Source organism: Salmo salar, chromosome ssa12, assembly GCF_905237065.1.
Source record: "Salmo salar chromosome ssa12, Ssal_v3.1, whole genome shotgun sequence".
Taxonomy (NCBI): Eukaryota; Metazoa; Chordata; class Actinopteri; order Salmoniformes; family Salmonidae; genus Salmo; species Salmo salar.
The window spans coordinates 39811666-39955844 of record NC_059453.1 but is presented as its reverse complement, the minus strand read 5'-3'; the positions used below and the strand labels follow the sequence as shown (position 1 = coordinate 39955844).

At 41.4% G+C, this 144179-nt stretch overlaps 2 protein-coding genes and 1 long non-coding RNA gene across 5 annotated transcripts in view; 2 read left to right on the top strand and 1 right to left on the bottom strand.

Annotated features, from left to right (window-relative positions):
- The window catches only part of cpne1 (copine I), a 38702-nt gene extending 3464 nt beyond the window's left edge, over positions 1-35238 (top strand). The window contains exons 2-16 of one of the 2 annotated variants that reach the window (XM_014131610.2): positions 8788-8919; positions 12238-12417; positions 12567-12641; positions 12760-12831; positions 12957-13040; positions 17591-17680; positions 18057-18155; positions 18539-18625; positions 19495-19554; positions 20048-20181; positions 20679-20733; positions 20848-20899; positions 24469-24602; positions 31719-31955; positions 32206-35238. In XM_014131610.2, the coding sequence (XP_013987085.1) occupies positions 8788-8919; positions 12238-12417; positions 12567-12641; positions 12760-12831; positions 12957-13040; positions 17591-17680; positions 18057-18155; positions 18539-18625; positions 19495-19554; positions 20048-20181; positions 20679-20733; positions 20848-20899; positions 24469-24602; positions 31719-31955; positions 32206-32319 (1605 nt within the window). In that variant the 3' untranslated portion in view covers positions 32320-35238. Of the gene's footprint in view, positions 1-8787; positions 8920-12237; positions 12418-12566; positions 12642-12759; positions 12832-12956; positions 13041-17590; positions 17681-17890; positions 17987-18056; positions 18156-18538; positions 18626-19494; positions 19555-20047; positions 20182-20678; positions 20734-20847; positions 20900-24468; positions 24603-31718; positions 31956-32205 lie in introns of both variants that reach the window. The other variant, XM_014131611.2, reaches the window with a different exon arrangement.
- A 40017-nt stretch (positions 35239-75255) lies between these two features.
- On the bottom strand, positions 75256-124006 carry LOC106565027 (CMP-N-acetylneuraminate-beta-galactosamide-alpha-2,3-sialyltransferase 2). 2 transcript variants are annotated; one of them, XM_014131603.2, is made up of 7 exons: positions 123693-124006; positions 91648-92535; positions 79087-79280; positions 78074-78253; positions 77716-77761; positions 77512-77631; positions 75256-76718 (listed from the first exon to the last, which is right to left on the bottom strand). In XM_014131603.2, the coding sequence occupies exons 2-7, from the start codon at positions 91981-91983 to the stop codon at positions 76548-76550; spliced, it is 1047 nt and encodes a 348-aa protein (XP_013987078.1). In that variant the 5' UTR covers positions 91984-92535; positions 123693-124006; the 3' UTR covers positions 75256-76547. The 2 variants fall into 2 exon arrangements, with proteins under 2 accessions (XP_013987078.1, XP_013987075.1); XM_014131600.2 differs by lacking the exon at positions 123693-124006 and adding an exon at positions 122027-122171.
- A 58-nt stretch (positions 124007-124064) lies between these two features.
- LOC106565029 (uncharacterized) lies at positions 124065-126071 on the top strand. Its single transcript, XR_001319586.2, has 3 exons — positions 124065-124353; positions 125595-125648; positions 125762-126071. It is a non-coding gene; the product is annotated as an uncharacterized lncRNA (long non-coding RNA).
- Positions 126072-144179: the final 18108 nt, after the last annotated feature.

Here is a 144179-nt window from a genome sequence, read left to right as displayed (position 1 = left end):
CGCATTGAGTTTGTTTGGTAGAGGCGTTGTTGGGCAGATCATGGTTGGGTCATCCGTAATGGACTGTAGCCCCAGCCACATGCGGCGGGCATCGGAGCCTGTGCAATATGAATTGACTTTATTCCTATATTGTGCCTTTTGCTCGTTTAATGACTCTGCGGAGGTCATAGCGGGCCTACTTGTACTTATTCCTGTCTTCGATATCTCTGTGTGTGATAGCCCTTGGTGAGAATGATACATATTACCATCGTAATTAGAACAGTAAAAAGTGATTTGACATAACCGTGGTATATGGTCTGATATACCACGGCTTTCAGCCAAGTCAGCATTCGTGACTCGAACCAGGTGTATATAATTGTAAATAAATCCCTTGAAAGTTGGACAGAGGATCTCAATCTCTGAGCAAGGAACACTTGGGTGAACAAAAAAAGAATGTTAACCTGTTAGGGCTAGGGGGCAGTATTGACACGGCTGGATAAAAAACATACCCGATTTAAATCTGGTTACCACTCCTACCCAGTAACTAGAATATGCATATACTTATTACACATGGATAGAAAACACCCTAAAGTTTCTAAAACTGTTTGAATGGTGTCTGTGAGTATAACAGAACTCAAATGGCAGGTCAAAACCTGAGAGATTCCTTTACAGGAAGTGGCCTGTCTGACCATTTCTTGAACTTCTTTTCCATCTATCTTTTACTAAGGATCTCTGCTCTAACGTGACACTTCCCACGTCTTCCATAGGCTCTCAGAGCCCGGGAAAAAACAGAATGTCGTCATTCCAGCCCCAGGCTGAAACACATTATCGCCTTTCTCAAGTGGCCGATCAAGGGACTCTGGGCTTATGCGCGTGACCCGACCGCCCCCGCCTTTGTGATTTTTTTCCTCTGTTTGCCGAAAAGGAGATTCCCTGTCGGAATATTATCGCTTTTCACGAGAAAAATGGCGTAAAAATTGATTTTAAACAGCGGTTGACATGCTTCGAAGTACGGTAATGGAATATTTAGAATTTTATTGTCACGAATTGCGCCATGCGCGCGACACTTCTTTACCATTTCGGATAGTGTCTGGAACGCATACGAACAAAACGCCGCTATTCGGATATAACGATGGATTATTTTGGACCAAACCAACATTTGTTATTGAAGTAGCAGTCCTGGGTGTGCATTCTGACGAAGACAACAAAAGGTAATCAAACTTTTATAATAGTAAATATGATTATGGTGAGTGCTAAACTTGCCGGGTGTCTAAATAGCGAGCCCGTGATGCCTGGGCTATGTACTTAGAATATTGCAAAATGTGCTTTCACCAAAAGCTATTTTAAAATCGGACATATCGAGTGCATAGAGGAGGTCTGTATCTATAATTCTTAAAATAATTGTTATGCTTTTTGTGAACGTTTATCGTGAGTAATTTAGTAAAATGTTAGCGAATTCCCCGGAAGTTTGCGGGGGTATGCTAGTTCTGAACGTCACATGCTAATGTAAAAAGCTGGTTTTTGATATAAATATGAACTTGATTGAACAAAACATGCATGTATTGTATAACATAATGTCCTAGGGTTGTCATCTGATGAAGATCATCAAAGGTGAGTGCTGCATTTAGCTGTCTTCTGGGTTTTGGTGACATTATATGCTGGCTTGAAAAATGGGTGTCTGATTATTTCTGGCTTGGTACTCTGCTGACATAATCTAATGTTTTGCTTTCGTTGTAAAGCCTTTTTGAAATCGGACAGTGTGGTTAGATTAACGAGAGTCTTGTCTTTAAATAGCTGTAAAATAGTCATATGTTTGAGAAATTGAAGTAATAGGATTTTTAAGGTTTTGAAAATCGCACCACAGGCTGCAAGTGGCTGTTACGTAGGTGGGACGAATTCGTCCCGCCTAGCCCAGAGAGGTTAAGCTATTTTCTGTGCTATTATGTGCCAGATGTTAACCTCTCTAGGGTATGTGGGACGAAATCGTCCCACCTACTCAACAGCCAGTGGAATCCCGTGGCGCGTTATTCAAATACCTTAGAAATGCTATTACTTCAATTTCTCAAACATATGACTATTTTACACAATTTTAAAGACAAGGCTCTCGTTAATCTAACCACACTGTCCGATTTCAAAAAGGCTTTACAACGAAAGCAAAACATTAGATTATGTCAGCACAGTACCCAGCCAGAAATAATCAGACACCCATTTTTCAAGCTAGCATATAATGTCACATAAACCCAAACCACAGCTAAATGCAGCACTAACCTTTGATCTTCATCAGATGACACTCCTAGGACATTATGTTATACAATACATGCATGTTTTGTTCAATCAAGTTCATATTTATATCAAAAACCAGCTTTTTGCATTAGCATGTGACGTTCAGAACTAGCATACCCACCGCAAACATCCGGTGAATTTACTAAATTACTCACGATAAACGTTCACAAAAAACATAACAATTATTTTAAGAATTATAGATACAGAACTCCTTTATGCAATCGAGGTGTCCAATTTTTAAAATGGCTTTTCGGCAAAAGCACATTTTGCAATATTCTGAGTAGATAGCCCAGCCATCACAGGCTAGCTATTTTGAACCCCACCAAGTTTGGCCCTCACCAAACTCCGATTTACTATTAGAAAAATTTGATTACCTTTGCTGTTCTTCGTCAGAATGCACTCCCAGGACTTCTACTTCAATAACAAATGTTGGTTTGGTTCAAAATAATCCATAGTTATGTTCAAATATCCTCTTTTGTTCGTGCGTTCAAGACACTATCCGAAGGGTGACGCGCCCGACGCGTTTCGTGACAAAAAAATTCTAAATATTCCATTAGCGTACTTCGGAGCATGTCAACCGCTGTTTAAAATCAATTTTTATGCGATTTTTCTCGTAAAAAAGCGATAATATTCCGACTGGGAAACCCTGTTTTCGTTCAAAGACGAAAAAATAAAAACATTGTGTCGCCTTGTGCACGCGCCCCAGTCTCATTGTTCTCTGATCGACCACTATCCAAATGCGCTACTGTTTTTCAGCCAGGGGCTCCAAAGGCATCATTCAGCGTTTTGCCGCCTTCTGAGAGCCTATGGGAGCCGTAGGAAGTGTCACGTTACAGCAGAGATCCTCAGTTTTCAATAAAGAGAGTGTAGAAGCCCAAGAAATGGTCAGAGAGGGCACTTCCTGTAAGGAATCTTCTCAGGTTTTTGCCTGCCATATGAGTTCTGTTATACTCACAGACACCATTCAAACAGTTTTAGAAACTTTAGGGTGTTTTCTATCCAAAGCCAATAATTATATGCCTATAATTATATGCCAAAGCCAATAATTATATGCAGTAGTAATAACCCGATTAAATCGAGTACGTTTTTTTATCCGGCCGTGCAAATACTGCCCCCTACCCTAGAGAGGTTAAGACTACAAACTGTTATAAATGGCCCATTTACGAGATTGACTTGTCATTTCAATAAACATAGACTACAGACTAAAATCTGGGTTTATGATTGTAATTGAACTTTGACATGGTTTGCTTAGATGAAGGCAGGTAGCCGATTGCCCCTGAAATGCCTATTATTAAACATGAATAGCGTGAAGATTGAGGTAAGAAATAGTCTGCTAGAATAGGCTACTGAGGATTGGGTCATAATCAGTAAATTAAATATGAATAATAATTACAGAACCAGTCAAAAGTTTGGACACCTACTCATTCTTATTGGTGTCTTTTAGTAGTGGTTTCTTTGCAGCAATTTGACCATGAAGGCCTGATTTCACGCAGTCTCCTCTGAACAGTTGATGTTGAGGCGTGTCTGTTACATGAACTCTGAAGCATTTATTTGGGCTGCAATCTCAGGTGCCGTTAATTCTACTGAACTTATCCTCTGCAGAAAAGGGAACTCTGGGTCTTCCTTTCCTGTGGCGGTCCTCATGAGAGCCAGTTTCATCATAGTGCTTGATGGGTGTTTGCGACAGCCCTGGAATAAACTTTAAAAGTTCTTGAAATTTTCTCTATTGACTGACCTTCTTGTCTTAAAGTAATGATTGACTTTTGTTTCTCTTTGCTTATTTGAGCTGTTCTTCCCATAATATGGACTTGGTATTTTACCAAATAGGGCTATCTTCTGTATACCACCTCTACCTTGTCTCAACACAACTGATTGGCTCAAACGCATTAACCTCTCCACCTGCGGGACACACTCGCCAACAGCCAGTAAAATAGCAGGGCGCCAAATTCAAAACAACAAAAATCTCATAATTCAAATTTCTCAAACATACTATTATATCCCATTTTAAAGATACACTTCTCGTTAATCCAACCACACTGTCCGATTTCAAAAAGGCTTTACGACGAAAGCATAACATTAGATTATGTTAGGACAGCGCCTAGACAAGAAAAACCACACAGCTATTTTCCAAGCAAGGAGAGGCATCACAAAAACCAGAAATACAGCTAAAATGAATCACTAACCTTTGATCTTCATCAGATGGCACTCATAGGACTTCATGTTACACAATACATGTATGTTTTGCTTGATAAAGTTCATATTTATATCCAAAAACCCCATTTTTACATTGCCGTGTAATGTTCAGAAATGTTTTGCCTCCCAAAACTTCCGGTGAATGAGCACATCAATTTACAGAAATATTCATCATAAACGTTGATAAAATATACAACTGTTATTCAAAGAATTTATAGATACACTTCTCCTTAATGCAACCGCTGTGTCAGATTTCAAAAAAGCTTTATGGCAAAAGCAAACTTTGCAATAATCTGAGTACAGCGCTCAGACATCAAAACAAGCCATACAGATACCCGCCATTTGAGTTAACAGAAGTCACAAATAACTTTATAAATATTCACTTACCTTTGATCTTCATCGGAATGCACTCCCAGGAATCCCAGTTCCAGAATAAATTTTTGTTTTGATCGATAAGGTTCATCTTTATGTCCAAATACCTCCATTTTGTTCGTGTTGAGTGGAGTAATCCAAATGCACTCTGCTCGCGCAGTAAGTTCAAAGTCAAAAAAGTTATATTACAGTTGGTAGAAACATGTCAAACGATGTATAAAAACATCCTAAAGATTGATTCTATCATAAATCTTCCATAATATTCCAACCGGACGATTCCTTTGTCTTCAGAAATGAAAAGGAACACACCTAACTCTCACGGGAGCGCACGAGATTGAGCTCATGTCATTTTCTCAGTCATCTGACTCCATATTCTCTTATTCTCTCCCCATTCACAGTAGAAGCATGAAACAACGTTCTAAAGACTGTTGACATCTAGTGGAAGCCTTAGGAAGTGCAAAATGACCCCACAGACACTGTGTATTAGATATGCAATCACTTGAAAAACTACAAACCTCAGATTTCCACACTTCCTGGTTGGATTTTTTTCTCAGGTTTTTGCCAGCCATATGAGTTCTGTTATACTCACAGACATCATTCAAACAGTTTTAGAAACTTCAGTGTTTTCTATCCAAATCTACTAATACAATGCATATCCAACCTTCTGGGCCTGAGTAGCAGGCAGTTTACTACGGGCACACTTTTCATCCGGACGTCAAAATACTGCCCCCTACCCAAGAGGTTAAGAAGTAAAGAAAATTCCACAAATTAACTTAACAGGCACACCTATTAACCTCTATGGGCAAGCGTCCCACCTACGTAACAGCCACTGGCAGCCACTGGCAGCCTGTGGCGCGATTTTCAAAACCTTAAAAATCCTATTACTTCAATTTCTCAAACATATGACTATTTTACAGCTATTTAAAGACAAGACTCTCGTTAATCTAACCACACTGTCCGATTTCAAAAAGGCTTTACAACGAAAGCAAAACATTAGATTATGTCAGCAGAGTACCAAGCCAGAAATAATCAGACACCCATTTTTCAAGCCAGCATATAATGTCACCAAAACCCAGAAGACAGCTAAATGCAGCACTCACCTTTGATGATCTTCATCAGATGACAACCCTAGGACATTATGTTATACAATACATGCATGTTTTGTTCAATCAAGTTCATATTTATATCAAAAACCAGCTTTTTACATTAGCATGTGACGTTCAGAACTAGCATACCCCCGCAAACTTCCGGGGAATTCGCTAACATTTTACTAAATTACTCACGATAAACGTTCACAAAAAGCATAACAATTATTTTAAGAATTATAGATACAGACCTCCTCTATGCACTCGATATGTCCGATTTTAAAATAGCTTTTTGGTGAAAGCACATTTTGCAATATTCTAAGTACATAGCCCAGGCATCACGGGCTCGCTATTTAGACACCCGGCAAGTTTAGCACTCACCATAATCATATTTACTATTATAAAAGTTTGATTACCTTTTGTTGTCTTCGTCAGAATGCACACCCAGGACTGCTACTTCAATAACAAATGTTGGTTTGGTCCAAAATAATCCATCGTTATATCCGAATAGCGGCGTTTTGTTTGTGCGTTCCAGACACTATCCGAAATGGTAAAGAAGTGTCGCGCGCATGGCGCAATTCGTGACAATAAAATTCTAAATATTCCATTACCGTACTTTCGAAGCATGTCAACCGCTGTTTAAAATCAATTTTTACGCCATTTTTCTCGTAGAAAAGCGATAATATTCCGACAGGGAATCTCCTTTTCGGCAAACAGAGGAAAAAATCACAAAGGCGGGGGCGGTCGGGTCACGCGCATAAGCCCAGAGGCCCTTGATCGGCCACTTGAGAAAGGCGATAATGTGTTTCAGCCTGGGGCTGGAATGACGACATTCTGTTTTTTCCCGGGCTCTGAGAGCCTATGGAAGACGTGGGAAGTGTCACGTTAGAGCAGAGATCCTTAGTAAAAGATAGATGGAAAAGAAGTTCAAGAAATGGTCAGACAGGCCACTTCCTGTAAAGGAATCTCTCAGGTTTTGACCTGCCATTTGAGTTCTGTTATACTCACAGACACCATTCAAACAGTTTTAGAAACTTTAGGGTGTTTTCTATCCATGTGTAATAAGTATATGCATATTCTAGTTACTGGGTAGGAGTGGTAACCAGATTTAAATCGGGTATGTTTTTTATCCAGCCGTGTCAATACTGCCCCCTAGCCCTAACAGGTTAATTGAAATGCATTCCAGGTGACTACCTCATGAAGCTGGTTGAGAGAATGCCAAGAGTGGGCAAAGTTGTCATCAAGGCAAATGGTGGCTATTTAAAGAATCTCAAATATAAAATGTGTATTGATTTGTTTAACACTTTTTTTTTGGTTACATGATTCAATGTGTTTTGATGTTTTCACTATTCTACAATGTAAAAATAAAGAAAAACCTTTGAATGAGTGTAGGTGTCAACTTTTGACTGGTACTGTGTGTGAATAAATATATGTGTATATTAGTTGAAGTTTACATACACCTTAGCCAAATGCATTTAAACTCAGTTTTTCACAATTCATGACATTTCATCCTAGTAAAAATTCCCTGTCTTTGGTCAGTTAGGATCACCAGTTTATTTTAAGAATGAAATGCCAGAATAATAGTAGAAAGAATGATTTCTTTCTTTCATCACATTCCCAGTGGGTCAGAAGTACATCCACAGGTACACCTCCAATTGACTCAAATTATGTCAATTAGCCTATCAGAAGCTTCTAAACCCATGAGATCATTTTCTGGAGTTTTCCAAGTTTAAAGGCACAGTCAACTTAGTGTAAACTAGTGTAAACTTCTGACCCACTGGAATTGTGATACTATTAAATAATCTGTCTGTAAAAAATTGTTGGAAAAATTACTCTTGTCATGCACAAAGTAGATGTCCTAACCAACTTGCCAAAAATATTGTTTGTTAGTGGTTGGAAAAACGAGTTTTAATGACTCCAACCTAAATGTATGCAAACTTCTGACTTCAACTATATATATATATACACACACACACACTGGGCCCTTTTTAATTACGTCACTTTTTTTGAGCTGACCTAGGCATTGAACGGGGCACCTTGCTCATGCCCGGAAGGCAGTCCGGTTCCAAAGCAAGTGCAATCAACTTTCTCCTGGTGCACAACACGCCTACTGGGTGCCTTGGCCAGATTAATCGAATCCCCTCAATGAGAGAAGATTTGAAATACACAAGATGGCGGTGTACACTTTGTTGGATTACTTCCTGTAACAAAACAATTATTTCATTTAATAACGTCACATTTTCTGAATTCAAACAAAACCCTCTGCAACTAGACATGGACGTTTAGAAGACATTTGGTTTGTCTTCCAAATCGGAAATTGAGGAAGTATCGCCATTCTCTGCTACACCAAACAGTATCTAACGTGACTGCTAATGGAGCATCGCATCCCAGCCCATTACAATCTGCTAGCTAAGAACCTGTTCCCCTTTTCTTTTTTTTTCTCTATGCCGACCTGGTTGAGACTCACTCATTCTCAAAATTGCCATTTTTACTGAGCAGTGTACGTTAAAGCAAAGCCTGGGATATGGGAAGCGGTTATATTATTTATTCCTGAAGAATATAATTTATAAATGCCTCATGGGCTGTCTTTCTTTATCATAACCAAACATATAAGGGTTCGTTACTCGATTTGTTTATAAACAACAAGAATGTAAACTGCTTCAAATATATTTTTTAAATGTAATGGACTGTCGGTCCCTGCATCTGGAGCGTTGTCTATGAATTTGAGAGGATTTTAATTTCCCTGGCACATTCCCTTAGCGGTATACCAAAGCAAGTGGCAGGGACCCTGTTGTTGTTTTTAACTGCAGACTTTAGCTTTTAATATAGTCATAGTTGATCTGAAATCTTGTTTTTTCTTACTGTCTTTTTTCAGATGGCTACTCAATGTGTGTCAAAAGTAGAACTCTCCATCTCGTGCAGCAATCTCCTCGACAAAGACGTTGGATCCAAGTCAGACCCACTCTGCGTGCTGCTGCAGAGCATTGGGGATGACAAGTGGACCGAGGTAGGGAGAAAGTCTAACTAATTTAAACATTTTAATAATTGGCAACGTTCAGTGAGGTCCAAAGGTATTTTGACTAGAGGTCGACCGATTATGATTTTTCAACGCCGATATCGATTATTGGAGGACCAAAAAAAGCCGATTCCAATTAATCGGCCGAATTTTTTTAAATTTATTTATTTGTAATAATGACATTTACAACAATACTGAATGAACACTTATTTTAACTTAATATAAAACAGAAATACTATCAATTTAGCCTCAAATAAATAATGAAACATGTTCAATTTGGTTTTAATAATGCAAAAACAGTGTTGGAGAAGAAAGTAAAAGGGCAATATGTGCCAAGTAAAAGGGCAATATGTGGCATGTAAAAAAAGCTAACGTTTAAGTTCCTTGCTCACAACATGAGAACATATGAAAGCTGGTGGTTCCTTTTAACATGAGTCTTCAATATTCCCAGGTAAGAAGTTGTAGTTATTATAGGACTATTTCTCTCTATACGATTTGTATTTCATATACCTTTGACTATTGGATGTTCTTATAGGCACTTTAGTATTGCCAGTGTAACAGTATAGCTTCCGTCCCTCTCCTCGCTCCTACCTGGGCTCGAACCAGGAACACATCGACAACAGCCACCCTCAAAGCAGCGTTACCCATGCAGAGCAAGGGGAACAACCACTCCCAAGTCTCAGAGCGAGTGACGTTTGAAACGCTATTAGCGCGGACCCGGCTAACTAGCTATTTCACATCGGTTACACCAGCCTAATCTCTGGGGTTGATAGGCTTGAAGTCATAAACAGCACAATGCTTGAAGAATTGCGAAGAGCTGCTGGCAAACGCACGAAGGTGCTGTTTGAATGAATGCTTACGAGCCTGCTGCTGCCTACCCATCGCTCAGTCAGACTGCTCTATCAAATTATAGACTTAATTATAACATAATAACACACAAATACGAGCCTTTGGTCATTAATATGGTCGAATCCGGAAACTATCGTTTCGAAAATGAAACGTATATTATTTCAGTGAAATACGGAACCGTTGCGTATTTTATCTAACGGGTGGCATCCCTAAGTCTAAATATTCCTGTTACATTGCACAACCTTCAATGTTATGTCATAATTATTTACAATTTCTGGCAAATTAATTACGGCCTTTGTTAGGAATAAATGGACTTCACACAGTTCGCAATGAGCCAGGCGGCCCAAACTGCTGTATATACCCTGGCTGCTTGCACGGAACGCAAGAGAAGTGACACAACTCCCCTAGTAATAAGAAATTCATGTTTGCAGGCAATATTAACTAAATATGCAGGTTTAAAAAATATATACTTGTGTATTGATTTTAAAGAAAGGCATTGATGTTTTATGGTTAGGTACATTGGTGCAATGACAATGCTTTTTTCGCCAATACGCTTGTTAAATCATCACCCGTTTGTCGAAGTAGGCTGTGATTCAATGAGAAATTAACAGGCACCGCATCGATTATATGCAACGCAGGACACATTAGATAAACTAGTAATAACTACACATGGTTGATGATAACTAGTGATTATGTTAAGATTGATAGTTTTTTTTATAAGATAAGTTTAATGCTAGCTAGCAACTTACCTTGGCTTCTTGTTGCCCTCGTGTAACAGGTAGTCAGCCTGCCACGCAGGCTCCTCGTGGAGTGCAATGTAAGGCAGGTGGTTAGAGCGTTGGACTAGTAACCGGAAGGTTGCAAAAACGAATCCCCGAGGTGACATTGTAAAAATCTGTTGTTCTGCCCCTGAAAAAGGCAGTTAACCCCCGTTCCTAGGCCGTCATTGAAAATAAGAATGTGTTATTAATCTGACTTGCCTAGTTAAATAAAGGTGTAAAAAAACACAAATAATCGGCAAATCGGTGGCCAAAAATACAGATTACCGATTGTTATGAAAACTTGAAATCGGCCCGAATTAATCGGCAATTCCGATTAATCGGTCGACCTCTAGTATTTTGCACGTGACATCAAATTTGGTTTGATTGGTAATTTAACCTATTTCTAGTGCATTTGATATTACCTATATGGTGCAAAATTGCTGGGAACGTGGCTGGCAAGTGAGCTGCGTCACATATGCCTAAAATAACATTGTGTGACTGTGTTTGGGTTTGGGACCAGTTCTTGCGGTAGCAGGTGGGAGTCGGACAGAAAGCCAGCGGGTGCGGTATGAAAAGCTGCGGGTGCAGGTAGAAGCGGGATGAAGAAATCGGTCCGGCGCAGACCTCTACTGTGCATCATGACAGTGACACCTGTAAAGTTAGAGCTGTTTATTACCATGTCAGTGTGAAAAGTGGGGAATTAGCTATGGAAACTGACAGATCAATAACCTTACATTGCCATACTGAGTAATAAAAACTCACATTGCACAGAAAGAACGTCACAATCACTCTTCAATTGTTCGGCCGATGGTTTCATTCAGGGTTAGTGTAATTGAGGCAAAAAGAATAGCTAATGTTTGCCATTTGTTGGCCAGCTCTCTCTAACTGTACATCAACTGGCGAAAGCTACCCAAGTTAATTTACTTCTGTTAAAATGGGACCTAACAAAGGCTACAAAACATGTCCATACAAATAACAGCTGTTAGTAATATTTAGCCACTTCATATCGCTATCTATCTGACAGATAGCTAGAGGCTTGAGCTGACCCGGCTGTGGTAGCTACTGTAGCCAATTTATTTACCTCAGTCGAGAAGGGATGAAACATTAGCTAACGTTACACGTCGGTAATAGCTCAGCACTGTGAATAAACAGGCGTTTTTTTTTTCTGTTAAGTTAAACAGAAGTTACCTTGCCAGCCACAATCAACTGAAGAGTAGCCAGTTTCTGCTCTTTTTTGCATGACCCGTCCCCAGTGAAAGTTGCGCCCCTGCAATCAATGCATCAACAGGAAAAAGCTACCCAAGTTCATTTACTTCTGTTGAAATGGTGGGTGAATACTCTCAAATTAAAGCTGACAGTCTACACTAATCTCATAATGGCTCCCCAGTGGCGCAGCGGGCCACTACAGACCCTGGTTCGATCCCGGGCTGTATCACAACCAGCCGTGAACGGGAGTCTCATAGGGCGGCACATATTTGGCCAAGCGTCGTCCGAGTTAGTAGAGGGTTTGGCCGGGGTAGGCCGTTATTGTAAAATAAGAATTTGTTCTTAACTGACTCGCCTAGTTAAATAAAATCGTTTCAAATCTAAAGTGCTGGAGTACAGAGACAAAAATAGTCACTTTCCAAATACTTTTGGACCTCGCCGTATATACTCAAATGGCCTATTGTTTGTTGATGTTTTCTGTTTCTCTATACAGTTGGACCGCACAGAGAAGGTAGAAAACTGCCAGGACCCCGAGTTCTCCAAGAAGCTGCTCCTGGACTACCACTTTGAGAAGGTGCAGAAGTTGAAGCTGGGTGTCTATGACATAGACAACAGGTCTGTCGATCTGAAGGATGATGACTTCCTGGGGGGGGTTGAGTGCACACTGGGACAGGTGAGGATCTAAGAATGTGTGGACCAATTTGTCCGCATCCTTATTATACATTGTGTACATATTTTTTTTCCTTAAGTGTAAACTTAACCCAATGTTATAGAATTTCTATACGAATGATGGTGTGCCTCCAACAACCAACCATTTTTCAGATTGTGTCCAGCAAGACATTTACCAGACCTCTACAACTGAAGAAGGGGAAGCCTGCAGGCAAAGGCACCATTACAGTAAGTATTTAACTGGCTGTGTAAATGGTGTGATAACAAAGATAAGGCTAATGCAAACATTGTCTTGAGATGATGAAATTAGAGAATGAATTTGCCTTAAATTGTGTGTTTTTTATAGATTACTGCTGAGGAGATAAAGGATAACAGGGCCATAGTGCTGGAGGTGGAGGCTAAAGGCCTGGATAAGAAGGTACAATAGAGGCACTTCTCAGTGCAGTCTTTTCAAATGGAAAGTGGCCTACTTTTAATAAACAGTTCTGAATTCTCTCCCGCCCATTACTTATTCCCCAGTGCTCATGGTTGTCTCTATTGCAGGACTTGTTTGGGAAATCTGATCCATTCCTAGAATTCTTTAAGCAAGGAGATGATGGCAAGTGGCAGCTGGTTCACAGAACAGAGGTACTTATCACCATATTTGTTTGGGATAGCTGCAACCCAATATGTCGAACAGAGACTGGGTATGTCAAAAAGAAAGTAGGCTTATTGAAAGCGCACATGTAATTGGTTTCTGTCAGTTCTTGCCAGCGAGTGCAGAGATTCGGGCAGACACGGCTGTAGAGAGGAAGGCTCATCGAAGTTGGTGAAACTCAGAATGAACGTCGTAAAATCACTCATACATTGGTAAAACATTGCATGTATCTTAACATCTTAATGTGTTGTGAACATTTGACATCTATCGCGTTTAATTGCTACCGAGGGCAAGGTAAAATATTAAACTTGTCGATGTCCAGTTTCTAAACACCAATAGCAAGCTTGCTCAAGGGCTGACTTAAGAGTTTGCCTGCCCGCCAGCTACAAGTTTGATGATGAGCTGGTGACAACCAATTTACAAAGTGAGCGGGCAGAAATGGCTTACAGCAGGATTTTTCAATTCCGCTCCTGGAGGGCCGAAACACTTTTTTCTTTTTTCTACCTGATCGTTAATTGCACTCAACTGGTGTCCCAGGTCTGAATCAGTCCCTTATTAGAAGGAGTGGATGAAAACCCAGTAAGTATTTTGGCCCTCCCGGACTGTCATTGAACACCCCTGGCCTACCTTCATACCAGTCTGATACCAGAACATTATATCAGCAATGTCAAATTGGGATACACTGGTTGCAGATCTTCATGTTGTCACAATTGCTTTTTTGTTGTTTTTTTGCGCTGTGTATGGGAACTCAACTGCTTTAGTAGTCATGCATTTCCTCAAGGAAAATGACTACGAGACTTAATACTCATCGGGTGTTCATGACACAGAATACTGGTAATAAATTGTCATGTTTTGCTTTCATAAAAAGCCTAAAATTTGCCCGGATGGCAACCAATTTTTCAACCCTTGTATTGATCAGCCTGTTGCGCGTGTGTGTGTGTGTGTGTGTGTTCCCAAACAAGGACCAGTTGCGCTCTGAGGCGGCTGATGTTGGTGGGATTTGAAGGATGATGGAGGCAACAGGGGAAAGAGTTTCAGATCCACAAAGTTCATTCCACCAGGTGGCTGATGAGATATGTTGGCACGACTGCCATATTGCATCTCCATCCCAAAGCCCTTGCTTGGAAGTGTACTTCGCCAGACTGCCAAGAACCTTGCCCTCATCCAGGCCAAGGTGGCGAGACACGGTAGTGATAACACCATGGGCCTCGTTAATCTCTGCACCAGACAGGATGCTCTAGTCAGCATACTTGGGGTCCAACATGTACGCTGCCGCGTGTATGGGCTTCAGGCAGAAGTGTTCCCGCTTTTTGATGTATTTCATAACTGCAGTTTCCTCTGCTTGGAGCAACAGTGAAGTGGGCAGGGCAGTACGGATTTCTTCTCTTACATCTGCAAGCAGAGTCTGAACATCAGACAGGATGGCATTGTCTCCCTCAAGCCTTGCAATGGCTACTGCTGTAGGTTTCGGGCTGCTTACCACTCTCCCAAAATACATAATCCAGGAGGATCCTCCTGATGGGGCTGTCCATATCGGCAGACTGTGATATGGCCATTTCTTGGAGAGACTCCTTCACCTCCAGGAGACTGTCAAACATGATGACAACACCACCCCAACGGGTGTTGCTAGGCAGCTTCAATGTGGTGCTCTTATTCTTCTCACTTTGCTTGGTGAGGTAGTTTGCTGCTATAACTTGATGACCCTTCACATACCTAACCATTTCCTTGGCTCTCTTGTAGAGTGTAACCACTGTTTTCAGTGCCATGATGTCCTTGAGGAGCAGATTCAATGCATGAGCAGCACAGCCGATGGGTGTGATGTGAGGGCAGGACTCCTCCACTTTAGACCAAGCAGCTTCATGTTTACATTATTCTGTCACCAGTGCAAATACCTTCTGTGGTCATTGACTGCCTTCAGGTCATCTGCAATGTAGAGACTAGTGTGTCTGTCCCGTGTCTGTGCTCTTGTAGAATACTGGTTGAGGGGTGGAGTTGATGTAGTGCATTATTCCTTGCCCACGAACATTCAACCAGCCATCAGAGATGATTGCAATACAGTCTGCTTTCTCTATGATTTGCTTGACCTTCACTTGAACTCTGTTGAACTCTGCATCCAGCAAATTAGTAGATAAAGCATGTCTGGTTGGAGGGGTGTATGCTGGGCGAAGAACATTCAGAAATCTCTTCCAATACTCATTGCCTGTGAGCATCAAAGGTGAACCAGTTGCATACACAGCTTGAGCAAGACATTCATCAGCCTTTCACTGACTACGTTCCTCCATTGAGTAAAAAAAAACGTAGAATTATTTTGTCAGAGGTTGCTTGTGAGCACCGAGGGAACTTTATGCACTTGGCCAGATGATTCTGCATCTTTGTTGCATTCTTCACATATGATTTGGCACATTATTTTCAAATGTACACAGCTTTTCATTCTACTTTAGCTGCAGTGAAATGTCTCCACATCAGATAGTGCCCGTGGCATTTTTCTGTAAAGATTAGAAAACAATGAGGTAAAAAAATAAAAAAAATAATACAATTCCATGTACAGCCCCAACAGGTTAATTTAGAAATGATTTAAACACTTTTCTGTAGGCTACTCTTTACTAGTTAACAAAATTCATGTATGTCATGTAAAATATATACACCCCTCCCAGTATTGTAATCAAAACATACCAGAAAGCATGTAGTCCTTGGCTCAGACAGTGTAGTGTGGGCTTAAAGCATCTCATTAGTGTGCAAGATCTTGAGAATCAGCTGCACATGTGATGGAAGATTGCACTGTGCATGCAGAGGGTTGCAATTCCATTGAATTGTGGGTAGTTTAACCAAAATATGCCACAAGACCTAGAATTGCCTTATGTGTATCACACCAAAAAGGTTCACTGTTAACCTCTTACATCTAGACGTTCCGCTAGCGGAACACCTGCTCCAATATCCAATGATAGGCGTGGCGCGAATTACAAATTCCTCAAAAATACAAAAACTTAAATTTTCCAAACATATGACTATTTCACATCATTTTAAAGACAAGACTCTCCTTTATCTAACCACACTGTCCGATTTCAAAAAGGCTTTACAGCGAAAGCAAAACATTAGATTATGTCAGCAGAGTACCAAGCCAGAAATAATCAGACACCCATTTTTCAAGCTAGCATATAATGTCACAAAAACCCAGAAGACAGCTAAATGCAGCACTAACCTTTGATGATCTTCATCAGATGACACACCTAGGACATTATGTTATACAATACATGCATGTTTTGTTCAATCAAGTTCATATTTATATAAAAAAAACAGCTTTTTACATTAGCATGTGACGTTCAGAACTAGCATACCCCCCGCAAACTTCCGGGGAATTTGCTAACAATTTACTAAATTACTCACGATAAACGTTCACAAAAAGCATAACAATTATTTTAAGAATTATAGATACAGAACTCCTCTATGCACTCGATATGTCCGATTTTAAAATAGCTTTTTGGTGAAAGCACATTTTGCAATATTCTAAGTACATAGCCCAGCCATCACGGGCTAGCTATTTAGACGCAAGTTTAGCACTCACCAATATCAGATTTACTATTATAAAAGTTATTACCTTTTGTTGTCTTCGTCAGAATGCACTCCCAGGACTGCTACTTCAATAACAAATGTTGGTTTGGTCCCAAATAATCCATTGTTATATCCGAATAGCGGCGTTTTGTTCGTGCGTCCCAGACACTATCCGAAATGGTAAATCAGGGTCGCGCGCATGGCGCAATTCGTGACAAAAAAATTCTAAATATTCCATTACCGTACTTCGAAGCATGTCAACCGCTGTTTAAAATCAATTTTTATGCAATTTATCTTGTAAAAAAGCGATAATATTCCGACCGGGAATCTCCTTTTCGGCAAACAGAGGAAAAATCACAAAGGCGGGGGCGGCCAGGGCACGCGCCTAAGCCCACAGTCCATTGATCGGCCACTTGAGAAAGGCGATAATGTGTTTCAGCCTGGGGCTGGGATGACGACATTCAGGTTTTTCCCGGGCTCTGAGCGCCCATGGAAGACGTAGGAAGTGTCACGTTAGAGCAGAGATCCTTTGTAAAAGAGAGATGGCAAAGAAGTTCAAGAAATGGTCAGACAGGCCACTTCCTGTAAAGGAATCTCTCAGGTTTTGACCTGCCATTTGAGTTCTGTTATACTCACAGACACCATTCAAACAGTTTTAGAAACTTTGGAGTGTTTTCTATCCAAAGCCAATAATTATATGCATATTCTAGTTACTGGGTAGGAGTAGTAACCAGATTAAATCGGGTACGTTTTTTATCCAGCCGTGAAAATACTGCCCCCTAGCCATAACAGGTTAAGCTACCTTTTTTTGACTAATTTAAGCAACATTTCCGGAAAGTTCCCGATGCTTTGCAACCCAAGTCTCTCTTATCCAATGTAAAAAATGTTATGAAAATACAATTAAACATTTTGTTACATAAGACCAATTTGAGCCGGTCGGTCACATTTGAACTTTTTTTATTTAACATTCTTTTTGTATTTATTTTGTTAGGTTGTCAAGAATAATCTGAGTCCGTCATGGAAGAAATTCACTGTGGCTCTGCAAACATTCTGCAACTGTGACATGAGCAAACCAATCAAGGTATTAATAGCTAAAAGACCATGGCATTTGGCAGACCTGCACTAGCATGTAGAGAACTTTCAGAGCTTATGGTGTCCTATAGAACCTGTTGAATTAGATATTATGACTACAAAAAAGTTGTTTTGTCTTGATATAACCTACAGCCCTATTGTTATGGTATCTCTGACCTACTGTAGCCCCAGGGCTTACCTGTGTGTCTGTTACTGGCAGGTCACTTGTTACGATAAGGACGAAGACACCAGTTCAGATATGATAGGCGAGTTTACTTGCACTACCCGCCAGCTTTTGGATGCTAAAGACCGTGCGGTGAGCCAAAGAGAACCTCTCTGTCCTTTTGTCTCTCTTAAACTCCCTCTCTCCTGTACCCCATCCCCAGGTCCACTGCTCTGATTATGATAGTGATGGCTCGCATGACCTTATCGGTGTTTTCCAAACTAATGTGTCTGAGCTGCAGAAAGCTGCCCATGGTTCGCCGGTGAGACCATGTATTTTTCTTCTAGCACTTTTACTTTTTGCTTACCTTACTATTAAGCTTCTGTCTCTCTATTGGTCCCACTTGACATGAAATTGTAAAGATACCATGTTGCATGAATTTAAAGTTGTTTTGTGTAATTAATTGTATCCCACTACACAGTAACTTCACTAATTATTCATTATATATATATTTTTTGCCAGTTTCTGAGTACAATTGAATCATTGTTCTGTGCCTTTACAGTATAGATACCATATGCATTATATATTAATTACATGTGTAAGAGCTGAGCAGCTTAATGTAAAGTGTTTCTGCCTCATGTATCTAGTCATGGTGATGGTAGTTTTGTATTTGAGGAAGTTGTATATATTGCCCATTGTGATCAGGTGGAGTTTGACTGTGTCCATCCAGAGAAGAAGAAGAAGAAGAAGAGTTACAAAAACTCTGGAGTAATCAGTGTCAAGGGCTGCCAGGTAGGTTATAATTATACTGAACAAAAATATAAAACCAACATGCAACAATTTCAACGATTTTACTGAGGTACAGTTCATAAATGGAAGTCAGTCAATTTAAATAAATGAATTAGACCCTAATCTATGGATGTCACATGGGTGGGCCTGGCTCCCAGGTGGGTGGGTCTATGCCCTCCCAGGCCCACCCATGTGAAAACCAACAGATTAGGGCCTAATTTATTTATTTAAATTGACTGATTTCCACCCACTGGGGTGCCAGCCTCAGCCAATCAGACCATCCCGCAGGTGAGGCCAGATGTGGAGGTCCTGGGCTGGTGTGGTTGTACGTGGTCTGCGGTTGTGAGGCCGGTTGGACATACTGCCAAATTCTCTAAAACAACAGGTGGCTTATGATAGAGAAATTAATTCAATTTTCTGACAACGGCTCTGGTGGACATTCCTGTAATCAGCATGCCAACTGCGCGCTCCCTCAACTTGAGACATCTACGGCATTGTCTTGTGACAAAACTGCACATTTTAGTGTCCTTTTATTATCCCCAGCACAAGGTGCACCTGTGTAATGACCATGCTGTTTAATCAGCGTCTTGATATGTCACACCTGTCAGGTGGATGTATTATCTTGGCAAAGGAGAATCTCACTAAAGGGATATAAACATTTGTGCACAAAATATGAGAGAAATATCCTTTTTTTGCATATGGAACATTTCTGGGATCTTTTATTTCAGCTCACGAAACATGGGACCAACACTTTAAATGTTGCATTTATATTTTTGTTCAGTATAATTGCACAGTAGCTTATCATTATCCCTTGGATTTTAACCTATTTTTAAAAGTGAATACTTCTAAAGCAAATTGTAATTTCCCCCTAGATTCAGGCACAGTACACATTCCTGGACTATGTCATGGGAGGTTGCCAAATAAATTTTACGGTAAGTGTAACTGAAGAGCCTGCAATCAGAAGTAAGGGGTTGAAATTAGCTCATGTCCAAAACTCAAGCAATATGTTTGATGGATTGAAAATGTGTGATGTGGTTGTCTCACCTTGCTATCTTAAGAGGAATTCACTAACTAAATCGCTCTGAATAAGAGTGTCTTCTAAATTACTTAAATGTCAAATGTGAACGGCTGAGGGATGGGGCTGGAGAAATGTAACCACTCTCAAAATACACGAGTACAGATTTTGTTTACAATTACAGCAATTACAAACAATTGAGTAAAACAAGCTTATATTTGCATTTCTGATGTGGTACGGCAAATAGACTAAGCTCATGAGGCATTTACAAGTTCTTTAAGACTCAATGGCTAGATCTATAAAATTCCAAAATGTGATGTACCATTCCCGGATTGCTTCTCTAAATGAGTCTTTATTTTAGCTTTTTGTACCAATTGGACCATCACTCATGGTTCCTATATTTTTCTAAGGTGGGCATTGACTTCACTGGATCAAACGGCGACCCTCGCTCTCCACAGTCCCTGCATTACCTGAGTCCTGATGGTCTGAACCAGTACCTGTCGGCCACATGGTCAGTGGGCCTTGTGGTGCAGGACTATGACACGTAAGAAGAACTTTCTGCTCAGTAGAACACCGAAGAGGGAGTAGATTAATAGATGGCTAAATTCAGATTCCCTACCCTTCTCCTCAAAGTGTACACTTGTTCACCCCCCCACGCATTTAAAATAAATTATCTGGTGTAACAAATATGGTGGGTACGCTCTCCAGCCCATGCTGACACCAGTTCAATGCTGTTAAGTTTATGAAAGGAAGAGGGAAGTGCACATTTTGGGGGAGAGGCGACGGGAATCTGAGTACAGCAACTGAGATAAATAAGAGCACATGTCTTGACTTCCTGGTTGGGCAGATTTAGGTCATGGAAATGTTTAGCCCTAAGGATCATTACCAAATTATTATTTCTATAGAGGTGGGGACCTAAATGGACTAACATGGCAGGTTTGGCCTGTTACTCTCTTGTATTGAGGCGTGGACAACATCCCTCCATTGTTTTCATGGTCATTGTGATAATCTACTCAAATCAAGTTTTATGCGCTTCCTCAGTGACAAACTCTTCCCTGCCTTTGGATTTGGAGCTCAAGTTCCCCCAGACTTCAAGGTTAGATAGAAAATAAATAAAAGAATCATGGGTAAATATTTCAGGAAAACACGTTTTATAGGTTTAGGTTTATACTAACTTATAGTTAGTAAATTGTTGTTATTAACCCTGCAGGTATCCCATGAATTTGCACTGAACTTCAACCCAAGTAATCCTTACTGTCAAGGTAAATATTTCCCTTCTGTGAAGTGTGTATGTTAATATAATCCATGTCCATCAGCATGACTATCACCTCATGTTTATTAATCTCACCTGTTTAGATAAAATGAAACCATACTCTGCCTGTTGTTGGCCTAGATGCATAATGACTTATTCATTCATTTATTTGCCATTTTAAACATAAACCTACAACGGCCATACTCAATACGGACCTTACTCAATACGGACCGAACAACACCAAATGTATTTATCTCTCAGTCAACTGAATGCGCAGCTTAGTTCTTAAAACCGTGGTTATGTGTGTAACCTCCACTATCAAATTGTATTTGTCACATGCGCTGAATACAACAGGTGTAGACCTTACTGTGAAATGCTTGCTTACATGCCCTTAACCAACAATGCAGTTTTAAGAAAAATACCTAAAAAAAGAAAACAAATGGTTAAAGAGCAGCAGTAAAATAACAATAGCGAGGCTATGTACAGGGGGTACCGGTACAGAGTCAATGTGCGGGGGCACCAGTTAGTCGAGGTAATATGTACATGTAGGTAGAGTTGTTATTAAAGCGACTATGCATAGATGATAAACAAAGTAGCAGCGGGGGGCACAATGCAAATAGTCTGGGTAGCCATTTGATTAGATGTTCAGGAGTCTCATGGCTTGGGGGTAGAAGCTGTTTAGAAGCCTCTTGGACCTAGACTTGGCGCTCCGGTGCCGCTTGCCATGCGTTAGCAGAGAGAACAGTCTATGACTAGGGTGGCTGGAGTCTTTGACAATTCTTAGGGCCTTCCTCTGACACTGCCTGGTATAGAGGTCCTGGATGGTAGGAAGCTTGGCCCCAGTGATGTACTGGGCCGTACGCACTACCCTCTGTAGTGCCTTGCGGTCGGAGGCCGAGCAGTTGCCATACCAGGCAGTGATGCAACCCGTCAGGATGCTCTCGATGGTGCAGCTGTAGAACCTTTTGAGGATCTGAGGACCCATGTCAAATCTTTTCAGTCTCCTGAGGGGGAATAGGTTTTGTTGTGCCCTCTTCACGACTGTCTTGGTGTGCTTGGACCATGTTAGTTTGTTGGTGATGTGGACACAAGGAACTCTCAACCTGCTCCATTATAGCCCCGTCGATGAGAATGGGGGCGTGCTCGGTCCTCCTTTTCCTGTAGTCCACAATCATCTCCTTTTGTCTTGATAACGTTGAGGGAGAGGTTGTTTACCTGGCACCACACGGCTAGGTCTCTGACCTCCCTATAGGCTGTCTCGTCGTTGTCGGTGATCAGGCCTACCACTGTTGTGTCATCTGCAAATATAATGATGGTGTTGGAGTCTTGCCTGGCCATGCAGTCATGAGTGAACAGGGAGTACAGCAGGGGACTGAGCACGCACCCCTGAAGGGCCCCCGTGTTGAGGATCAGTGTGGCAGATGTGTTGTTACCTACCCTTGCCACCTGGGGGCGGCCCGTCAGGAAGTCCAGGATCCAGGTGCAGAGGGAGGTGTTTAGTCCCAGGGTCCTTGGCTTATTGATGAGCTTTCAGGGCACTATGGTATTGAACTCTGAGCTGTAGTCAATGAATACCATTCTCACATAGGTGTTCCTTTTGACCAGGTGTGACAGGCCAGTGTGGAGTGCAATAGAGATTGCATCATCTGTAGATCTGTTTGGGCGCTATGCAAATTGGAGTGGGTCTAGGGTTTTTGGGATAATGGTGTTAAATGTGAGCCATGTCCAGCCTTTCAAAGCACTTCATGGCTACAGACGTGAGTGCTACGGGTCGGTAGTCATTTAGGCAGGTTCTTGGGCACAGGGACTATGGTGGTCTGCTTGAAAAATTTTGGTATTACAGACTCAGTCAGGGACAGGTTGAAATGTAAGTGAAGACACTTGCCAGTTGGTCAGCGCATGCTCGGAGTACACGTCCTGGTAATGCATCTGGCCCTGCGGCCTTGTGAATGTTGACCTGTTTAAAGGTCTTACTCACATCGGCTGCAGAGAGCGTGATCACAGTTTTCCGGAACAGCTGATGCTCTCATGCATGTTTCAGTGTTACTTTCCTTGAAGCGAGCATAGAAGTAATTTAGCTCCTGCGAATGACAGGGATGAGGGCCTGTTTGGGTGTTTGCAGTAAATCCCCCGTCAAACAAAAATTATTCGTCCAGTTCAAGGCAAGTAATCGCTGTTCTGATGTCCAGAATCTCTTTTCGGGCATAAGAGACGGTAGCAGCAGTATTATGTACAAATTAGTCTTCTGTTTCCATCTACGACACTCATAAGCTTTGCAGGACTCGTTATAAGGGAGTGTGACGCATCCAGAGAATGACTGTGGAATATGAATTGATTCTCCACAGAAGATAATACACAAAGATTGTTTTATGATCATCCCTGATGTTTGCCTAAACTTTCCAATACCTTTTCTAATGCATTTCAATCACTTCAAAGCATATTGACTGCCACTGTTAAAGCAATAGTTGTCAGTAGACCACAAGTGACAGCATCCACAATAATTAGTTGATTACTTTTGCCACTGCCCTAATGAGTTAGCATTATTAGCATTGTCCAAAAATGAATGTAATCCATGGTTGGCAAAGCTGCATTGCAAGCCGAAACTTCCTTAAACTGTTTGGTAGCGTTGATACTCGAAGAACCTTTTCATGTTATTTTCCCCACGGGAATGTAGTTATTTCTGCAGTAATATTCCAATGATCTGATAGTTCAATCAAGCCACCTGTGAGTTTGTTCACAGCTGGTAGTCAATCCATGTCTGAGATTACAATGCAATACAACTTTATTGTCAATGTTAAAGCAAACAACAGAAACAGATGTGGCTGTGAGACTACAGAAGAAAATGGGTTGTTTTGAGTAACAAAATTCCAGCCATTATTTCATCAGTATGCACGTAAACAAATCCCTGCAAACTCCACTAACTACTGAATTTAGTTTGAAGTGTTTTTTTAGGAAATTTCTCCTAATGCAGCTTTGCTAACATCGGTACCATGGATTACATACATTTTTGTGGACGATGCTAATCATGCTAACTCCTGGCTGTGGCAAAACAGATTATTGTGTTCTGGCCTACACACACCTCAAGGTAAGAGACATTTGACCCAAACATACATTTTGGATGAACTATCCCTTTAAGTCCTTGTCCGTTGAAGGCCATTGGTTCAGTGTACCTTTGTCATACAGATAACTATGCAACCACATTTGTTCTTCAGCAATGTCACAACTTTGCACTTTTTTTTGCAGTAAAGTTTAATAATCATGGTGTACTAAAATAGCAGTAGCCTACTGTACAAATTCCTGCACTGTAAGGCACATTTTCAAAATAGTTTTTGTTTTTAATTAATTAAAATCTAATTAGTCTCATTTTATGTATTTACCAGTATTCCTCAAAACATTTTATGCAAAAACATGTAACCCAAGTCATAAAATGTACGATAAATTACAATATCCATCCGGACCGTTGCCGCCTAGGAAATGTGTGTGATTGAACCTTCCCAAATAGTATTTGAGTATCACTGACCTACAGTATATACACCAGTTCTAGCTCAAACTGTGGCCCTACGTGTTGATATGTTGCAGGGGTCCAGGGGATTGTGGAGGCCTACCGCATGGCCCTACCTCAGGTGAAGCTCTACGGTCCCACCAACTTCTCCCCCATAATCAACCACGTGGCAGGCATCGCGTCAGGGGCGGCACAGCAGAACAACGCATCGGTGAGTCTAGACCACATGCAACACCTCTTCCCCCTCATCTCATTAAAGGTTATCTTCACTTTTTCGGCTTACCTTTAAAATAGACTATAACAATATAATACATGAGACTTGTATAGCGCTTTTCAAGGACCCAAAGTCGCTTTGCAATTGTAGAAATTAAACAACAAAGAGACTAAACAAAAACGTGAATAAAGAGGGGTGGGCTCCAGGAAGGGAATGTGAGGCTGCCTGAGACTCCGGCCCATTCATCATCCACAAAGGATACTACAGCTGGCTCAGGTCCATTGGGCCCCACCACCCTTCGATCCTTGAGGGGTTTGCGAAACCACTCAAGGTGAAAGAATGGCCGGACCTCCTCCGCCATTGCACCAGCTGTTGTCATTGGCAGTTCTATTGTAAGAAACATCTTGGTTCCCAGGGTAAAAACCCTGTGCTATCCAGGAGCACGAGTACAGGACATTACAAGGCTGCTTCTGACCGTTCTACCACAGATGCCAGGAGCTGACGCAGTCCATGTGGGGTCAAAGGACATCAGGAGGACTAGCTCGGAACTTCTGAAAATTGATTTACAAGAACTGATTCTAGCACTGAAAGATTACTAAAAGCATCCAATTGTTTCAGGTCCGCTACCATTGTTGGCCCACGAGTGTGAAAGATTCAGCAGGCTACTGGCATTACACACTTGGCTGAAAGATTACTGTAGCTCTGTTGAAATCACTCTTTTATAGATAACTTTGACACCTGGAAACAGAAGATGCTCTACAGCAGTGGTTCCCAAACTTTTTATAGTACCGTACCCCTTCAAACATTCAACCTCCAGCTGCGTACCCCCTCTAGCACCAGGGTCAGCGCACTCTCAAATGTTGTTTTTTGCCATCATTGTAAGCCTGCCACACACACAATACATTTATTAAACATAAGAAGGAGTTTTTGTCACAACCCAGCTCGTGGGAAGTGACAGAGCACTTATAGGACCAGGGCACAAATAATAATAATATAATAATCAATCATTTTGCTCTTTTATTTAACCATGTTACGTATAAAACCTTATTTGTTAATCGAAAATTGTGAAGAACTCACCACAGGTTATTGAGAATGGTGTGCTTGAAAAGATGCACATACCTGCAATGTTGTATTGGAGAGAGTCTGTCTTAAATCATTTTCCACACAGTCTGTGCCTGTATTTAGTTTTCATGGTAGTGAGGGCTGAGAATCCACACTCGCATAGGTACGTGGTTGCAAAGGGCATCAGTGTCTTGCCAAGGCAGGATCCTCTGAGTGCAGCCCAATCAAGAAATCTGGCAGTGGCTTCTGATTAAATTACATTTTCATAGAACTGCTTGTTGCAATTTCGATGAGGCTCTCTTGTTCAGATATCGGTCAGTGGACTGGAGGCAGGGCATGAAAGGGATAACGAATCCAGTTGTTTATGTCATCCGTTTCGGGAAAGTACCTGTGTAATTGCGCACCCAACTCAAGTGCTTCGCTATTTCACATTTGACATTGTCCGTAAGCTTGAGTTCATTTGCACACAAAAAAATCATACAAAGACCTGTGTGTTGTCCTTGTTAATGCAGACAAAAAGAGCTCCAACTTCTTAATCATAGCCTCAATTTTGTTGTGGAGAGTCCCTGTAATCTTAGATTCAGATCATTCAGGTGAGGAAAAAACATCACCCAGATAGGCCAGTCGTGTGAGAAACTTGTCATCATGCAAGCGGTCAGACAAGTGAAAGTTATGGTCAGTAAAGAGAACTAAGCTCGTCTCTCAATAAAAAAATAAGTGTCAATACTTTTCCCCTTGATAACCAGCGCACTTCTGTATGTTGTAAAAGCGTTACATGGTCGCTGACCATATCATTGCATAATGCAGGAAATACACGAGAGTTCAGGGGCCTTGCTTTAACGAAGTTAGCCATTTTCACTGTAGTGTTCAAAACATCTTTCAAGCCGTCAGGCATTCCCTTGGCAGCAAGAGCCTCTCGGCATGTGTGCATGCTCGTTACTACTCAACTATGTCTCTCTGTCATGGCTTTTGTGCCATCAGTACAGATACCAACACATCTTGACCACCAAAGTCCATTTGATGTCACAAAGCTGTCCAGTACTTAAAAAATATCTTGTCCTGGTTTCCAGAAGAGGATGTCTTCCTTAATTGACCCCCACCCCCCATAAACATAACGGACATATACAGGAGCTGTGCCAGGCCCGCCACGTCTGTTGACTCATCCAGCTGTAACACATAGAATTCACTGGCTTGTATACGAAGCAGTAATTGTTTCAAAATGTCTCCTGCCATGTCACTGATGCGTCGTGAAACAGTGTTTGATGAAAAACTATGGACATTTCTTTTGGCCTTTTCCCCCAGCATTGTCCCAGCCATATCCACGGCAGCAGGAAGAATTAAGTCCTCCACAATAGCATGGGGCTTGCCTGTCCTAGCCACTCGGTAGCTCACCATATAAGACACTTCTAGCCCCTTATTAACGGTATCTGTTGCTTTTATACATGTCTTACTACTTGAAAGTCGTCTTTATTCTCGCTCAAACTCCCGTGGCTTATTTTTAAAATTGGCATGTTTTGTTTCTAAATGTCTGCACAAGAGTGACATTTTCATTGAGTTGTGAGATTGTACTTTTGCACATATAAGACACTGTGGCTGAGGAAAGGCACTACTCCCAATATAAGTGAACCTCCAAATCAATGTAGTTCTCATCATATTTGTGCCTCTTCGATGGTCTAACGTCGCGGTCTGTTGCTTTCCCGGGTAAGGGGGCAGTAGCGCTTCGGCTGCATCAGATTCACAACTTTGTGTCCATGCTACCTGGGCTAACAACAAATGTAGAATTACTGATGCTAGCATTGGATGTGCTCGTGGAAGCAGAACAACTTGTCGTCGACAGGTGCAGGTGTAGTACTACCAGTAGAGCTGGTATGAGTCTCTATAGGCGCAGGCCTTTTTTTTAACCATTTATCCATTTTCAAGCAAACGGAATAAGCAGCAGCTACGTTTGGCTACATACGGATCGTTAGTGGAATTCCCGCGAGAGAGTAACAGTTAATGTGATTGGATGTTAATTATTTGACTAGGCTACCTGTATTTGACATTGTTGTTATTTCGCTGAACACTAGATGGTTGAATTTTATTTTTGGCAGTGAAATTAGCCTACTCAGGCGAGGGGGGGAAAACTTCACCCAAATGAATTGCCCCGTTGGAAAATAGAAATGGACTTTTGAGAATACCTCTACTACAGGAATGACTGAGGCCATCCAAATCATCTTGGCTCCTTTCAATGACTTAAAAATGACCCAAGACCAGCTCAGTTAACCTCTTTACATCTAGATGTTCCGCTAGCGGAACACCGCTCCAATATCCAATGATGGGGCGTGGCGCGAATTACAAATTCCTCAAAAATCCCCAAACTTCCATTTTTCAAACATATTACTATTTTACACCATTTTAAAGACAAGACTCTCCTTTATCTAACCACATTGTCCGATTTCAAAAAGGCTTTACAACGAAAGCAAAACATTAGATTATGTCAGGAGAGTACCCAGCCAGAAATAATCAGACACCCACTTTTCAAGCTAGCATATAATGACACAAAAACCAAAACCACAGCTAAATGCAGCACTAACCTTTGATGATCTTCATCAGATGACACTCCTAGGACATTGTTATACAATACATGCATGTTTTGTTCAATCAAGTTCATATTTATATCAAAAACCAGCTTTTTACATTAGCATGTTTTGTTAACTAGCATACCCACCGAACACTTCCGGTGAATTTACTAAATTACTCACGATAAACGTTCACAAAAAACATAATTATTTTAAGAATTATAGATACAGAACTCCTTTATGCAATCGCGGTGTCCGATTTTTAAAATAGCTTTTCGGTGAAAGCACATTTTGCAATATTCTGAGTAGATAGCTCGCCATCACGGGCTAGCTATTTTGACACCCACCAAACTCAGATTTACTATAAGAAAAATTGGATTACCTTTGCTGTTCTTCGTCAGAATGCACTCCCAGGACTTCTACTTCCACACCAATGTTGTTTTTGTTCCAAATAATCCATAGTTATATCCAAATAGCGGCGTTTTGTTCTTGCGTTCAAGACACTATCCGAAGGGTGACGCGCCGGCGCGTATCGTGACAAGAAATTTCAAAATATTCCATTACCGTACTTCGAAGCATGTCAAACGCTGTTTAAAATCAATTTTTATGTGATTTTTCTCGTAAAATAGCGATAATATTCCGACCGGGAGACGTCGTTTTCGTTCAAAGACTGAAAATGTAAAATGGACTCTTCACGTGCACGCGCGGCCCGTTACATTGTTCTCAGATCGACCACTATCCAAATGCGCTACTGTTTTTCAGCCATGGACTGCAGAGTCATCATTCCCCGTTCTGGCGCCTTCTGAGAGCCTATGGGAGCCTTAGAAAATGTCACGTTACAGCAGAGATCCTCTATTTTCCATAGCGGCTATAGAAGGCCAAGAAATGGTCAGAAAGGGCACTTCCTGTATGCAATCTTCTCAGGTTTTGGCCTGCCATATGAGTTCTGTTATACTCAGACACCATTCAAACAGGTGTTTTCTATCCAAATCAAACAATTATATGCATATTCTAGTTTCTGGGCAGGAGTAATAACCAGATTAAATCGGGTACGTTTTTTTTATCCGGCTGTGAAAATACTGCCCCCTATCCTAAACAGGTTAATCCCTACCATTGTGTCGCTGAGTTGTCATGCTGCAGCAAATGTACATTATCTCAGGGGCGTTGGCAGACACAATGTAAGTAACTTAATTTATGTCCCCCTAAATGCCTCTGATTCTACAGCTATTGTATGCTGTAATCATGTGCATATGAACCCGAGTTATACTGTTAGCACTGAGGCGGTGTGCCCTAGTAGGAAGTCCACTATGTGCTGCTCACATGCACTATCAGCTCAAATATAAATAACATGAGCATGTCTACTTCTGATAGGCTTCCCAGTAAAGCAATAAAAACCAAACATATCACATTTGCATACAGTACCAGTCAAAGGTTTGGACACCAATTCATTCAAGGGTTTTTCTTTATTTGTTTTTACTATTTTCTACATCATAGAATAATAGTGAAGACATCAAAACTATGAAATAACTCATGTAGTAACCAAAAAAGTGTTAAACAAATCAAAATATATTTGAGATTCATCAAATTGCCACCCTTTGCCTTGATGAGAGCTTTGCACTTTCTTGGCATTCTCTCAACCAGAGGTAGTCACTTGGAATGCATTTCAATTAACAGGTGTGCCTTAACTTAATTTGTGGAATTTCTTTCCTTATTAATGTGTTTGATCCAATCACTTGTGTTGTGACAAGGTAAGGTTGGTATACAGAAAATAGCCCTATTTGGTAAAAGACCAAATCCATATTATGGCAAGAACAGCTCACATTTTAATTTATTTTTTATTTAACCTTTATTTAACTAGGAAATTTAGAAAAATTCTTATTTACAAATACAGGGCCAAACCCGGATGACGCTGGGCCAATTGTGCACCGCCCTATGGGACTCCCAATCACGGCCAGTTGTGATACAGCCTGGATTCGAACCAGGGTGTCTGTAGTGATGTCTCTAGCACTGAGATGCAGTGACTTAGACTGATGCGCCACTCGGGGGAGACATAAGAGAAAAGACAGTCAATCTGGAAAATTTCCAGAACTTTGAATGTTACTTCAAGTGCAGTCGCAAAAACCATCATGCACTATGATGAAACTGGCTCTCATGAGGACCTCCACAGGAAAGGAAGACCCAGAGTTACCTCTGCTGCAGAGGATGTTCATTAGAGTTAACTGCACCTCAGGTTGCAGCCCAAATAAATGCTTCAGAGTTCAAGTAACAGACACATCTCAACATCAATTGTTCAGAGGAGACTGCCTGAATCAGGCCTTCGTGGTCAAATTGCTGCAAAGAAACCACCAATTTGAAGAAGAGACTTGCTTGGGCAAAGAAACACGAGCAATGGACATTAGACCGGTGGAAATCTGTCCTTGAGTCGAGTCCAAATGTGAGATTTTTAGTTCCAACCAACGTGTCTTTGTGAGACGCAGAGTAGGTGAACAGATGATCTCCTCATGTGGTTCCCACCCTGAAGCGTGGGGGTGCCTTGCTGGTGACACTGATTTTATTTAGAATTCAAGGCACACTTAACCAGCATGGCTACCACAGCATTCTGCACCGATACGCCATGCCATCTGGTTTATGCTTCGTCCCACTATCATCTGTTTTTCAACAGGGCAATGACCCAAAATACACCTCCAGGCTGTGTAAGGGCTATTTGACCAAGGAGAGTGATGGAGTGCTGCATCAGATGACCTGGCCTTCGCAATCACCCGACCTTAACCAATTGAGATGGTTTGGGATGAGTTGGACCTCCGAGTGAAGGAAAAGTAACCAAGTGCTCAGCATATGTGGTAACTCCTTCAAGACCGTTGGAAAAGCATTCCTCATGAAGCTGGCTGAGAGAATGCCCAGAGTGTGCAAAGCTGTCAAAGGCAAAAGGTGGCTACTTTGAAGAATCTCAAATATAAAATTGATTTTCATTTGTTTAACACTTTGGTTACTACATGATTCCAAATGTGTTATTTCATAGTTTTGATGTCTCCACTATTATTCTATGATGTAGAAAATAGTTAAAAAAAAAAAAAAAAAACCTTGGACACCAATTCATTCAAACTTTTGACTGGTACTGTATGCAAATGTGATATTTCAGAATATATTTTTTTTACATTTGAAAAAATGTCTAAAGCTGTTTTTGCTTGGTCATTATGGGGTATTGTGTGTAGATTGTTGAGAGAAAAAACACAATTGAATCAATTTTAGAATAAAGCTGTAACGTAACAAAATGTGGAAAAAGTCAAGGCCTGAGTACTTTCCGAAGGCACAGTGTACAAACATGATACAAATTAGACATTTACAATACAAGCCTAATCAACAGTTATGAAAAAGTGTCTTGGTCAGAATGAACACAGTGGAAAGCAGAAGGCTTTGCCATGTCTAGTGCATTTGTGTTCATTTCAAACTAAATAAAATTTAACAAACTGTTCTGTCCTCTTAACTCACTCAGCAATACTTTGTCCTGCTAATCATCACCGATGGCGAGATCACGGACCTGGACCAGACCCGTGACGCCATCGTCAAGGCCTCACGGCTGCCCATGTCCATCATCATCATCGGGGTGGGGGAAGCAGACTTCAAGGCCATGGAGCTGCTAGATGGAGACGACGGCGTACTCAAGTCCCTGAGTGGCGAGCCCGTGACCAGGGATATTGTGCAGTTTGTGCCTCTCAGACAGTTTGCCAATGTATGTTTATTTTAATCTGCGGTTGTGTCATTGTGAAGTGTGTTGTCAGTACCACACCATTTTTGCGAGGAATTGAGAAGATTCACAAGTGTACATCAGTTTAGTCTAATAGTATCAGTGGCACCATTCCATAACACTTTGGCGAGATATTGACAGATTTTACACACTTTTCTATCTTGAATTTATTTGTATGTTTTCTTGCACTGCTATTGGAGCTCTATCCTTCTCACTGTCCTTCCGCCCTCTGCAGGCCCCTAAGGAAGCCCTCGCCCAGAGTGTCTTGGCTGAAGTGCCCAATCAACTTGTGTCCTACTTCAAGATGCTGAAACTGGATCCAGTCAACATTCCTGCCCTCAAAGCTTAGTGGAGCAAGCAGAACTGCAGCACTTTGCATTCCTAGCCACATGAGGGAGACGGGTTATGCCCACTGTTTGATGTGAAAATCCTGAAATTATTTCATACTGTCAATGCTCATTTTGCCTTTTAATGCCACTTATGACAATTCTGACCATATATAATTTTTTCCTACATTCATAGATATTTCTCATTCTTTGCTGCTTCAGATATTCTTCTTTCATTCCTCTGGAAGTAACAAGGAGTTCAAGAAGGGTGATGTTAAAAAATTGTGGAAAAGGAGAGCTTTAAATAAATCTAAAATAATAATGCAGTTCATGAAATGCAGCTTCAAAACATTTGATGAAATAAAGTAGGCTACTCGCGTAACATAAAAAGTCTGAACTCCTCGATCAGACCAAGAGCGTCATTGGTACACCAAAACGCATTGTTGCAGTGTGTTCTGTGTGGCGCATACATGGATTTACCCAACGTATGCATTAAATTGTATTTGTATACTTGACGGAAATAGTAACAAAAGTTGAATGTTGAACTTGTTGCACACATCCAGAAACACAATTGTATTACGTAATGAAAAAAGTTTGACCTCAGAATTTATTATGCAGCATTGACGCAATGATGCTGTAGGTCTGATCAAGGCGTTACTGGTGGTACATCTTCAAAATAATAATAATGGCCACAAATGCTTAGAGCTTGCACTGCACGTTACATGTTTCTAAAGGCTTCTGCATGCTTTGGTTCGGCTGGCACCTAGCAGAAATCGGCTAGGTGAACCGAACGAGTGTGCTTGCATACTCCCTTAAAAAAAAGCAGCGATAGTACTGTTTGTCCAACTTGAGACTCCATAGCCAGTATACACTTCCTCAAAATAGTCTGAGAACTGAAGAAATCTGTCTAAATTTTTACATTGTTGAATGACCAATGACTGACGAAGGGGCGTAGACTTCGGCTACCGAAATTCAGCTTGCCTCAAAGTTTTTTTTGTGTACAAACAGACCAAAAAAACTTTCTGGAGACCAAAACAATCAAAAAAACATCAATGTCGTCCTAATATATGCACACACTATGCCGAACTGTTTCGGATGGGAAGCATGCGGACGCCTTTTGTCTCGTGTGGCCAGCCTTTCAAATCCCCTATTGGAAGTCTGGCCATCTTCAGATTTGGATTTTTGAGTTTGAAGTGGCTGCATTCGTTTTGTATCTTGTACATGTTCACGTGTTGCAAGTCAGAATGTTTTTTTTTTTTACATCTCTTTGGAACTATACCAAACTCCAATTTAGAACCTCAGACTTTAACACAATGTGTTTCTTAGCCGTATTCGTCAGGCAGTGGCATAGTGTGTAAGTGTGTTTGTAGCCTACTTTGTTTTTTTCTTAGGGGATGCTTCACTTTATTTTCATTGCAAAGATGCTTCCTCCGTTATAGAGGTTAGGCAGGGTGATCCTACGTTATCAGTGCAAGCAACTTCATTTCCTATTTGTGTTTATTACATCTTGGCCATTATCACTCGGTATTCCACCACTCAAACACTTGTGCATGGTCTTTTGCACTGCTTATTAACCTTTATGCAATGTATGTCACATTATGAGAGCTGGTATTATACACCACCTTGCACTTAATATTCTTGAAAAGTGTATATGTCACAAATGCCAAAATGTAAACATAACTGGAGACAGTCATTTTTAGAGGCATGACGCAATAGGATTGGTAGCTAGCTAACTCTAAATCAATCTATAAAACTCTAGCGTGCTAACTTGAAACAAAACTGATGTGGCTCCAGTAATGTTCACATTTTAACGTTTGTGATGTATCCAATTTAGAATGGTATTCTCATGCTGGAGATTAATTAGAAATGTATGCTCAATCATTTTAATCTGCTGCAATAGAATATATGCTATGGATTGCTAAAGTTTTGTACCGAAGATAAATAAAATGTGCCTTAGAGTAGTGCTGTAGAACTTCTCAAATTGTTTACTACCCCCATTTGAACACCATATTATTAGGAAATTGGTATCGATCCAGATGTTAGATGCTTTCGCCTATTCCATTTTCTCCCTAAAACAATGGAAACTAAAATTATAGATTTGAGAACGATGTAATGATGGTATGTATTTTACATTATAGGGTCGTCCCACATTAATTAAATCTAAAAGTGGCTGTGTTTGAGCATACCCCTTTTGATTAGAACAAATGAATCATATTTCTCTGATTTAAATTATACCCTCCCTGTAATCAAGTGTGCTGTGTCACAACCGATGGTGGGGACAACAAACGCCACAGATTTTTTAAATAAGGTCTCCGCTACAATATTGTGAAAATGAAAAACACTTGAGTTTGTGAGTTTAGATAATTGATTAACTGTTTTTAAAGAAATTATTAAACAACCTTATACTCTGAGACAGTGAGACGACCTAATGATGGCTCTTTTTCAAAGGGGTCTGCAATTATAATTAAGACAAATGTTCTATTATATTTTTATTTTATCATTTACGAAAAAGAGTTCTCTGTATGCCATGAATCTGGTTTGCTTTAGTAATGTGCTTTTGGGTGTAATCTACACATTTGAACAGAATCTTCATTTTCTTTGTTCTTGCCCCACATTGTTTGGGTTACACAGGGCCATGGGATTGATTTTGTGTTCGTTATACAGCGAGACGGTGATGGCAGCATATGTGCCATGTAGATTAGAAAAAAACACTTTCTAACTTTTAATGCCAACCAGTTGTCAATAAGTGTTTATCTTATGAGATTTAACTCAATTAAGGAGACAACACATTATATAAAAATGAAATGTAATTGTAACCAAGAGACCATAACCTTATGTAAGCCATACCAACATTCAGCCAATTATATTTAGAATGCTTTCGTTATCACCCTTTCTGAAATATAGCTTTTTGCATTATCAAATAAATACCTATTTCAAAATGATTTGCCTGGTTGCCTTTTTTTTTTTTGCACTTTTTTCTCCCGAATTTTGTGGTATCCCCATTGGTAGTTAGTCTTGTCTCATCGCTGCAACTCCCGTACGGACTCGGGAGAGGTGAAGGTTGAGAGCCGTGCGTCCTCTGAAACACAACCCAGCCAAGCCGCACTGCTTCTTGACACAATGCCCACTTAACCCGGAAGCCAGCCGCACCAATGTGTCGAAGGAAACACCGTACATCTGGCGACAGTGTCAGCGTGCACTGCGCCCGACCCGCCACAGGAGTCGCTAGTGCACGATGGGACAAGGACATCCCTGCCGGCCAAACCCTGCCCTAACCCGGACGATGTTGGGCCAAATGTGCGCCGCCCTGTCACGACCAGCTGCAACAAAGCCTGGACTCGAACCCAGAATCTTGCTAGCACTGTGCCACTCGGGAGGCCACTGCTTCTATTTTTTTGTAATTAGTTGAAATGCTGTAGGTAGGACTACTCTTTCCTATTCATGAACTTAAACTCCATAGTCCCTGAACCTGATTTAGCTTTAAGCTTTTTTGTAAATGTCTTCAACACTAGATAACCATGCCCCTTTCAAAACATCAGTTAGAGGTAGATCGAATGCCTGGTTCACTCCTGAATTATTTGAAGTCATTCGTAAGAGAAATGTTGCTAGGAACATAGGCCTGGATTGGCGATCTTTTAGGCATCAATGTATGGCTGATTTATGTAAGCACTCTGATGGTAACGGGAATCCAGACAAATTCAGGAAAACTGTTAAATCTCTGAAGGATTGTGCTTCTTCCTCTCTGCTCCAACAAATTCATTCAGACTCTGGCCCCATTACGGACAAAAATGCCATCAATGATGCATTTCATCGTTTTATTTTTTGAAACAGCGTCTAGCTCTACTATGAGCTAAATGCTGATTTGGAATTTTGCAGATTGACTCAAATGGTAGTGAATTTTTTGCATTTTGGCAATTCACAAAGTTGCTGAAGAAATCCACAGGGGCTGTGTGGTGGCTAATTTCTGCATTACCAAATGAGGAGAGTTACAAACACACCAGTCTGAGTTAAACTACATCTTTGATACTTTTGCAAAAGTACTTTGACCTTCAATAATGCACTCTCTCGAATGAACCAGGAAGGTTTTAACACAATGGCTACTGAGATATTTTATACCCAGGAACCACCCCTTCAACGTACATTGATGAACCACAAATCTTAGGAACAGTTCAAAGGTTAAGTTTTGTATGAAAAGATATCTATAAAGCACAGCAGATCGCAACAGTGTTCATTATACAGACCGGTGTCTGGTCTCCCTAGAACCGTCCCTCCCTGGTACGGTATAGAACAGAACTATTAGCTCATGTCCTCTGGAATGCTTTTTAGGCGTTCTTATCCAAATACATCATACATCTCTGTCAGTGCTATCTCATAGAGTCCCATCCTCAGTGAGACACCTCTTGTTCCCACTCATGGACAAGCTCACTGAGGGGAGTGACCTGCGCACAGACATTGTGGAGACAAATAATTGGTTCCCCATTAATCACGCCATCCCTTCACATGGTTTAAGAATAGGTAAAGACACTCTCATATGAAGACAATATTTCATTTTGTCCTCCTCTCTTGCTGATATTCTGCATAGCAACAGAGACATGTAAAAAAAAAAGTCTGACTTCTCCCCTCTCTGGTCCCCAAGTGACAGCCCCAGCTAAGGGAAACGTGCAACTGAAAGACACCAGAGTCCAAAGGACACTTTCTAATGACAAGTATCTCACATAAGCATATTATACTAATAAAACATCTTATCTATGTTACCCAACTAATTCTGATTCATCCACCACAGCTGACCAATTGGAACCGGGTGTGCTCGCTCAGTAGCCCATATCTTAACCTGTTGAGGACAGACGTTCCGCTAGCGGAACCCCGTTCCGCCTGCGGAACCCCTAGCCAACAGCCAATGGCATCGCACGGCGCGAAATACAAAACCAACTAAAATACCACAATTCAATTTTCTCAAACAATCAACTATTTTACACCATTCTAAAGATAAGACTCTCAATCTAACCACATTGTCCGATTTCAAAAAGGCTTTACAGCAAAAGCAAAACATTAGATTATGTTAGGAGAGTACATAGACACAAATAATCATACAGCCATTTTCCAAGCAAGCATATATGTCACAAAAACCAAGACCACAGCTAAATGCAGCACTAACCTTTGATGATCTTCATCAGATGTCACTCCTAGGACATTATGTTATACAATACATGCATGTTTTGTTCAATCAAGTTCATATTTATATCAAAAAACTGATTTTTACATTAGCATGTGATGTTCAGAACTAGCATACCCATTGCAAACTTCCGGTGAATTTACTAAATTACTCATGATAAACGTTGACAAAATATATAATTATTTTAAGAATTATAGATACAGAACTCCTTTATGCAATCGCTATGTCCGATTTTAAAATAGCTTTTCGGCGAAAGCACGTTTTGCAATATTCTGAGTTCATAGCTCGGCCATCACGGCTAGCTATTTTGACATCCGCCAACTACGGGGTCACCTAAACTCAGAATTACTATTAGAAAAATTGGATTGCCTTTGCTGTTCTTCATCAGAATGCACTCCCAGGACTTCTACTTCAACAACAAATGTTGTTTTGGTTCCAAATAATCCATAGTTAACCTCTTGACGTTACCCTAGGATAGGGGGCGCCACAGCGCATTTTGAAAAAAATTCGTGCCCATTTTCAACGGCCTACTAATCAAACTCAGAAGCTAGGATATGCATATAATTAATACCTGTGGATAGAAAACACCCTAAAATTTCTAAAACTGTTTGAATGGTGTCTGAGTATAACAGAACTCATATGGCAGTCAAAACCCCGAGACCGATTGAAACAGGAAGTGGAATTCTGAATTGTGGACTCAACTTCACATCGTTGCCTATTATTCACACCGTGAGCTATCGTTCATTGAGCACGTTCTATTGCTTCCACTAGATGTCCCCAGTCTTTACAAAGTGTTTTGAGCCTTCTACTGTCGAAACTGAGTGAATGAGACGCGTTGGAAATTGGTCACAGGGGGAGGGCCATCACCATTATGACGCCGGCGCCCCTGTCTACCCCCTCCTTTCGAAACGTTTTGAAACACAATAAAATCGTCCCCCTCGAATCTTATTGGCGCTCTTGTTGAAACAGGCCCTGAAGATTTATGTTATACAACGTTTGACATGTTTGAACGAACCTAAATGGGGGGAAAATGTTTTTTTTCGAAACGGCTGTCCCGCGCCCGACGGAGCATTTGGATACAGCCTTCAGACGCGCTAACAACAGCAAGCTAATGGAACATAAAGGATGGACTTTTTCGACCGAAAATACATCTGTTGTGGACCTGGGATTCCTGGAAGTGCTTTCTGGTGAAGACAACTAAAGGTAAGCGATTATTGACAATATTATACAAGATTAGATGTGATATGCGATTGTTCCAAGATGGCGCCGAGCTAGGTTTACTAGCTCATTTTCTGAGTATCGCATCCCCTTTTATCGCAAAGTGTGATTACCCAGTAAAGTTATTTTTAAATCTGGTATGACAGGTGCTTTCAAGAGATATTCATCTATAAATCTTAGAATGACAATATTACATTTGAAAAATGTTTTTCGAATAGTAATTCAGTAAATTGTAGCACTGTTTCCCGGGATGCATTTGAGGGAAAATAGTTAGTCAACGTCAGACGCCGATGTAAAATGCTGTTTTCATATATAAATATGAACTTTATTGAACAAAAGAATGCATGCATTGTGTAACATGATGTCCTAGGTGTGTCATCTGATGAAGTTTGTAAAAGGTTAGTGCTGCATTTAGCTGTTTTTTGGTTATTTGTGATGCATGTGGTTGGTCGGAAAATGGCTATGTTGCTACTTTTACGATGGACTCCTCTAACATAATCTAATGTTTTGCTTTTCCTGTAAAACCTTTTTGAAATCGGATGACGTGGGTCGATTCAGGAGAGGTGTATCTATAAAACGATATGAGACAGTCCTATATTTGAAAAAATATATATATTACATTTCGTTTTCGCTGGATTTTGATCCCGCATATGGGACGAGACGCTCAAGAGGATTTATATTCAAATACCTCCGTTTTGTTCGTGCATTCAGGTCACTATCCGAAGGGTAACGCGCGAGCGCATTTCGTGACAAAAAAATTCAAAATATTCCATTACCGTACTTAGAAGCATGTCAAACGCTGTTTAAAATCAATTTTGATGCTATTTTTCTCGTAAAATAGCGATAATATTTCAACCGGGCGACGTTGTATTCATTCAAAGGCTGAAAGAAAAAAATGGAGAATTCTCATGAACGTGCATCTCCAGTCTCACTGTCCCCAGGCTGACCACTTACAAACTCTGCTGCTATACTTTGCCCAGAGACAGCAGACACCCCATTCCACTTTCTGGCGGCTTTAGAGAGCCAATGGAAGCCTTAGAAAGTGTCACGTTACAGCACAGATGCTGTAATGTCGATAGAGATGCAACAGAAGGACAACAAATTGTCAGACAGGACACTTCCTGTATGGAATCTTCTCAGGTTTTGGCCTGCCATATGGGTTCTGTTATACTCACAGACACCATTCAAACAGTTTTAGAAACGTTAGAGTGTTTTCTATCCAAATCTACTAATTATATGCATATTCTAGTTTCTGGGCAGGAGTAGTAACCAGATTAAATCGGGTACGTTTTTTATCCGGCTGTGAAAATACTGCCCCCTATCCCAAAGAAGTTAAACCTAACATTGTTAACAGGAAATATTCCTAAAGCAGGGTAAACGGCATATGTACTGCCATTCCAAGGGCAGGGATAGTATTGATCTTGATTATTAACATCCCATCTCCAGGTTTCCATGTCTAGCTAAGATTCACGAGTCTTTGGTATGTAAGCAATAAGCTCTTTTTATCTGAGCATGGTATATTGAATATAAATCAATCTGGGTTTAGGCCAGGGCACAGCAACCACGTTAGTTATTAATGATATTGTCAATGCTTTAGAAACTAAAATGAATTGTGCTGCCTTGTTTTTGGACCTGTCAAAAGCATTTGATACTGTTGGTCATGCTGTTCAATTGGCATGGGCTCTGATGCCTGCTCAGGGTTTCATGATTATCTTAGTGACAGAACTCAGGCCATCCTGATTGAGGTTAAGTTTGAATATCTTGAAGTACATAAAGGTGTTCTGCAGGTGTCAATACATGTTCTTTTCAGCATTTATATTAATGCTATTGGTTAATATGTAAAAAAAAAATACTTTTCATCTATATGCGGATGATACTATTATGTACGCAATTGCCCCGACTGCTGACCTGGATATGACAAGACTACAGTCCGATTTTGCAGATGTACGCAAAGCCCTAACTGATCTAAAACTTGTGCTTAATACGGGCAAAACTAAATACATTACGTTTTCAAGTTCCGTTAAGATCACATCTTCACTCATCAGATGGTTTTATAATCGAACAAGACCCTGCATACAAATACCTTGGTATTTGGATTGACAATGATTTGTTTAAAAAGCATACGAATAAACTTGTTAAGAATCTAAGATTTAAAGAGGCAGTGGGAGAAACTATTCAAGTCATTAAATCCGTTTTTTTTTTAATGTAAAAAGAAACCTATTATTAGCTAGCTATCTGGCTACAGCAGACCACTTTGTAGTCTAACTTCACACACTGTTTAGCCAAGTGAATGAAATGCATCAGCTAGCTAACTTTCTATTAGCTACCTATCCAAATTCATTTGTAGATAACAGCCATGGAAGAGAGGGTGAAATTGCAGCTCCAGCTGTCAGTAAAGGTAGGCTACTGGATAGGGCAGGTCATTTTGTGGGAGGACATTATGAGAAGATTCTCCAGTTCCAATCCCTAGAGGGGAAAACTTTGAGAGAGATAATAGCAACATAATATTCAGTGCTGTCTAATTTGAGTATAATGAAGCCTATTTCTTTGTTTTCTATCCTCAGCTGTGAAAGCCTGTTTGCAGGTGAAAAGAAAGGTCCCATTGAATGCCACGAGACTAAGGGTATATCCTATATGCCATGGGTTATATCTGTAGGGCTACCTATGTTAGCAAATGATGTATACAAAATACAGTTAAACATCACACAAAGTGTTTAAACTTGTTTTATTCGTCAAATTATTATTCAAAATGAACTAGTGTCAATGTTGATTACAATCCTGCAATAAAGAGGGGAAGGGGTTCTGTCTGTAAATGTCTGTTTTATTCTTAAATTAACATTTCCTTTTTGTCTCGTAAGATCTCCAAATCGAATCATGGATCAAATTTGGCCCTGCTGAAAGATGAATTCAGGGATGTATTTATGACTTGACACAATGACATAAAATAATCATCATTAGCTCAATACACCAGCGTATTGATGTTAGCGTTCTAATTGCATTAACTGTACTATTTGTGAAGTCATTTGAGTATGTAGTATGCTTATTGGTCTTAGTAATAACAAATAATTTGTATCCTAAGTATGACAAATTTGTTGGTTGCGCTATCCTTATGAATCGAACTTGCTAGTATATTGACTATTCACGTCATGCTTAGCTAAATGGCATAGTCATTGTGCGGGTTGAATATATCCTGTGTCAGTAAATGTTAGGGAAATAACGTAATTTGAATTATTGCCAGCAGCACAGGGTAGTCCCCAACTTTTGAATAACATGAAAAAAGCCTAAGCAGCTCTGATTGGTGAGTAGAATGGAGAATGAGGATGTATTCTCTTGTTTGTTTCTAGAAGTAGCGTTAGCTAGCAAGCTAGCCAACTTTAGCCAGTTAGCTTGGGTGTGAGACAAGAAAGGTATTCTATTTTGTGAGGTCAGAGAGCTTGGATCAACCCTGCTTCTTGGCAGATTTGGGGGTTGTATAATCCTTGTGAGAATCAAAGACAGTGTATATTGGGTAACATTAAAATTAGCAGTATATATGGGCAAGAGCACGAATTATGTTACGAATCGTGAAACTTTGTTTTACGCCGGATTTAAACAATCGCTAAAGGGTGTAGATTTGAGGGTTCTGTATTGATATATGTAGTGAATCTATTGGCATAAAACCTGTGAACAGAAATTATGTTTGTTTTGACAATTTAAAACTATTGCCGTGTTTGTTTTAAGATGCAAACTGAACATTTTAACAGCTTGCTTAGTTCAAATACACAGTAAAAGTGTTCATTTAACTCCTTTTAAGTTGAATTCAACAGTTTCAGATAACATTTGGTCCCAGTGTACATAGTGTTACATTTACTCTACAGGTAGTGTCACATTTTCAGAGTTAATTTGACTCAAAATGGTGTTAAAATTCACACAAATTTGTAATAATATTTAACACTGGTTTAGTTACTCTCCAGTGTTATTTAATCACTAATTTGTGTTAAAATGTACACTTAAATGTGTAATCATATTCAACACTGGTTTAGTTGCACTCTGCAGTGTTATTTAATCACGCTTTTCAGAGTTGAGTATACTCAAAGTTGTTAAAATTGACACTTGTTTTTTTCTCTAGTGTTATCCAGAAAGCTCCACTGCACAGTAGTATTACCCAATTACTTAACTTGGTGTCAATGTGAATAAACACAATTACACATGATAAAACATTTATTGTAAATGTCATCAATTTCAACGTTCATGCACATCAACCCACCCCTCACCTTGCCTTTAATCAATGTAACCATTTACACTGTCAACATTGCAAGTGACCAGAGAAAGCAATATGGGACAACAAATAGAGATGTAATTCATTCCATACGACATTTGTATATCAAATGGTCTATGATAATGCAGGTTGTCGACATGAAAGAAAACAAAACCATGTTTTGACTTGGTTACTTTGTACGCATTGAAATGTTCTTGAAAAACTAGAGTAATTAAAGGCACAGTGAGCAGCAACACTTTGCCATTTGATAAAACAGAGGGATTTGAGATTACATTTTACAACAGATAACCAGGCTTGGGCGGTAAACAAAGCCATGGTATTTAGCCCAGTGCACTTTCATAACCTGAGTGCTAATGGGCACTTGCATTGCCATAGCAATCATAGAACCACCTTTTACCATATTCAAAGACACCATTTCACAGGACCAATGTCTTATTGACTAAAAGGTGTAGAGGATTGCCAATTGTACACCATATAGTTAGTTTTTTTGCCAAAGTTTTGGTAATATTTTTAAAAGATTGTAGTTAAAAAAAATATGCTTACCTTCATACTGCATTCACCAACTATGAATTACAAGTCCAATTTTCTAGATGCAGCGGGGATAATAGATTAGAAAATGGTGCTTTGGTTAAAAAAAATTCTGGAGAAACAACTGTTTAAATAAACACAGAGACCCTCTGTTAATATAGGAGAAAATATTATGTTAACTATTTGAAGTAATAAAAGGAGTAGGCCCCAGTGCTGTTCAGTAGAAGTTACCAAATCCCCCAAAATAAGAGGAACGTTTCTCAGTAAGCACCATGACTGAATTGCATTAAGCCCCAAATCATTCCATCCTTCTGATAAATTCACAGCCACTGGTTTATTGTTTCTTTCCATGAATCCATAATCAAAACTTTGTATTCTTAAATCTAATTCTGCTGATGTTACATGTTTTTTCTTCAGATAAAGAAATAACTTCAACTCGTACTGGGCCACACCCTCTAACACATCATGCATCACATCAACTGAGAAGTTCTCAGTTCTGTGATGATAAATACTCAGAATTTAATAAACACGAATGCTTCACACCAAAAATGTAAGGAAGAGATGGATTCCTATTCATTTCTTGACAGTGAGCAGTGTGCATTTCTTTAGTTCACAACACTATCTTGGGACAATCTTCAGAGAATTCTGCCTGAAAGTCATATTTTTCTGCAAGACAGAACCTACAGCAATACCTTGCGCTGAAAGACTCCACCAGGCCAAACAAACTATGTAGACCCAGATTATCGCCAGTAACATGGACCACACTGCCATGAACACAACCACTGTATAAAGGAACCACAAAGCCACCACTCTCTAACACTTTAATGTCTCGAACAATAGAAGCAAGGATTGCCCTTAATCCATAATGTTTAAGATCTTGAGCATGAAATAAGGCACGCAGGTGTATGTTAGCCAAACAAGCATTCCATTTAGGAGAGAAGTTCCTTAAAGTAAAATATATAGCACCCAATTTATGAATTCCTCGCTTGGAACCCACAGGGTTTGCAACCTCAAAATCATCATAGAACAATTGAATCTGTATGACGTGCCTTTCTGTTGAGAACAGAGAGTGACTCCTAATAAAATATCCATCACAAATCACAGTCTTGTGTCACTGGGATCACAAAACATCTCTGAAACATGTTGACATTTGAATATTGACTGCAAGGTAGACAATATTGGAACATACTTGAATTTATCTTGAACCACGATCTGGTCATATGTTCCAGTCTTTTTGTTTCGTCTTGTGTCAAATCTTGAGCCAATGACATGTTAAACTGGTTCTACAGTTTCCCACTTCTCTGTGAAAAATGTGGACCTCTTGTATTCATAACTTAGCACAATGAAAGGATTCTCTAACCCTTCAAAACATGCCTCAACTTTCTTGGACATTTCAGTTTGTCCTTCATCACATAGAACATGCTTAACAACAGTTTATTTAGCTCGCAGTTGGATATCATGAACTATCTCTTCCATGGAATTCACAACAGAATAAACTGTACTTTGACCTACACCTGCTGCCTTTAGATCAGCAATTACAAACGCACAATGATTTACAATGTCTGGGGAAGACATCGCTGATTCACTCTACATTTTCAGTCAACACTTCTCCAACATCACTACCTTTACAAGTGTTAAAGGTGCTTTGAGAGTTTGAAATATCAACATCACCGACTGAACCAAATGAACTGCTAATGTGGCAACTACTTAAATGCTTTCTAAAACCAGAAAAGCTACCAAAGGAATGTGAACATCCCACTTGATCACATTTTAGATGAAGAGTTCTCCCTGGACAAAGTCCATTAATTACTTTAAGGTGCTTGACAAGGGTGTTTGAACTTGTATGCTCAGTCTTGCATAGAAAACACTTCATAATTTCACTAATGCAACATTCTTGCTCTCAACACAGCAACTCGGGGAGTCTCCTTTGTTTCCCCTATATCAATGTTATAGATGGTTGTTTGCACAAAAGTGAAGAAGTTACTCAGGCAAGAACTGTATGACGTACCAAAGACGAAGTGAGCCTTAAAGAGTTTGTCAAAGAGTTTGTCAAAGGCTCCTACTGAGGCCGTTGCCTTGCATGGAACCGCATGCTTGTCGATCACAACAAAGTAGGAGTGAATGCTGCTCTTTGTGGATCCCAAGGCAAGAAGGTAGGGCTGACTGCTTTGGGTGATGCTATCCATATGCTGCTGCACACTGGTTCCAACCTAAAACATGAGATATTGGTAGGAGCATTTAGTGACTAACTTCTTTCAAAGGTTATAGGAACATCAGATCACTTCACACTATGCATGGGAGCTTGAGGTAGGGACAGATTATTAAACTTGAGCCATTTCTGGTGTCTGGTGTACACATTTTAGACAACTTTTTGACACCTTTTGAAATTTGATGAGCTGATCTACCCCTTGACATGCAGACATCTGTCCAGGCTTCTTACGACCTTGCGCAGCTGGTGGTAGCAGATGTAGCAGCAGCAAGATAGCGGCCATGTCACTGTCCCAGCCTGTTGATCAGTAAATCAATGTCAAGTGTACATTTTCCACATTTGCATTCAATACTGGTTGTCACAAACCTACATTGCTACCAAAATGCATATTGTGCACCTGCACAAAAACAATAATGGCAAGACAAAACATTGCTCTGCTCATACCATTCTCATTTTCAACAGCTGACTCAGCATTGCGCATCAATTCCAAGAGTTCTGTGGTGGGTGTAAGTCCATGGCTTTCCTTCATCACTTTTCCCTTGAAAGTGGTTGGCCACTTCTCCAAGAACTTGTTGGCTGTGGCCTCACCAAACAGAAGCCTGAAGTCTTGTTCTATCTGCAATGAAACAAGCGCACAAAAATAATCAAAACTGATTGACACTTGAAGCGGTATTTGGTATTTTGGTGGTGTAGTGATTTAACATGTCATACCAGTCCTGGTATATCCAATACTCTGGGGAAGACTGAGAAGGCATCTGCTGATTTGTCTGCATCATTGACCATTGCTTGGCAATGAGGGAAGGTAGTCTTCATCTTCTCCCGGACAGTGTCTTCATCAGCAGAGTATCTCAAAACAGCAATGGCTGCCTCGATGTCTTCGTTAATTGGCACTTCGTCATGGGTGAAGGGTTGTCGACCATGGCCTGGCCCACCAACTGGAGACAAAGTCAATTTGAGAGCCTCCTGTCTGCATGATTCACAACTCATTAAATCATTGTTATATTAGCCTATAATATGTATGTGAACCTACCTTTGGGAGATTTGCTTTTTTTGTGTGCTCTTCAATCGACATGCTAGGTATCCAGACCAACTCTCTCGATCATAGTAATGTTCCTACATAATACATACATATAAATGCATAATGTATACATTTCAGACTGATCATGTACTGTTCCAGAGATACTTTTACTTTACTTGCACATACATTTTTTTGAAAATGAGTCTTCAAGATAAGGAAACAATGCAACAATTCCCTGTGCATACATCATCCTGACCTTTTTGGGGAGGTATATGAATTCCATGAGTACACAATCAAACTCAATTGGCATTGGCCAACCACTAATAAAGACAATTACTCATGCGTACAATAATGACAATATTTACTTGTTACCCAAATCATTTGTTTACCCATGTGTTTCTGTCATCTCAGCAGCAAGTATGTTGATCATCTGCCTTCTGGTGGCATCTGTCAGAGTCTTGGTTTTTCCATACTCTTGTATGATGCTTTCACCACCAGGTTTTGATGTTAGGATTCTTTCAATCAACTTTAAAGCTAAATAAAGAAATAAGGTGCTCTGGGTGAGTAAATTCAACTATAAGATTTTAAAAAATTTACAAATTGAAAAGAATTAGCTCAAGAACACTCCCCAATCCCATAATATGAAACAAACATACAGATTACACTAAACAGTAGTTTCTACCACATACCGCTTCAGCCTCAGTTTATCCGGCACTGTCTTTTGGGTTGGCTCCCTTCACCAGTAGCTGCTTCTTCATGATGGTTACACACAGTGAAATTCAGAATTACAGTGTCATCAGATCTTACAGAGAATGACGATGATGATTGAGAGGCTTTAAAATAGGAGAGCAAAAAATGTAAAAGCCACGTGAATATGTGAACGTTTAGTATTTTGAATTGTGTCATACTTGTTAATTAATAGCCTTTCAGCTTAACATTAAACTGTGAAGAGTCTAAATGAATAAATACTACAAATAATTTCACACAGTGATGACCCACCAAGTCCTTCATCACCTAGAGTGATCCAGAAGTTGCCAGGTGACTCCTTTGCAATCTCTTCAAACACCTCCGAGTCAATTTCTGTGTGAGACTGGTCATACACTTTGATGTCAGACTGTCTTTCCTCTGGTATGCTGAATTTGATGAAAACGGAAGAAAAAAAAACACAGACATTGTGTGTCCAGGTGAAATAGTAGTGTCAATATGAAGAAAAATACAACTTAACCTGTTGGGGCTAGGGGGCAGTATTTTCACGGCCGGATAAAAAACGTACCCGATTTAAACTGGTTACTACTCTTACCCAGAAACAAGAATATGCATATCATTTGTAGATTTGGATGGAAAACACTCTAAAGATTCTAAAACTGTTTGAATGGTGTCTGTGAGTATAACAGAACTCATATGGCAGGCCAAAACCTGAGAAGATTCCATGCAGGAAGTGCCCTGTCTGACAATTTGTTGTCCTTCTAGGGCATCTATATCAAAAATACAGCATCTCTGCCCTAACGTGACATTTTCTAAGGCTTCCATTGGCTCTAAGAAGGCGCCAGAAAGTGGAATGAGAGCTCTGCAGTCTCTGGGCGAAAAACAGCAGGAGTGTTTGTGAGTGGTCAGGCAGGGAACACTGACACTGGAGCGCGCGTGCACGAGAGGACTACATTTTTTTCTTTCTCTCTTTGAACGAATACAACGTCGCACTTCAAAAATACAAATGAGCATGCATACACAAGCAATACAGTACCAAACAATCCCGCACACAGAGCAGGTGGGCCTCCTGGCTAAAATAGCCCAGCTAATCAGCCCAAACCAAAAACAGGTGCACACAATCAACAAAAAGGGGGAAAAGGAAATCAGTGGCAGCTAGTAGGCTGGCGACGACGACCGCCGAGCGCCACCCGAACAGGAGGGGGGAGCTACCTACGGTAGGAGTCGTGACACTGACGAAGAACAGCAAAGGTAATCCAATTTTTCTAATAGTAAATCTAAGTTTGGTGAGGGCCAAACTTGGTGGGTGTCAAATTAGCTAGCCGTGATATCTACTCAGAATATTGCAAAATGTGCTTTCGCCGAAAAGCTATTTTAAAATCTGACACCGCGATTGCATAAAGGAGTTCTGTATCTATAATTCTTAAAATAATTGTTATGTATTTTGTGAACGTTAATCGTGAGTAATTTAGTAAATTCACCGGAAGTGTTCGGTGGGTATGCTAGTTCTGAACATCACATGCTAATGTAAAAAGCTGGTTTTTGATATAAATATGAACTTGATTGAACAAAACATGCATGTATTGTATAACAATGTCCTAGGAGTGTCATCTGATGAAGATCAGCAAAGGTTAGTGCTGCATTTAGCTGTGGTTTTGGTTTTTGTGACATATATGCATGCTTTGAAAATGTCTGTATGATTATTTTTGGCAGGGTACTCTCCTGACATAATCTAATGTTTAGCTTTCATTGTAAAGCCTTTTTGAAACCGGACAGTGTGGTTAGATTAACGAGAGTCTTGTCTTTAAAATGGTGTAAAATAGTCATTTGTTTGAGAAATTGAAGTTATAGCATTTATGACGCAAACGTCCCACCTTGCCCAGGGAGGTTAACTAACTAAAGGCACCATCAAACCTAAGGTAACGCACGCACCTTCTTTCAAGAAAGAATCAAATGTCAACTCAGACAGTTTCACATATTTTTGCTCTGCCACGTATTAATCATGTTGGGTATACCTGGTTTTAAACAGAAATCCCAAATCTTCACTAGTGCAATCAAACCAGCTAACTCAATGTTTCTCAGTCCTGCTCCGACCCAGCACAGTACTGGACAATATAGGCGTCTCCCTGACATAGTTCAGTCTTCATGAGTTGAAACAGATGTGTTAGATGAGTGAGACATTGTTCAGTGCTCTGAGGTCCGGCAGCATTAACACACTGACCTAGTCTAGTATAACCCACTGAAAAATATTTTACTTATCTTCATTTGCTGAGTGTAAGTGAATCATAAGGGTTATCATAATAATTGAGGTGGCCAATGAAGTTATTCCTTGGAGCAAGTTAACTGACTGTGAACTGTAACAAAAGCAAAGCAGACAGGTTAGCTAAACCGGATTACTCCTATCTAAACACACTTTACATTGTTTGCAAGATCAACATAATAGTCACAATCCATAACCTCGAGAAAGGACAGATCAAAACAAGAAATCAGTTCAGTGCATCTCTGATTCAGGAAATCGAGACAAGCATTCAAGAAATCCAAACAAATTATCTACTGTATGACAAAGTATTACTACTATCAATATTCTTAATGCAAATTTCTAAAACAAATGTCAAAGAGAATAACACATTCTGTTGAAACCATTTTTTTTTTTAAACAAAGCAGACCCAATCTGGTGAGATTTATCAAAACAAAACAGAACAAACAATGCAACAATACACTCCTTCATACATCACTCAATACATTTCTATATATCACTCAAGGTGTGTAAACCTCAATTCCACCCCCCCCCCCAAAAAAGGTAATTCCCCCATTTTGACACATAATTCACATAGTGACTAATGTGTAAAAACAACAACACTGCAAATCAAATTCGAATTACTACCCGTAATAACAAACAAAAAAACATTTGTACCCATAACTTCATAGAAAAATAGACTAGAGACAGGACTATCCTTCTTGTGGTCCTATTAGTTATAAAACTTCTCCGTAGTTATCAGCATTACAAATGACCTTCAAATCATCATCCAATGTCTCGCAGATTTCTAGTGAGGGTGATCAAACCACACTAGAAAGTCAGGACAGAGGTCAGAGGTCATTCAAACCCTTCAAATAAGTTTTTATTACTATATTAAATTAATTATGTAAAAACAGTCAAAACATTTCAATTTCCAGGTTCACAGTAAGTTTCTTCAGTACATTTCTTATCAAAATAATTCACGTGTTCAATAAAAAATTCCATGTGTGTGTATACCCCTTTAAGATATCTCGGCACTAACCTATATTCATAACCAGTAAGTTGTGTGTGTGTTTGTATGGCAAAAACAAACAAAAATGGCCAGGCCTTATTTAATTTGGTAACTCCTCTTTACCACCGAATTCGGATACCTTTATACCTATAAAATTACCGAATTTCACTAACCCCTCTCCCAAGACCACAGCCTCAGGAAACATTTCAAAGAGAGAGAAAAATGACCACCCCCATTCTCCTGGAAGAGAAAGTGTCAATTTCTTTAGGATTCACTATACTAATATCATAATCAGCCACCCAAAGATTTTAACTACAAACAAACATGATAATGATAAGTCCATTTTACTCCCTCAAATCATTAATCATTTGTTTTAATGTACCCCAACGTTTATGTGCACTTAATTTAGCATGCACTACCATTAGACACGGCAACATGTGTCAGCCCCCGATTCTAACAATTCACTCCCATATCTTATTATATGACTGGTCTCTCTTTTCCATAACCATGTAAAATTATCCTGGTATCGTTACTAGACCAATGTCCAACAACATATGTAATAGCTGTTTTGCTTTAGATTGTTCCTGTTACCCCTCTAAATGTAATACAGTGTTCCATTAAGTGGAATCGATCCTGTCTAAAATAAACAAACCCAGAGCCCCTTTCCAGTAATCCTATGTTTAACCTGTTGCATTAATTTAGTAAAATAAAAAACTGTTAGTTAACAAATGTAGAACCTTCAAAAAGTTGGTGCTGTCTTTACAGCTTAATAGTCAACACTTAATTCAATCTAGAAAGAAAGAGGAGGAAGGGAAGCGCTACTGAGGTACACAATAGTACATTTTGGTAGACAGAAGGTGCTCTTTGGTAAAAGGGGTGAATTGGCCATCAAAAAGAAAGGAGGACCAAGGCACTCTTCATATAATTAATTAAAATGCCTTTATTTTTATGGCATGTTCAATAGAAAGAAGGTTTTTAAAAAATTTGACGCGTTTCAGCTGCATGGCCTTCGTCAGGGAGTACAAAGAAATAATACAATGTCCTCTTTTGAACAGCTTTTCCAATTAGCCCTAATTTGAAGAGGGAGTGGTTACAAAATTGATTGGACACACCTAGTAAGCAATGCTATACACATTAAAAAGTGAAACACTGTAGCTGTGCCATCACAAAAAAATACAACTCCAAGCTAGAAGCACCAGAACACCCAGAAAGGTACAGTGGGGGAAAAAAGTATTTGATCCCCTGCTGATTTTGTACGTTAGCCCACTTACAAAGAAATTATCAGTCTATAATTTTAATGGTAGGTTTATATGAACAGTGAGAGACAGAATCAGTGAGAGAAAAAATCCAGAAAAATGCATGTCAAAAATGTTATAAATTGATTTGTATTTTAATGAGGGACATAAGGTTCTCACCCAAGATTTGACGGTACATGGCCCCGTCAAATGATGCGGTGAAGTTGTCCTGTCCCCTTAGCAGAAAAACACCCCCAAAGCATAGTGTTTCCACCTCCATGTTTGACGGTGGGGATGGTGTTCTTGGGGTCATAGGCAGCATTCCTCCTCCTCCAAACACGGTGAGTTGAGTTGATGCCAAAGAGCTCCATTTTGGTCTCATCTGACCACAACACTTTCACCAGTTGTCCTCTGAGTCATTCAGATGTTCATTGGCAAACTTCAGACGGGCATGTATATGTATTCTTCAGCAAGGGGACCTTGCGGGCGCTGCAGGATTTCAGTCCTTCACGGCATAGTGTGTGACCAATTGTTTTCTTGGTGACAATGTCCCAGCTGCCTTGAGATCATTGACAAGATCCTCCCGTGTAGTTCTGGGCTGATTCCTCACCGTTCTCATGATCATTGCAACTCCACGAGGTGAGATCTTGCATGGAGCCCCAGTCCGAGGGAGATTGACAGTTCTTTTGTGTTTCTTCCATTTGCCAATAACCACACCAAATGTTGTCGCCTTCTCACCAAGCTGCTTGGCGATGGTCTTGTAGCCCATTCCAGCCTTGTGTAGGTCTACAATCTTGTCCCTGACATCCTTGGAGAGCTCTTTGGTCTTGGCCATGGTGGAGAGTTTGGAATCTGATTGATTGATTGCTTCTGTGGACAGGTGTCTTTTATACAGGTAACAAGGTGAGATTAGGAGCACTCCCTATAAGAGTGTGCTCCTAATCTCAGGTCGTTACCTGTATAAAAGACACCTGGGAGCCAGAAATCTTTCTGATTGAGAGGGGGTCAAATACTTATTTCCCTCATTAAAATGCAAATCAATTTATAACATTTTTGACGTGTTTTTCTTGATATTTTTGTTTTTATTCTGTCTCTCACTGTTCAAATAAACCTAACATTAACATTATAGACTGATCATTTCTTTGTCAGTGGGCAAACATACAAAATCAGCAGGGGATCAAATACTTTTTTCCCCCTCTGTAGTTCCAACCCCAAACATGACTGGGAGAAGTGTCAAGAACAAGAAAGCAATATTTTCCATAGTACACTAGAACACAACAAAACATGAACAACAAGTCTAAACATAGCTGAGGGCAATTGAGCAAAATGACCACTAGATGACAGCAAATGGACCTATCACAACCCTACAGGAATGATGAGAAATCCATATCTTCATTTAAACCAAGGTATTTGTGGCCTGTAGTTTGTAAATCCAAAAACTTTCCCTTTGGTTTAACTGTTTAAGACGGTCCCCTTGTCTAATAGAGGCCGGAATATGATCAATACCCATAGCTTGTAGGGAGGCAGGGTTGCCATGGTGTAAGGACTTGTAGTGCCTTGACATGGGGTAGTCTTCATTGCCTACCCGTATGGTGTACTTGTGTTCCTCTAAGCGGTCTTGAAGGCGTCTCTTTGTCCATCCAATGTAGAACATCTTGCAATGTGGACATTCCAATCTATAGATGAAATGAGTGGTTTTGCAGTTAATGAAATGCTTGACGTAATACTCCATTTTGGAAGTGTCAACAAAATACTTTTTCTGTGCAATATTTCTACAGTGGTTGCACTGGTTACATTTAAAAGAGCCTTTGGGTTTGTGGTCACATTTTTTGAGAGTCACCCAGAAGATAACTGTGGACTAATTTGTCATTTAGGGTAGGACATCTTTTAAAGCTTATGACTGGTGGCTAAGGAAAGACTTGGCGTAGTAGAGTATCACTTTGGATGATTCCCCAATTATTTTTAATGATTCTTTTAATGTTCTCTGCTTCAGTGCTGTATTTTGTAACAAAATACACTCTCTCTGATGTATCACGAGGCACTCCCCTTCGCAACAAGTTCTCTCTGTCAAGTAATCCAGCCCTTATACCTGCATCTTTCAGGACCTGAACGCTGGTGCCCCGATTCAAGAAGCGATTCTCCAATTCAGCAGCTTTGACACTGTAGTCTGTTTCCTGATCGCAAATTCTGCGGACTCTTTGGAATTGGCCATATGGAATATTCTCTTTTAGCCTTTTGGGGTGAAAGCTGTCTGCCCTCAGAATGGTATTCCCATCTGTAGGCTTCCTAAATATTGATGTGTGCAAACAACCTTTGTCATTTTTCCTAATGTCGAGGTCCAAAAAATGTATGTTATCCTTGCTGTACTCCATAGTTAGTTTGATGTTAGGGTTAATGCTGTTAAAGTATTGGTGGAAGGAAATAAGTTCATCTTCTGAGCCGGACCAAAACAGGCAAACATCATCAATATAGCGTCCCCACCATAACTGGTCAAATAACTGGTTATTAGAAGGTTCCAAAATGAAGTAATTTTCCCATTTACCCAAGTACAAACCAGCGTAGGAAGGGCTGTAGCAAGCTCCCATGGCACGTCCTTTGACTTGTTTAAAAATACGGTCCTGAAAAATAAAGATGTTATGATTAAGAGTCCATTCAGTCAGTGAGACAATGAATTCTGTAGGAGGCATCTACACTGTGTGCACAATTATTAGGCAAGTTGTATGTTTGAGGATTAATTTTATTATTGAACAACTACAGCGCTCTCGGTCAATCCAAAATGTGAATAAACCTCAAACCTGAATATTTAAGAAAGTAAATGTGAGGTTTTGGCTTTCTTTGGAGAATATCTATGTGTGCACAATTATTGGGCATCTATTAGTGTGCAGAATTATTATGCAACTAAATGAAAAACGAAAAGTTCCCCATCTCACTTGTTTATTTTCATCTGTTAAAGTGAGAATAATAAACAAACAACTCAAAATGTATAAATAAACATTTCTGACATTTAAAAAAAAAATCTGTGACCAATATAGCCACCCTTCTTTTCAATAACAGTCATAAGCCTTCCATCCATGGAGTCTGTCAGTTTCTTAATCTGTTGACGATCAACTTTTTGTGCAGCAGCAACCACAGCCTCCCAGACACTGGTCAGAGAGGTGTACTGTTTTCCTTCACCGTAAATCGTCCGTTTAAGAAGGAACCACAAGTTCTCAATAGGGTTTAGGTCAGGTGAGGAAGGGGGCCATGTTATTATTCTTTCATCTTTAAGGCCTTTACTGGCTAGCCATGCAGTGGAGTACTTCGATGCATGCGATGGAGCATTGTCCTGCATAAAAATCATGGTCTTCTTGAAAGATGCAGACTTTTTCCTGTACCACTGCTTGAAGAAAGTGTCTTCTAAAAACTGGCAGTAGGTTTGGGAGTTGAGTTTGAGTCCATCTTCAACCCGAAAAGGTCCAACAAGCTCATCTTTAATAATACCACCCCATACCAGTACCCCACCTCCACCTTGCTGGCGTCTGAGTCGAAGTGGAGCTTCGTGCCCGTTACTGATCCAGCCACGGGCCCATCCATCTGGTCCGTCAAGAGTCACTCTCATCTCATCAGTCCATAAAACCTTTGAAAAATCTGTCTTCAGATATTTCTTGGCCCAGTCTTGATGTTTCAACTTATGTGTCTTGTTCAGTGGTGGTCGGGTTTCAGCCTTTCTTACCTTGGCCATGTCTCTGAGCACTGAACACCTTGTACTTCTGGGCACTCCAGGTAGGTTGCAGTTCTGGAATATGACAGCACTGGAGGATAATGGGTTCCTGGTAGCTTCACATTTGATTCTTCTCAAATCTTTGGCAGTTAATTTGCGTCTTTTTTTCTCAACACGGTTCTTGCGACCCTGTTGACTATTTGCAACAAAACGTTTGATGGTTCTGTGATCACGCCCAAATATCTTAGCAATTTCAAGAGTGCTGCATTCCTCTGAAATACTTTTTACAATTGACTTTTCAGAGTCAGTTAAATCTCTGTTTTGGCCCATTTTGCCTGAGGAAAAGAAGCTGCCTAATAATTATACACACCTTGATATAGGGTGTTGATCTCCTTAGGCCACACCCTCCCTCATTACAAATACACATCACATGATATGCTTAAATCCAATAAGCATTCCAGTTTATACAGCTTGGAGTTGGGAAATATGCATAATAATGATGATATGGTCAAAATACTGACTTGCCTAATAATTGTGCACAAGCAGGGTGCTTGGTCGCCTGTTGGAGCATGACCTGTACGTCAAGGCTGAGAAATGCCTGTTCTTCCAGCAGTCCATCTCCTTCCTAGGGTACCGCATTTCCACCTCGGGGGTAGAGATGGAGAGTGACCGCATTTCAGCCGTGCGTAATTGGCCAACTCCCACCACGGTAAAGGAAGTGCTTTTGGTCACCTGAGGGATCTGTTTACCTCGGCTCCCGTGCTCGCCCATCCGGATCCCTCTTTGGCGTTCATAGTGGAGGTGGACGTGTCCGAGGCTGGGATAGGAGCCGTGCTCTCTCAGCGCTCGAGTACGCCACCGAAGCTCCGCCCCTGTGTCTTCTTCTCGAAGAAGCTCAGCCCGGCGGAGCGAAACTATGACATGGGGGACTGGGAGCTGCTGGCTGTTGTCAAGGCTCTGAAGGCGTGGAGACATTGGCTTGAGGGGGCTAAACACCCTTTTCTCATCTGGACTGACCACCGCAATCTGGAGTACATCCGGGCAGCGAGGAGACTGAACCCTCGCCAGGCAAGGTGGGCCATGTTTTTCACCCGTTTAGTTTTTTCCCTTTCCTACAGACCAGGTTCCCAAAATGTGAAAGCAGACGCACTGTCCCAACTGTATGACACAGAGGAGCGGCCCATGGATCCGACGCCCATACTCCCAGCATCCTGCCTGGTGGCACCGGTAGTGTGGGAGCTGGATGCGGACATTGAGCAGGCGTTACGTGCAGAGCCCGCTCCCCTCCAGTGTCCCGCTGGGCGTCTGTACGTTCCATCTGCTGTCCGTGATCGGTTGATCTATTGGGCCCACACGTCACCCTCCTCTGGTCATCCTGGGATCGGTCAGACGGTGCGCTGTTTGGTTGGGAAGTACTGGTGGCCTACCTTGGCCAAGGACGTGAGGGTTTATGTTTCCTCCTGCTTGGTGTGTGCCCAGTGTAAGGCTCCTAGGCACCTGCCCAGAGGGAAGCTACACCCCTTACCCGTTCTACAGCGGCCTTGGTCGCACCTGTCGGTGGGTTTTCTTACCGACCTCCCCCCCTCACAGGGTAACACCACGATCCTGGTCGTTGTGGATCGGTTCTCTAAGTCCTGCCGTCTCCTCCATCTGCCCGGGCTCCCTACGGCCCTACAGACTGCGGAGGCCTTGTTTACGCATGTCTTCCGGCACTACGGGGTGTCTGAGGATATAGTGTCTGATCGAGGTCCCCAGTTCACTTCGAGGGTCTGGAAGGCGTTCATGGAACGTCTGGGGGTCTCGATCAGCCTTACCTCAGGGTTTCATCCCGAGAGTAATGGGCAGGTGGAGAGAGTGAACCAGGATGTGGGCAGGTTTCTGCGGTTGTATTGCCAGGATCGGCCGGGGGAGTGGGCAGCGTTTGTGCCCTGGGCCGAGATGGCTCAGAACTCGCTCCGCCACTCCTCCACTAACCTCTCCCCCTTCCAGTGCATACTGGGGTACCAGCCGGTTCTGCCCCTTAGCATCAGAGTCAGACCGAGGCTCCTGCGGTGGATGACTGGTTCAGGCACGTGGAGGAGATGTTCACCTCCAGCGGGCCATGCAGCGCCAAAAAGCCAGCGCAGACCGTCACCGCAGTGAGGCCCCGGTGTTTGCACCGGGGGACCGGGTCTGACTCTCGACCCAGAACCTGCCCCTCCGCCTGCCCTGCCGGAAGCTGAGTCTGCGGTTTGTGGGGCCATTTAAAGTCGTGAGGAAAGTGAACAAGGTTTGTTATAGGTTACAGCTTCCCCCTGATTACCCCTCGTTCCATGTGTCTCTCCTCAGGCCGGTGGTGGTTGGCCCGCTCCAGGAGTCTGAGGTGCGGGAGGTTCCTCCGCCCCCTCTGGACATCGAGGGGCCCCCGAAGAACTCCGTTAGCTCTATCCTGGATTCGAGGCATCCGGCGAGGGGCCTTCAGTACCTCGTGGAGTGGGAGGGGTACGGTCCGGAGGAGAGGTGCTGGGTTCCGGTGGAGGACGTGTTGGATCCTTCAATGCTGCGGGAGTTCCACTGTCTCCGTCCGGATCGCCCTGTGCCTTGCCATCCAGGTCGTCCCCGAGGCCGGCGTCGGCGTGCAGCTGGAGCCGCGCGTCAAGGGGGGTACTGTCACGACTTCCGCCGAAGTCGGGTCCTCTCCTTATTCGGACGGCGGTTGGCGTCGCCGGTCTTCTAGCCATCATCAATCCACTTTTCATTTTCCATGTGTTTTGTCTTGTTTTTCCTCACACCTGGTTTCAATTCCCTCAATCATTTGTTGTGTATTTAACCCTCTGTTCCCCCCATGTCTTTGTGTGGGATTGTTTATTGTAAGTGCTTATGCACGTGTTGATTGGTGCGCGACATTTTTTTTGTACCCAAATGTCTTGTTATTTTTATGCCGTGGGTTTTGCTATTAAACTGCTCCGGCTATTACCAAGTTCTGCTCTCCTGCATCTGACTTCCCTGCCACCGATTACACACCCCTTACACATACAGTGGTTCCCCCTTTAAAACTTGCGAGTGTACAACGCAGGACTTAGAGGTACCCAGCGTCACAGCTTCATTGCTCCAGACCACCGCAGGGGGGAATTATAGCACTCATTATGCATTTGGGTTGCAAGGTTTTTATATGACCAATCATATCGAGTGGTTCCAATGACGAATTTGACATTACGCAACCTGTCGCTGGTGACTTTCTTCAGCAAAGATGTCTGACAAAAACATTACGGTGGAAGCAAATGTAAGTAATTATAAAGTCATAACGAGTCAAGCAAAACATTTTCAATTGAGAGGAATATGTTAGTTAATGTAGAGACAAACGATTGTGCATCTTTTTTTGTCATGAAGTTAATTTACGAAAATCGCTATTTAGCAAGTCTTTTTTCAGTTATATCCAATACCAGGTGTATCAAACTCTATTATTTGAATGATGCTGTGTCTGCATGTATGAATTACAATTATACACTTCAACAGTGTTTACCACTCCTGCTCCTGGGACATCAATGATTACACATTGTAACTATGCAATAGACTAGAAACATGATTTAAGAAAAGGCTGATTTATAATTCATATATACAGAAAAAAACTGTACACTACACTTCCTATGCATATCTAACTCCCTTCATCTGCATTAATCTGAGGAGGTTCTCCCAGCCATGTGGACGATTGAATACAGGGCAGCAAAGTTTGTTTGTCACCAGAGCGGTTTAAAGCATATTACTATTTGCCTGTGAATAACCAGACCTTCCTACAAACTTGCTATGCTGAATTCTTGACGTACAACCGAAGGTGCTGCCATATCCTGCCAGCACGCCCACAAGCGAGCCACTCAGGTGGAGAATGACGCGTGGAAGAGGGCGGGGAACAAGATGGGAGTAACAATCCATCCTATTTGCTCTGAGACCGGCATAATAATGTAATGAAACAAGCAGGGAGCAGGTTTCAAACCTTCAACATTCTAGCCCAAAGTCCGGTACGCTATCGACTGTGCCCAAATGTATTAATTGGGGTTGGGGCCGATTGTGGCAACAAAAAAAAACTTTATCAATTGGAATCCTTAAGTGGAAAGGAAAAAGTATTATTTGTTTTTCACAAGCATAGCAGGCTGTGAATTCTGCTAACAACTTATCCAGGATGGGCTATTAGCTGAACAATAGACTATTTAACCTAGGTGTGAAACCCCACCCTCCCCCCTCCCCAACTTGAGCTAGGTGTGAACCCCCTCCCCCCCATTTGTATCTACCTTTCCACATCTACCTACACACGGGTTAATGTTCTGAAAAAGAAAGAAAATTTTTTATTTTTTTCTTTTTTTTTCAGAACATTAACCCGTGTGTAGGTAGATGTGGTAGATGTGTGTAGGTTAATGTTTTTTCAGAACATTAACCCGTGTGTAGGTAGATATGGTAGATGTGTGTAGGTAGATATATATATATATATGTCATGGCTCCCGAATCGCGCAGCGGTCTAAGGCAATGCATTTCAGTGCAAGAAGTATTACTACAGTCCCTGGTTCGAATACAGGCTGTATCACGTCCAACCGTGATTGGGAGTGCACAATTGTCCCAGCATCATCCGGGTTTGGCCGAGGTAGGCCGTGATTTGACTTTACAAACAACAAGAGGGCTTACTTGGAGTCTATTTCTTCGGAGCCTAGACCAATATAAAATAACCTAACTGGCTGAGGTAGGCTATGAGGCTTAACAGCTTAATAGAAGTAGGATTTTTTTTATTTGGCCTCCTTACAATTGCAACTGGTCAAACATTTTGCATCCTACATAAAACAATCATTTAAAGAAAAAAAGTCTGCACATTCTAACTAAAACAATGTAACTAATAATGAAAAGTGCACATTGGTAAATCCCAAACTGTAAAAGTAATTGGAAAGGTAGATACAAATTATTTGTGACATTGTGGTTACAATAAAGAATGTAAACAAGATGTAAACAAGATGCTCTGTTTTTATTTACAGCAGTGATGGACAACTGGAGGCATTTTGAAAACAGGTTTTCAAACACTTGTTTTTCACAAGTGTACTGTAGCAATGTAGTACGTGTAGCCCATCATGCAAATGTTTCCTATTAGCAGGACAATAGACTTTTTATAGCCCGGCTACTGTAGTGAAAATCCCTCAACTTGCAATATATTCGATGCAGCAGTACAGTATTTCTTCATCAACATATTTATGCTTTCGTTAATAAAATAACGAGAAAGACATTCAAATGCAGATGTTTATTTAAACTACATTTTAGTCGCACTTCCACCCAACTCCACGACCACAGGTAAAACCTTGTTGAGATGAGCAGCATTTGTGTAGAGTCAGGCAGCATTGGTGGAGAATGACACATTGAAAAGGGTGAGGAACGAGATGGAGTCACAATCCATGCCAGGCACACCTGTGAGCTCTGGAACTCCAGCTCCGACAAGCAGAGTGAACATACGTGGCAGGTTCGTTAGGTCGTCGGTTCACCCTGACATTTCCATTCCTCTTCTGACAACAGAACTTGACCAACTGCTCACCAGGCACAGCAATGGCCGCCCGGACCATTATGCTGTTCTACTATTCCAAGGATGTGCAACCGAATAGAGATACCACGAATGGGCACAGAATACAAACTTGGATGGATCCCGAGGCAAATGTGGCTTACCAGTGAACCTCCGGGTGTTCATCATTAATACTGTGTCTCAGAAGTTTCTGTCTGTGACTGATGCAACCCGAAAAAGCATTAAAGACAGAGTTAATGAGTACTTGAGGTCACTGAGAAAGTCTGGACATGGCCTGCTCTCCCTTATGTAAGGAATTAGGCAATTTCCCATGTTTACTACAGTATGTACTGTAGGCTATGTTTACTTGTCAGACTGAACAGTAGCCTAATAAACAAATGCAGGTGGCTTATATCTTCAAAATGCTTTAAATGCTTTATTATCCAAATGTAAAAGCATATACTGTACAGTACTGTATTTTTTTATCAGCATCTTTATGCTTTGGTTAATAAAATAATGATAAAAATACTCTTTCAAAATGCTGATGTTTATTTAGTTATGGATCCATAAAAGCTTACGCTTGCTTCCCAGTCGAAACAGTTCGCACATATATTATGACAAACGTTTTGGTTCGTTTTGGTTTTCAGCAGGTGTTTTTTCTTGAGGCAAGTAGCCAAAGTCTTAAGCCTCTTCATCGGTGATTGGTTAACAATACTACTCCTAGTAGGAGTGGGAACTATGGACGGATTCTTCAATTATGTGTTTGTTGTCATTCAATGAGACAACTAGTTTTCATGCACATTTTGTCACTTGAGAAATACTGTACCAAACCTTTAGTTAGTTGTAAAACTGCGTGACTAAGACTTCTTTGGCAAAAACGTCAAAATGAATGACAGATTTCTTGATTTATCATTGATTAATTCCGACTATTTTGAAGAAGTGTTACTGCCTATGTTGTTACTACACCGTCTCAAGGGACAAACAGTAATTGTTCGTTTTTCAAGTGCATGTCATTTAAGGGTGTATGCGAGCACAGACGTTAGCTTTTGCCTAGCCCGAGTTCTGAAAGCAGCATTAAACTGTTTTGCACTGACTCAATACACACACTGGCACTCCTACATACGCTCACACCAGTGGCGGTCAGTGCTGTTTAAGATTAGGGAGGACCATTTAAAAAAAAATGTATGAGCATGGCCTTATTTCTATTACAGCATATTTTTTTATTTGAAATGTAACCTTTAATTAACTAGGCAAGTCAGTTAAGAACAAATTCTTATTTACTATGACAGCCTACCGGGGAACAGTGGGTTAACTGCCTTGTTCAGGGGCAGAACGACAGATTTTTACCATGTCAGCTCTGGGATCAGCTCTGGGATGCTCTAACCACTAGGCTACATGCTGTCCCAAGCATATTGGATGACTGTCATTGATAGGTTTAGGCTACTACATGATACTCAAAATTTCCCTATATCCATCATGAGGTTGCTACAACCTAGCCTACGAATAAAAGTTTAACAGGTTGAGTGACAAATTGGAGTAATCAAGGTAACTGACAGTGACACATTCAAAAATGCCTTGCACATGCTTGCCTGTATCTAGGGTGTAATCATTAGTCCAAACAGTTGCAAACAAGTGTTTCTATTTGACAAATTCAGGTAGGTTTATCCCTGTTCATTCCTTTTGCTTCCATTTAAAAAACGTTTTAACAGAATCAGCGGAATGAATACACCCCTGATCACCCGCACACACAGTTCACTTTCATAGCAGCCACACAAACAGCATCATCACTTTGCTCGTTGTATAATTTCTTCTCTCATCTACGCGCTCTCCTCCTCTCACCTTTTCCCTTCGCTTGTTGTCTTCAGTGCACAACACAACAGCTGTCTGTCACTAGGCGAAAAAGACTTTCCAACCCAAACCTTCAGCTACCATAACCGCTACCCCTACATTGTTGTCACCATATTAGCCAATGTCATAGTCAACATAGCTACTAGAACTAACACGCTAGTAAACTTGCTATAATCGCGCCATATAGTGTACAGCAAGTAGATTAGTAGTTACACAATGAATTAATAAAACCGAAAGCTTACCTTGACTTGGAAGAGTTCCAGTGCTGGATAGCCTTAGCCAGCATTCTTCTTTGTTTGAGCCAGATGTATGAGTAGGTTAAATTAGCTAGCTGCATTAGCTAGCTAAGTAAGTCAAAGTGAAAGTGGAAAAAAATACAACACTCTCTCTCTCTTCTCCTTAATTTTTGAAAAAATATATTTGTTAACTGTTCAACTATTGTCTTTCTCCCTCTGAGTCAACTACCCACCACATTTTATGCACTGCAGTGTTAGCTATGCTTTCAGTACTAGATTCATTATCTGATCCTCTGATTCGTTGGACATGTCTTTTCATGCAGCAAAAGCTCTGATAGGTTGGAGGACGTCCTCCGGAAGTTGTCATAATTACGATAAGTCTATGGAAGGGGGTGAGATGGTGCTACACCAGAGAGTGCTGTTGAGGCTACTGTAGACCTTCATTGCAAAACAGTGTGTTTTACTCAGTTATTTGGTCACCTGAATATATTTACTATAGTTTTATCTAAAAATAATCACTTTTTTAATGTTTCACAATTTTTTTGGGTTGAAATTCATTGAGTAGGATCGTCCTCCCCTTCCCCCTCTGAGGAACCTCCACTGGCTCACACACACTCACACATAGACACTCTTCACATATGCTGCTGCTACTCTGTTTATGATATATCCTGATTGCCTAGTCACTTTTACCCCTACCCACATGTACATACTGTATTACCTAAACTACCTCGTACCCCTGCACATTTATTCGGACTGGTACACCTTGTATATAGGCTTGGTCTTGTTTTTGTGTTACTATTTCCTTTTTCATTTAGCAAATATTTGACTTACTTTTTAACTCTGCATTGTTGGGAATGGGCTCGTAAGTAAGCATTTCACTGTAAAGCCTACACCTGTTGTTTTTCCCACATGTGGCCAATACAATTTGATTTGATTATTTAAACAGAAACAGAAGAGCAGACCCAATCCTGTAGCTATGCATGACTGACCAGCCTGTACAACACAGAATGTATGAGTGAATGCAAGTAAGAAGTCCCTTCATAAACACTGATCACTAATAGTTTACCCCTCCAATGGTTAAAGTCAGTGCCAATAGCAAGCAGCTGAGTTAATTGTAGCACCTTTTATTCACTATTTTATCAATTTAGCTGTTGCCCAAAGACTTTGAAACGAACACAGTGAAGAAGGCACACCACCGAAACAGATTTGTGGAGGGTAATCTGATGCTAGATCTGTGTCTGAGGACAACTTCTACCTATAACAGAGATACCTTAACACCAATCAGCATTGTCCTCCTCCAGCACAACCAATATCTCACCCTTGTTGCTTGGGCTGGAGAGAGAAACACCACAGCACAATTGAGTGAAAAACATAACACCAGTAAGGAAAGAAAAACATTACATCATCCCTAAAGGTGACTAAGCCAAATTTGTGCTTAACAAAAATAACATATTTGCTCTGAGGAGGAAAACCCCCATATCATTGAAGAAAAATAGGTGTATGCCCAACAGTAATGAGTCAGGGAAAATGTCAAAATACATATTTTGCAGTCATCAGATTAACTAAAGATCTCAGAGGATAAGGTGAACCAATCCTGCTGTGGTGACTAAGACTTGGACTTTCCAACTGTTTGCCACCTATAAAAGGAGCCTGTTTTGTCCCAGCAGATGGCTCTATTGTCAACTTGAAGTATCCAAGGGTAGCCTGTCCAAAAAACACAGATAAAAATGCCCGGCCTTTGGATGTAGAAACAACTACACTATATATGCAAAAGTATGTGGACACCCCTTCAAATTAGTGGATTTGGCTATTTCAGCCACACCCGTTGCTGACAGGTGTATAAAATTGAGCACACACCATGCAATCCTCATAGACAAACATTGGCAGTAGAATGGCCTTACTGAAGAGCTCAGTGACTTTCAACATGGCACTGTCAATAGGATGCCACCTTTCCAACAAGTTAGTTTGTCACATTTCTGCCCTGCTAGAGCTTCCCTGGTCAACTGTAAGTGCTGTTATTGTGAAGTGGAAACACTCTAGGAGCAACAATGGCTCAGCCGAGAAGTGGTAGGCCACACAAGCTCAGAGAACGGGACCGCCAAGTGCTGAAGCGCATAGTGCGTAAACATCATCTGTCCTCGGTTGCAACACTCACTACCAAGTTCCAAACTGCCTGTGGAAGCAACGTCAGCAGAAGAACTGTTCGTCGGGAGCTTCATGAAATGGGTTTCCATGGCCGAGCAGCCGTGCACAAGCCTAAAATCACCATACGTAATGCCAAGCGTCGGCTGGAGTGGTGTAAAGCTCGCCGCCATTGGACTCTGGAGCAGTGGAAATGCGTTCTCTGGAGTGATGAATCACGCTCCACCATCTGGCAGTCTGACAGACAAATCTGGGTTTGGCTGATGCCAGGACAACGCTACCTGCCTCAATGCATAGTGCCAACTGTAAAGTTTGGTGGAGGAATAATGGTCTGTGTCTGTTTTTCATGGTTTGGGCTAGGCCCCTTAATTCCAGTGAAGGGAAATCTTAACGCTACAGCATACAATGACATTCTAGGCGATTCTGTGCTTGCAACTTTGTGGCAACAATTTGGGGAAGGCCCTTTCTTGTTTCAGCATGACAATCCCCCATGCACAAAGCAAGGTCCATACAGGATGGTTTGTCAAGATTGGTGTGGAAAAACTTGACTGGAACACAGCCCTGACCTCAACCCCATCGAACACCTTTGGGATGAATTGGAACGCTGACTGTGAGCCAGGCCTAATCGCCCACCATCAGTGCCCGACCTCACTAATGTTCTTGTGGCTGAATGGAAGCAAGTCCCCGCAGCAATGTTCCAACATCTAGTGGGAAAGCCTTCACAGAAGAGTGGAAGCTGTTATAGCAGCAAAGGGGGGACCAATTCAATATTAATGCCCATGATTTTGGAATGAGATGTTCGACGAGCATGTTGTCCACATACTTTTGGTCATGTAGTGTATATACAGTAATACTAAAACTGAAATATAGCCTGCTATGCCTTGGCCTCTACTAAATTGAACTACCAAACATATCAAACTATAGATTATGAAAATACACTACTTTGAGGTGGAAAATTACTGTGAACAGAAAATAACATAAGGGAGTAGGCATTTTCTGAGGAAATGTGCCCCTCTGCCAACTCTCACCAGTGCTCTCCTGGGCAGAGGGTGCAGGGGGTTGCCATAGTGGGAGAAGGCCCCATTGGACTGCAGGATGAAGGTGTGAGGAGATGAGGGGAGGGTTTCTGCTGATGGGCTGAGGCATCTGATAGACAAAGTGGGACGAGTTGCTCGATCCATCTGCGCGGATTCCTGGGTGACACAAAGGGGAGAGAGAGCAATAAAGACATTATGCCTGTGAAGTAAATGTGGTTGAATTCTACAGCATCTAGAGAGCATACTATGGAGAGCATACTATATGTGGTTTTTCCACTTCAAGAAAGAGGTGTGCTTTTACGTGTGATACAACTGAGTAAAATTCATTAAATTTGTAAAATATAGATAGAATAGTTTACCTCTCTCTGGCAGTTCAGATAGGGAGTTGAGGGCAGTGACATAGTATTTTGGAGACCCTGTGCTGAAATAGACGGGGCAAGACAATGGGCTAGATTCAATCCGGACCGCGGAAGATCCGCGTTATAACGCGATTGAAATTGAAAGGTAATTTCTGATTGAGCTGACATATGCAGTGTTTAACGTGAATGCAGTCTCCACGAACGTGGGAACATTTCCTTTAAATGTCAATTGCACTATAGCGCAGAACTTCCGTGATCCGGATTGAATCTAAGCCAATATAGAGTTGGCCCAGTGTTATGAGAGAATAAATGGATTTATCTGGTGATAGTACTACATATCAGATCTGGTGATTGAAACATCACTGCTGGGTCATGTATTGCAATACCCATAACTAATGTACTATTCATTGAAAACTCCCAACATAACCAGTTTCAGGTAGTTAATCCTTTAACCAAACGAGGTCAGTATACCAAAATAAATTTGTCATAGAAGAAATACCTAAATGAAGTTGGCCTACTCACACATACTTCTGAAAGGATGACTCTGGACCACCATAGCCTCTTGAATTTTATGGTACACCATTTACATTTTAGTCATTTAGCAGACGCTCTTATCCAGAGCGACTTACAGTAGTGAATGCATACATTTCATGCATTTTTTTTGTACTGGCCCCCCGTGGGAATCGAACCCACAACCCTGGCGTTGCACACACCATGCTGGCGTTGCAAACACCATGCTCTACTAACTGAGCCACAGGGAAGACACCATAATCTGCACAGACGATTAACAGATCACAGTCAACACTAAGTCAGAGACTACCGTTCAGTCCCCACAGGTCCCTGCCCCAGAGATACAAAACAAACTGAGGTCAATGGACATGTTGCTGCTACTGGTGGTGGGGAGGATGAAATCACACCAGCCCTCAGGTGGGCTGACTGGGTAGGAGGGGGAGGGACATTTGGACCTGGAAAACACAAGTTACAGCTTTATAATATATAACATGGTTTAACATTGGCCATCCGTAAAAGACAGAGACCATCTGGATATAAGTTAAGAAAACTGCACAAGACAGTTTTATGGAGAGGCATTGTTGAAGCCCTTTGTTGCACTAGGAGCTAAAAGGACTTAACCCAGTCATTCACATAAAAGAGTGTCCCATTTCTCTATGCCCTTGTGACTGTCCAATAATATTGCCTTGTCCTGTGTAAGGAGTGTCTGTCAACTAAGCACAATGGTGTACTGTCTAGATCACGGGTGGGCAAGTAAGGCCTGTGAGCCGAATAAATGTGGCCCGTGGTGGCTTGATATATTTATATATTCTGGGCTACAATTGAACTTCTAAAACCAGATGGACCTATAATAACAACCCTTTTTCCGTCCGGCAAACTAATCGGTCCAAAAAATGTTTTTGTTCTGACCTCCGTTGCATTTAAAAATCCCGATTTATTTAATTATTGCCCATCCCAGGTCTAGATCTATTTTCTTTTTATGCATCTCAATGGTATAGACAGTCAGTTCCTAAATCCTAGAAAACTACAGTCTGGGTTGAAGGAGAGAAGACTGAGTGTGACTCACCTTTGACTCTGGGAGGGAAAGGGGGAGCAGGTGAGGAGGGTGAAGATGACAGGGAGCTGTCCAGGCTGCATGTGTGAGAGCTGGGAATGGCGTATACCTCACGCTTCTGATCACGGACCAGGGCCAGCCTGCGACCCACACTGAAGAGTTCATCTCCTCCTCCTGCTAGTCCTCGGTCCAGGCTGGAGGAGCTGGTGTGGGTCTGGTACAGACTGAAGGGCCGGATCCGTCCTTCTTCACTGGACCCATCTAAGAGAGTCACAAACAAACACACTCTAAACTCAGCAGTGATAAACAGTCATAATAGACTGCTACAAACAATCTATTTCGGATCAACTAACACCTCCCAATCAGGATCGCACCAGACACCATAGAGTTGTGAATTACTGGGTTGTGTTGATTATTAGGGCATGCAACAGAAAACATTTTTAAATGTTTTGTAACAAGAAAAAAAAGTGTTTCTTATTGGACAAGTCCAAATAGTTCCTCCCTGTTTAATCTGTTTTCTTCCATTTGGTGCCTAATGAACACGATTGAGATGTAACAATGTTGCTGACCTTGTCGTCATCACTCTCGTACAGATCATCCTGATGCAGCTGTAGTCCACGTGCACGTGTATGTTGAACTGGGACTGGTTGATCTGGTACACAACACACAACAGGAGAATTGCAGTGTGTCAATCATCATATATCATACTATATAGGGAAAGGGGGATACCTAGTCAGTTGCACAACTGAATGCATTCAACTGAAATGTGTCTTCCGCATTTAACCCAACCCCACTCATTTTTTGTCTACGCTATGGAAATCTATTTATCATTACAAAATAAATCTGCTTAGTTTGGTGTCCACAGACTCAGGAGCAAAAATATATATTGACAAGGAGGTGCTGCTGGCTATGAATGACAAGTGAATTGGTTTAGTTAATTACTTTAAGTGCCAGGGTCCTAGAACTGTGTAGCTGTGAGAGAATGAAATCCAGCTGTAGTCAGCTGTGTAGTCAGGTGTGTGTTATTTAACCTCCAAGCGATATCCAGTCCCGTCTTGCCCACTTCGTTCTCTGAGAGAGAAACAAAAACAAAACAGCGGGCACTAATGTCTGGCAAACATAAACTTCACACATGCAGAGCCACAATATGAAGCTCTCACGGTCACACTGTGGCAAAATACAATACATTACAATACTTGCTTAATTGGTCCATTTGCACAGATATTCTTATTATTTGCTATCACAGTACACAACCTGACACACAACACACAAACTGGCTTTGAGCAGAACAGTGCTGTGACCTTTGAGCAATTAGGGGTAAAGTGCCTTGCTTTCTAGGGCATAACAGTGATAGTAGATTGACGTTTATTGGGATGAGTCTTGTCCTTGAGGCAGAACAGTTTAGCCTAGTATGTGAGTTCCATAATGAAGGCTACATATCCTAAATTATTGCACAATGTTAGTCTAATATGATCCATTAATGCTAGCAGGAACAACTACACGGACATGACAGTGGAAAGAAAGGTAAAAGGAATGGAATGATGTAAAATGTAGGCTACAAATTGAAAGAAACAAATACTAAAGTGACAGTTATAAATGTATATGGGTATTACTGATGGCGGCTCCCGACATTTCTAGACATAATTGATATGGGCAGAAAGCTTAAATTCTTGTTAATCTAACTGCACTGTCCAATTTACAGTAGCTATTACAGTGAAAGAATACCATGCTATTGTTTGAGGAGTGCACACTTATGAACTTGAAAATGTATCAATAATCCAATTAGGCACATTTGGGCAGACTTGATACAACATTTTGAACAGAAATACAATGGTCCAATGGATCAGTCTAAAACTTTGCACATAACCTGCTTCCATCTAGTGGCCAAAATCGAAATTGCGCCTAACCTGGAATAATAAATTCAAATCAAATCAAATTTTACTTGTCACATGCGCCGAATATAACAAGTGTAGACCTTACAGTGAAATGCTTACTTAAGAGACCCCTAACAAACAATGCAGTTTAAAAAAAACGTATAAGAATAAGAAATAAAAGTAACAAGTAATTAAAAAGCAGCAGTAAAATAGCAATAGCGAGACGATAGATAGAGGGATACTGGTACAGAGTCAATGAGCGGGGGCATCGGTTAGTTGAGGTTGAGGTTATATGTACATGTAGGTAGAGTTATTAAAGTAACTATGCATAGATGATAACAACAGAGAGCAGCTGCGGTGTAAAAGAGGGGGGGTGGGACAATGCAAATTGTCTGGGTAGCCATTTGATTAGATGTTCAGGAGTCTTATGGCTTGGGGGTAGAAGCTGTTTAGAAGCATTCTCACATAGGTGTTCCTTTTGTCCAGGTGGGAAAGGGCAGTGTGGAGTGCAATCGAGATTGCATCATCTGTGGATCTGTTGGGGCGGTATGCAAATTGGAGTGGATTTAGGTTTCTGGGAAAATGGTGTTGATGTGAGCCATGTCCAGCCTTTAAAAGCACTTCATGGCTACAGACGTGAGCGCTAAGGGTCGGTAGTCATTTAGGCATGTTACCTTAGTGTTCTTAGGCACAGGGACTATGGTGGTCTGCTTAAAACATGTTGGTATTACAGACTCGGACAGGGAGAAGTTGAAAATGTCAGTGAAGACACTTGCCAGTTGGTCAGCGCATGCTCGCAGTACACGTCCTGGTAATTCGTCTGGCCCTGCAGCCTTGTGAATGTTGACCTGTTTAACCTGTTATGGATAGGGGGCAGTATTTTCACGTCCGGATAAAAAAACGTACCCGATTTAATCTGATTATTACTACTGCCCAGAAACGGGAATATGCATATAATTATTAGCTTTGGATAGAAAACACTCCAAAGTTTCTAAAACTGTTTGAATGGTGTCTGTGAGTATAACAGAACTCATTTGGCAGGCAAAAACCTGAGAAGATTCCTTACAGGAAGTGCCCTCTCTGACCATTCCTTGGCCTTCTACACTCTCTTTATTGAAAACTGAGGATCTCTGCTGTAACGTGACACTTCCTACGGCTCCCATAGGCTCTCAGAAGGCGGCAAAACGTTGAATGATGCCTTTGCAGGCCATGGCTGAAAAACAGTAGCGCATTTGGATAGTAGTCGATCTGAGAACAATGAGACTGGGGGCGCGTGCACGAGGAGACTCCATCTTTTTATTTTCAGTCTTTGAACGAAAACAACGACTCCCAGGTCGGAATATTATCGCTATATTACGAGAAAATTTGATTTTAAACAGCGTTTGACATGCTTCGAAGTACGGTAATGGAATATTTTGAATTTTTTTGTCACGAAACGCGCCGGGCGCGTCACCCTTCGGATAGTGTCTTGAACGCACAACAAAACGCCACTATTTGGATATAACGATGGATTATTTGGAACCAAACCAACATTTGTTATTGAAGTAGAAGTCCTGGGAGTGCATTCTGACGAAGAACAGCGAAAGTAATCCAATTTTTATTATAGTAAATCGGAGTTTGGTGAGTACCAAACTTGGTGGGTGTCAAAATAGCTAGCCATGATGGCCAGGCTATCTACTCAGAATATTGCAAAATGTGCTTTCACCGAAAAGCTATTTTAAAATGGGACATAGCGATTGCATAAAGGAGTTCTGTATCTATAATTCTTTAAATAATTGTTATGTTTTTTGTGAACGTTTATCGTGAGTAATTTAGTAAATTCACCGGAAGTGTTCGGTGGGAATGCTAGTTCTGAACGTCACATGCTAATGTAAAAAGCTGGTTTTTGATATAAATATGAACTTGATTGAACAAAACATGCATGTATTGTATAACATAATGTCCTAGGAGTGTCATCTGATGAAGATCATCAAAGGTTAGTGCTGCATTTAGCTGTGGTTTTGTTTTTTGTGACATTATATGCTAGCTTGAAAAATGGGTGTCTGATTATTTCTGTCTGGGTACTCTGCTGACATAATCTAATGTTTTGCTTTCGCTGTAAAGCCTTTTTGAAATCGGACAGTGTGGTTAGATAAAGGAGAGTCTTGTCTTTAAAATGGTGTAAAATAGTCATGTTTGAAAAATGGACATTTTTGGATTTTTGAGGAATTTGTAATTCACGCCACGCCTATCATTGGATATTGGAGCAGGTGTTCCGCTAGCGGAATGTCTAGATGTAAGAGGTTAAAAGGTCTTACTCACATCGGCTGCGGAGTGTGATCACATAGTCTTCTGGAACAACTGGTGCTCTCAAGCATGTTTCAGTATTATTTTCCTCAAAGTGAGCATAGAAGTTGTTTAGCTCATCTGGTAGGCTTGTGTCACTGGGCAGCTCTCGACTGTGCTTCCCTTTGTAGTATGTAATGGTTTTCAAGCCCTGCCACATCCGACGAGCATCAGAGCTGGTGTAGTACAATTCGATCTTAGTCCTGTATTGACACTTTGCTGTTTGATGGTTCGTCGGAGGGCATAGCAGGATTTCTTATAAGCTTCCGGGTTAGAGTCCCGCTCCTTGAAAGCGGCAGCTCTAGCCTTTAGCTCAGTGCGGATGTTGCCTGTAATCCATAGCTTCTGGTTGGGGTATGTACGTGCGGTCACTGTGGGGGCGACGTCATCGATGCACTTACGTATTGATGAAGCCAATGACTGATGTGGTGTACTCCTTAATGCCATCGGAGGAAGCCAGGAACATATTCTAGTCTGTGCTAGCAAAACAGTGCTGTAGCTTAGCATCTGCTTTAACTGACCACTTTTTTATTGATCTGGCCGCTGGTGCTTCCTGCTTTAATTTTAGCTTGTAAGCAGGAATCAGGAGGATAGAATTACGGTCAGATTTGCCAAATGGAGGGCGAGGGAGAGCTTTGTATGCGTCTGTGTGTGTGGAGTAAAGGTGGTCCAGAGTTCTTTTCTTCTGGTTGCACATTTAACATGCTGATAGAAATTTGGTAAAACGGATTTAAGTTTCCTTGCATTAAAGTCCCCGGCTACTTAGAGCGCCGCCTCTGGGTGAGCGTTTTCTTGTTTGCTTATTGGGGATTACAGCTCATTCTATGCGGTCTTAGTGCTAGCCTCTGTCTGTGGTGGTGTGTAAACAGCTACGAAAATTACAGATGAAAACTCTCTAGGTCGATAGTGTAGTCTACAGCTTATCATGAGATACTCTACCTCAGGCAAGCAATAGTTCAAGACTTCCTTAGATATTGTGCACCAGCTGTTATTTACAAAAATAGACAGTTCGCCGCCCCTTGTCTTACCAGACGCCGCTGTTCTATCCTGCCGGTGCAGCGTATAACCAGCCAGCTATATGTTGATAATGTCGTCGTTCAGCCACGTCTCCGTGAAACATAAGATATTACAGTTTTGAATGTCCCGTTGGTAGTTTAATCTTCCGTGTAGGTCATCTATTTTATTGTCCAAAGATTGTACATTTATTTGCTAGTAGAATGGAAGGAAGTGGGGGTTTATTCGATTGCCTACGAATTCTCAGAAGGCAGCCCGCCCTTTGGCCCCTTTTTCTCCACGCAAATCATGGGGATCTGGGCCTGTTCCCGGGAGAGCAGTATGTCATTCACGTCGGGCTCGTCAGACTCGTTAAAGAAAAAAAGGATTCTGCCAGTCCGTGGTGAATAATCGCAGTCCTGATGTCCAGAAGTTATTTTCGGTCACAAGAGACGGTAGCGGCAACATTATGCACAAAATAAGTTAAAAAATAAGTTACAAACAACGCAAAGAAACGAACAAAAAAACACAATTGGTTGGGGACATGTAAAATGTCAGCTGTCTTCTCCGGCGCCATCTTATTATTACATTGTGACCTTTCTCTTGCATTTCAAAGATGTATTGTATTATCTTTTACCAGATCTAATATGTTATATTCTCCTACATTAATTTCACATTTCCACAAACTTCAAAGTATTTCCTTTCAAATGGTATCAAGAATATGCATATCCTTGCTTCAGGTCCTGAGCTACAGGCAGTTAGATTTGGGTATGTCATTTTAGGTGAAAATTTTAAAACAAAAGGGTCCGATCCTTAAGAGGATATTAAAAAAAAATATCTGGGAGATTATTATTATTATTTCTGATTAAATCTTGGCCCTTGTTTCATTCAGTCACCATATCTGCATCAATGAGTCATCCAAAACCAGGCCCTGATAATGCTTTACAGATTAGGTTTTTACCCTCTACAATATCCCTCGGCAGGCCCTGGCCAAGACATACACCGCAGATAAGAGATAAGAGTATGAGCTCAGTGAAAGTGTGAGGGAGAACAAAGTTACTTAGGAAAGAAAATAACGGAAAGAAAGATGGACAGACAAGTATTGCGTGTCTAGTCCAACCTAAAGATTCCCTTTTGTACAGGATATCATGTTATAGGAGAATCACTTCCTCCTCTGGATTCTCATTTGGCCATCTGGTTTTCAGATGGAATCTCCCTGGAGAGATATTTGCAGTCACAAAAACAGACCAACTGAACTAACAAACATACAAAGTGGGTGTGGATGGGTCTACCGTAGATTTTGTGTGCAACCCATCGACGTTTAATTTTGTCCTCACAGTATGGATACGTTGAGGGCCAGCCAAACAAGAAAGGCCCGTTCCCTTCATCTTTCGTCCATGCAATGTCTGACACAAGCCAAAATAGGGACATGTTCTGTAAGGCAACCTGCCACCCTTTCCAATGACTTCAGGACCAAGCTTAAACTACCCGAGGATCATGGGGCACTCGGGAACTTTGGTTCTGATCGTGAACGTACTCTGTTTGAAAATCACTGCTCACATTTCCCTCATCTTGGGGAAGCCATGTTTTTCATTAAGAACAATGGCTGTGGTTGTTGCACACACTACACAGCCTTCGTAACAAGTCAAGTTTTGCCCAAAGATATTGCGTCAAATTACACTGCCAGTCAAAGGGGTCACTGTATTTACCTACACAAGAATTTCATGTTATAAAAACTTAGGCCAGGATTCAATCCGTTTCAAAATTAAAAAGGGAGGCGGTGTGGTGATTGTTCAGCTTTTATTTAATTTTTAAAGACACCACAGCTTGATCATAGTCAATCACACACATAGTCACAAATACAAAAGGTATGGTTTTATTAAAAGTACTGTATTGGGTACCAATTTACTTTTATTTAAAAAATCCTAAATGGCTTTGAGATTTTATTTAAAACTTAATGTTTCGTGAATGATGATATTAAAGTTGCATTGATCGTTTCTGGTTTTAATTGAAGGTCTTCATTTTTACTCATCGGGTCACAACTGTCTACCAGTGGTCATAGATCAAACTCGGATAACAGCGAATAACAGCGAATTGACACAAAGGTTCACACATCCATATAAAAAAAGTTATATCAAAACTCCCTGTTAAACTGGCTCAGAAGGCACATCACTGGAATCTCTCTAATTAAACCGTTCATTCTTTTTTTTAGAAATTAATCAAAGACATCTGGCTAGCCCCCCCCAAAACAAGAATGTGGTATCATAATGCAACATTAAGCAGACTGTTAATGACCACATCGTGTGTTCCCTCCTTACACAGCATTCAAAATTTGTATTCCTTGGGATGGCAACACAAGTGAAATTTCCATCATCTACGTTATTAGATCAAGTTAAGAGCAACATAATAATAGGCAACATAATTGGGTGTGAAAGCTGTACATTAATATGGTTTAATTGACTACTATGGCAGCTCAAAACTGTTTCTACAGAGACATTAAACCAATCCTTATAGTTCCAATGCAGTATAAATTCTTGAATTAATTTGAGTCCAACTGTGCCCTAATCCATCCTCACAAAGAAGAAAAATACACGCAGATGTGGTTTTTACACCCTTGCAACACAGGGCTTCTGTCCTTAATGCGGATTCTGTGGTTTACCCCTTCAGTCAAAGGCTCTCAGGTTCTTGAAGGGTTCTTCAGTATAATGTTAGTTCGGTACAGAACAGGGAAGAAACGAAATAAGCTGGCTCAGCGTAAGCCGCTCCGCATACTGTGTTCGTTTTCATGATCCGTCTAAAACGTGCATGTGTGGAGGTTTTCCGTCCCTGTTAAAATGTTGTTTTTTTTCAGACATTTATAATGCTGTTGACATGCAGCGCATGCTCAAATGACATGATTCAAGTTCTTGTTTTGGTCTGAGGACTTCTGTTTGTGGTTTTGGTTGTATGTGTAGCTCACAGTGCTAGTTTCAGTGACCAGGGAGCATCACAGGTTTCATGTCCCTCTTCGACGGTCTCTGACCACCACGCCCAACACTAATGGCTTCATCCTGTACACACCACCCTTGCTCATTCTCATCTCTTGTGCAGCTTAATTTTGCCCTCTGTGTCCAGCTTTTGGATAACCTCCGTCTCAAAATCAGCATTGTGCACCCCAGTTTTCCTAAACGCACCAGCATACTTGTTGTCCTCCCAGTAGTGGTGCCAGTTCCCCTGTTGGTCAGCTCCATAGCCAAACACAGACACCTGGAGAAGGACGGCAATGTTTAGCATTACTAGTGTTATTAGCATTCTGTTTACTTTCAGCCAGGCTTGTGACACTTAAGATAAGTCAATTTCCACTGATAATTTACCCCCCAAAAATCAGATTGTTTCCACATCCATGGCCCAGCTCCAGTGATTCACTGGGCTATGACCTCAGTGGACCTGTTCTGACTTGGGGCCAAGGCTAAATTTACTTTTCAGCTTGCATTTACATAACAATGGCTTAGTATGAGCTTTTAATTTTTGTTTATTTTACCAGGTAAGTTGACTAAGAACACATTCACAGTTACAGCAACAACCTGAGGAATAGTTACAGGGGAGAGGAGGGTGGATGAATGAGCCAATTGGAAGCTGGGGTTGATTAGGTGGCCATGATGTTATGAGGGCCAGATTGGGAATTTACCCAGGACACCTGGGTTAACACCACTACTTTTATGATAAGTGCCAGGGGATTTTTAATGACCAAAGAGTCAGGACACCCCTTTAACGTCCCATCCGAAAGACGGCACCTTACACAAGCCATTGTTCCCAATCACTGCCCTGGGACATTGGGATATCTTTTTTCAGACCAGAGGAGCTAATCACCTTCCACGGTTAACATCATCTCACAAAGTAACTGTGTTGATATTGCAAAGGTTGTTGATTCTGCTCTTCACAAGTCCTCAGTGTCAGCCTTAGTTCCCCAAAAATTACACTAGAGCTGACATTAACATAATCACTGGCGACACACTAATGCTGCTATGGAAAAACCCTATTGATATCAAAGGATACTCACCTCATCGCAGATGTGAAGGGAAAATATAACGGCCAGCATGCCCGTGGAAGGGTATCTGCCATGGCGCTCTGTCCACCGGTCGTGGGTGTACTTAAAGAACGCTGGATTCACCACTATAACCTGCAAACGAGAGGGTGATTAGCTTTAACACACAAAACTAATCAACATTCATTCAATAGTTTTGTCCACCATGATAAGCCTTACCCTGTTCTTGTCAGCCTGTACTCGACCTTTCACCCTCATGTATGTCCTGAAGAAACATGCAGGGAAAACAACTATTTTATTTTACATTTATTAAACAAGGTGGGTCAGTTGAGAACCAGTTCTCATTTATAATGACAGCCTAGCCAAGAGGCAAAACATTGTCACGATAAAAACAGGAACATTCTAAATATAGACTAAAAGACCATTGTACTTGCCTACGGAGCAGCAAGAGGAAATTGACAAGTGTTGTTGTGGTCAGTAGATGTGTGTTTGTGGTCAGTATTGTGTGGTTGTCGTCAGTAGTTGTACGTTTGGGAGTGACAGTGAAAAGCTTGGGATTGGCAAAGAGTGGACCTACGCTTTGATCTCTCCTGTCGAAAGGGCACTGGCCACCCACTGTAGATCGCGGAGTTTAAAGGGCAGCAGAACGAGGTGGACCCCAGGGGCGATGTCCACTGCACTCTCAGGGTACATGAAGTGGTGCGTCGTTCTGTTGCCCACGTCGGCTTCAAACCCTGCTGTGGTGGCTTTATTCATCCTTTACAGCAAAGAGAGAACATTGTTTCAGTTCACAGGCAGGTCATGAACCAATCTGTGCCTATGTGGCATGCGAGGCAACCATCAGACACTGAATTAGATTTAACATGGTAGCCCTGCAGCTACTGGGCTGTAGTGTATGTGTGAATTCATTCCTGACAGTCAGTCAACCACCTGATTTAACTAAGTATAGTCTTAATTGAGCTCATCTGGCATGCCTCACTGGTTTCAGGGGATATGGTAACTGGGTCAGGTGGTTTGATGAGTGTCTGGAACTAAAGCCTGGTCACTGGTTCATCAGGCTCAGTATTGCCTAATCCTGCCAAGGTGAATGGTTGTGGGTTGTTTGGATCATGGTGGGGTTGTGTAATGCATCTGTACCCCATGAAATCAGCCCAAATTAGTTCAATGCATGCATACACCTATAGAATATGCATTCACCTGAATTGTGAATAGGCCTAGGCTACATCGTGATTTACCCTGTTTATCAAGAGATGTATCATTCAAATAAATGATTACCGTTATGTAGTTATTGTTTTTACGAAAGTCAAATAAATTGTATGATTGTATAAATTATTAATTAATGCATACATACATTGCTGTCTCTGAAAATGTTTTACATACATCTTTTTGAATGTAATGTTGTTGAACTCAAAAACATGCCCAACGATTGAACAGAGCAGTAGCAGAGTTTATCTGTCTGGCTCAAGTGCCAGTATGTGCCTTCTTTTGTGGTATCGAGTATTGTGATGGTATCAAGTATCGTGATACTAAACCTGGTATCGGTATAGAAGTCAAAATTCCAGTATCGTGAAAACACTAGTTAGGTCATACCTTATGACACTGTTATGTGAGTCTATCAAGGAGCCGTATTGAGAGCCGAGCAGGTTTCCTGAGTTCCCCACCACTGCACACTTCCTGCACTGAGCTTGTTTGGGTTGGACATCCACGGCAGGGGGAGCGATGACCTGGAACATCTTCTGGACCACCTCGTATATCGTTCGCTCATCGGTGGACCGCTGCAAAGCCTGATGGGGATGTTTAAAATTCACTTTAGGTGTGGGGTGACAATGATATCTCACAGGACTAAAGCCTGAGCTCACCTTTGGCAAACAAACAAAAACAGGGCAATATATACAGTTGAAGTCAGAAGTTTACATACACTAAGTTGACTGTGCCTTTAACACAGCTTGGAAAATACCAGAAAATTATGTCATGGCTTTAGAAGCTTCTGATAGGCTAATTGACATCATTTGAGTCAATTGGAGGTGTACCTCTGGATGTATTTCAAGGCCTACCTTCAAACTCAGTGCCTCTTCGCTTGACATCATGGGAAAATCAGAAGAAATCAACCAGACCTCAGAAAAAAAATTGTAGACCTCCACAAGTTTGGTTCATCCTTGGGAGCAATTTCCAAATGCCTGAAGGTACCACGTTCATCTGTACAAACAATAGTACGCAAGTATAAACACCATTGGACCACGCAGGCGTCATACCGCTCAGGAAGGCGACGCTTTCTGTCTCCTAGAGATGAACGTACTATGGTGCGAAAAGTGAAAATCAATCCCAAAATAACAGCAAAGGACCTTGTGAAGATGCTGGAGGAAACAGGTACAAAAGTATCTATATCCACAGTAAAACGAGTCCTATATCGACATAACCTGAAAGGCCGATCAGCAAGGAAGAAGCCACTGCTCCAAAACCGCCATTAAAAAGCCAGACTACAGTTTGCAACTGCACATGGGGACAAAGATCGTACTTTTTGGAGAAATGTCCTCTGGTCTGATGAAACAAAAATAGAACTGTTTGGCCATAATGACCATCATTATGTTTGGAGGAAAAAGGGGGAGGCTTGCAACCCGAAGAATACCATCCCAACCGTGAAGCACGGGGGTGGCAGCATCATGTTGTGGGGGTGCTTTGCTGCAGGAGAGACTGGTGCACTTCACAAAACAGATGGCATCATGAGGAAGGAAAATTATGTGGATATATTGAAGCAAAATCTCAAGGCATCAATCAGGAAGTTAAAGCTTGGTCGCAAATGGGTCTTCCAAATGGACAATGACCCCAAGCATACTTCCAAAGTTGTGGCAAAATGGCTTAAGGACAACAAAGTCAAGGTATTGGAGTGGACATCTGAATGCCCTGACCTCAATCCTATAGAAAATGTGTGGGCAGAACTGAAAAAGTGTGTGCGAGCAAGGAGGCCTACAATCCTGACTCTTTTACACCAGCTCTGTCAGGAGGAATGGGCCAAAATTCACCCAACTTATTGTAGGAAGGTTGTGGAAGGCTACCTGAAATGTTTGACCCTAGTGTAACAATTTAAAGGCAATGCTACCAAATACTAATTGAGTGTATGTAAACTTCTGACCCACTGGGAATGTGGTGAAAGAAAGTAAAGCTGAAATAAATCATTCTCTACTATTATTCAGACATTAGACCTTTCACATTCTTAAAATAAAGTGGTGAACCCAACTGCCCTAAGACAGGGAATTTTTACTTGGATTAAATGTCAGGAATTGTGAAAAACTGAGTTTAAATGTATTTGGCTAAGGTGTATGTAAACTTCCGACTTCAAATGTACAAGGGGCCTTTAATATTCGGTACTAAGGGAATCACCAGCCTCCAGAGGGAGACTTGGTCATGTGTTAAAATGTCCCCTTTCATGACCAGCCAGCCTCTTTTTGGTTATTACCTTGTTTTGGCATGGCATTCTTATCAGACCAACTATGGCAACACAGTGTGTGTATGTCCTGACCACTGCTTTTCAGTGCCAGGAGCCATCACAATGCCAAGCTTATCTTGGTGTTGCTTTCGAAACCTTGAATGCCTCAAATTATCTTTAAATAAAACATATTGAAACATGCTCAGACTGCTCAGACTGGAGAAAGGCTGACTTGCTCAGTCCCTTCGGGGAGTTTCTTTTGGAAAGGAATCACCCTGACGATTACAGTGCATGGAATCCACCGCAGTTGGTTTTAATGACATTTGGCCATGGAATGATGGTAGTAACAGAGCACATTTAGTTTTCACTGTGCAGCACAGAGGCTGTCTTTTCCAGATGTACTAAGTTTGCCACGGAAGAAAATGTAGACTTCAAAATGTTGATATTTGCAGCATGCTTTAGAGATAAGAGTAGGACTACTAAGTCCCTCATAGGAATAAAATGATAACAGATGTGTATATCTGGGAATACACACATTTCTCATGCATGTCAGGAAATTTTTGCTGGCCACATGTCTTGATTTATTTTCAAATGACTGATTATTGAATGGTGGTGAACAGGACATGCAGTGCAATAAAAAAAAAAGTATTTGCCCCCTTTCAGATTTTCTCTAGTCTTGCATATATAAGTATTTTTTTAGAGTACCACAGTATGTGTCAATAATACCCATAAAACCTAGCGGTTAAACAATGAATAAAATAGCTACATTCCTTTAAATTGATAATTCTGTGAACTGTCTTGTGCAAGTTTTAAATTGACACAATACCTGTTAGCAAAGGTATCAGCGAAAGATGACGTGCAGGAGCTTGCAGGGATTTGTAGTCTTGCATGGTGTCTACTTTGATGCTTATTAGAGCATATTGATAAAAGTCACCTTGTCCGAGACAGATAAACAGGGTAAACTTACATGAAACACAGTTTCTAAAAATTTAAACATTCATGAAAATACAAGTGTTATACATCATTTAAAAGCTTAACTTCTTGTTAATCTTTCAAAAAGGCTTTACGGCGAAAGCATACCATGCGATTATCTGAGGACAGCGCCCCACACCAAAATACTTTTTCAACCAGCACAGGCGTCACAAAATCACAAATAGCGATTAAATAAATCACTTACCTTTGAAGATCTTCCTCTGTTTGCAATCCCAAGGGTCCCAGCTACACAATGAATGGTCATTTTGTTCGATAAAGTCCTTATTTATATCCAAAAAAGTCTGTTTAGTTGGCGCCAATGATCTCAGTAATCCACTCGTTCAACGTGCATATAAACGAATCCAAAAAGTTACCGGTAAAGTTCATCCAAACAAGTCAAACAATGTTTCTAATTAATCCTCAGGTATGCTAATATCTATATAAACGATAATATTTAAGACGGAGAATAGTATGTTCAATAGGGAAGATAACGAAGAGCGCGCACCTCATTCACGTGGCACACCTCATTCACGTGGCAACAAGACTACTTTTCTAATGAGACACCTTGTAGTTTTTCCAACTACTTTTTTCAAAAAACAAGCCTGAAACCCTTTCTAAAGACTGTTGACATCTAGTGGAAGCCATAGGAACTGCAATCTGGGTCCTATCTATTTGTATTTCCCATAGGCTAGCACTGAAATGGCCTGTGACCCCAAAGAAATTCCGGATGGATTTTCCTCGGGTTTTCGCCTGCCATTTCAGTTCCGTTATACTTTGGGCACATCCGTCAACCGAAATTCTGAACAAAAACCAGTCTCCAAAACAGGTTAATGGGTATTATGACACCTCCACTGTGGGTCTCTATAGCCCCCTTACTCTCAATAACTGGTTGTACCACCTTTAGCTGCAATGACTAACGAAACGCGTCTTGTAGTTGATCAGTCTATCACATCGTTGTGGAAGAAATATCGCCCACTCAGCGACATTTGTGGGTTTTCGAGCATGAACAGCTAGTTTCAGGTCCTGCCACAACATCTCAAATCGGGTTTAGGTCTGGACTTTGACTAGTTCATTCCAAAACTTAAAATAGCTTTTCAGGCTTTCTGTAGACTTGATGTGTGTTTTGGATCATTGTCTTGCTGCATGACCCAGCTGCACTTCACAGTGGCGACCTGTCATTCAGTGCTGTTTTGAGCAACACACTTTTAGGTAAAAAAAAAGAAAAAAAGTAATTGAGTCAATAACACTGACACGGTCGCCAGGTGTACAGTGTTTCCTTCGACACATTCGTGCGACTGGCTTCCGGGTTACGTGGGCACTGTGTCAAGAAGAAATGCGGCTTGGCTGGGTTGTGTTTCGGAGGACGCACGGCTCTCGACCCTCGCCTCTCCTGAGTCTGTATGGGAGTTGCAGCGATGAGACAAGACTGTAACTACCAATTGGATACCATGAAAATTGGGGAGATAAAAAAAGGGGTAAAAAAAAATGTGCCCATCCAAGAAGGCTCAAGGTCATTGGCCACAGAATTACATCAAATCACATTATATTTACAGTAGCTTTGATTGGACTGATCATGTCAACATTTACTTTCAAAGTCTTAGCTAGCAGTCATTATCAAGTCGACAATCTACTGGCAAATCCTTTTGAAATCTTTGTCATATGAAGAGAAATAATGAAGAGAAATTATAGATAAAACGTATCGGTGCTCATCGGCCATTGTACATAAAGATTACACAAGTTGGCAATCAAAATTCAACAATGAGTCGTTTAGAAGGAATCAGTGGCTAACTGCAAGCGTTACAAAGAAACCACTAACGCTAGCCTGCTATTCAATGGAGTGGTTGTGTTCCCCCCCGCCCCAAGTTCCCACCATAAATTCAGAGAATGCCAGACTTTGATGACAAAATTTGCCCAAAGGACCGCTGCACCACCTTCACAAGGTGAGTCCAAAAATGTATTGTATGTTGCTCCATAAATGATGTAATATGCAAGGGAGAAATCTATTCTGTAGCTAAGAAAGTAATACTAAGTATATATTGTGTAGTAAGCTGTTAGTAGCCCATGTGCCTCACCCTAATAATTTGGTCTATTTTCACCAATGCGGTATCGTTCGTGGCCCGGGTTTGGCTGTGCTAGTTTGGCTACAGCTTTGACAGTGCTACTGATAGTATTGGTGGCGCTTGGCTTGAACGTGCAAATTCAGCACACACAACATTCTATAATATAAGTGTTATTTGATGTGTCAAATTAAAAGCATATTTAACGCGTCAAATAGTGTTATATGACGTGTATCTTTTTTGACACGCATAGACCCAAATGGCGTTCAATGTACCTCACCCTAATAATTTGGTCTGTTTTCACCTCTTAATTTTGCCTACTGTTCAAACTTGGTGGTGCACAAATCGCCTATAACCTGTTTTAGAGAAATGTAATCATTGAATATTGTAAGAGCTTTCATTGTCTGTTTATATGCCCCATTTATTTATCCTACGGTTCTAACTTGTACAGGGAGTAAACTGTAAGAACGGCCCATGTTCTGAATTCTGTCGCTGTAGATTTCATAAGTGCTGAACAAATAGTTATTGACTATGTCCGTCGTCGCTTGCTCATTAATGTCTTAAATTGAAATTACGGATTTCCACTTGACGTTCCCTTATGCCATAGTTCGTACATCTCAATTGTCAGTAGAAACCACATTTGTTTAAGCAAGTCTGTCATTTCAGCTATGTTTTTTTTTAAAGGCAGTAAATTAGGCTGAATAAACTGTTTCGATGCCAGACAAGGCTCCACTGAAAGCCAGGTGTAGCAGTGGTAAGGTGTTGAGTCTGCTGTTGGGACAGTTTTATGTAGGCCCTACAGTTTGTGGGCACCGTTTGTCACCGTTATAGTGCAACTAATGTATTGTTTAATGTTGTGTAGTGGCTTTTCAGGCATGCATCCCACATTTTCTGTTTGTTTGCCCCACCAAGATGTACATGCTAAAATCGCCACTGGCACTTCAGCTCATGGACAGATGGCCTGACATTCTCCTGTAAAATTATTTGATACAGAGCAGAATTCATGGTTCCTTCAATGATGGCAAGTTATCCAGGTCCTGAGGCAGCAAAGCATTCCCAAACCATCACACTACCACCACCAATTTCATCCACAGCGATGTACGGAACTGATCAACAACTACAGGAAGCGTTTGGTTGCAGTCATTGCAGCTAAAGGTGGTATAACCAGTTGAGTGTAAAGGGGGCAATTATTTTTTCACACAGGACCTTGGGTGTTGCATAACATTATGCATTAAATAAATGTAATTAGTATTGTGTTATTTGTTCATACGGGTTCCCGTTATCGAATATCTAGAGAGTAGCAGCGGTGTCAAAAGGGGGGTGGCGGCAATGCAAATAGTCTGGGTAGCCATTTGATTAGGTGTTCAGGGGTCTTATGGCTTGAGGGTAGAAGCTGTTTACAAGCCTCTTGGACCTAGACTTGGCGCTCCGGTACTGCTTGTAGTGCAGTAGCAGAGAGAACAGTCTATGACTAGGGTGGCTGGAGTCTGACAATTTTTAGGGCCTTCCTCTGACACCGCATGGTATAGAGGTCCTGAATGGCAGGAAGCTTGGCCCCAGTGATGTACTGGGCCATTCGCACTACCCTCTGTAGTGCCTTGCAGTCGGAGGCCGAGCAGTTGCCATACCAGGCAGTGATGCAACCAGTCAGGATGCTCTCGATGGTGCAGCTGTAGAACCTTTTGAGGATCTGAGGACCCATGCTAAATCTTTTCCTGTGGGGGAAGAGGTTTTGTCGTGCCCTCTTCACGACTGTCTTGGTGTGCTGGGACCATGTTAGTTTGTTGGTGATGTGGACACCAAGGAACTTGAAGCCCCGTCGATGAGAATGGGGGCGTGCTCTGTCCTCTTTATCCTGTAGTCCACACATCAGGCCTACCACTGTTGTGTCATCGGCAAACTTAATGATGGTGTTGGAGTCGTGCCTGGCCGTGCAGTCATGAGTGAACAGGGAGTACAGGAGGGGACTGAGCACGCACCCTTGAGGGGCCCCTGTGTTGAGGATCAGCGTGGCGAATGTGTTGTGACCTACCGTTACCACCTGGGGGCGGCCCGTCAAGAAGTCCAGGATTCAGTTGCAGAGGGAGGTGTTTAGTCCCAGGGTCCTTAGCTTATTGATGAGCTTTGAGGGCACTATGGTGTTGAACGCTGAGCTGTAGTCAATGAATAGCATTCTCACATAGGTGTTCCTTTTGTCCAGGTGGAAAAGGGCAGTGTGGAGTGCAATAAAGATTGCATCATCTGTGGATCTGTTGGGGTGGTATGCAAATTGGACTGGGTCTAGGGTCTCTGGGATAATGGTGTTGATGTGAGCCATGTCCAGCCTTTAAAAGCCCTTCATGGCTACAGACGTGAGTGCAAAGGGTCGGTAGTCATTTAGGCAGGTTATACTAGTGTTCTTGGGCACAGGCACTATGGTGGTCTGCTTAAAACATGTTAGTATTACAGACTCGGACAGGGAGAGGTTGAAAATGTCAGTGAAGACACTTGCCAGTTGGTCAGCGCATGTCCTGGTAATCTGTCTGGCCCTGCGGCCTTGTGAATGTTGACCTGTTTAAAGGTCTTACTCACATCGGCTGGGGAGAGCGTGATCACAGTCTTCTAGAACAGCTGGTGCTGTCATGCATGTTTCAATGTTAACCTGTTATGGCTAGGGGGCAGTATTTTCACGGCTGGATAAAAAACGTACCCGATTTAATCTGGTTACTACTCCTGCCCAGTAACTAGAATATGCATATAATTATTGGCTTTGGATAGAAAACACTCCAAAGTTTCTAAAACTGTTTGAATGGTGTCTGTGAGTATAACAGAACTCAAATGGCAGGTCAAAACCTGAGAGATTCCTTTACAGGAAGTGGCCTGTCTGACCATTTCTTGAACTTCTTTGCCATCTCTATCTTTTACAAAGGATCTCTGCTCTAACGTGACACTTCCTACGTCTTCCATGGGCGCTCAGAGCCCGGGAAAAACCTGAATGTCGTCATCCCAGCCCCAGGCTGAAACACATTATCGCCTTTCTCAAGTGGCCGATCAATGGACTGTGGGCTTAGGCGCGTGCCCTGGCCGCCCCCGTCTTTGTGATTTTTCCTCTGTTTGCCGAAAAGGAGATTCCCGGTCGGAATATTATCGCTTTTTTACGAGATAAATTGCATAAAAATTGATTTTAAACAGCGGTTGACATGCTTCGAAGTACGGTAATGGAATATTTAGAATTTTTTTGTCACGAATTGCGCCATGCGCACGACCCTGATTTACCATTTCGGATCGTGTCTGGGACGCACGAACAAAACGGCGCTATTCGGATATAATGATGGATTATTTGGGACCAAACCAACATTTGTTATTGAAGTAGCAGTCCTGGGAGTGCATTCTGACGAAGACAACAAAGGTAATAACATTTTTGTTATAGTAAATCTGATTTTGGTGAAGGCTAAACTTGCCGGGTGTCTAAATAGCTAGCCCGTGATGGCTGGGCTATGTACTTAGAATATTGCAAAATGTGCTTTCACCAAAAAGCTATTTTAAAATCGGACATATCGAGTGCATAGAGGAGTTCTGTATCTATAATTCTTAAAATAATTGTTATGCTTTTTGTGAACGTTTATCGTGAGTAATTTAGTAAATTGTTAGTAAATTCCCCGGAAGTTTGCGGGGGGTATGCTAGTTCTGAACGTCACATGCTAATGTAAAATCTGTTTTTTGATATAAATATGAACTTGATTGAACAAAACATGCATGTATTGTATAACATAATGTCCTAGGTGTGTCATCTGATGAAGATCATCAAAGGTTAGTGCTGCATTTAGCTGTCTTCTGGGTTTTTGTGACATTATATGCTAGCTTGAAAAATGGGTGTCTGATTATTTCTGGCTTGGTACTCTGCTGACATAATCTAATGTTTTGCTTTCGCTGTAAAGCCTTTTTGAAATCGGACAGTGTGGTTAGATAAAGGAGAGTCTTGTCTTTAAAATGCTGTGAAATAGTCATATGTTTGAAAAATTGAAGTTTTTGTATTTTTGAGGAATTTGTAATTCGCGCCGCGCCTATCATTGGATATTGGAGCAGGTGTTCCGCTAGCGGAACGTCTAGATGTAAGAGGTTAATTGCCTCGAAGCGAGCATAGAAGCATTTCAGCTCATCTGGTAGGCTCGTGTGACTGGGCCGCTCTTGGCTGTGCTTCCCTTTGTAGTCTGTAATGGTTTGCAGGCCCTGCCACATCCGACTAGCATCAGAGCCAGCGTAGTATGATTCGATCTTAGTCCTGTATTGACGCTTTGCCTGTTTGATGGTTCATCGGAGGGCATAGCGGGATTTCTTATAAGCTTCCGAGCTAGAGTCCCGCTCTTTGAAAGCGGCAGTTATTGCCTTTAGCTCAGTGTGGATGTTGCCTATAATCCATAGCTTCTGGTTGGGGTATGTACGTACGGTCACTGTGGGGACGACATCATCGATGCACTTATTGATGAAGCCAATGACAAGATGTGGTGTACTCCTCAATGCCATCAGAGGAATCCAGGAACATATTCCACTCTGTGCTAGCAAAACAGTCCTGTAGCTTAGCATCTGTTTCATCTGACCACTTTTTTTATTGATCTAGTCATGGGTGCTTCCTGCTTTAATTTTTGCTTGTACGCAGGAATCAGGAGGATAGAATTATGGTCAGATTTGACAAATGGAGGACGAGGGAGAGCTTTGTATGCGTCTGTGTGTGTGGAGTAAAGGTGTTTTTCCACCCTCTAGTTACACATTTAACATGCTGATAGAAATTTGGTAAAACGGATTTAAGTTTCCCTGCATTAAAGTTCCCGGCTACTAGGACTGCCGCCTCTGGGTGAGCGTTTTCTTGTTTGCTTATGGCGGAATACAGCTCATTCTATGCTGTCTTAGTACCATCCTCTGACTGTGGCGGTATGTAAACAGATATGAAGGATACAGATGAAAACTCTCTAGGTAGGTAGTGTAGCCTACAGCTTATCTTGAGATACTCTACCTCAGGCGAGCAATAGCTCGAGACTTCCTTAGATATCGTGCACCAGTTGTTATTTACAAAAATACATAGTCCGCCGCCCCTTGTCTTACCAGACGCCGCTGTTCTATCCTGCCGGTGCAGCGTATAACCAGCCAGCTGTATGTTGATATTGTCGTCATTCACCCAAGTCTCCGTGAAGCATAAGATATTACAGTTTTGAATGTCCCGTTGGTAGTTTAATCTTCTGCGTAGGTCATCTATTTTATTGTCCAAAGATTGCACGTTTGCTAGCGGAATGGAAGGAAGTGGGGGTTTATTCGATCGCTTATGAATTCTCAGAAGGAAGCCCGCCCTCTGGACCCTTTTTCTCCGCCTCCTCTTCACGCAAATCACGGGGATCTGGGCCTGTTCCCGGGAAAGCAGTATATCATTCGCGTCGGCCTTGTCAGACTCGTTAAAGAAAAAACAAGGATTCTGCCAGTCCGTGGAGAGTAATTGCAGTCCTGATGTCCAGAAATTATTTTTGGTCATAAGAGACAGTAGTGGCAACATTATGTACAAAATAAGTTAAAAAAAATACAAATGTACAAACGCAAATAAACAAACAAAAAAACACAATCAGTTGGGGGCATGTAAAACGTCTGCCTTCTTCTCCGGTGCCATCTTACCATCTTGTCATCGCCAGACTGACTTTAGTTGCAGTATAACGTTAGCTAGCTAGCTAAGATTGAGGGGAGACCTCCAGATTTTAGCTAGCTAACATTAGCATCTCTAGCTATTTTTGATGAACTTTGCTAGCTAATGACAACATTGCCATCTGTCTAAAGTAAATTTGACAACATGATGATGCTGGTAAAGTTGTTTCCTACGAAATATGTGCCTAGTTTAGCAATGTCATAGTATTCCCAAGCCCCTATAATGTAATTTAGACTAAACAGTCATTAGCCCTGGTTTAGTCATTAGCCCCCGTTCCACGTTTGAGCATCAATATGGCTGCGGCGTCTGTAGAACATTGATAACAACGGCAACGACACGACCGAGTGACCCATAAATAGTAATACAAATGTATTACATTGTACTGATGTACTAATATTAATGTACAGGACAGATATTGTTTGGGAAAGTGACAGATTCCTTCATATTTTTTCTTCATTTGTCATAGAATTTTTTGCTGTATAATCCTACACCTTTAACCTGTTAGGGCTAGGGGGCAGTATTGACACGGCTGGATAAAAAACATACCCGATTTAATCTGGTTACCACTCCTACCCAGTAACTAGAATATGCATATACTTATTACATATGGATAGAAAACACCCTAAATTTTCTAAAACTGTTTGAATGGTGTCTGTGAGTATAACAGAACTCAAATGGCAGGTCAAAACCTGAGAGATTCCTTTACAGGAAGTGGCCTGTCTGACCATTTCTTGAACTTCTTTTCCATCTCTATCATTTACTAAGGATCTCTGCTCTAACGTGACACTTCCCACGTCGTCCATAGGCGCTCAGAGCCCGGGAAAAAACAGAATGTCGTCATTCCAGCCCCAGGCTGAAACACATTATCGCCTTTCTCAAGTGGCCGATCAAGGGACACTGGGCTTAGGCGCGTGACCCGACCGCCCCCGCCTTTGGGATTTTTTTCCTCTGTTTGCCGAAAAGGAGATTCCCTGTCGGAATATTATCGCTTTTCTACGGAGAAAAATGGCGTAAAAATTGATTTTAAACAGCGGTTGACATGCTTCGAAGTACGGTAATGGAATATTTAGAATTTTATTGTCACGAATTGCGCCATGCGCGCGACACTTCTTTACTATTTCGGATAGTGTCTGGAACGCATACGAACAAAACGCCGCTATTCGGATATAACGATGGATTATTTTGGACCAAACCAACATTTGTTATTGAAGTAGCAGTCCTGGGTGTGCATTCTGACGAAGACAACAAAAGGTAATCAAACTTTTATAATAGTAAATATGATTATGGTGAGTGCTAAACTTGCCGGGTGTCTAAATAGCGAGCCCGTGATGCCTGGGCTATGTACTTAGAATATTGCAAAATGTGCTTTCACCAAAAAGCTATTTTAAAATCGGACATATCGAGTGCATAGAGGAGGTCTGTATCTATAATTCTTAAAATAATTGTTATGCTTTTTGTGAACGTTTATCGTGAGTAATTTAGTAAAATGTTAGCGAATTCCCCGGAAGTTTGCGGGGGTATGCTAGTTCTGAACGTCACATGCTAATGTAAAAAGCTGTTTTTTGATATAAATATGAACTTGATTGAACAAAACATGCATGTATTGTATAACATAATGTCCTAGGGTTGTCATCTGATGAAGATCATCAAAGGTGAGTGCTGCATTTAGCTGTCTTCTGGGTTTTGGTGACATTATATGCTGGCTTGAAAAATGGGTGTCTGATTATTTCTGGCTTGGTACTCTGCTGACATAATCTAATGTTTTGCTTTCGTTGTAAAGCCTTTTTGAAATCGGACAGTGTGGTTAGATTAACGAGAGTCTTGTCTTTAAATAGCTGTAAAATAGTCATATGTTTGAGAAATTGAAGTAATAGGATTTTTAACGTTTTGAAAATCGCGCCACAGGCTGCCAGTGGCTGTTACGTAAGCGTCCCACCTAGCCCATAGAGGTTAACAATAAGCTGACAGTTTTGGGCCACATATGGTATATAACCACACTATTTGGCCCCTATCATCAATAATAAACGTCTTACCAGCCACCACTTCAGGGCCAGGGGGTCCATGTTGTTGTCTCCGTCTGTGAGAAAGGGCTGCTGCTGGGGGTCATAGTGCTGAGCGAACCACTCCGAGACCTCCATGTCCGCTATGCAGGACGGACACCCACATATCCTGTCCGGGCTGGGCACAGTGGCACTCGGTGGAGCCCATGTTCGGTTAACAGCGTGAACTTGCACAGTCCTGGAGGTGGCATGGGTCTCCATCAAAGTCATAGACAGGATGTTGTTCTTCTGAATGGTGTGGGTGGCAATCATGACAAAGAGAATCCCACCAAACAGAGCAAACAGGCACAACTTCCTCTTGAAGAGCATGACTGGACTGTTTGAGCCAGTGCCCTGGGTAAAAGGCAGTCCAGTGTTGATGTGTTGGCACCACTGCTCCGTGAATATACTTCGTCAGTGATTCTGGAGTCGAGGGTAAGCACCAGACACATTCAGCAAATATATCAGGAATCTCCCTGTTGTTCCAGCCAGAGGGAAGGTACACTTAAAATTACTGACAAGTTATACATGTAACAAACATGAAGAATAATTAGTTGATACCAGAGTTTATAAAGGAAAGAGGGTGTTTGCTGGATTGTGACCTTGGCCTAATGTGTCCTATTTGGCCATGCTGGTCTGCCACAGGAAGAGGAGAATGAGTTCGAGTAAAAGACTTGACCAAATACTTTTGTCTGCCGCTTATGAAGAGGCACTGCCTTTCCCTGCTCAAGGCGATCGGTGAGGAAATTAAAAAGAGGAAGGTCAAAAATAGAGCCTTCGGTTTCCAAACACCCTGTCCAGAACAAAGAAGGCCCCTCATTGGTTCAACCTCATGTTTCTCTCCAGAGCTCTGGTCTGCATGCGCTGCACAGCTTCCTGCTCCTAGAAGACAAACACATACAGATATCAGCATCTGGAGAAAAAAAGGTCAAACCAAGATGCTTAGGTAAGAAATAAGACAGGGAGAGAAATCAATTACTCCAAAAATCACATACTGAACAGTCACCACAGCCTTTGATTAAACTCACCATCCATGCAGGGCTCAATACATAATCATGAAAACGTCAATCAAACTCATACTGTGTGGATGGCCATACTGTGTGAGCCTTCTGTTGTTTGAACCTTTCTCCTGTTGTGGCACAGAAAGATGAAATCTTGCAGCCTCTTTCTTCACATTGAGTTCTCAGAGCACAACATGATCATCTATGGAGAGGAAAGCCAGAACAACTTGCCTCTCCGCAGGAAGTAGAAACACAATGACTAAGCCTGAGTGTCCGCTCTGCACACAAGTTCATGAATAAAGTCACACGCTGGCTCTGCATTAATGCATCTCCTATAGATACACTGCCTGCATAAACTGTAGCTACAGCTGTCAGGAAAACACAAATAGAAACCTTCTTGCCTTTGTTAAGAGACCATTAACCATTATGCAAGGCTTTCAAATGAATGCATGTCAAACATACCAACTCCTGCGGCTCCCATCCAGTGGCTTTGAATCAATACTGAGCCCCCCTTTGGGGCCAGACTCAGTGGTACCAGGGATGCAGAATCACTTGCATTGCAATAAGCCAGCCTGCTGACTTCCCTCACTGGGCTGTTGCTGCCTCTGGAGTCAGACCAAGTTCTGAGCCTGCTCTGGAAGTTGATCTTGCTAGGGCAGCCTGTGCCAGAAACATCAGCAGCCTTCTCCAATACTCATAGAAGTCTAGATTGTTTCACAAGTTTGAACATCACATTATGGCAGTTTAGCACAGTACAGGACAGTAGTATTATTCAGTAGAGAAGAGTACAGTAGAGTACAGTACGATACAGTAGAGTCGAATTCAGTAGATTACAGTACATTAGAGTAAAGTAGGATACAATACAGTACACTAATCTACATTTCTTTATTCTACTGTGTACTCTAATGTACTTTACTCTGCTCGACATAACTATGTAAATCTAAACCAATTATAGACGTCCATGTTTGGGCCAAATATAGGCCGATCTGGATCGGATGTCTGTGGACGTTGAAAATCAATGCCGGTGTGGACTGTACCAACAAAAAAAAGGCTGGTCTGGACCAAACAAAGTCGCCGCCGTCGGTAAATGCTTAGTGGGTTAGGAACATCTCATTTCAAAACAGGCCATCATGAATGATAATTCTTCACATTTTACCAGTGAAATGTCCAAAGTGCATGTCAATAATTTGATCTCAATCAGTTGCATGGGAATATGCATTTAGATCTTAAATGACTGTTTCATGAGTGAATTAATGCAGATTGTGTTACACTATAAGCCTTTCTTTGTAAGCCCATTTTGTTTCAATCATCGCATATATCGTGCCATTTGGTGAGCACTGTTCAGTTTTGGCCGCATGAGAAAAACATTGACAGCTTCAGATAAATGACTGAGGTTTTTTTGGTGTAACATATTAGAGGCCTATGGTACAGTATATGCTATTATATTAGGTTTTGTTATGTAAAATACTAATTCATCATTGTGATCTTGCGAGACATTGATTCAGCTTTAATCTAACTTTACTAAACAAGCACCATTGTGAGAAGAGATAATATTCCACTTTTAATAATAATAATAATAATAATAATAATAATAATAATAATAATAATAATAATAATGTGATGAGTAGGACTATTAGGTGCAAGCAACAGATCTTGATGATGAGGGTTATTTTAAGCGATTTGAGCGCCCCTCGAATGGTGGTGCTGAAAGGACAACACCATAACCAAGTGATCACACACAGTGGTTCCTCCTTTAAAAGTTGCGAGCTTATGCCGCGGGACTTAGAGGTACCCAGTGTCATGGCTTTATTGCTCCAGACCACTGCAGGGGGGAGTTAGAGCACTCATTATGCATTTGGGTCCCGAGTTTTTTTTCTTTCTAATGACGAATTTGACGTTATGCCACCTGTTGCTGGTGACTTTCTTCAGCAAAGATGTCTGACAAAAACATTACGGTAGAAGCAAATGTCATTAATTATAACGTCATAACGAGTCAAGCAAAACATGTACAATTGAGAGGAATATGTTAGTTAATGTAGAGATACGATTGTGCATCTTTTTTGTCATAAAGTTAACTTACCAAAATCGGTATTTAGCAAGTATTTTTTTCAGTCATATCCAATACCAGGTGTATCAAACTCCATTCTTTGAATGATGCTGTGTCTGCATGTATGAATTACAATTATACACTTCAACAGTGTTTACCACTCCTGCTCCTGGGACATCAATGATTACACATTGTAACTATACAATAGACTAGAACCATGATTTAAGTAAAGGCTGATTTATAATTCATATATACAGAAAATAAACAGTACACTACACTTCCTATGCATATCTAACTCCCTTCATCTGCATTAATCTGAGGAGGTTCTCCCAGCCATGTGGACGATTGAAAACAGGGCAGCAAAGTGTGTTTGTCACCAGAGCAGTTTAGAGCATATTACTATTTGTCTGTGAATAACCAGACCTTCCTAGAAACTTGCTATGCTGAATTCTTGACGTACAACCGAAGGTGCTGCCATATCCTGCCAGCACGCCCACAAGTGAGCCACTCAGGTGGAGAATGACGTGTGGAAGAGTGCGAGGAACGAGATGGGAGTAACAATCCATCCTATTTGCTCTGAGACCGGCATAATAATGTAATGAAACAAGCAGGGAGCAGGTTTCGAACCCTCAACATTCTAGCCCAAAGTCCGCCACGCTATCGACTGTGCCCAAATGTATTAATTGGGGTTGGGGACGATTGTGGCTAAGAACACTATCAATTGGAATCTTTAACAATGTTTCTAGGATGGGCTATAAGCTGAACAATAGACAATTCAACCTTTACTAAAGAATTGTCTAATAGCCGAGCTAGGTGTGAACCCCCCCCCCCAACTTCAGCTAGGTGTGAAACCCCCTCATCCCCAAATTGCAACAAATCATTTGAAGTCAGTTTACATACACATAGGCTGGAGTCATTAAACCTCGTTTTTCAACCACTCCACAAATTTCTTGTTAAGAAACTATAGTTTTGGTGATCTACTTTGTGCATGACAAGTAATTTTTCCAACAATTGTTTACAGATTATTTCACTGTATCACAATTCCAGTGGGTCAGAAGTTTACATACACTATGTTGACTGTGCCTTTAAACAGCTTGGAAAATTCCAGAAAGTTATGTCATGGCTTTAGCAGCTTCTGATAGACTCAAATTATGTAAATGAGCCTATTGGAAGTGTACCAGTGGATGTATTTCAGTGCCTCTTTGCTTGACATCATGGGGAAAATCAAAAGAAATTAGCCAAGACCTCAGAAAAAGAATTGTAGACCTCCACAAGTCTGGTTCATCCTTGGGAACAATTTCTAAATGCCTGAAGATACCACGTTCATCTGTACAAACAATAGTACGCAAGTATAAACATCATGGGACCACGCAGCCGTCATACCGCTCAGGAAGAAGACACGTTCTGTCTCCTAGAGATGAACATCCTTTGGTGTGAAAAGAGAAAATCAATCCTATAACAACAGCAAAGGACCTTGTGACGATGCTGAAGGAAACAGGTACAAAAGTATCTATATCGACATAACCTGAAAGTCCGATCAGCAAGGAAGAAGCCACTGCTCCAAAACCACCACAAAAAAGCCAGACTACGGTTTGCAACTGCACATGGGGACAAAGATCGTACTTTTTGGAGAAATGTCCTCTGGTCTGATGAAACAAAAATAGAACTGTTTGGCCATAATGACCGTCATTTTGTTTGGAGGAAAAAGGGGGAGGCTTGCATGCAGAAGAACACCATCCCAACCGTCAAGCACGGGGGTGGCAGCATCATGTTGTGGGGGTGCTTTGCTGCAGGAGGGACTGGTGAACTTCACAAAATAGATGGCATCATGAGGAAGGAAAATTATGTGGATATATTGAAGCAACATCTCAAGACATTAGTCAGGAAGTTAAAGCATGGTCGCAAATGGGACTTCCAAATGGACAATGACCCCAAGCATACTTCCAAAATTGTGGCAAAATGGCTTAAGGACAACAAAGTCAAGGTATTGGAGTGGACATCACAAAGCCCTGACCTCAAGCCTATAGAAAATGTGTGGGAGGAACTGAAAGTGTGTGTGAGCAAGGAGGCCTACAAACCTGACTCAGTTACACCAGCTCTGTCAGGAGGAATGGGCCAAAATTCACCCAACTTATTGTGGGAAGCTTGTGGAAGGCTACCCGAAATGTTTGACCCAAGTTAAACAATTTAAAGGCCATGCTACAAAAATACAAATTGAGTGTACGTAAACTTCTGACCCACTGGGAATGTGATGAAAGAAATAAAAGCTGAAATAAATAATTCTCTCTACTATTATTCTGACATTGCACATTCTTAAAATAAAGTGCTGGTCCTAACTGACCTAAGACAGGGAATTTTTACTAGGATTAAATATCAGGAATTGTGAAAAACTGAGTTTAAATGTATTTGGCTTAGGTGTATGTAATCTTCCGACTTCGAATGTATCTACCTACACACGGTTAATGTTCTGAAAAAATAAAGAAAATACACTGCTCAAAAAAATAAAGGGAACACTTAAACAACACAATGTAACTCCAAGTCAATCACACTTCTGTGAAATCAAACGGTCCACTTAGGAAGCAACACTGATTGACAATAAATTTCACATGCTGTTGTGCAAATGGAATAGACAACAGGTGGAAATTATAGGCAATTAGCAAGACACCCCCAATAAAGGAGTGGTTCTGCAGGTGGTGACCACAGACCACTTCTCAGTTCCTATGCTTCCTGGCTGATGTTTTGGTCACTTTTAAATGCTGGCGGTGCTTTCACTCTAGTGGTAGCATGAGACTACAACTCACACAAGTGGCTCAGGTAGTGCAGCTCATCCAGGATGGCACATCAATGTGAGCTGTGGCAAGAAGGTTTGCTGTGTCTGTCAGCGTAGTGTCCAGAGCATGGAGGCGCTACCAGGAGACAGGCCAGTACATCAGGAGACGTGGAGGAGGCCGTAGGAGGGCAACAACCCAGCAGCAGGACCGCTACCTCCACCTTTGTGCAAGGAGGAGCAGGAGGAGCACTGCCAGAGCCCTGCAAAATGACCTCCAGCAGGCCACAAATGTGCATGTGTCTGCTCAAACGGTCAGAAACAGACTCCATGAAGGTGGTATGAGGGCCGACGTCCACAGGTGGGGGTTGTGCTTACAGCCCAACACCGTACAGGACGTTTGGCATTTGCCAGAGTTGCCTCAAGATTGGCAAATTTGCCACTGGCGCCCTGTGCTCTTCACAGATGAAAGCAGGTTCACACTGAGCACATGTGACAGACGTGACAGAGTCTGGAGACGCCGTGGATAACGTTCTGCTGCCTGCAACATCCTCCAGCATGACCGGTTTGGCGGTGGGTCAGTCATGGTGTGGGTTGGCATTTCTTTGGGGGGCCGCACAGCCCGCCATGTGCTCGCCAGAGGAAGCCTGACTGCCATTAGGTACCGAGATGAGATCCTCAGACCCCTTGTGAGACCATATGCTGGTGCGGTTGGCCCTGGGTTCCTCCTAATGCAAGACAATGCTAGACCTCATGTGGCTGGAGTGTGTCAGCAGTTCCTGCAAGAGGAAGGCATTGATGCTATGGACTGGCCCGCCCGTTCCCCAGACCTGAATCCAATTGAGCACATCTGGGACATCATGTCTCGCTCCATCCACCAACGCCACGTTGCACCACAGACTGTCCAGGAGTTGGCGGATGCTTTAGTCCAGGTCTGGGAGGAGATCCCTCATGAGACCATCCGCCACCTCATCAGGAGCATGCCCAGGCGTTGTAGGGAGGTCACACAGGCACGTGGAGGCCACACACACTACTGAGCCTCATTTTGACTTGTTTTAAGGACATTACATCAAAGTTGGATCAGCCTGTAGTGTGGTTTTCCACTTTAATTTTGAGTGTGACTCCAAATCCAGACCTCCATGGGTTGATAAATTGGATTTCCATTGATTATTTTTGTGTGATTTTGTTGTCAGCACATTCAACTATGTAAAGAAAAACGTTTTTAATAAGATTATTTCATTCATTCAGATCTAGGATGTGTTATTTCAGTGTTCCCTTTATTTTTTTGAGCAGTAAATATATTTGGTCATGGCTCCCGCGTGGCACAGCGGTCTAAGTCACTGCATCTCAATGTAAGAGGCATTACTACAGTCCCTGGTTCGAATACAGGCTGTATCACATCTGACCGTGATTGGGAGTTCCATAGGGCGGTGCACAATCGGCCCAGCGTCATCCTGGTTGGCCGAGGTAGGCAATGATTGTAAATAAGAATTTGTTCTTACCCGACTTGTCTAGTTTAAATAAAGGTTACATTTAAAAACAACTGGCGGAAACACAGCCCAATCAATAGGAGGTGAACAGTGGCTGGTGCTGAAAATATAGCTAACTTATTATGCAAGTGTTGCACACCAACAGATGGAGAAAACCTACACCAGTTGAGCTATTCATTTCAACAATAATCTTCATCTTAATTTGACTTTACATACAACAAGAGGGCTTAATTGGAGTCTATTTCATCGGAGCCTAGACCAATATAAAATAACCTAACTGGCTGAGGTAGGCTATGAGGCTTAACAGCCTAATAGAAGTAGGATTTTTTTTTTATTAGGCCTCCTTACAATTGCAACTGGTCAAAAATGTAGCATCCTACATAAAACAATAATTTAAAGAAAAAAAGTCTGCACGTTCGAACTAAAACAATTCAACTAATAATGAAAAGCGCACATTTGTAAATCCCAAATTCTAAAAGTAATTGGAAAGGTAGATACAAATGATTTGTGACATTGTGGTTACAATAAAGAATGTAAACAAGATGCTGTGTTTTTATTTACAGTAGTGATGGACAACTGGAGGCATTTTGAAAACAGGTTTTCAAACACTTGTTGTCACAAGTGTACTGTAGTAATGTAGCAGGTGTAGCCCATCATGCAAATGTTTCCTATTAGCAGGACAATTGACTTTTTATAGCCCAGCTACTGTAGTGAAAATCCCTCAACTTGCAATGTATTCGATGCACAAGTACTCTAAAGTGTTACATTTCTAACTCAAAACAGCAGTACAGTATTTCTTAATCAACATCTTTATACTTTTGTTAATAAAATAACGAGAAAAAAGACATTCAAATGCGGATGTTTATTTAAACTACATTTTAGTCGCACTTCCACATATAAAACCTTGCTGAGATGAGCAGCATTTGTGGAGAGTCAGGCGGCATCGGCGGAGAGTCTAGTGGAGAATGACGTGTTGAAAAGGGCGAGGAATGAGATGGTCACAATCCATGCCAGGCCCACCTGTGAGCTCTGGAACTCCAGCTCCGACAGGCAGAGTCAACATACGTGGCGGGTTCGTCAGGTCGTCGGTTCACCCTGACATTTCCATTCTTCTTCTGACAACAGACCAACTGCTCACCAGGCACAGCAAGGGCCGCCCGGACCATTATGTTGTTCTTCTATTCCAAGGATGTGTAACCGAAGAGATACCACGAGTGGGAACAGAATACAAACTGGGATGGATCCCGAGGATAATGTGGCTTACAGAACCTCCATATGTTCATCATTAATCTTGTGTCTCAGAAGTTTCTGTCCAACCCAAAAAGCATTAAAGACAGAGTTAATGAGTGCTTGAGGTCACTGAGAAATTCTGGACATGGCCTGCTCTCCCTTATGTAAGGAATTAGGCACTTTCCCATGTTTACTACAGTATGTATTGTAGGCTATGTTTACTTGTCAGACTGCACAGTAGCCTAATAAAGAAATGCAGGTGGCTTATATCTTATATCTTAAAAGCATATACTGTACAGTACTGCATTTCTTCATCAGGATCTATTATGCTTTCTTAATAAAATAATGATACAAATACTCTTTCAAAATGCAGATGATTTAGTTATGGATCCATAACAAATTACTATGGGAATAAATATCACTGATTTACAGAAATATTGGAACAAAGTAATCTAATGGAGGCAAACAATTTAGAATCCTCCAATCCTCTTACGCTATTGCCTACTTCCAACCGTCACGTTGTACAGCTCCATATTTTCCATTCCATCCTAACGGAAACCCTGAGGGGTTCGTTTATCATTTTTCTAAGAATAGAAACACCGTAATATTAAATAAAATTAATTAAGCCAAATTTCTTAAGAATCAATCCCATATACTATGTTATTACAAAAAAAGGTTTTAAATTCTCTGGTAATGCCAATATGGAAGACTATCAAATGCTTCTCAAAGATACTAGCACTAACTTGCATTAACAGAAAAAATGGCTGACAAATAACGTGCCACAGAATGCTGCAGAAGCCCGCAAGATGTGCTGCAGTACGACGCAACTTTTAAAGGAGGAACCACTGTATCGTTCTGGGTTCCACTGCACAAGAGGGTGTCCATGGACCTTTATGAACATCAAGGCAGACACTGTGAATTTGTATCCTAGATCGCATTGGTGTGATAAGGTTCATGCGTTGGATGTTTGTCTGCATACGCAATAGGTGTTAGGTTTCTGTAAGCTAAGTACTCGGACAATAGGGTGAGTTCAAGTGCGTCGTACATGAGCCCCAAGTCCATAACAAACTGTTTTGAGGACAGCCGTTTTAGCAGCCCCTGGGAGTTCCGTCTGTGGCAGTTCTTGCTACGTCGGATTTGGAACGCTCAAAGTCAACGGGCCTCTGCACATGCCTACTGTTATTCATCATTCACGGCACCACCAGAGAGAGAAGACAAGTAAAAGGTGGTTTCTTCCCTACCTATAGGCTGCTATAGCCTACATATTTACTTAGTTTCTCATTCTACTGTTTTCATGACATTTCTGTGGTAATTAAATATAATTTAAGATGTATATTAATACATTTTCCAGAAATATTTGACCAACTCTGTGTATTCTCTAATTGAAAAAATTGAGGGAGCGCTGCTCCCCCGCGCTACTGAAGCACTACATCCCTGCTCCCCACCTAGCCTCTGGCTGCCATGCTAAAGCGGAGTTGCAGGGATAATCCGCAGAGATCAGCTGATCCTCAGCTGATGCAGTGGAAGAGTTCTGTTAGATGAGATCATATTGGTGCATGTCTGTCCTCTCTGGTCCTGCTGGAGACCAAACTGCTAGAGATCTTATCCTCAGAAGAGTGCAGCAAAAGTAACCCAGTCAGCAAACCAGCAGGCCCAGGCCCACACACTTCACATTACAGGGAGGTTGGTGGCACCTTAATTGGGGAGAATGGGCTAGTGGTAATGACTGGAGTGGAATTGTAACAAATACATCAAACAAATGGTTTCCTGGTGTTTGATGCCATTCCATTTGCTCCATTCCAAACATTATTATGAGCCTTTCTCCCTTCAGCAGCCTCCTGTACTTCACATTCATTATGCAATCAAATGAAGGCAGGAAACCCTGAATTACAGGGCCAGGGCAAGAGAAAACACCCACATGGGGATACACCGGGAATCACAGCCGTCTGCTATTTATGTGCCCAGGCATATACACTTATGCTTAAAAGCAGTAGCTACTACTAGATTATAGGATAAAAAAAAATACTGGATACAATTCTGATTATCCCTAATCTGCAAAAGTGTGCTTATTTTGCAGACTATGTTGGAGTGGCAGCTTTCATACAAATGTGTGTTTTGTTTCACAGAAAAGCAGATATGGGGAACGTTTTTTCTCAGTCTAACAATGCTTGTGATAACTAAGCACTAAGTTCCCAGTGTAGGGTAACATGTGTCTGGTGTGTAGTTATCAACAGTACAGATCTGCAAAACTTAATCTAGGTTTATTTTGCCGTTGTTACCAGGGCAGGATTAAGAAATCATAGGCCCTTCCCGGCACACCATTTTCTGTAAACAACTCTGTACACCAAGATGCAATTCGATGGATGGTCAAGTTACTGTTGAAGAAAAAGGGCCTTTATAATAAAGCCATAACATTTGCAATGTGGCAAAGGCTACAGTTGAGCAGAGGCGATTTAGGATTTCCACACATAGGGAACATTTGTTAGCATGGTCCGATATTTTTTTTTGCCTTTAAAATTCTACATCATTTACATGAAAGAAGACATTAGCTGAATCGTTTTTAATACCGCAAAGGATCAACATCACTACCAAGTTCTAACAGTATCTGGAAAACGTGTGAAATGCTTGATAATGTATGTGATATCAACAGAGGGGTATCTTTTCTGGGTGATTCGAATATTGACTGGCTTTCATCAAGCTGCCCACTCAAGAAAAGCTTCAAACTGTAACCCGTGCCTGCAACCTGATTCAGGTTGATCAGTCAACCTACCAGGGTAATTACAAACTGCACAGGAATGAAATCATCAACATATATTGATCACATTTTTACTAATGCTGCAGCAATTTGCTTTAAATCAGTATCCAAATCCATCAGATGTAGTGATCACAATTTGGTAGCAATATCTAGGAAAACCAAAGTTCCAAAGGATGGGTTATACAATAAGTTTTGTAGTGATTCCTATGTTGTTGATATAAATAATATTTGTTGGTTTGTGGTGTGTAATGACCAACCAGATGCTGCACTTGACACATTTATGAAATTGATTCCAGTTACTAATAAGCATGCACCCATAAAGAAAAATTACTCATCAATCCCCATGGATTGCCTCATCCCCATGAAAGGGATGAGGCAAAAGGAATGGCAAATAAGTCTGTCTGTACAATCAATTGGCAAACGTACTGCAAATTGAGAAATCATTTGACTAAACTGAATAAAAAGAAGAAGAAACTATACTATGAAACAAAGATAAATGATGTAAAGATTGATAGTAAAAAGCGTTGGAGCACCTTAAATGACATTTTGGGCAAAAAGGCAAACTCAGCTCCAGCATTCATTGAATCAGATGGCTCATTCATCCCAAAACCTACTGATATTACCAATTACTTTAATGATTTTTTTTCATTGGCAAGATTAGCAAATTTAGGCATGACATGCCAGCAACAAACGCTGACTCTACACATCCAAGTATAACTGATCAAATTATGAAAGACAAACATTGTAATTTTGAATTCCGTAAAGTGAGTGTGGAAGAGGTGAAAAAATTGTCTATGAACAATCACAAGCCACTGTTATTTGCCATATCTTTAATCTAAGCCTACTAGAATGTGTGTGCCCTCAGGCATAGAGGGAAGCAGAAGTTATTCCGCTACCCAAGAATAGTAAAGCCCCATTTACTGGCTCAAAAAGCCAACAAACCAGCCTGTTACCAAACCTTACTAAACTTTTAGACCAGATACAATGCAATTTTACTTAAACAAATTGACAGACTTTCAGCATGCTTTTAGGGAAGGACATTCAACAAGCACGGCACTTAAACAAATGACTGATGATTGGCTGAGAGAGAAATGTTTTGTTAGAGTTCAGTGAGGTTTTTGACATTATCAGTCATAGCCTGCTGATGGAAAAACGTATGTTATGGCTTTACACCCCCTGCTATATTGTGGATAAAGAGTTACCTGTAACAGAACACAGAGGGTGTTCTTTAAGGAATACCTGGGATAGGATAAAGTAATCCTTCTAACCCACCCCCTCCCCTGGCTCAGAACAGGGCAACACGGCTGGCCCTTGGATGTACACAGAGAACAAACATTAATTATATGCATGTCAATCTCTCCTGGCTCAAAGTAAACTGTCAAAACATGCTGATACAACAGTGGCTAAGATAGAGAGAAGTTTGTCCATAATAAAGCGCAGCTCTTCCTTTTTTAACAACACTATCAACAAGGCAGGTCCTACAGGCCCTAGTTTTGTCACACCTGGACTACTAAGATTGTATAACTGCCTTAATTTTGCTGGACCCCAGGAAGTTGTGTGGTCAGGTGACACAAAGAGGGACCTCGGAAAATTACAATTGGCCCAGAACAGGGCACCCCGGCTGGCCCTTAAATGTACACAGAGAGCTAACATTGATAATATGCATGTAAGTCTGTCATGGCTCAAAGTGGAGGAGAGACTGACATCATCATTACTTGTTTTTGTAAGAAGTGTTGACATGCTGAATGCACCAAGGTGTCCGTTTAAACTACTAACACAGCTCGGACACACATGCATACTCCACAAGACATGCCACCAAAGGTCTTTTCACAATGCCCAAGTCAAGAACAGACTATGGGAGGCGCACAGTACTACATACAGCTATGTCTACATGGAACTCTATTCCACATAAGATAACTGATGCAAGCAGTAGAATCATATTTATAAAACATACACCTTATGGAACAGCGGGACTGAAAAGACACACACACAGGCACAGACACACATACACATGATAAGACACCCACTCTACACATACTTACACCTGGATTTTGTATTGCAGATATGTGGTACTAGAGTAGTGGCCTGAGGGAACACAATGTGTTGTGAAAAGTGTTATGAAATGTAACGTCATGTAATATTTTAAACTGTATACAGCATAACTGCTTTAATGTTGCTGGAACCCAAGAAGAGTAGCTGCTGTCTTGGCAGAAGGCTATATTAGGTTGTAATAAATATACAGTGGATTCGGAAAGTATTCACACCTTCACTTTTTCTACATTTGGTTGCGTTACAGCCTCATTCTAAAATGTATTAAATACATTTTTTACCTCATCAATCTACACACAACGACATGGTGAAAACATTTTTTTTTTTTTTTTTTATGTTTGCTAATTTATGAGAAAAAAATTAAAAATCTTATTTACATAAGTATTCAAACCCTTTGCTATGAGACTCTAAAATAAGCCAGGTGAATTCTGTTTCCACTTGGAGTCCACCGGTAGTAAATTCAATTGATAGGGCATGATTTTCTGAGGCACACACCGGTCTATATAAGGTCCCACAGTTGACAGTACATGTCAGAGCAAAAACCAAGCAATGAGGTCAAAGGAATTGTCTGTAGGAACAGATCTGGGGAAGGGTAAAATGTCTGCAGCATTGAAGGTCCCCAAGAACACAGTGGCCTCCATCATTCTTAAATGGAAGAAGTTTGGAACCACCAAGACTCTTCCTAGAGCTGGCTGCCCGGCCAAACTGAGCAATTGGGGGAGAAGGGTGTTGACCAAAAACCCGGTGGTTACTCTGACAGAGGTCAAGAGTTCCTATGTAGAGATGGGAAAACTTCCGGAAGGACAACCATCTCTGCAACACTCCACCAATCAAGCCTTTATGGTAGAGTGGTCAGACGGAAGCCATTCCTCAGTAAAAGGCAACTGACAGCCCGCTTGGAGTTTGTCCAAAGTCATCTAAAGGACTCTGACCATGAGAAACAAGATTCAATGGTCTGATGAAACCAAGATTGAACTCTTTGGCCTGAATGCCAAGTAGTCACGTCTGGAGGAACCCAGGCACTGCTCATCCCCTGGCCAGTACCATCCCTAGCCTGGTGGTGAAGCATGGTGGTGGCAGCAGCATCATGCTGTAGGGCTGTTTTTCAGTGTCAGGGACTGGGAGACTAGTCAGAATCGAGGGAAAGATGAATGGAGCAAAGTACAGAGAGATTCTTGATGAAAACCTGCTTTAGAGCGCTCAGGGCCTCAGACTGGGGCAAAGGTTCATCTTCCAACAGGACAACTACCTTAAGCAAACAGCCAAGACAACGCAGGAATGGCTTCGGGACAATTGTCTGAATGTCCATGAGTGGCCAAGCCAGAGCCCGGACTTCAACCCGAACATCTCTGGAGAGACCTGAAAATAGCTGTGTAGTGACGCACCCCATCCACCCTGAGAGCATCTGCAGAAAAGAATGGGAGAAACTCCTGAAATACAGGTGTGCCAAGCTTGTAGCGTCATATCCAAGAAGACTTGAGGCTGTAATCGCTGCCAAATGTGCTTCAACAAAGTACTAAATAAAGGATCTGAATACTTATGTAAATGTGACATTTCAGTTCAGTATTTAAGTCAATTTGAAAAATCTAAAAACCTGTTTTTACTTTGTCATTATGGGGTGTTGTGTGAAGATTGATGAGGGGGAAAAAAACTATTTAAATCATTTTAGAATAAGGCTGTAACATGACAACATTTGGAAAAAGTGAAGGGGTCTGAATACTTTCCGAATGCACTGTATATGTATTATTTTTAATACTACAAATAGAAGAGTATCCCTTCTCACAATGTTGCTTGTTTAGTAAAGTTAGATTAAAGCTGAATCAATAGGCTATTGCCAAGTGGAGCGCATCTCAAGATGAGCTACTTTGACAAACAGTGCTGCTGTTCAGAAAAAAATTGGGATTTGAGAAGAAAGAATTCTATTGGTTCTACAGACTAATGTCTTCTCTATCCAGCAGTAGGCATTTGCTTTCCAAACTCTACGTTTTCCCGCAAATGTATTTTGAAATTTGAAAAAGGGAAACAGACAGCCACAACCAACCATAGAAATATGACAACCAGGTGGCGAATCGCATCTCTGCATGTCTGGCAGACATATCAGTGTGGATGACGGATCACCACCTCAAGCTGAACCTCGGCAAGACGGAGCTGCTCTTCCTCCCGGGGAAGGACTGCCCGTTCCATGATCTCGCCATCACGGTTGACAACTCCCTTGTGTCCTCCTCCCAGAGTGCTAAGAGCCTCGGCGTGACCCTGGACAACACCCTGTCGTTCTCCACCAACATCAAGGCGGTGACCCGATCCTGTAGGTTCATGCTCTACAACATTCGCAGAGTACGACCCTGCCTCACACAGGAAGCGGCGCAGGTCCTAATCCAGGCACTTGTCATCTCCCGTCTGGATTATTCCAACTCGCTGTTGGCTGGGCTCCCTGCCTGTGCCATTAAACCCCTACAACTCATCCAGAACGCCGCAGCCCGTCTGGTGTTCAACCTTCCCAAGTTCTCTCACGTCACCCCGCTCCTCCGCTCTCTCCACTGGCTTCCAGCCGAAGCTCGCATCCGGTACAAGACCATGGTGCTTGCCTACGGAGCTGTGAGGGGAACGGCACCTCCGTACCTTCAGGCTCTGATCAGTCCCTACACCCAAACAAGGGCACTCCGTTCATCCACCTCTGGCCTGCTCGCCTCCCTACCTCTGAGGAAGCACAGTTCCCGCTCAGCCCAGTCAAAACTGTTCGCTGCTCTGGCACCCCAATGGTGGAACAAGCTCCCTCACGACGCCAGGACAGCGGAGTCAATCACCACCTTCCGGAGACACCTGAAACCCCACCTCTTCAAGGAATACCTGGGATAGGATAAAGTAATCCTTCTAACCCCCCCCCTTAAAAGATTTAGATGCACTATTGTAAAGTGGTTGTTCCACTGGATATTATAAGGTGAATGCACCAACTTGTAAGTCGCTCTGGATAAGAGCGTCTGCTAAATGACTTAAATGTAAATATAATCTATAGATAGCAGTTCCCATTCAAGTGCACCCATTAGTTTAACATTCAAATTGGCAGGGTAAGAGGTTCCAAAATCTTTCTATGGACTATATGTCTATGGCCGCAACGCAACAAGCTGTATATTTGGCGCGCATGCTGCCCAAATTGCAGCCTCCTCGACTGTAGGCAACCGCCAAAATAAAACGCTTGAGTAAATGAGGGATACAGAGTTTGTTGTGTGGGGTGCATTTTCCTCCCATACCATAACCTCACCGCCACTATGGGGCACTCTGTTCAAACATTAACATAAGCAAACCCCTCGCCCACACAACACCATACACGCTGTCTGCCATCTGCCCGGTACAGTTGAAACCTGGATTCATCCATGAAGAGCACACTTTTCCAGCTTACCAGTGGCCATCGAAGGTGAGCATTTTACCCACTGAAGTTTGTTACGTTGCCAAACTGAAGTCAGGTTAAGACCCTGGTGAAGACGATGAGCATGCAGATGAGCTTCCCTGAGACGGTTTCTGACAGTTTGTGCAGAAATTATTCGGTTGTGCAAACCCAAGCTCATCAGCTGTCTGGGTGGCTGGTCTCAGACCATCCTGCAGGTGAAGAAGCCGGATGTGAAGGTCCTGGGCTGGCGTGGTTACACGTGGGCTGCATTTGTGAGCCCGGTTGGACGTAATGCTAAATTCTCTAAAACGCATTGGAGGTAGTTTAAAAGCTCTGGTGGACATTCCTGCAGTCAGCATGCCAATTGCATGCTCCCTCAAAACTTGAGACATCTGTGGCATTGGTCTGTGACAAAACTGCACATTTTAGAGTGGGCTTTTATTGTCCCCAGCACAAGGTGCACCTGTGTAATGATAATGCTGTAATTTGTGCACAATATTTAAGAGAAGTACCTTTTATTTTTGCATATGGAACATTTCTGGGATATTTTATTTTGGCTTATGAAACATGGGACTTACACTTTACATGTTGCGTTTATATTTTTGTTCAGTATACTATCAAGGATATCTTCCCCTACTTTTGTCCACGTTGGCTTGTGAACCCACAACCTTCTGGGCACCATAAAAATTCCTGCATTGCCATGTAATACTTACAGGACAAATAAGAGTTTCTCAAACGGCATATCTAAGGCTCTGGCCTGTCCAAGAAGTGAGGGTAAATGATAGACATGTGCTATCCACTTTGTTTTAATTATTATTTTGGGTATAGGAGAGGGTCACTTGTTTTTTTCAAGCGTTCAGGGAGGGTTTAGGTAAAATATATTTAGCTGAAGGGAGGGCCATCCATTTCATTTCAGAAAAGGTCCGATATACTCCATGTAACCCTTATTATAAAAAAACGTTCACTCCCTTATAATTTCCGTCATTTGTTAGTCAACTTGTCTATAATTAGACACATGCAGCTTCTCTTCTTCCATTATACACTGAGTGTACAAAACATTAAGGACACATTCCATGACACACAGACCAGGTGAATCCAGGTGAAAGCTATGATCCCATATTGATGTCACCTGCTAAATCCACTTCAATCCGTGTAGATGAAGGGGAGGAGACCGGTTAAAGGAGGACAGATTTAAGTGCCTTTGAACAGGGTATGGTAGTAGGTGCCAGGTGCAAGGGTTTGTGATAAGAACTGCAACGCTGCTGGGTTTTTCACGCTCAACAGTTTCCTGTGTGTATCAACAATGGTCCACCACCCAAAGGACACCGAGAAAATTTGACACAACTGTGGGAAGCACAGACTAAAACCCTTGCTCACCTGAATGTCATGAATGAATGCTTCAATCTAGTTAACATCTGTAAAGTTCTGTCATCCATGCTTCTTTTATGGAGCAAAGACGTTTGGGACCGGGGAGAAAATGCAATTAAAACATTTGATTTTTTTACGAAAGATTTTCTGTGCATGACAATTTGATCGGTTGTAAGGAAATAGAAAGCTGTGAAAACGAACCAACATCTGAAAAGATTTCAGTTCGGCTTGGATGCATATTTAGTCAGTGTCCAGTTTCCATGACGTGCCATAGGCCTATTTTAAGTCCACATCTTTTGACTGTCGAATTTGTATAGCTCCTCACAATCCTCAAATAACTTTTTGACATCATGAAAAATATATCTGGTTTTTGGTTGAAATCTGATTGAACTACTGACCAGTTATCTAAAAGCTACTCAATTAATAGACACCAATCTATATAAACATGTGCATAGTTTTTGTGGGCCCTACACGCATTGCATAGAAGACATTAGAACCATTACAATTAAATGAATGTTATTTTTCAGCAGGGGCTGCATGATTCAGTTTAGCACACTTGGCAAACAACAGCTGGCAGAGCACAACAAAGTGGGATAGGGTCTCGTAGCATATTGTACCCAGTCAACACTCTGGTCTCGGGCCCATTCCGTTTGAGACTCGGGAGACTCTGATTTGGGGGGCTTCTTGCGGGCCAAGTCTGGCAGAATCATATTACTCCAGGCCGAGGTCACTTCAGGTAATATCAGATTAACTTTTCAGGAGTAGGGCCATTTTACGTTTTTATTCGGCAGGTGATGAAATACCAATTTAAAAAACTACGAATTTTGATATTTCACCTCCAAGTCATAGCTTTTGCTAGGTAATTAAAAGCTATAATTTGTGACAGTCTCTGCAGTCATATAGCTATCAGTGATGGTCCCTAATTTAGAGAATCTCCAAAGCTATGCTTTTACTACAGGCTATGGCAATGTTTTCTGTAGTTGCAGTCCACCACAACGAAAAGTGCACATTCACTTACATTATATTTGTTCTAGGCTACCAGCCTGTAAAATAATCATGCACAATAATACAGGATACCCTTACAAAAATTCACTGCTGTTAAAATGCAGTAAAACTGCAGTACAATGACATAATGGTTGTTTAATTAATGATATTGGTAAGTTGCTGTGTGTGTTGGCTTCCAATGACCATCTTTTGTTGATGTTAATTTCTCTGTGTTGCACATTTTCTTCTGTTCCACTGAATGCAATTTTGATGTTCTATTATGTCCATTTGTTTTCAGATTTTTTTTAAATTACACATAGGCCTGTCTTTTATTTCAATATCATACTACAATCCACCAGAATTTACAGAATCTTATTTTTATTCCATTTATTTCCATCAATAATTAGTACAAAATTATTGCACCCGAATTTGACCCTGAGAATGACAATTATATTTTCCCTTAAAGATTTTAATGAATTAACAATGCATGCAGTAATTATATTTTACTAAATAAGTGTAACCGATGTGAAATGGCTAGTTAGTTAGCGGTGGTGCGCGCTAATAGCGTTTCAATCGGGTGACGTCACTCACTCTGAGACCTGAAGTGGTTGTTCCCCTGGCTCTGCAAGGGCCGCGGCTTTTGTGGCGCGATGGGCAACGATGCTTCGTGGGTGTCAGTTGTTGATGTGTGCAGAGGGTCCCTGGTTCAAGCCCAGGTTGGGGCGAGGAGAGGGACGGAAGCTATACTGTTACAAATAAAGAGGTAGACATATCAGTTCCAGCTAAAACTTGTATTGGAATCTGTGACTCGCACAACAATAGTTCTTTGCTCGCAAGCAGCCTGCTTTCATCAACATTCCATACGGCATGTCGGGACAAAGCACCCAGTAAGCTACACAACACTGCTGGGAAACAACAGTTTCTTGAAATGTATGTTGTTGTGATTTTATAGATTTGACTGCTAAATGGTAGTCCCCATTCTCCATCATTCTTGTTTTATTTTTGTAAGTAAAGTGCCAGTTTGTTGGGGAGAAGAGCATCAAGGAATGTTTTGCTAGCTGGCTAATTTTAGCTAGCTAAAGTTAGCTCTCTGGCAAATCCTCCATGGACTTGGTAAGTTTTCATTTTTACCTGTTGTAGCTAGCTAGCTAACTTATTGACATTTTGATCCATTTGGTTAATGAGAGTAAACGTGTGTTTCTCTCTTTCTGTGTGTGTGTGTGAGTGAGTGAGTGGGATGATCTTAACTTCTAGAAAAGATTGTGACAATGTCAACATTGTGTCATGCTAGCTACTGTATGTGTGTGAGAGAGATGGTTAATGAATACACATACACTACCGTTCAAAAGTTTGGGGTCACTTAGGAATGTTCTTGTTTGCCATGAAAACATACATTAAATTAGTTGCAAAATGAAGAGGAAATATAGTCAAAATGTTGACAAGGTTATAAATAATGATTTTGAATTAAATAAATTGTGTCCTTCAAACTTTGCTTTCGTCAAAGAATCCTCCATTTGCAGCAATTACAGCCATGCAGACCTTTGGCATTCTAGTTATCAATTTGTTGAGGTAATCTGAAGAGATTTCACCGCATGCTTCCTGAAGCACCTCCCACAAGTTGGATTGGCTTGATAGGCACTTCTTACGTATACGTACCATACTGTCAAGCTGCTCCCACAACAGCTCAATAGGGTTGAGATCCGGTGACTATGCTGACCACTCCATTATAGACAGAATACCAGCTGACTGCTTCTTCCCTAAATTGTTTTTGCATAGTTTGGAGCTGTGCTTTGGGTCATTGTCCTGTTGTTGGAGGAAATTGGCTCCAATTAAGCACCTTCCAAAGGGTATGGCATGGCGTTGCAAAATGGAGTGATAGCCTTCCTTCTTCAAGATCCCTTTTACCCTGTACAAATCTCCCACTTTACCACCACCGAAGCACCCCCAGACCATCACACCATGCTTGACCGATGGCGTCAAGCACTCCTCCAGTATCTTAAAAAAAAAATCTGCGTCTCACGAATGTTCTTCTTTGTGATCTGAACACCTCAAACTTAGATTCATCTGTCCATAACACTTTTTTCCAATCTTCCTCTGTCCAGTGTCTGTTCTTTTGCCCATCTTAATCTTTTCTTTTTATTGGCCAGTCTGATATATGGCTTTTTCTTTGCAACTCTGCCTAGAAGGCCAGCATCCCGGAGTCGCCTCTTCACTGTTGATGTTGAGACTGGTGTTTTGCATGTACTGTTTAATGAAGCTGCCAGTTGAGGACTTGTGAGGCGTCTGTTTCTCAAACTAGACACTAATGTATTTGTCCTCTTGCTTAGTTGTGCACCGGTGCCTCCCACTCCTCGTTCTATTCTGGTTAGAGACAGTTTGCGCTGTTCTGTGAAGGGAGTAGTACACAGCATTGTAGGAGTGTGTATTAATTCCTACTGGCCAGCCAGCTTTGTAAGAGCTAGTTTTGTACTAGCTATGCTGATGAGCATTAACATTATTTCTCTGCTTCAGGTCTCACTGAGACTGGATTCCCCAAGAGACATGCTATTCAGCTGCCCATGATTGCCTGATCTTACACTTAGAAAAACACTGAACAAAAATATAAATGCAAGAGATAGTGTTAGTCCCATGTTTCTTGAGCGGAAAGAAAAGATCCCAGAAATGTTTCACACACAAAAAGTGTATTTCTCTGAAATGTTGTGCACAAATTTGTTTACAGCCCTGTTACTGAGCATTTCTCATTTGCCAAGAAAATCCATCCACCTGACAGGTGTGGCATATCAAGAAGCTGATTAAAGCAAGATCACTACACAGGTGCACATTGTGCTGGGGACAATTAAAGGCCACTCTAAAATGTGCAGTTGTGTCACAATACCACAGATGTCTCAAGTTGAGGGAGCGCACAAATGGCATGCTGACTGCAGGAATGTCCACCAGAGCGGTTGCCAGGGCATTTAATGTTAATTTTTCTACCATAAGCCGCCTCCAATGTCATTTTAGAGAATATGGCAGTATTTCCAACTGGCCTGATGAAACTGTGGGTTTGCACAACTGAAGAATTTCTGCACAAATTGTCAGTAACCGTCTCAGGGAAGCTCATCTGTGTGCTTGTCGTCCTCACTAGGGTCTTGACCTGACTGTGGTTTGGTGTCGTATCCGACTTCAGTAGGCAAATGCTCACCTTCAATGCCCACTGACACACTGGAGAAGTGTGCTCTTCACGGATGAATCCTGGTTTCAACTGTACCGTGCAGATGGCAGACAGCATGTATGGCGTTGTATGGGCAAGCGGTTTGCTGATGTCAACATTGTGAACAAGAGTGCCCCATAGTGGCGATGGGGTTATGGTATGGGCAGGCAAAAGCTACGGACAACGAACACAATTATATTTTTAATCGCTGGAAATTTGAATGCACAGAGATACCGTGATGAGATCCTGAGGCCCATTGTCGTGCTATTTATCCGCCTCCAGCACCTCATGAGTCAGCATGATAATGCACAGCCCCATGACACAAGGACCTGTACACAATTCCTGGAAGCTGAAAATGTCCCAGTTCTTACATGGCCTGCATACTCACCAGACATGTCACCCATTGAGCAGGCTTGGGATGCTCTGCATCAACGTGAACAACAGCGTGTTCCTGTTCCTGCCAATATCCCAAAACTTCACAAAGCCTTTGAAGAGGAGTGGGACAACATTCCACAGGCCACAATCAATAGCCTGATCAACTATGCGAACGAGATGTGTCGTGCTGCATGAGGAAAATGGTGGTCAGAAGTTTACATACACTAAGTTGACTGTGCCTTTAACCTCTCTGGGCAAGGCGGGACGAATTCGTCCCACCTACGCATCAGCCAGTTGAATCCCGTGGCGCGATTTTCAAATACCTTAGAAATGCTATTACTTCAATTTCTCAAACATATGACTATTTTACACCATTTTAACCTCTATGGGCTAGGTGGGACGCTTGCGTAACAGCCACTGGCAGCCTGTGGCGCGATTTTCAAAACGTTAAAAATCCTATTACTTCAATTTCTCAAACATATGACTATTTTACAGCTATTTAAAGACAAGACTCTCGTTAATCTAACCACACTGTCCGATTTCAAAAAGGCTTTACAACGAAAGCAAAACATTAGATTATGTCAGCAGAGTACCAAGCCAGAAATAATCAGACACCCATTTTTCAAGCCAGCATATAATGTCACCAAAACCCAGAAGACAGCTAAATGCAGCACTCACCTTTGATGATCTTCATCAGATGACAACCCTAGGACATTATGTTATACAATACATGCATGTTTTGTTCAATCAAGTTCATATTTATATCAAAAACCAGCTTTTTACATTAGCATGTGACGTTCAGAACTAGCATACCCCCCGCAAACTTCCGGGGAATTCGCTAACATTTTACTAAATTACTCACGATAAACGTTCACAAAAAGCATAACAATTATTTTAAGAATTATAGATACAGACCTCCTCTATGCACTCGATATGTCCGATTTTAAAATAACTTTTTGGTGAAAGCACATTTTGCAATATTCTAAGTACATAGCCCAGGCATCACGGGCTCGCTTATTTAGACACCCGGCAAGTTTAGCACTCACCATAATCATATTTACTATTATAAAAGTTTGATTACCTTTTGTTGTCTTCGTCAGAATGCACACCTAGGACTGCTACTTCAATAACAAATGTTGGTTTGGTCCAAAATAATCCATCGTTATATCCGAATAGCGGCGTTTTGTTCGATGCGTTCCAGACACTATCCGAAATAGTAAAGAAGTGTCGCGCGCATGGCGCAATTCGTGACAATAAAATTCTAAATATTCCATTACCGTACTTTCGAAGCATGTCAACCGCTGTTTAAAATCAATTTTTACGACATTTTTCTCGTAGAAAAGCGATAATATTCCGACAGGGAATCTCCTTTTCGGCAAACAGAGGAAAAAAATCCCAAAGGCGGGGGCGGTCGGGTCACGCGCCTAAGCCCAGTGTCCCTTGATCGGCCACTTGAGAAAGGCGATAATGTGTTTCAGCCTGGGGCTGGAATGACGACATTCTGTTTTTTCCCGGGCTCTGAGCGCCTATGGACGACGTGGGAAGTGTCACGTTAGAGCAGAGATCCTTAGTAAATGATAGAGATGGAAAAGAAGTTCAAGAAATGGTCAGACAGGCCACTTCCTGTAAAGGAATCTCTCAGGTTTTGACCTGCCATTTGAGTTCTGTTATACTCACAGACACCATTCAAACAGTTTTAGAAAATTTAGGGTGTTTTCTATCCATATGCAATAAGTATATGCATATTCTAGTTACTGGGTAGGAGTGGTAACCAGATTAAATCGGGTATGTTTTTTATCCAGCCGTGTCAATACTGCCCCCTAGCCCTAACAGGTTAAAGATAAGACACTCGTTAATCTAACCACACTGTCCGATTTCAAAAAGGCTTTACAACGAAAGCAAAACATTAGATTATGTCAGCAGAGTACCCAGCCAGAAATAATCAGACACCCATTTTTCAAACTGGCATATAATGTCACAAAAACCCAGAAGACAGCTAAATGCAGCACTAACCTTTGATGATCTTCATCAGATGACACACCTAGGACATTATGTTATACAATACATGCATGTTTTGTTCAATCAAGTTCATATTTATATCAAAAAACAGCTTTTTACATTAGCATGTGACGTTCAGAACTAGCATACATGAGGTATGTGTGTAAGGCTATTTTGTAGGCAAACTGAATGCGCACAACAGTAAACCGATAATCTCATAGATAACCTCACCTGAATACCATATTCATAATGTATCAAAAATGAATTTACTAAATTACTCACGATAAACGTTCACAAAAAACATAATTATTTTAAGAATTATAGATACAGCACTCCTTTGTGCAATCGAGGTGTCCGTTTTTAAAATAGCTTTTCGGTGAAAGCACATTTTGCAATATTCTCAGTAGATAGCCCAGCCATCACGGATAGCCATTTAGACACCCACCAAGTTTAGCCCTGACCAAACTCCGATTTACTATTACAAAAGTTTGATTACCTTTGTTGTCTTCGTCAGAATGCACTCCCAGGACTGTTACTTCAATAACAAATGTTGGTTTGGTCCAAAATAATCCATCGTTATATCCAAATAGCGGCGTTTTGTTAGTGCGTTCCAGACACGCCCATCATTGGATATTGGAGCAGGTGTTCCGCTAGTTGTTCTCTGATCGACCACTATCCAAATGCGCTACTGTTTTTCAGCCATGGCATGCAAAGTCATCATTCAACATTCTGCCGCCTTCTGAGAGCCTATGGGAGCCGTAGGAAGTGTCACGTTACAGCAGAGATCCTCAGTTTTCAATAAAGAGAGTGTAGAAGGCCAAGAAATGGTCAGAGAGGGCACTTCCTCTAAGAAATCTTCTCAGGTTTTGGCCTGCCAAATGAGTTCTGTTATACTCACAGACACCATTCAAACATTTTTAGAAACTTTGGAGTGTTTTCTATCCAAAGCTAATAATTATATGCATATTCTAGTTTCGGTTGTGTTTCGGAGGACACGCCTCTCTGCCTTCGCCTCTCCCGAGTCCGTATGGGAGTTGCAGTGATGAGACAAGACTGTAACTACCAATTGAATACCATGAAACTGGGGAGAAAACAGGGTAAAAAAAAAAAAAATTAAGAATATGTTGTAGATTTAAACTTTATATTGGTGACTACGGAAACAAATAGAAAGTTAATGAGCAATGTTTTCAATATCCAACTTCCTCTGCAATACTTTTTACAGTAGGTAGGTAATAAGCTGTGGTCATTACCAGGTTATGACCAGTAAGCTACATAATATAGCACATAAGATAGTGGTCAGAATTATGACCAACTGGTCGTATGGTGGTCAGAAAAATATGTAATATTCTGGCCAGTAAAAAGACCAAAAAAAACGTCCTTTTATAACCAGTTTGCGACCAGAATAAGATGTCATACTGACGTCTTTTCAACCAGGTTTTGCCCACTGGGTTCTCGGTGTAGCCAGTCTACTTTTCTTGGGTAAAATGCTAGATTAACTTTAAACAAAACATTAGGAAATGTAGCGGGCTACATTCTTCCTACGATAAACATTAGAAATATGATGGCCATGCCTCGTTTTTGCCACAAAGACCTTGCTTTTTCATTGTAAGTTAATTTACTTCTGTGGCTGCCAGCCAAATAGCGTTGCATTTCTGTTGTCATCTGATGAAAATGAAACTATTTTCTGCCAAATGTTTTGCAGTAATGTATTTTCTGGTTAAGGAAAACTATAGTTGCATGTCCCTGATCACTCTTGAAGCAAAAAAAATAAATAACACTTAGCTTTCAATATAAAATGTGACCCTTTCAATAAACAGCTGGACTCTCTCCCATTTACAAACACACGACTGGCTCAACTGTTCTGGGCAACTACGGTAAGCTTCATAAAGTAAAATAATGTGACAGGTGAAAAGAAGAACGTGATCTGCTTTATCTCCTAACGTATTGCAAAGTTTACTGCAGGCATTTACTTAAAGTAGCAACAAATATGAACATTTATTGAATAATGTAATAGTTTCAACGGTATTGAAAAACCATCCTGTGGCTATTTCCAAATACCCCGGTATACGGTACACCGCCCAAGCCTAATCAGTGATTTTTACTCAAGTGCCGCTAGGGCTGGGCGATATTGCCAAAATATTATATCACGGTATTTTTTTTTCAATTGAACAGTATGACGGTATTTTACTGTATTTTTAGTTTTGAATAATACAATTTCTACATTTGCTTTATGAGTAGTGAGTGATCCTAGGGTGGCAACACATAGACTCATTGATATCACTTAGAATGTTTCTCCATTCTGATTGTATTATACTGTTCAATTCAACTTTAACCAAAACAAATTTCAGCACTTTTATCATTTCTGCATTTCCTGCACTCAATTGCAGTGGTGGAAAAAGTACCCAATTGTCATATGAGTAAAAGTAAAGATTCGTTAATAGAAAATGACTCAAGTAAAAGTCACCCAGTAAAATACTACTCGAGTAAAAGTCTAAAAGTATTTAGTTTTAAATATACTTAAGTATCAAAAGTAAAAGTATAAATCATTTAAAATTCCTTAGATTAAGCAAACCAGATGGCACCCTTTCTTTTTTATTTCATTTACGGAAAGCCAGGGGCACACTCCAACACTCAAGACATAATTTACAAACAAAGCATTTGTGTTTAGTGAGTTCTCCAGATCAGAGATGACCAGGGATGTTCTCTTGACAAGTGCGTGAATTGGACCATTTTCCTGTCCTGCTAAGCATTCAAAATGTAACAAGTACTTTTAGGTGTCAGAGAAAATGTATGGAGTAAAATGTACAGTATTTTGTTAAGGAATGTAGTGAAGCAAAAGTTGTCAAAAATAAAAATAGTAAAGTAAAGTACAGATACCAAAAAAAAAACGTATGTAGTACTTGAAAGTATTATTACACCCCTGCTCAATTGAGATCATATCCACACTGCCACGTATGGCTGCACGATATGGACAAATAATCTAGGATTTATTTTTAACCAAATGTTGCAATTACAATTTGACTTGCAAATTAGAGCAAAACTGTTGGAGTCATGGAAATTGAATGGCTATTCTAATTCTATAGTTAGAATAAAATAGTGGGCACTTTGAATACAGTGTTTGAGATGACAAGGAATTAAAATGCCAGGGAGGAGTTATTGTGACAGGGTAGGAAATAAAGTGCTGATAAGTGTTTCATAGGGGACCCTATAAGCTTTGGCTACATTGCATGTTCTCTTAGCTACTTCATGAAGCTAACATATTCTTGCTTTGCACATTCCTCTTTGATTTAGAAGATACTGTTGCACAAACAACATGCTAATTTTGGTCTACACCATCACTTGTATTATCAGGATGTATTAGCTAGCTACGTTTGCTCTTACGCAGTACATTTATTTGCTAGCTAGCTATTAGCATTAGCGGCTAACAATTAGCGTCTCACAAGAATTAGGGAAAAGAAAAGACAAACTAGCCGTTTGCTGATGTAAGAAACAAACTAATACTGTCATTATAGAATGCTAGTGGATTTATATTAAGAAGCAAAGTGAAAACAGCATTGTTGTCAACAACATTGTTGCATGTGCTGCATTGACCTTTCAGACTGAACGCAAGTATCTGTGGTTGAGGAACATCAAATGTACTCCTTGTGTGACAGGGGGTGTGGCTAGGTCTCTGTGGAAAGTGGCACAGAGAGATAGAGCGGAGAGATGACTCGAGAAGTGAAGTAAACTATAAAAATGGACATTACACCTGGCGTATCACATTTAACAACCAAACATTCAAATACCGGTATAGAAGGTAAAGTAAAAACCCAAACCGGTCCCTGCATCAATACCGGTATATCATAAAACACGGTATACCGCCCAGCCCTATACAGTGCCGCTACAGGACAAAGCCTGGAGCATATGGAAAAAAGTTTGACTCTCACATTACTGAAACCAGAAACCCACAACTGTGCTCTACCAACAATATTAAGTTGCATTGGTTGACAGGGGTCTTAGCCAAGCAAATTCCAAATTCATATTCAATTCTGGAGGGGGGAACCTTTGTGTTTGACTTTGCATTACAACTCACTTTTTAACTGCAAAATGTAATTAAGTGAGCTCTGTAAAAGGAGCCTCTTAATTTCACTCAAGTCAAACTGGCAACTTAGGGGGGAGAAAAAGTGAGTAGGACCAACATTTTCACAGAATTAAAGTACACAACTAAAAATGAGAGAGCTGAGGAAGGGGACAAACAAGAACAACAAATCCCCTCTTAGAAGATTTAGACTAGAAGCCGAGCTGAGTAAATAATACTCAAATGCAAGGGTCTGTTATTTCCTGTGGCATGCAGGGTGGTGTATGTCGGAATTTAGGAGAGAGCTTCAAGAGGGTGACGGAGAGGGTTGTTATCTTTCGGGCGGGTAGGACAGTGGCAACATAGGTCTTGGTTTCCAGCGGTTGCGTCTGTATAGACCACACACAAAAGACAGAGCGGGCCTTCACCTTCCAAATACAGGAAAGCCCACCCCACTCAAATTGGAAATATGCTTGCAACCAACCATCACCTCCAGCACCAGCCCAATATCGCATGACTACAGGAATGTAACAGCTGTTACTTTGTGATGTGCTTAGTCCATAGTAAAAGGACGCTCTGGTTGTAAATGTATAACAATAGGCACAATACCGTTCACCAGCCACATCCTCACATTGTTGTTATGACAAGTCACTATATGTTACATGAGCACAGAACATATGGGTTCTCTACAATGGTCCATAGTGGGTGTGGAGAGATTAAATACAATGGCTTTACTTGCTAAAACCAGCTACCTTGCTTTCATTGCTAATGAGGAGTGAATGGACTTGAGAACCATAACTTGTGTAGATTCAAGCCACGGGTGTATTCCTTTTTATAGTGCAGCGCTCTTCTGTTGTGTAGGAAGAAGTGCTAGAAGGGCACTTCCTTTAACGCTTGATTATGCACTTCTCTTAAAATTCAGCCTGGATGATGGAAACAATTCACCAACATACAATATCACTAGTGCTTACGTTAATATAAATTCTGCAGTGACTCCAGTGCTGAGTATGGGGGGGAAACTGTGTGTGCATAGCGCTTTTTAGACAAAAAAAAAACCACAGGATGGCGACGCCTACGTTAGTAACTCGTAAAACGGCTCTATTTAACACAGTTTATTCCATTGTAGTAATTTGTTCATGGGTCATGTGCTAATCTCATTTCACTTCAAAATCGATACCTCGGTGGTGCTGTTCGTTTTTTGTGTACGACTAAAAACGGAGGGGATTACACAAAATATAGTTTTTTTCCACTACAGCACAATGTCGTATAGCTTTGCAACAATTTTCACAACGTTCGTTAATGTGGCCATCCAATCTTTCTTTTCAAGATCCTCCTAGAAAACTTTTACGAACACGTCATTCACATAACGGGTTTCTCGTAACTTCTATGCAGTTGACTATCTCCCATAGCGTTCATAGGGCGGATACATTTTCAAAAATCGAATGAAACTAATATGAAAATATACCTATAGTTTACTTACTATCATCATTTTTTTCTTCCGAAATCGTATATAGTAAGTAAACTACGTGCCTTCTCAAAGTTGATACATTGTAACTTTGTATGAAAACGTTCTAACCTTGGTATGATGGCCACACAACACATTCGATACCACGTCTTCCCCGTTTTTGAGTCATTTCTACAAAGGCAAATAGTCACACGAAAAGGAGACATACTTACATAGCGCGGGACGACAGCTCAGCAGCCTAACTGTTTTTTGTTAAGCATGACCAGAACGTACATGAGGTCGGAGTGCTTATTTGCCCTGCCTCCAATTTCGTGTGCGAGCGCTCACGCGTGCGTGGATGTTTTAGAAATGCAAAATGTTTATTATGGAATTACGACTGACTCATTTTCCCTTGGTAGCCTAACGTCTGAGTTAGATTATTTAAGTAACTTTTCCATGAGTCTCACAAAAAGTACAGTTTATAACGGTGGCAATGAACACAACAAAATCCACATTTTTAACACACATCTTTTGTCTGGCAGCAAACATTTACTACAGGCTGTGGTGTATCCACTACCATATCTTCACTAGCATCACTTGTTGTATCAGTTCTTTTAATCGCTTTTGCATAAGAGATTCGATTGAGGTGGCAAAAGTTAGAGCGGGCAATCTCCTTCACCCTTACAGGGCACTCCAGGAACTCAGTTTAATGTACCCCACCACAATTCCAACACCGTCATCTTTCTACACACCGTTCTTCAGTATACACTGTTCGTCTGCACACACTTGAAACATGGCCAAATCTTTTACAATTCTTACACTGCATTGGTTTGGGGACTAAATCTCTTACAGCGTATCTTACAGAACCAAGCTTCACATGTGTAGGTATTTGCTCTTTATCAAAAAACAATATTCACCCAGCAAGTCAGACGCCGGGCACTAACCCCACCAGGAATTCTATTCAGGTATTCAACCTGAGCATCTGTCGTCACCACTGAGATGACTCCTTTGACGGGTGCTCTACTCCGAAGTTCAAAACACAAAACTTCTGTTGTTTTTTGAGGCCCACTGCAATTTTCCTCTACTCTTTAGAAATACAATTAATCAAAATAAAGTCACTCGGACAGACTTCACTTTTCCAAGTGCATACTTCACCATTTTCAACACCTCAAACAGGTTTCCCACAAATGCATCCATCCCATCAATAAGCGATTCATTATCACTCACACACGTATCCTCCACTCCAACAGTTCCAGTACTACTGTTGTTCATTGAGGACATTCATCTTCACCAAATTTACAATACAACATTGGGAAAAAGGAAAATTGCCCTTCCAACTATTAACCCTCTCTAAAAAAACACCACCGCATTCCACTATTTAACCCTATCTAATCCTACTCCAGACCAACGGTCTGAGAGGACAGAACACTACCACTCAACCCCCCCTGCTACTGTTCTGCAGTAAATCCTTGCAATCCCAAGTACTTCTCTATGAATGCTAAAAAGCCTACATTAATGAAGGACATGATCTTCCCATCACTCTCTCTTGGTCACTGCCTATCCACAGGAATACTCTCAGTATCCCTTACCCTGTACCCATCTTCCTCTACCTCTCTCTTCAAAGCTTTGTCATACACACACTTTCTGTACTACTCTTGCAACCTCAACCTGACTTTCTCTCACCGGACACCACTGAGCTCCAGCCCCATGGGCTCCCCCACATCTATCACACACAACTTTCTCCACCGATACTGCACATTCCTTTGTCTCATGCCTCCTTACACACATCTAGGAATCTCCCTCCTACACACTGCTGCAACATGCCCATAAACGTGACAGCTAAAACACTGTAGTATTTTCGGAACAAAAGCTCTCAAGGAGTAACTTACACTTACTTACTTGACCTTGTCCGGCAAAGACTCTACATCAAAACTCAGCAGGACAGACATTGTCTTCTCCGTTTCCCCACCCTCTCCAACGGATCTGTGTCACACCAAACGGCAGGCATCACAGACACCGGGAATCTTCCATTTATTCTGATCCTCCTCAACACATAATACCACCCTCGTTGTTACTCCTTTCAATGGCGCCCTGCTCCAGAGAGCAAAGCAAGTCACATTTCTTGTCCCTAATCATGTGGTCCAGAGGGCAATAAATCATCACTAATCCACTCCGAGTTACTCTCACCAACTCAACAGTCCCCAACCTCTTCACCCAACCTGACACCACATATGGATCAGCCAAAATGCAAGGATCCATTCTCTCCACAAACCTCACTCCCACTGTGCCATAACTATGTCAACAAATCATGGTCCCTTTTGCTAAGCTCTATGTGCAAATCGCCCCTCTGCCCCCTTCGCTTAACTTAATTGTAAGGGGCTTCATCGCCCCCAACGCGTTCAAAGGATCACGGGCCCTACACGGATTGACCATGCCTCCACAGCCAAAGATCCTGTCGAAGGACTCTAGAGCTAGTGTGTGGTCGGAATAGGTGCTTGGAGTTCGTCGGTCCCAAAGTCTGCACCAGTAACGCTAGCTTGGTGTGCAGTGACCGGTGGTGGTGAGTATAACCAGAGATACTGGAATATAATCACCTCTCTGGTATAATTTAGCTAGCAATGTTAGATAACGTTATTACTGGTTATGTAGGTAGCCATCATTTGATAAAGCAAGGCAGGCTAGCTAACATTAGCTTTTGAGGCAGTCTAGCTAATGTTAGCTAGCGAGGCAGGCTAGCTATCGTTTTAGCGAACGTTAGCGTAGCTAGCTACCTCGTTAAAACTTAGTTAGGTCGTAGCGCATACTTTTATTGTGTATTGTCTAGATACTGCTGGTTATGTAAAATTATCATTTGATAATAACATTCACCTACAAGTCAGATTTGGAAGTTAGTTCGTAGCTCATACAAGTGTATTCTGTATTGTCTAGGGCAAAAATAAATAATTGATGCAGCTACGGTGGTAGCTAACTCATGTCTGAGTCTAACTAATACAGTGAACTAGGAGCAACAAACCCTAATGGTGTCACCACTCTAAATATAATCCAATCTGGAGCTACAGTCAGTCTACATCTGTAAAGCATAGAATTAGGGGTTCCACTAGTTACCACAGTCACAAAGTCAAAATTGTACAAACGTAAAAATAAATGTCAACAAAAATGTGCTTTTTGGTCTTAATTTAAGGTTAGGCTTAAGGTTAGAAGTGTGGTTAAGGTTAGGTTTAAAATCATATTTTAAAGGGAGAAATTATAGAACTGTTTTTATAACTTTGTGGTTGTGCTAATGACACAGATGGCTTCATCAACAATAGTAATATGTGTTATGTGAAAAGTTGTATAAAAAAATACCCGGTTTGATAAACTAGTAGGTTAATTACCCAACCAAGCAGATACACCAAGCAGATGGTTATCTCTGAAACTGGAAACACTTATCTCCCTCACTAGTTTTAAGCACCAGCTGTCAGAGCAGCTCACAGATCACTGCACCTGTACATAGCCCATCTATAAATAGCCCAAACAACTACCCCTTCCCCTAATGTATTTATTTATTTTGCTCCTTTGCACCCCAGTATTTCTACTTTGCACACTCATCTACTGTCAAATCTACCATTCCATTGTTTTAATTGCTATATTGTATTTACTTCGCCACCATGGCCTATTTATTTATGGCCTTATCTCACCTCATTTGCTCAAAATGTATATATACTTATTTTTCTACTGTATTATTGACTGTATGTTTGTTTTACTCCATGTGTAACTCTGTGTTGTTATATGTGTCGAACTGCTTTGCTTTATCTTGGCCAGGTCGCAGTTGTAAATGAGAACTTGTTCTCAACTTGCCTACCTGGTTAAATAAAGGTGAAATAATTTTTTTTAAATGGTTGTAAAGTGCATTATCAAAAATCTTTGTCCTTTCTTTATAACAAAATGCAATTTACCATGTGGTTGTCTGTTGTATCACCCTGTCACAGGCCCTCACAGTCAACACCACCGCATAAGATGAAGAAGTACATTGCTTATGAGGATTGCCTTCTGCAGTTGTTTGAGAGATGTCCTGTTTGCAGCCGAACGTGCAACATAGAGAAGACCAACAACGGGACCCTCTGCATTTTAGTTGTTCAGTTTGTGTCATTCTTTAGTTTTTTATCATATGTTTGTTGTGTAGTAAATACTTCAGCTTTTATTTTCATTGTTTTTTTTCTAGTTTTTTTGTTGTTGTAAAACGCATTGCATTCCATGTCTAAAATGTGCTGTATAAATAAAGTTTGATTTGATCACGCAGACATGCCCTCGCTGTGAGCATTCCTATAAATGGAACAGGGTAACATCTGACCTGGTCAAAGGTCAAAATAGTTTTGAGTTTTGTCCGATTAACCTTCATAAACTAGCCTGGTGGAACCAGCCTGATTTCTGCGTTGACCTTTCTATTTCACTTCAGATATCATGATACCTGAAGTGAAATAGAAAGGTGAATGCAGCGATCAGGTTGGTTCCACCATGCTAATCATAACTACGTTGCCATGCCCATCAATGGGGCGCTGGCAAACACCTCACCTCTTGCCTACTCACCAATGGTAGTCACTGGGGAGACCAGAATTAGGTAGGTTCAGTCTGACCTGTTCAAACTTCAACATAGTATATGTTTGTTTGTCAGGTATCAGCTATCTTAACTGCCATTGGTAATAGAACAGTGTGTTCACAGATACATCTATGGAGCCATCGGTTGGAGACTTGCAAGGCGATGTGATAGAATCCTGACCGACATACAGGCTTAATATTGACCTCTGACATGTTTGCCAAGGTAGCTATTACCACCCCAAAAAATGCCCATAGGCACAGTATTTGTATCGTCTGGGAATGACAATGAAGGTGACAGGTTCATATTTTTAAATTAGCAGAACAATATTTTTATGGTGTTATGTAAAGGTTTATTTATGGACCTGTTACAAAAAAATTGTGTTTGACCAGATACAATGCTATTTCACAGTAAACAAATTGACAGACTTTCAGCACACTTATAGGGAAGGACACTCAACAAGCACAACAGTTACACAAATTACTGATGATTGGCTGAGAGAAATTGATGATAAAATGATTGTGTGGGGCTGTCTTGTTAGACTTCAGTGCAGCTTTTGACATTATCGATCATAGTCTGCTGCTGGAAAAACGTATGTGTTATGGCTTTACACCCCCTGCTATTATGTGGATAAAGCGTTACTTGTCGAACAGAACACAGAGGGTGTCCTTTAATGGAAGCATCTCCAAGATAATCCAGGTAGAAGCAGGAATTCCCCAGTGTAGCTGTTTAGGTCCCTTGCTTTTTTCAATCTTTACTAACAACATGCCACTGGCTTTGAGTAAGACCAGTGTGTCTATGTATGTGGAGGACTCAACACTATACACGTCAGCTACTACAGCAACTGAAAAGACTGAAACACCTTCGGAATGGTTAGCAAGGAATGAGTTAGTCCTAAATATTTCCAAAACTAAAAGCATTGTATTTGGGCCAAATCATTCACTAATCCCTAAACCTCAACTACATCTCGTAATGAATAATGTGGAAATTGAGCAAGTTGAGGGGACTAAACTGCTTGCAGTAACCCTGGATTGTAAACTGTCATGGTCAAAACATATTGATACAACAGTAGCTAAGATGGGGAGAAGTCTGTCCATAATAAAGCGCTGCTCTGCCTTCTTAAAACACTATCAACAAGGTTTTGTCGCACCTTGACTACTGTTCAGTCGTGTGGTCAGGTGCCACAAAGAGGGACTTGGGAAAATTGCAATTGGCTCAGAACAGAACAGCACGGCTGGACCTTAAAAGTACACGGAGAGCTAACATTAATTACATGCATGTCAATGGCTCAAAGTGGAAGAGAGATTGACTTCCTCATTACTTGTTTTTGTAAGAGGTGTTGACAAGCTGAAGGTACCGAGCTGTCTGTTTAAAATACGAGCACACAGCTCAGACACCCATGCATACCCCACAAGACATGCCACCAGAGGTCTCTTCACAGTCCCCAAGTCCAGAATAGACTATGGGAGGCGCATAGTACTACATAGAGCCATGACTACATGGAACTCTATTCTACATCAGGTAACTGATGCAAGCAGTAGAATCAGATTTAAAAAGCAGGTAAAAATACATCTTATGGAATACCTTATGTCTCCCGACCCCTCCTGTCTCAGCCTCCAGTATTTATGCTGCAATAGTTTGTATGTGTCGGGGGCTAGGGTCAGTCTGTTATATCTGGAGTATTTCTGTCTTATCCAGTGTCCTGTGTGAATTTATGTATGCTCTCTCTAATTCTCTCTCTCTTTTTCTCTCTCTCTCTTTCTTTTTCTCTCTCGGAGGACCTGAGCCCTAGGACCATGCCTCAGAACTACCTGGCCCGATGACTCCTTGCTGTCCCCAGTCCACCTGGTCGTGCTGCTGCTCCAGTTTCAATTGTTCTGCCTGCGGCTATGGAACACTGACCTGTTCACCAGACATGTAGACCTGCTGTTTTCAACTCTCTAGAGATAGCAGGAGCAGTACAGATACTCTGAATGATCGGCTATGAAAAGCCAACTGACATTTACTCCTGAGGTGCTGACCTGTTACACCCTCGACAACCACTGTGATTATTATTATTTGACCCTGCTGGTAATCTATGAACATTTGAAAATCTTGTCCATTTTCTGTTATAATCTCCACCCGTCACAGCCAGAAGAGGACTGGCCACCCCTCATAGCCTGGTTCCTCTCTAGGTTTCTTCCTAGGTTTCGGCCTTTCTAGGGAGTTTTTCCTAGTCACCATGCTTCTACACCTGCATTGAATGCTGTTTGGGGTTTTAGGCTGGGTTTCTGTACAGCACTTTGTGACACCAGCTGATGTAAGAAGGTCTTTATAAATACATTTGATTGATTGATTGATTGATTGATTGATTGATTGATTGATTGATTGATGGAACAGCGGGGTCTGTGAAGTAACAAACATAGGCAGAGACACATGCATACAAACACATGATAACATACGCACTAACACACATGTACACATGGATTTTGCGTTGTAGATATGTGATAGTGGAGTATAGGCCTGAGGGCACAGACTTAGTGTGTTGTGAATTCTGTAATGAATGTATTGCAATGGTTTTAAAATTGCATAACTGCCTTAATTTTGCCTTGGCAGCAGCTAATGGGGATCCATAATAAATACAAATACTACATTTGAAAGTTATCAAAACACTTAGTTTAGAATATCTACATACATTCAGCAATTGCATTATTCTCATATTACTTTGTAGGCTAATGACCTATTCATAGCTTCCTCTGGCATCTCACCATACATCTGCCTGTAGTTATTGAACTTGACTTACAGGAGGTTAGTTTGTTGTGATTGAGTGGGGGGAAACAGCTGTGGGCAAGGTTCTGACAGATGGGTGTGTCTTGGTGGTGGCAAGGACACACCCACATCAAACCACACCCCAAAGCCAACTCACATTTGGATTCTGTCATAGCCGCCAGCATTTCTTGAGGAGCAAGCCAAAAAATGAGGCCAAATCAGCAGGTGCAGTTCCCCTTTAAGGCAACAGTAATGAGGAAACAGTCGGTGGTTGTATTTGATTAACATTTTATTAAAAAGTATGGATTTCAGCTAACAAAGAAAGTCACACAGCTACAGAGGACAAGCATAGGAACACGGTAAGTGTTTAAGAAGTATCAACTGCACAGCAACTCAAAGGAGTCGGAGGTTCACTCCAAAAACTCGTCTCCACTCAACTCCGTGGATGAATCATCATGGAGTTTAGATACTTGGCTAAAGTTAGCAGTGGCTATTGGAACACATTTGAACAGTGGGTTACAGTTTATTGAGGTCTGTAGACTCATTTCAAGGTAAAATAAGAAATATAAAAATACCAAACTTGTCCTTTAACCATCTACAGAAAATGTTAATTCATTTTAAAATAATTTTGTCTACACAGTAAAACAATTTAGTCCACACAGTGAAGGACCTCCACAACATACAGTATATTTTAGCAATCCTCGCTACATGAGCCTCGTTACCATTCCAACCAAGTGGTTAACACTATTGGTGTGAAACATAGGGCGTTAAAATCCAGAGACACGGGTTTGCTTCCTGCTCTCTCCATTTGCCAGTGGTGTAAAATAGTTAAGTAAAAATACTTTAAAGTACTAATTAAGTAGTTTTTTGGGGTATCTGCACTTTACTATTTATATTATTGACAACTTACTTTTACTTCACTACATTCCAAAATAAAATTAGGTACTTTTTACTCCATACATTTTCCCTGACACCCAAAAGTACTCGTTACATTATGAATGCTTAGCAGGACAGGAAAATGGTCCAATTCACGCAACTATCAAGAGAACATCCCTGGTCATCCCTACTGTCTCTGATATGGCAGACTCACTAAACATAAATGTTTCGCTAGTAAATTATGTCTGCATGTTGTAGTGTGACTCGCTATCCTTACATACATTTTTTTAAATAAAATTGTGCTGTCTGGTTTGCTTAATATAAGTAATTTGAAGTGATTCATACTTTTACTTTTGATACTTAAGTATATTTAAAATCAAATACTTTTATACTTTTACTCAAGTAGAATTTTACTGGGTGACTTTCACTTTTACTTGAGTCATTTTCTTTACTTTTACTCAAATATGGCAATTGGGTTATTATTTCACCACTGCCATATTTTTTTATTTAACCTTTATTTAACTAGGCAAGTTAGTTAAGAACAAATTCTTATTACAATGATGGCCTACCCCAACCAAACCCTAAACCAGACGACAGCGCCCTATGGGACTCCCAATCACGGCCGGTTGTGATACAGCCTGAGATGCAGTGCCTTAGACCACTGCACCACCCATTTGCTTCATTGGTGTTAAAGGTGGAATGGTGGCTGTGAGGCCATCGGAACGCTCTGATGTGTGAGGGGGCTAAGGTCAGTTAAAGCATGTGGAGGGGGCAGTGAAGCGCTTCTCGCTTTATGAGTCACGTTACAATTTCCATCAATTGTGATAACCCTATTGGCACAATGCGTAGGGGGTTTGCCTTTCCCACCAGAAACCTGGGTTTGCTTCCCACTCCCTCTGTTCGCTACAATATCATTGAACTTTCTTTGGATATATCTACCCCAGTTTGGTTTCAGAATTTAGAACCGTAGAGCCTGAGGTAATTTCCTACCCTATTCAGTTGTCAGTCAAAGTGCAATACATTCTTGACATGCCTTCTCCATATGGTTCTGAGGTCACATGGCCATACTGTAGGATGGACCCATTAGGTTACTGGAAATACTGAGCTATAAATCAGCATGCAAAGGAAACAGGCACCATTAGGTTTTTATCTCCTTGCTTGGCTTCCTTCCTGTGTCTGGCTTGTGTAGTGCCCAGATAACATTCAGTTAAATGGAATGGGGTCGTTACAAGCCATGCAGTCTGTTCTGAGTGCATGGGTTACCCAAAATGAATTAGCTTGACGCTAATTGGGAAGATAAAAGGACTGTTGGGTTAATGTAACTGCATAAAGAAGTACACCAGGCCATGTCTGACCAATAGATCTTCTCTGTAATGAAGTACCATGCTATAGAGTTTGGGGTACACAGGTTTGTATTACGTTTTTGGGAAATCATGTCCTGTTTTTTGTGTTTAACTTTGGATTTGCATACAGCTGTTACACAGTGATGAAAATTGTTTTCAATCTGATGACGCGTGCTTTCTCACAACTTTATGATTGCTAAAGAAAAAATTGAATAGAGCTCAAATCCCACTAGCAGTTTGAGAATGAGAGACAGAGAGAGTCATGGTTATCTTGTTGAAGGCTGCTGTCAAATCAAATCAAATTGTATTAGTCACATGCGCCGAATACAACAGGTGAACCTTAGAGTGAAATGCTTACTTACAAGCCCCTAACCAACAATGCAGTTTAAAAAAATATGATTAAGAAATAAAAGGAACAAGTGATTAAAGAGCAGCAGTAAAATAACAACAGCGAGACTATATACAGGGGTACCGGTACAGAGTCAATGTGCGGGGGCACCGGTTAGTCGAGGTAATTAAGGTAATATGTACATGTAGGTAGAGTTATTAAAGTGACTATGCATAGATAATAACAGAGAGTAGCAGTGGCGTAAAAGAGGGGGTGGGGTGGGCAATGCAAATAGTCTGGGTAGCCATTTGATTAGATGTTCAGGAGTCTTAAGGCTTGGGGGTAGAAGCTGTTTAGAAGCCTCTTGGACCTAGACTTCGCGCTCCGGTACAACTTGCCATGCGTTAGCAGAGAGAACAGTCTATGACTAGGGTGGCTGGAGTCTTTGACAATTTTTAGGGCCTTCGTCTGACACTGCCTGGTATAGAGGTGCTTGGCCCCAGTGATGTACTGGGCCGTACGCACTACCCTCTGTAGTGCCTTGCGGTCGGAGACCGAGCAGTTGCCATACCAGGCAGTGATGCAACCCGTCAGGATGCTCTCGATGGTGTAGCTGTAGAACCTTTTGAGGATCTGAGGACCCATGCCAAATATTTTCAGGTTGCTGAGGGGCAATAGGTTTTGTCATGCCCTCTTCAGTGACTGTCTTGGTATGCTTGGATCATGTTAGTTTGTTGGTGATGTGGACACAATCATCTCCTTTGTCTTGATCACATTAAGGGAGAGGTTGTTGTCCTGGCACCACACGGCCAGGTCTCTGACCTCCCTATAGGCTGTCTCGTCATTGTCGGTGATCAGGCCTACCACTGTTGTGTCGTCAGCAAACTTAATGATGTTGTTGGAGTAGTGCTTGGCCACGCAGTCGTGAGTGAACAGGGAGTACAGGAGGGGACTAAGCACACACCCTGAGGGGCCCCCGTCTTGAAGATCAGCGTGGAAGATGTTGTTGCCTACCCTTACCACCTGGGGGCGGCCCATCAGGAAGTCCAGGATCCAGTTGCAGAGGGAGGTGTTTAGTCCCAGGGTCCTTAGCTTATTGATGAGCTTTGATGTTGGTGTTGAACGCTGAGCTGTAGTCAATGAATAACATTCTCACATAGATGTTCCTTTTGTCCTGGAGGAAAAGGGCGGTGTAGAGTGCAATAGAGATTGCATCATCTGTGGATCTGTTAGGGCGGTATGTAAGTTGGAGTGGGTCTAGGGTTTCTGGGATAATGGTGTTGATGTGAGCCATGACCAGCCTTTCAAAGCACTTCATGACTACAGACGTGAGTGCTACGGGTCGGTAGTCATTTAAGCAGGTTACGTTAGTGTTCTTGGGCACAGGGACTATGGTGGTCTGCTTAAAACATGTTGGTATTACAAACTTGGACAGGGAGAGGTTGAAAATGTCAATGAAGACACTTGCTAGTTGGTCAGCGCATGCTCGCCGTACACGTCCTGGTAATTCGTCTGGCCCTGCAGCCTTGTAAAGGTTGACCTGTTTAAAGGTCTTACTCACATCGGCTGTGGAGAGTGTGATCACACAGTCGTCCGGAACAGCTGGTGCTCTCATGCATATTTAAGTGTTATTTGCCTCGAAGCCAGCATAGAAGTAGTTTAGCTTGTCTGGTAGGCTCGTGTCGCTGGGCAGCTCTCGGCTGTGCTTCCCTTTGTAGTCTGTAATGGTTTGCAAGCCCTACCACATCCGATGAGCGTCGGAGCCGGTGTAGTACGATTCGATCTTAGTCCTGTATTGACGCTTTGCTTGTTTAATAGTTCGTCTGACGGCATAGCGGGATTTCTTATAAGCTTCCGGGTTAGAGTCCCGCTCTTTGAAAGCAGCAGCTCTAGTCTTTAGCTCAGTGCGGATGTTACCTGTAATCCATGGCTTCTGGTTGGGGTATGTACGTACACACTGTGTGGACAACGTCATCGATGCACTTATTGATGAAGCCAGTAACTGACGTGATGTACTCAAAGCCATCGGAAGAATCCCAGAACTTATTGGAGTCTGTGCTAGCAAAACAGTCCTGTAGCGTAACATCTGCTTCATCTGGCCACTTTTTTATTGATCGAGTCACTGGTGCTTCCTGCTTTAATTTTTGCTTGTATGCAGGAATCAGGAGAATAGAATTATGGTCAGATTTGCCAAATGGAGGGCGAGGGAGATCTTTTTACACATCTCTGTGTGTGGAGTAAAGGTGGTCTAGAGTTTTTTTCCCCCCTCTGGTTGCACATTTAACATGCTGATAGAAGTTTGGTAAAACGGATTTAAGTTTCCCTGCATTAAAGACTCCAAAACTATACATAGCAAATTGGATGCAGTCTATCACAGTGCCATCCATTTTGTCACCAAAGACCCATATACTACCCACCACTGTGACCTGTATGCTCTCGTTGGCTGGCCCTCACTTCATATTCGTCGCCAAACCCACTGGCTCCAGGTCATCTGTAAGTCTTTGCTAGGTAAAGCCCCGCCTTATCTCAGCTCACTGGTCACCATAGCAGCACCCATCCATAGCACACGCTCCAGCAGGTATATTTCACTGTTCACCCCCAAAGCCAATTCCTCCTTCGGCCGCTTTTCCTTCCAGTTCTCTGCTGCCAATGACTGGAACGAACTGCAAAAATCACTAAAGCTGGAGACTCTTACCTCCCTCACTAGCTTTAAGCACCAGCTGTCAGAGCAGATCACTGCACCTGTTCATAGCCCATCTGTAAATAGCCCATCCAATCTACCTCATTCCCATACTGTATTTATTTATTTATCTTGCTCCTTGCACCCTAGTATCTCTACTTGCACATTCATCTTCTGCACATTCTACCATTCCAGTGTTTAATTGCTATATTGTAATTACTTTGCCACCATGGCCTATTTATTACCTTACCTTTCTTATCCTACCTCATTTGCACAGGCTGTATATAGACTTTTCTACTGTATTATTGACTGTATGTTTGTTTATTCCATGTGTAACTCTGTGTTGTTGTTTGTGTTGCACTGATTTGCTTTATCTTGGCCTTGTCGCAGTTGTAAATGAGAACTTGTTCTCAACTAGCCTACCTGGTTAAATAAAGTTATAATTTTTTTTAATAACATTGAATGGGACACTTTGAAAACTTTCAAATTAGATAAATGACTACCTAGGCCAGGGGTAGGCAACCCTTGTCATGGAGTGCAGCAGGCACTTTAACCGACCTGGAAGACCAAGTGTGGTGAATTTAGGCAATCACTGAACTGTTAAATTAGCTCAGTTGGTCAGGTGGGGTGCGAAGATGAAACAAAATCCTGCAGTACCTGCTGCACTCCAGAAACAGGGTTGCCTACCCCTGACTTAGGCTAAAGTTCAGTGGGCTATCAATGTTATGTGCCGTCCACACGTTTTGATTGACAATGATGCAGTGACATTTAATATCAAAATAATGATGATAATCATTGTCCAATTTCTGTGTTGGGTAGCTTAGTCACACAGAGACTTTTGAATTGAATTCACACAAAAAAAGTTGGATACTGAGTTATTTGAAAAATCCAAATAAGACCTAGTAATATTCATTGCATTACAATCAAAATTCCAGCTTCACCGTAACAGAAATGGTTGAAAATGCACCAGGTAATTGAGATTTGGTATTTTCCCCTGAGCAAGAAATAGCACCTGGACCAAAACATCAGTGTATTTCTACACTGAACAAAAATTGAATGCATTATGAGCCGAAACAAAAGATCCCAGAAATGTTCCATACACACAAAAGCTTATTTTTCTCAAATTGTTGCTCAAATTTGTTTACATCCCTGTTAGTGAGTATTTCTCTTTTGCCAAGATAATCCATCCACTTGATAGGTGTGGCATATCAAGAAGCTGATTAAATGGCATGATCATTACACAGGTGCACCTTGTGCTGGGGACAATAAAAGGCCACTCTAAAATTGCAGTTTTGTCACACAACACAATGCCACAGATGTCTGAAGTTTTGAGGGAGCGTGCAATTTGCATGCTGACTGCAGGAATGTCCACAAGAGCTGTTCCTAGAAAATTGAATGTTAATTTCTCTACCATAAGCCGCCTCCAACGTCATTTTAGAGAATTTGGCAGTACGTCCAACAAGTCTCACAACCGCAGACCACGTGTAACTACACCAGCCCAGGACCTCCACACCCGGCTTCTTCACCTGCAGGATCGCCTGAGAACAGCCACGCTACTATCTGACCCGGGATCCTGCAAGACCAAAATGTCTGAGGTTATTTGTCGTAGCTAGCTACTAGCCTATCTGGTAGCTATTAGTATCAAGATCCCAGGGATTTCCACGAACAGCTTGAACACAGCCCGCGACACTGGGACTGCGGAGGTGTCCCTGGCTAATTGTGGCTGTATCCCTGCTGCCTGATGCTTTTTCCCTGCAAGCTGACCTTCCTGGAACTGCGCTGGATAGCTACCCACGTTAGCTGATGCTGCTACCAACAGTACGTGCAAAGACACTGCTTTTGTGCTCACTGATGTGAGAGGATTTAAAGGACAACATACACTATCGTTCAAATAGAAAGAGGAGTGGGAGGCCCCGGTGCACAACTGAGCAAGAGGACAAGTACATTAGAGTGTTTAGTTTGAGAAACAGACGCCTCACAAGTCCTCAACTGGCAGGTTCATTAAATAGTACCCGCAAAACACCAGTGTCAATGTCAACAGTGAAGAGGCGACTCCGGGATGCTGGCCTTATAGGCAGAGTTGAAAAGAAAAAGCCATATCTCAGACTGGCCAATAAAAAGAAAAGATTAAGATGGGCAAAAGAACACAGACACTGGACAGAGGAACTCTGCATAGAAGGCCAGCCTCCCTGGAGTCGCCTCTTCGCTGTTAACGTTGAGACTGGTGTTTTGCGGGTACTATTTAATGAAGCTGCCAGTTGAGGACTTGTGAGGCATCTGTTTCTTAAACTAGACACTAATGTACTTGTCCTCTTGCTCATTTGTGCACCGGGGCCTCCCACTCCTCTTTTTATTCTGGTTAGAGACAGTTTGCTTTGTACTGTGAAAGGGGTAGTACACAGCATTGTACAAGGTCTTCAGTTTCTTGGCAATTTCTCGCATGGAATAGCCTTCATTTCTCAGAACAAGAATAGACTGACAAGTTTCAGAACAAAGTCTTTGTTTCTGGCCCTTTTGAGTCTGTAATGGAACTCACAAATGCTGATGCTCCAGATACTCAACTAGTCTAAAGGCCAGTTTTATTGCTTCTTTAATCAGGACAACAGTTTCCATCTGTGCTAACATCATTGCAAAAGGGTTTTCAAATGATCAATTAGCCTTTTAAAATGATAAACTTGGATTAGCTAACACAACGTGCCACTGGAACACAGGAGTGATGGTTGCTGATAATGGGCCTCTGTACGCCTATGTAGATATTCCATAAAAGAAATCTGCCGTTTCCAGCTACAATAGTCATTTACCACATTAACAATGTCTACACTGTATTTCTGATCAATTTGATGTTATTTTAATAGATTTTCTTTCAAAACCACAGAAATGTCTAAGTGACCCTAATCTTTTGAACAGTAGGTTACATTTCTGCTTTTCGGATTTAGCCATTTCTGTGTGCTCTTTTTGTTCACTTAGTTGAGAATTCCCTGTAAGGAGAGAGACACAGATGCCCAGCTAGCCTAGCTAGCCTAGCTGGCCGGCTGTCTCAAATGGAGGTCACTATTGAATGTTTTCAACTCTGCAGGAGCTGTGTTTATTTTGCCCTATTCCGGGACAATGTGGACCTCCCGGACTTTCAATATAGCATCTGTTTGCTTGCAGAGGACTACAGGGGCAAAGTGGCTACTCTTAGTAAACATGTAGTGAATTTACACAATATACTGGGGAATCCACACCCGCCGACTTTTTCTTTCTCCTCTATTCCAGTAGCTGGGTGCCTCTCTGGCTTGGTGGAATTGTCGCCGCCGTGTTGGCTCTTCACAGTCAACTGGCCAGTGCTCGACAGGGATCCATCCCCAAAGGTGTCTCTCTCTTCCTTGGAGAATTAAGTAATTAAGCTGCTTCTGGATGACTTGGTGGATGTTCTTGTTCTTGTGTGCAGCTCACTCGGCAATATCAGCTCAAACATAAATATCACTGTTATGTCTATTCTGATAAGCCGCTCAGTAAAACAATCAAAACAATAAAGCATCCCAGAAAAGTACAAAAAATAGCCCACACTAACATATGTAGCCCAAGATACAAGGTTCATGAAATCGATAACTTGCTAGTAACAGATGACATTCATATACTGATTATCTCTGAAACTCACTTAGATAATTCCTTTGATGATATAGTGGTATCAATATGGTTATAACATCTAGAGAAAAGACAGAAATACCAAAGGAGGTGGTGTTGCGGTCTATATTCAGAGCCATATTCCAGTAAATCTTCGAGAGGATCTCATGTCAAATATTGTTGAAGTAATATGACTTTATTCAATAGTGACCTGCGCAGGGGAGACCTTTTCTGGACGCAGCCAGCATTGGACTCTCTTAGACACATACATTTTAGCTTATATAGGCAAGGAACATCAGATCAGCACACTCCTCACTACTGATTTTTCTTATACTGGAAGACCCCCCCCCCCCCCCTTCAATGTATAACACATGTGGGATTGCCTCGTTTCATACTCCCCTTTAACTTGGATAATAGCTTTAAAGCACACAGTACAGTTGTCTAACACAATTGTCATTCATCTTAATTTCCCTTTTTGTACTATGGAGACTTCCATAAGCACAACTATACCAGCAATGTTGTTTATACTCAGAACCACATTCCTGTAAAGCTTAGAGACAATCTAATGTTAAATACTGTTGAAGTAACAGGTTAATCTGCCTCATCTAAAGCCCATTCTTGTGGGAAGCTGCAATAGACCACCAAGTGCTAACAGTCAGTATCTGGATAATATGTGTGAAATAATAATAATTAATAATAATAATTAATAATAATAATAATTGATAATGTATGTGATATCAACTGAGATGTGTATTTTCTGGGTGATTTAAATATTCATTGGCTTTCATCAAGCTGCCCATTCAAGAAAAAGCTTCAAACTGTGTTAATGTTAACGTAGATGGAAAAAAGCTGTCCTTGAAACAATCTTGATATGTTCGTCAAAGGAGAGATCAGGTTCCAGAGTAACGCTGAGGTCCTTCAGTTTTATTTGAGACGACTGTACAACCATCAAAATTAATTGTCAGATCCAAAAGAAGATAGCTTTTTTTTCTTGGGACCTAGAACAAGCGTCTCTGTTTTGTCCGAGTTTAAAAGTAAAAATGCATGCGTTTGCACCACTGTACTACTTACATCTACAGTGCATTCGGAAAGTATTCAGACCACTTGACTTTTTCCACAATTTGTTACGTTACAGCCTTATTCTAAAATGATTTCAATAAAACATTTTCTTCATCAATCTACACACAATACCCTATAATGACAAAGCTAAAACAGGTTTTTAGATATTTTGGCAAATGTATTAAATATAAAAAAACAAATACCTTTATCTACATAAGTATTCATACCCTTTGCTATGAGACTCAAAATTGAGCTAAGGTGCATCCTGTTTCCATTGATCACCCTTGAGATGTTTCTACAACTTGATTGGAGTCCACCTGTGGTTCATTCAATTGATTGGACATGATTTGGGAAGGCACAGACCTGTCTATATATGGTCCCACAGTTGACAGTGCATGTCAGAGCAAAAACCATGAGGTCAAAGGAATTGTCCGTAGAGCTCCGAGACAGGATTGTGTCGAGGCACAGATCTTGGGAAGGGTACTAAAACATTTCTGCAGCATTCAAGGTCCCCAAGAACACAGTGGGCCTCCATCATTCTTAAATTGAAGAAGTTTGGAACCACCAATACTCTTCCTAGAGCTGATCGCCCAGCCAAACTGAGGAGTTGGGGAGAAGGGCCTTGGTCAGGGAGGTGACCAAGAAACCAATGGTCACTCAGACAGAGCTCCAGAGTTCCTCTGTGGAGATGGGAAAAACTTCATGAAGGACAACCATCTCTGCAGCACTCCACCAATCAGGCCTTTATGGTAGAGTGGCCAGACGGAAGCCAGTCCTCAGTAAAAGGCACATGACAGCCCACTTGGAGTTTGCAAAAAGGCACCTAAAGGACACTCAGACCATGAGAAACAAGATTCTCTGGTCTGATGAAACCAAGATTGAACTCTTTGGCCTGAATGCCAAGCATCACGTCTGGAGGAAACCTTGCACCATCCCTACGGTGAAGCATGGTGGTGGCAGAATCATGCTGTGGGGATGTTTTTGTGCGGCAGGGACTGGGAGACTAGTTAGGATCGTTGATGAAAACCTGCTCCAGAGCGCTCAGGACCTCAGACTGGGGCAAAGGTTTACCTTCCAACAGGACAATGATCCTAAGCACACAGCCAAGACAACGCAAAAGTGGCTTTGGGACAAGTCTCTGAATGTCCTTGAGTGGCCTAGCCAGAGCCCAGACTTGCAGCCAATCGAACATCTCTGCAGAGACCAGGAAATAGCTGTGCAGCTATGCTCCCCATCTAACCTGACAGAGCTTGAGAGGATCTGCAGAGAAGAATGGGAAAAACTCCCCAAATACAGGTGTGCCAAGCTTGTAGCATCATACCCAAGAAGACTCGAGGCTGTAATCGCTGCCAAAGGTGCTTCAACAAAGTACTGAGTCTGAATACTTATGTAAATGTGATATTTCAGTTTTTATTTTTGATAAATTACCCCTATTTAGAGGGATGGAGAAAGAGAGCCAACTCACTGGGCAAAAACTGAGTAAATCAACGTTGTTTCCACATCATTTCAACCAAAACATTCTATGTGATGTTAAAACATTTTTTTTTAGCAATGTAAGGGAATTTTATCTTTTTTTCAGCCAACTTTTAACCTAAATCCAATGGCATTGTGACATTTTTTTGGTTGACAACTCAACCAAATGTAAATCAAAACTAGAAGTTGAACTGACGTCTGTGCCCAGTCGGATGGTTACTTGTTGAAGCCTGAGAAAGGGAGCCCTGGCTGTAGCTCCAGTCTGGCTTTATGCCCCATTCCTTGCACTGTGGCGTATCATCTGCACAAGATGGTTTAGATTATGATGTGTCAGTATGTGAGAGGCTCTTTTTTTCTATCCAAAGAGGTGGAGCAGAGTTTTTTTCCATCAACTTTTAGTTCACTTTCAAAAGACTAATGTACTTCCCAGTCATAGTAATTTGGTTCTTACAATTTGTCAATGTCATCAACCTGGTCACTGAATGCATTGCTTTTAGAGTCATTAGCAGTGCCTCTGAACTCATTTCCTAAGGAAAGACTGACACTGTAGAACCAAGATTAATAAATGGAGATGAAAACAACATTTTGCTCTTAAAATGTACAGTATACAATTATTATTTAATCATGAAAAAGTAATTAATTATAATCACTTTTCTCTTCTAATTCAGTTTAGAATTGTGCAATTGGGTAAATCATCTACAGTAATGACCATGTTTTTGTGAGAGGCCAGATGTGAATGTTGTATGATAAGCAAGGTGAAGAGGAGCAACAACCTCTCAGTCATACTGTATCAGTTTTAGTGCCCAAACATGGGGAATGGTTGGAGGTGGGGTCGACAGAGACAGTATTTGCCTGGGCACCTTTTGAACTGACAGACAGGATGAATGGGTGAACAAAGCAGGCCATTACTTGGCCACAGTTTTCAAATAACTTTTATTTCTTGGGAAGGAACTTCCATGTGTGGTGACAAATTGTTACATACAAGACACACAGCAACATAGAACATATTAGTTTCAAACTTAAATGCCCATGGTGTCAAGGTGTTTTGGTGCTGTTTTAGGATTTGCCACTAGTTAATGGAAGAAGGTACTACAGTGGTTATGGCTAAGATGTGTTGTTCTTTTGTGTGGAGAGACGGCAACATGTACAGCCATGTCTGTGTCAATGCGATACGTCTGTCAGTCACATCACATGACTTGCATCCTGCTCTTTATCTCTCCCTCCAGATCCATAGAGTCTTGACATGCTCTGTCCACTCTGGCACAGTGAGGGTTGGCATTGACTGTAATAAAAACAGACTTGATCAACACTTAGGCTTATTATTTTTCAGTCATGATTTATTTTTTGGCCATAATACAAAGACCCACCCCAATCCAGAGAGGGATGTCTTCACGTGCCATGATCAATGAGTTCCCGGGTGTGTGTGTGTGTGCACGTGCGTGTGTCTAGTTTGTGAAACTTCTGGTGTGGCCAAACAAAGAGCTTTTCACATATGAGCTGTAAAATCAGTTGCTAATAAACAAACATCGACATGTTTCGACAAATCTTGGCATCCAGTTGCAGAACCATAAGGAAATGGGATTATACATTATGTCTGGTAATGTGTCCTTAAATTGATGATAATAAGGATTGGATGAATTCCTCATAACTCATCCCATAGAGCACATAGGAAACCTTTTGTATATTCCTAAAGGAATGTACAACAGAGATTCAAAACACATTGGTATACGTTTGTAAAACTTAATTGCCATGCTGATTTACTGCTTGTGTGTTTTCTTCAAATGAAAAAGGGTAGATACCACTTAAAACCCATAAGCTTGTAACGCCCTGGCCATAGAGAGGTTTTTTTTGTTATCTATTTTGGTTAGGCCAGGGTGTTACATGGGTGGGCGTTCTATGTTTATTTTTCTATGTTGGTTTGTTTCTTTGGTTGGCCGTGTGTGGCTCCCAATCAGGAACAGCTGTAGTTCGTTGTTGCTGATGGGGAGTCATACATAGGCAGCCTGTTTTTCCTTTGGGGTTTGTGGGTGATTGTTTTCTGTTTAGAGTATTTTCTGACAGGACTGTTTTGCTGTCGTCTTTTGTTTATTTTTGTAGTGTTCTCTTTTTCAATTAAATTTCAAGATGAACACACATCCTCCGCTGCACCTTGGTTCCATTACTACGACAGCCGTTACAAAGCTACAATTATTCATAACATGTTCATATCCAGGATGTGAACCATGCTGTACATGGATTTGAAGCATTGTATATCATCTCTGTAATTATTGCACAGAAAAACCTGAGGGAAACATTAGGGTGTGATGTTGACTTTACATCATCAACTTTAATTCACTCTGACCTTTATTGTCTTCCTTTTTATACAGTGTACAGTTTCCCTTTGGTTCCATGTCTTCAGATCAACCATGACTGCCATTGCTTTTTCACATTTTAGAAGGGATAATGTAACCCAGACAACTGTAAAATGCTCTCCAGAGCCTTGGAAGGAGTAAGGAGGTTTCAAGGAGGGACCTCTGCTTTAAGGAGGACTGCTCTGTAGTATTTTTTGCCACGTGTGGGATGGAAGGTACCCAAGCCAAAAGCTCAAAAGTTGAACACTACAACTGATATAACTCCTCTCCCAAATGAGAATTCCTCTCTTGATGGGTGTGGAAAACATTCTGTTTCCTCATCAAAAAGTCCATGGTCTTGACCACTTTACAAAATCTGATGGAGATTTGAAAGTATTTTCAAGGGTAACACAATCATTAATTGGACCAGGGAAAACCTAAGATTCTCAACATGGGAGAGGACAAGAAAACATGAGTGTTTGTCCTGAGGGAGTTTGAATTCACAAGAGCAGAGACATGACAGATTTCCCTGTGCTTCCTCTGCTCCTTAATAATTTATTTGCCAAAGGGAGATCTCAAGTGCAAATGAAGAGGTCACCTGATGAAATCTCCTAAATCAAACACAAGAAAAAAACAACCATAAGAACATGTTAGTGCTGCCGAAAAGATTTCCAAGAATCTTCATATAAGGCCGATTCAAGCAAACGTGTCATTGGGTCTAAAGATGGTCATGACAAACTGCGCATGTGCAGACCATCAAATCAAAGCCAATCCTTAGATATAAATTTGTTTTTTGACGTAAATGATAACGTGTCAGTTTGTCACTTTCACACGGTTTGAGTAATAAAATGTTCAGCTACTTAAAACATTGGCTCAATTCTAGGTTGCGCCTTTTAAACATTTTGAAAATTAACAACTAAAATAATGTCACTTCTCTCATTGACTTCTCAAACCCCAAAACCCAGCCGGCCTGGTCTGCTTCGCAAGCGTTCCTGGAAGTCTCACAATGTTGTGCCTCTGGGTTTAGAAACTGTGGCTATGGTTTTATGTCAATAGAAACAGCCAGAAACAGTCAAGCTGCCTTTTGTGTCATACTTACTATCCCACTGTCTGTCATGAGAATGGTGCATTTAAGCCACAGTAATAGCTAGTAACAGCCTTAGCGATAGAGGATATTGAGACATAAAGAGAGTGAGTGGTGAGGTACTGACAAAGAGGGAGAGGTAGTATCCTGGGGATTTTATGAGCGAGCTAGTGAGCTTGGTGGATGGGAAGGAAAGTTAGGAAAATTGCCACATGAACCACAAATCATTTGTACTGCTACAGTGGCAAATATTAAAATAAAAGCTTATTCCAAATTAAACAAA

Coding starts and splice junctions, on each gene's coding strand:
- LOC106565027 (XM_014131603.2), bottom strand. CDS start 91,983: ATGCTCTTCAAGAGGAAGTTGTGCCTGTTTGCTCTGTTTGGTGGGATT. Junction 79,281..91,647: donor TGGCCCTGAAGTGGTGGCTG/GTAAGACGTTTA, acceptor CATCCCCATCAG/GCTTTGCAGCGGTCCACCGA. Junction 77,762..78,073: donor TCGACAGGAGAGATCAAAGC/GTAGGTCCACTC, acceptor ATGTTTCTTCAG/GACATACATGAGGGTGAAAG.